This window comes from Chenopodium quinoa, unplaced genomic scaffold, assembly GCF_001683475.1.
Source record: "Chenopodium quinoa cultivar QQ74 unplaced genomic scaffold, ASM168347v1, whole genome shotgun sequence".
Taxonomy (NCBI): domain Eukaryota; kingdom Viridiplantae; phylum Streptophyta; class Magnoliopsida; order Caryophyllales; family Amaranthaceae; genus Chenopodium; species Chenopodium quinoa.
The window spans coordinates 5,284,611-5,420,032 of NW_018743252.1; the positions used below are offsets into that span (position 1 = coordinate 5,284,611).

The window sequence follows — 135,422 nt, forward strand, 5'->3', positions numbered from 1 at the left end:
ATAAGAGTAAATATGTAAATAAATCTTTAATGGGGGGCATAATTGTCTCAGCACTTTTCATAAGTGTTTTTTTTTTACTTATTTTTTTTTTTTATAATGAAGCTATTCATAAAATCATAAGTGTTTAGTCATACTTTTCAAAAGGTAGGGATAAAGAATATTGACATCACTATTGTCCACGTGATAGCTTCATTATAAGCTTTTTTTATTTTTAATGAGATGAATTTGGATTGGGCTTGGAAAAATAAACTGATTTAACTGTTTTCTTTTCCCTAAAAGATCGCTTTGACTATCAAGCTAAACTCTCTCACCTCTTTTCATCTCATCTTATCATATCCCTATTTCGTTTGTTTTTCTTCTCCACTTCCTATGAACCATTGAATTAAGGATCAGAGTATCAAACACTATTATTTTAGTAAGCTATGTATTGATTTTAAAACTATTTTAATAATATTCAACTTTACGCCATATTTTTGGTTAAATCCGTGCATCGCACGGGTATTAACCTAGTATAAGCAATAAAACTTACTTCAATGATGTTTATTTTTCTTTTCGTTTGCTCAATCGGTTAGGGATGGTGCTGATAACGTGTTGTAAATAAGGAGAAACATGAGATATTGAGAGAGAATTAATCTATATACATTTATTCCATATGATGGGGTATATATACGTACAATATAACTAGGGTTTGTTTGAATAACGATAAACCCTAGATCTAGAATATTCTGGATATGATACAAGAAGGATAATAGGCATCCACACAATATTTCATAACAGTCTTACATGTCTATAAGACCAATCTTGCCTATCTAATTAGCTGACTTATTATTATTTTTATTTTTATTATATAACAGAAATTGAAAAAAAAAATCCAAGATTATGATTCAAAAAACTATTTTACATTTTGTTAAAAAAATAAAAAACCCTATTGGTCGCCATATTTACAAAATCTAGGTTAAACTAAGGAATTCTTTATGTATCAGTTTATCCTTTATAGTCTTAGGTCATTGATGAATCTAATAACACTTGTTCGTAATAAGTTTTATTGGGATAGTATCATCTAAATACCAATAATAAATTATGTTGATATCAACAAAACTTAAATTCTAATTTTACGTTATCAGTACCAATGAAGAAGTTTATTTTGTTATTAGAATGATATCATTTAAGTACATTTTAAAATCAATAAGGGGGCGTTTGGTCGCAGAGTGGTATGAGTTTGGAATCAAGAATGAGGTTAAGGTGGTATTGGGTTGGAACTTGATACTTAATATCATGTGTTTGGTTTAATTTTGGAATGAAATCTCTCACTATTCCCTCATTTTATTTGATACTTAAGAGAATGGAATGGTCCAAACCCACCTCCCCCAATGTTTCTAAACCCTATATCTCATGGGTTTGAGGTATGAGTTTAAAATTCATACTTTTGACAACTAAACATATGGTATAGGATTTAATCATTCTTTGACTCATATCTCATAACTATATTTTGCAAACCTAAGGCCACGTTATTAGAGACGTGCTCAAGGTCCACAAGTCCCGTACACATTTTCTACCCACTCTGCGGCTCTCCTCCACACATTGTTCTTGAACCAATTTCTAAGTTTCTGGACTCTCTCTTCCCCACCTCCTGCAATATCAAATGACTGCGATACCTCCGGCGCCGGCAAGAGCAGAAATCCTGCATCTTTTCCGGTCACTTCTTCGTGTTTCTCGTCAATTTCCGGACTATAATATCAGAGAATACGCTAAACGAAGAACCATCGATGCTTTCCATCACAACAAATCACTCTCTGAACCTTCTTCCATTGCTCAAGCTTTCGCCGACGCCAAATCTCAGCTCGATGTTGCTAAGCGCCAGGCTGTTGTTTACTCACTTTATGCTCCCAAAGTCAGGAGCATTATGGAGCTCTAGACCCTAAATTTTTTAGGTAATTTTTCGCTGTTTTTTTTTTAAGTTTATTTAGGGTTTTTGTTTTGGGTGATTTGGGATGTTGAAATTATGTTAAGTGGGATAAAGAATTAATATGATTTAATCGCGTTGATTGTTGTTCAATTGATTTTATATATTTTGAATTTGCTTTAATTTTGTTATAGGTTAAGTTTGTACCTGTTTTACGTTTTAAGGGTTTTGGTTGATTTTGGCTGTTGAATTTGAAAGAAAAGTAGTTTGATTGAATTGAATTAGTTGCTGTGTCTTTGAGTTTAGGGTAACTTTGATTATGAATTATTTTGCTAAATGGGTAGTGTGAATTAGGTTGGAGGAAAACATCAAATTAAGGATTTAGGTTCAGGAGGAGAAAGATAAAATAATGATAGAGGCTGTGATTGTGAGGTTGCTTTGAGTTTTCATTTAAGTTCTTCGTTTGCTGGTTGTTTGGGAGAACAATTGATTATACTCTTTCTGTTATATACTCATATATATTGAGTGAATTGCATTATTTTCTTTATGATTGAATTATTGTATATTCAGTATTGTTTACGAATATTAAAATTCTCCGTAGTATGGTAAGATACCAAGCGGTGGCTTGCACTTAAGAGATAGAGAGAGAGATAGGAGGAATTAGGTTAGCATTACTGTTGCTTGGTGAGAAATTGAATTCATCGATTGAGGTGGAGGGGTTAGCCTAATAGCCTTATAAGTTTCTGAAATCCACAGGCTCTTAGATTTGTTTATGTAAGATGATTCGGGCAATTTTTTTTCACTACAGATTAAGCTTGAGGTGATAGACTCATCTAAAGTCTAGTAAGTCTAGATAAAAAATAGCTTGAGTAAGTTGAGATTATGAGACGTAAATAGATGATTTTGAAGTAAACTAATGAAATTTAGTAATTGGACTCTTCATTGAAATCTTGGAAAGATGTTTAGGATACTTGTCATGAGATTGATTTTCTTGAAGGAGAATGTAAGCTTTCAAGCTCTAAAGATGGAGAGACTCTCACTTTCGTTATTATATTCTTCCAAATGGCATAATCATTGTAAGTGCCTTAAATCAAGGTCCTACCTAAAAAGGGAAAGATAAGGTCAGATGTATGGAACCTAGATGTTTTAAAGTAACTCTTGATTCAAGATATTGTCTTTACTCTTAAACTCCTTTAGCCCATTGGCAATGGGCAAAATATGTAATGTCAAGATGAAATATCTTTTATATATACTTGTTAAACAATTGTAGATGAGAGATCCTGAATCCTGATACTAGTTAATCCTAGCTTCAAAGTTTATGCTAGACCATAGATTACAAGGGGTAGATTGATACTTGATACCTGGATTTCTTAGGGAAATTTTTTAGTGTGGAAGAGTTTAGAGTTTCTTTTTTTGTTGAATAGTATTCCAGTTTTGCTTTCTGTTAGCCTACCAAGCACTTGGTTGACTGCTCATTTTCTGTAATGTTCTCTCTTTGAAGATTCTTTCCTCATTGAGAAGGACAAGGGGCTTCCATATCTTTACATAGAGTCTAGATTGATTGGCAAGCCATGTGTAGCATTATATTTTCTTAGTGCAGCATGAACAATTGATAAATGAAGATATATGTATTAATGACAAGACTGACATAATTTAATGCAAGGCTTATAGTGAGAATAAGCATCGGATGGGGATTGCCTTGGATGTTTTCTGGAAATCTGGTTGGTGAAGTAACTTTATATATACAATGATGTGTCCTCCAATAAAAACTTGGGGTTACAACTAGATTAAGGAGATTCATGTTCTGCAATCACAATCTCAAACATTGAGAGATATGTAGTCAATGGCAAGGTCTTCTTAGTTTTTGTGTGATATAACTTTTACCATTTTTATGTAGCTGAGTTCATGAACTTATTCAGCACTAGTAAGTGTTCATGACACCATAGTTGAAATAAAATGTAGGGGTAGTTCTTGTATGATTTTGTCTTGCCTGAACTAAAATAGGAAAAGAGAGTTCAACGATACTGAGATGGAGAGATCACAGTGTAAGCAAGGTTCTGAATATTTGTTTAATCTAAAGAGTAAGACTGTGATTGTGAATTTGTGATGGGACAGTTAGATGTCAGATAAGAGTGCAAATCTTCCGCATGCTGTTTTTTATATCCTTCTAATGATGTTTCCTTGGTGTTCTTCGATGGGGCCAAGGTGTAGTTGGAAAAAGGAGCACAAACAAGCTTCTGTTTGAGTAACTCGAGCCTCAATATTAGGGTGTGCAAAAAATACCATAAACATTAACCGGTATAACCGACAAATTTAATAGGTTAATTAACCGAACCGTTAAAATTAAACGGTTACGGTCAAGCGAACCGTAAAATGTAGCGGTTAACGGTTACGGTTATAGTTTTGAGTAAACGGTTTAAGATTAAAAAAATATTTTTATTTACTTTTTTAAGGAAAAAATATATATAATTATGTAAGTTTCTTCCAAAAGAATCTTTATCGGTTTGTATCCAACTAATTGGAACTTATTATTTTTTATATTTAATTATGTATTAGGCTTGGAACTATTGGAGGAGCAAAAAAGTATGAGTCATTTCTCTAAATAATGTTGTGAAGTTATCTACTTCCCAAAATACAACCAATCTTTTTTTAATTCCTAATCTAACATCCACGTCAGCTAAGGGAAAAAAACCGGTTTTTTTTTATCGGTCCAGCAACAAACCGCTACTTGAAGTAGCGGTGTTCAGGGTATAAACCGCTACTTCAAGTAGCGGTTTCAATTTCATACACCGCTACTTTAAGTAGCAGTTTATAAAATAGAAACCGCTACTTGAAGTAGCGGTTTTTGATGTAATTTTTTTAAAAAAAACTATCAGTAAAATATAAGAAGGGGAAAGTGATTTTTGACCACCACCCACAATATAAAAAAAAAATGTGCAGGCATCGATTTCTAGTTCTCTACCATCAATTGTTCATGAACTCCAAAATCTGGAAACATAGATGATTTGATACAAAAAAAAAAAAAAGAAAAAAAAAATCATCACAAAATTGGTAAAAAAAAAACTTAGAATTGTATAAATTAATCCAGAAGATACGAATTGCAAGTTCAATCGCCAACAGTGGAACTAAATTGAAATCAAATCAAATTAAACCCAAGTAATCAAAGCATTCAACATGAAAAATTAGACCAAAAAGCCAAATAATAAAGCAAAGCTAAATAACCCAGAAACCCTAGCTAACCTCGAATTTCTGATTTTTGGTTCGAAATTGTTTGAATTTGCTGTCACTTGAATTATTGCATGAAAAACCATAAAATTGGCTCAAAATCAGGTGCGGTGTTTTTCGATTTTGCTCACAACTGTCTACCTTGACACAACCACCACCACAACCCAGTACCGTCTACCTTGACCACCACCACCACAACCCAGTACCCCCACCTTAACCCACCCAAACCCAGATCCACCACCCAAACACACCCAAACCAAACCCAGATCTACAACCCTAACCAAACAACCACCCAAAAATTAAAAAAATAAAAAAACATACCTTAACACCGAAATTGGATGTTAATTTCTCATCGAATTTGGTTTAATACGGCCAAATTCAATCATGAAACCTCTAGATCTAGAGGTTTCATGGTCGAATTTGACCTGAACAACCTTGCGACGCCGGCGAGAAGGAAGACAGACAACACCTCCAAGGAGCGTAGGTTGCGTAGTGGTGGTGGTGTTAGGTTGCGCAGCGGCGTGGGTTTTGTTGTTGGTGTAAGAAGGAGAAGGAAAAGGAGAAGAGAGGTGAAGTGAGAAGGAGAAGAGAAATGACGAGAATGGCGGAGGAGAGAAGGAGGGAGGAGAGAGAAGGAAAGAGGAGAGGAGTTCAGAGAGGAGAGAGAAAAAGAAGAGAGGCGGAGAGAGAGAAGAGAAGAGGAGAAGGGGAAAGTGAATTTGTAAAAAAGAAAACTTAGTAAATACAAACCGCTACTTGAAGTAGTGGTTTCTAATAAGAAAACCGCTACTTGAAGTAGCGGTTTCTAAAAAAAAACCGGTTTAAAAAATTTTCCCACTGAACCGGTGACGTGGACAGTATAGTGGGAATAAAAAAAAGTGGCTGTATTTTGGGAATTAGAGAAATTCCCAACATTATTTAGGGAAAGCATTCAAAAAGTATTGATTTAAAATATAATTAATGGTTCACGGTTAACCGTTGCTTAACGGTACGGTTACGGTTCGTATTTTTTAGTAACCGATCTAACGGTTAATCGTACCGTTAAGGCTTAACGGTACGGTTAATCTAATGTGAACAGCCCTATCCAATATGCAACGCAAGAAGCATTATTATGCCTTGCTGTTTTCCAACATCATTTTATACTCTATTAAATATATCCAAAAAAAGGTTGCATCCTATATGGGTCGCTGAATACACAGTATATACAGCTGTTCTGGATGTTTTGGTGGTCAAGATTTGCCCAACCGTAGCCTTAACTAGTTGCGAATTAGGTGATATATATGTAAAATTTAGCGTATCTAAACTAGCTTATTGAACTTGCTGAATTTTTTTAAGGGTTTTATGAACCTTTTTACTATTGTGTTAGTTTAGGTTTTACCCATTTGTAGATGTTTCTCTCTCTGATCTTAAAATAAGCTCAACCATTTTGGATACCTCCTTAGGTGATATAGAGAGAGCAAAGTGCAGAATCCTACCTCTGATTAGTAGAGATGAATTTGCAAATGATCCTTCTTTATTAATATAAAAGGAGTAGTAATGGAGGTAAAATACTAAAATGTACTCTCTCTTTAATTGAAAAACTGCAGCACTTGCCTTTCCATGGCTTGCAGGACACAACTTTGACTACTTATCTCATCAACATGTATGGATAAAGATTACAAAAATTTCCAAGTCACGTTACTGGTTTTTCCTATGTTTTGGTGAAAATTTATGGTCAAAGCTTGTGAAGGTTGACCTTGAAAACGCAAATGTTGCAATCGTCTTGGGATGGAGAGTATATTAAATAACTCTGATAAGTCTCATGTGGATGTCTGCCTTGACTCCTTGACCACTTGTCACCCTTTCTCACAGAGGGGATTGGGTCTTACCTAGGGATAGGGGATGTTGGTGGGGTCCATGGTGACTGGAACTCTGTCAATACCCCCCCGAAAGTTCTCTGCCCAGCTTGTTAGAGGCTCATAGTGGGAAAGCTGTCATGAATATACTTGTACGTGTCATTCTAAGGTGGGGAATAGGGATGCCATACGCTCATACGGTTGCTCTCCTTCTTGGTAGTGAGGGTGAGTTCTGTTAGTGGCTAAGTGGCTTGGTCATTTGGTAGTAGTATAATTGTATAAGCACAGAATCAAGGTGTATATGAAGTGACACAACATTGATAAATGATTAAATTATTAGTTCAACGCTGACAGCTTATGGGGTTATGTTTGTCTTCATGTTAATGAGAATCTTCAGGGTTAAATTGAGTCACATGATATAAAGGCCATATGATTTGCAAACTATATAGAATGGGGTATTTGTTATATATATGTTTGTTGAATATTACTGTATGCTTGTGCTTCCCTTTCACAACTTAAATGGTATGAGCTTCCTATTTCTCATTGTTTCTTGTCTACTTTGCAGTGTTGATCCTGCTGGGGGCTTTGCGGATTTTTGATTAAGATTCGAGAGAATACAAGTGTATATTTGAATTTGTTGGTTTCTGAGCTTTATCATTTATTGGAGTTTGCCAACTCTCATATATGCTAAAGCAGAAGTCTTCTTGATATATGTGAACTGGTGGTGAAAGTTGCAAGGTCTATGTTTTTGGATGTGGATTTGATCATTTGTTTGTCACGCATTTCATTAGATTGTAGAACTTATTAGCACATCAATTATAGGTTTTTGCAGTGGATGTTATCTTCCATCAATCAGAATAAACTAGTAAACTACTGTCATCTGCCTGTATTACTTATATTAGTGGTTTAACTTAACTGAGGGTTGATCAGCCTCGTCATATGGTTTTATGTTCACGTCATATACTACTCATAGTTCGAATTAAATGTCAAGGCATTTGATACGTACGGGTCTTTTGATATCATCTGCTTGTGTTGTGGACTTGTGGGTATACAACTCAACATCATAAATTTTGCATTATGACTTCATAGAGTTTTTTTTTTTACTAGTATATTTTTTTTGAATAAATGACTTCATATGTACTCCAAGGAGTTTTTTATTATTATTATTATTATTATTATTATTATTATTATTATTATTATTATTATTATTATTATTATTATTTTGGGTTTTGGTGTAGTGAAATGTTATTTACTATGTATTTGTGTTGACACTTTTTTTTAAAAGTTGAGGACAACAAAGTATTAAAGTGATTTCTACTTGGTTAAGTTTTCAAATTGCTAATTTAGTAAACAAATACTGTTATACGAAGTACACACTAGTTGCGGTCACCTTTAGGCTCCATTAGGAAATCTCAATATCCGACATCAAATAATAGCATCAGAACAATATTGCAACGACAAGATTTATCACTGAGTGGACTACTTTATTCAAGAATCAGCACTGTTACAGTAGAATGAGGCAGGATTGATTCAATGATTCTAGCCAAGTCCCTTGGTTTCTCCTATCAGTCCATCTGCTTTAGTCCAGCTAAATTTCATGCAATCTTCAACACTCTTTATAGCCGAAGTATGTCAACAGTAAGGACGATAAGCCAGATTCATAAGTCTATAGTCTTAAGTCTCTTTCAGCAAAACCGCAAGCAACTTCGATAAGGTTTATGAATTATGTGGCAAACTGCCAGAACTCTAACCTTTCTATGATCATCTTCTATCGTGTAGCAAAGTTGTTAGTGATAGAAAAATAACATATTGGACACTATGTGTAGCAAAGTTGTTAATAACAACCAGAAGTAAAGATTATATAAAAAATGAATTAGATTAGAAACCTACACATATTACAAACATACTACAGGTGAATCCTTCATAACTTCAATACAAGGCAGCATACATGGTACACAGTACTACGCTACTACAGGCGTAGAAGAATGAAACAGCACTCCAATCAAGACATGACAATTGCACCTTACAAGCCAAAATACATAAGAATTACAAATTCATAAGATAAATGGATTTGTTTATTGCAGTCACAAAGAAACAATCTGAATGAGAAAGCCAAACTCATTATGTTATCCAGATATTTTTACAACAGGTTTCCTCGACGAGAAATTTGCTCTGGTTGCAGGTTCTGGGGTAGTGGAAAATGTGAACTCCTCTTGGTTGTCACACTCTTCATTAACTTCATCACTTCTAAATTTTCTCATCTCTTCACTGCTTTGTGAAGACCCTTCACCATCACTTCGTGCCTCCTCTTCATCGTGTGTTCCATTGATAGAATCTTCAATCACGTCAACCAGCCGAGAACTACTTCTAGATTCCCCATCAGTATCGTTTAACCTAATCAGGTTCCCATCCTCCACAAAACTCACACGTTTCTTGGCATTCGAGCTTTGATCATTTTTCTTTACGTTAAATTCATTGTTCAGCCTATATTTGGTAGCAATTTGATCAAGGATATCATCATCCTCATCATCAACATGCTTAAATCCTTTGTTCTCAGCATCTCCATAGACCTCTTGCTCCTGCTCCTCAAGCGCCTTTGTCATCCTACCAATCTTTTCAACTCTCTCTTTCAAATTTGCCATCAGTTTCTTTTCCTCATTGTCTACAGTTCGAGTTTTCGAACTCACATTATGCCCCGAAAACCCCTTAGTATCACGAGTAGCTCTACTATCATTCCTCACCAACCTCATGCTCTTCATCTTCCTGGTTAAAACTTGTTGCCTCTTCACACAAACCCCATCAACTATTTCTAAAAATTCAACAATCTCTCTGGTAACTGTCTTCTTACTGTCTCTAATCATCTTATCACCACTCTATAAACAAAACCCAGGAATCAAATTTGCAAAATCTCAAAAACCCAAAAGAATAAAATGCTAATTATAGAGGAAAAAAAACAGAATCCAAAAATTCAACAAAAATCAAAAACCATGTATAAAAAATGCAAAAATATAAAAAAAAAAACCCAGAAATCAAATATGCAAAGTCTCACAACCCATAAAAATTAAAATGTTAAATATCAAAAACCATATATCAAAATGGCAAAATTATCAGAACCCAGATATCAAAAATGCAAAATATCAAAAACCCACCTCACAAAAATAAAATTAAGAACATAAAAATTGAGAAAAATACCTGAATAGAGTCAAGTTTATGGAGCAAGTCCATGGCATTTCGGGAGAGAGAATCAAAATCAACAAAAGCATGACGAGAAAGAGAAGATTTAAAAGAAGCAAGAGCAGATTTAACAGAAGCTAAATCTTTAAGATGACGAAGAGTCCTTGATCTATGAACAAGAAAAGCCCTAAAATGGGCTTGAATAATTTTAGCAGCAGCATCTCTTAAGGAAAAACCAGAAGATGAGTATTTCTGAAGGGAAGATTCAAGGGCATCGATGCGTTGAAGGAGAGATAATAGTAAAGAATTATCTTGATTTTCGTGATTATTATGATGTGGGTGTTTTTGATTTTTGTGGGTTCGAGAGGAATTAAGGTGGTAATTTAGGGGGGTTTGGGTTTGAGTTTGAAGAAGCTGAGTAACAATGGCGGCAACCTGAAAAGGATCGGAGGTAGGAGGTGATAATAGTGGTGGATGGTGGCACGGGGGTGTTGGGTGGTGGCACGGGGGTGCGGGAGGTGGGCAGCAGCAGAAGGAATTGGTGGTGGTGTGGAGGTTATGGAGGTGGTGGTGGAAAGCCATTGGATCTGAGAGGAATTGTTTTTGAGAATCTTGTGTTTTTTTTGGGTTTTGGATGGTCTTGTTGTTTGGTTCGGTCGTGCACTTTAATGGTGTAAAGGTTTGGGGGTGTTTTGTACAATAGTTTGAAATTTAAAGGTTAGGTGTTTTTGTTTGATGTGTTACCATGTCACCATGTGCATAGACAAAACAAGTTGATAATTAATCGATTGGATTCGAGTCAGAAATTTATATTTAAGGGCTTACTCGTATTTGTTACTCTTTTTGATAGAAGGAGATACGCATACATCTCAGATACATGAATTCCAGATACACAAGGCTTAAGATCATGACAACTTGACACTTTTGACATTTTCAATTCCAGTTGAGCAAGAAAAGGGGAAGGTATTAGAGGGAAAAATTTTCGACAATTTCTAGCATGTTGAGCAGTAGTAATGCAAAGACCGACCAAGCATGGTTTCCAAGGCTTTGTTGTTAGCAGGAATTAGGAAATCTTTCCTCTTATTAGCAGTACAATTATCAAAAGGCACCCGTTAAAAGTGGGACATAAAGTCCTTGTAATAAATTAACGGCGACGTGAATCGACGAATTCCGCGAAATCCCGATGATTGTAATTCCGGCAATTTTAAATCTCAAACAAAGTTTTAGAAGGAAGCAATTTGCAGTTGAATAGTGGCGAGTACAAATTGTAAGAGAATCAAATTTCGGTAATTGGCTGAATTCATTCCACATAAAATAAGCTTCCAAGATAGTAACACTTCTAACACATCATACATTCATACTTACATTACTACTCACATATATATGTAATATTAAAAAAATATTCACAAACATGTTGTGTCCCCATATATACTCCTGTCCAAATCTTAGAAAGACACCCGTATCTCCAATTTATGAAAGTGTCTTCCGAATACTCGGATTCATACCAAATTACCAATATCCGGCATTGTAATACCCCTCATGATTGGTTTAAAAGGATTTAATATACTTCCTCCGTTCTAGTACTATTGCAATAACTTGATTTTTACTCTATTCATCACGCTTATTTGACCACATATTATGATTTATACGTAAAGTAAAATATAATCATGTGGGGTCTAGTTAAATTCGTTTCGTAAAATACTTTCACAATATCAACTTTTTATAATTTTTACTCTTATATAATGATAGATATTTAGCATATAAAATGTGCTTTGGGATGCGTAATTTCATCCTTGTTGCAATATTTGTGGAGCAAAGAAAGTACTACTTATACCAACAAGATGTATCTTCCTTTTAGCGAGCTTATATGCTAAGATCCAACCCCCTGAAAAGCAATGAGGATTATATGTTGGAATTGCCGAGGGGCGGGCAACCCTCGAGCAATTCGAGCACTCCGACATTGGAGTGGTAGCGTTAGCCCGGATCTCATCTTTTTAAGTGAGACCATGATCAGTAGACAAAAATCAGAAAAATTAAAAAATAAATTTGGCTTTCATAGGGCCATTGGTGTTGAAAGTAGGGGTAAGGCAGGAGGGTTGTGTGTGTATTGGAGGAAGGGTACTCAATTCTCTTTGGTTTCTTATTCGGATCATCATATTTGTGGCGATCTTTCAGAGATAGGGGGTAGGGTGTAGAGGTTCATTGGAATCTATGGATGGGCGGATAGAGCACAAAAGGTCAATACTTGGTCTCTTATGCGAGAACTCTTCTTGAATTCCCCCCACCCAACGGTTTTTGGGGGGGATTTCAATGAGATTCTCAGCTCCGATGAGAAGTTGGGCGGGATTCGAAGTGAGCAACGCGCCATGGATGCCTTTAGAGAGGTCCTTGATGATTGTAGATTGAAGGATCTTGGTCACGATGGATCTTGGGTTACTTGGGAGCGAGGGAATGAACAAACCTGGGTAGTTAGAGAGCGATTGGACAGGTTTGTGGCTTGTGATAGATGGTGTGCCTGGTTTGATCGGGCTCATGTGGCTCACTTAACTAAATTTAAGTCTGATCATGTGGGCATACTCCTGGATACGGAAGCCAAAGGGAGCAAGAGAAAGAAACCAAAGAAGAAGAGGTTTAAATTTGAAACTTGCTGGTTGCTTGCTGAGGGAGTAGAAGATGTTGTGAGACACGCCTGGAGGGAATCATGCCACCTTGACATGCCCAACAAGATGCGCAATGTGGCGTCTGAATTGACTGTATGGAGTAAAGATGCCTTTGCAAATCTGGGAGAACAAATTGCTGAGACAGAAGAGGCCCTTAAAGAAGCACAACAGAAGGTGAGGTCCAGTTTCAACTTTGCCGAGTGTGATAAACTCGAAGGCATGCTTAATGACCTTCACGAGAAAAATGAAGCTTACTGGTTTCTTAGATCAAGAGTGTCCGAAATCAAGGATGGGGATCGAAACACTAAATATTTCCATCATAAAGCGGCTCAGAGAAGAAGCAAGAACTACATTAAAGGCCTTAATAATGATGAAGGGGTTTGGAAAACAGGGAAGCACGAAGTTGAAAAAATCATTCTGAAATTTTATAATTCCTTGTTTACTAGAGGCAATGTAGATGATGCTCTAACAGAGGAGATTCTGGAGACAGTCCCAGCCTTTGTCACAAGGTATGAATCGGTCCTTATGTCGCCCATACCCTAAAGATGAAGTTTTTTCTACCCTCACTCAAATGAGTCCATGCAAGGCCCCGGGGCCGGATGGGTTACATGCTATATTTTATCAGAAATACTGGCATATTGTAGGTGATGATGTAACTACTTTTGTTAATGATGTCATTTCTGGTAGAATTCCATTACATGATATAAATCTTACTAATGTCGCTCTTATCCCGAAAGTTAAAGACCCTACTTGCATTTCCCAATTTAGACCGATATCTCTCTGCAATGTGTTGTACAAACTAGCTTCTAAATCAGTGGCCAATAGACTCAAGCCTCTCCTCCAGACCATGGTAACGGAAAATCAGAGTGCTTTCGTTCCTAAACGTCTAATTACTGATAATGCTCTAATTGCCCTTGAACTGTTTCACACAATGAAGAAGAGATCTAAAGGCCGTTGTGGGATGACTGCAATGAAATTGGACATGAGTAAAGCCTATGATAAGGTGGAATGGGATTTTTTGAGGAGAATTTTGACAAAGTTAGGCTTTGCTGGAGCCTGGGTTGACACGATCATGACATTTGTCTCTACTGTCCGATATTCTTTCATCATCAATGGAGTCCCCTCAGACTTGTTGATACCGTCTAGAGGACTCCGTCAGGGAGACCCTATTTCCCCTTACCTATTCAATTTGGTTGGTGATGTTTTATCTAGAATGTTACAGGCGGCTTCGGAGAAGAAAATGATCCATGGTGCTAGGGCTAGCAAGAATGGGCCGAAGATTACTCATTTGTTTTTTGCAGATGACAGTCTTTTATTTACTAGAGCCACCCGACAGGAATGTTCAGTCATTGTTGATATTCTCAACAAATACGAAGCAACTTCCGGTCAGAAAATTAATTTGGATAAGTCGGAGGTTTCTTTTAGTAAAGGGGTCCAGCTACCATCTAGGATCACTCTCAATTCTATTCTTGGCATGGACATGGTTGAGAACCATGTCAAATATCTTGGTTTACCAACTGTGGTGGGGAGGTCGAAAAAAGCGGTTTTTGCTTTCGTCAAGGACCGAATTTGGAAGAAGGTTCAAGGTTGGAAGGAGAAGCTATTGTCTAGAGCCGGTAAAGAAATTCTTCTCAAATCGGTGATTCAAGCCATTCTGACTTATCTCATGGGTGTATATAAATTCCCAGAAAGCTTAATTCATGATATACATGTCATGATGGCACGTTTTTGGTGGGGATCCAACGAGAAGGGTCGGAAGATTCATTGGAAAAGCTGAAGTTCCTTATGTCAACCGAAATTTCTTGGGGGTATGGGCTTTGGAGACTTGGGAGTTTTCAATGTAGCACTTCTTGGAAAACAAATTTGGAGATTAGCAACAAACGACCAATCTCTTGTGAGCAAGGTGATCAAGGCCAAATATTACCCACGCAAGTCTATTTTTGAGGCTGCCCTTAGACCGAATTCGAGCTACTCATGGAGGAGCTTGTGGAGCTCTAAAGCTCTTGTGAAGGAAGGCATGCTATGGAGGGTAGGTGATGGATGCAACATTAACATTTGGAATGATCCTTGGGTCATAGACGACAAGAGCCGTTTTGTTACCACAATCGACAGAACGAGCACTTATTCGCTTGTGGCTGAGTTGATGGATAAAGAACATTGTTGCTGGGATTTGAGCAAGATAGAAATCACCTTCAATGATCGAGACAAGCAGGCCATACTAGCTATCCCAATTAGTGAAAGAATGCCGAAGGATACCCTTACTTGGGCATGGTCGAAGGACGGGTGTTACACTGTGAAAACAACCTACAATCTAGGCTCCTCCCTTGCACTTGATGACTTTGAGCAATACAGTGTGGAACTATGGAAGACAGAGGCTACCCCGAAAGTCTGTCACTTCCTGTGGAGATGCTGCTCAAGGTCTCTTCCCACTCGAAGTACTCTGGAAACCAGACATCTAATTGAAGATCCTTCATGCCCCTGCTGTGGCTTTGTGCGTGAAACGATTAATCATGCAATAGTGCATTGCCCCAGTGCCCACCAACTATGGGAGAGAAGTGGTTGTCACGAAGCACTCAACCTAGCTTCCCACGAATTTTTTGGAGACACTCTATTAAGCTGGGAGAAGAACCTTTCGACAGAAGTGTACCAAAAAAGCCTTTTTCTTGCATGGTTCTTATGGTTTCGCCGCAACAAATGGACCTTTGAAAGGGAATGGGAAGCAGACGAGAGCTTCTCCTCAAGCACAACAGACTAGTGGCTGACTTTGGAGAATACACTGAGCGAATTTATGGTGGGGTTCCTTCCTCAATTGAACCTGCTGGAAGATCAATATGGACGCCTCCCCCCCTGGTGTTGTTAAAATCAACGTTGATGTAGCCCTTTCGATGGAAGGTTGGGTGGGATTGGGAGCCATTGCTCGAGATTGTAGGGGCCAAATCCTGTTTTCGGCAGTTCGAAGAGTCAGGGCTCGCTGGGAGCCTATTGTAGCAAAGAGCAAAGCAGTCTGGTTCGGGGTGAAGAAAGCAACTGACCATGGCTTTAGGGATGTTATCCTAGAGACTGATTCCCTGTTGTTAGCCTCGAAGCTGAAAAGGAAGTCTTTCTCCTTGGCGGTAGTTGACAGCATCCTCGAAGATATTATATCTGCTAGTTCGATTCTTTCCTCCATCTTTTGGTCTCATGTAAAGCGAGATGGGAACTATATGGCTCATCATCTTGCTAGGATAGTGTCGTATGGTAGTGAGCAATTATGGGAATATCTGGTTCCGAACGAGATTTCCCCGTATGTTTTGATGGATAATCTTTCAATTAATTAAATGCACTATCAGTTTCCCTAAAAAAAAACAAAAAAAAAAAATAAATATGCTAAGATACTCCACAGTTAAACGTGCTTTACTAGGAGTAGTCTTGGGATGGGTGACTTCCTAGGAAGTTTTTCCAGGATGCGCATGAGTGAGGACAAAATGCGCCGAAAGGACTTGTGTTGGTCTATGAGGACAGTTGTTGGCCCTTGATGCGCATTTCGTGACAATAGGCCCCTCCCTAATTTGTTTGGGGTCGGGGTGTTGCAGGCACTCCTAAACAAGTCCGTGTAATATAGGTTGACTCATATAATCATAGAAGTGAAAATTCATAAGAATTGGCAAGTTGAATAGTTGTTTGGCTAACACAAAAAAGCAAAAATGGATGAAGTGGGAATTTATTAGAATTTCAAAGTCTCACAAACAAAATAAAAATAAAATAAAAAAATAAAATAAATTACTACCAAACTCCCTTTTTGTCAATAAATTTTTATGGGAATTTCAACAAATTTAAGAATACGACTTCCTAAGGTGTTTAATTTCCATAATTACATGTCAATCAAAAAAGCACTTATAATGTGGATGATAGTCTTGAAGGGTGGTACACAACATTTGTGATCAAGTCCCGTCTACATCATTTGTCCTTGTGACTCTCTTTACACAAATAAATAAATAATAAATAAAAGAAATTCTACATGGATCCATAAATTTTTGCTACCTAAATTTGGTTAACTTTTTTTTTTTTTTTTTTACTAATTTCAGAAAAATGAACTAATTAAAATTTTACTCTATCTTATAACCTTATTGAGTTAATTTTCATTTTCAAATAAAATCATGATTAACCTTAATGATTAAATTATATATGGCCTTGCCCACGACATTTTACAACCTCCACCACCACCACATCAAACACTACACCAACCCATCCACCATCGTAAATCACCATGGCCCCCAAAAACTACCCCAACCATTCCCAAATCCTCCTTAATTAACTGGAAACCACCCACCTCACCTCTGAAAACCCATCAACCATCACAAAACCACCCACCTAGCCTGATAACCATTCTTTCAACCGAAAACTACCTCACCCAACCAAAACAACCCCACCCACCAAAACCAACCCTCGACCTAAAATCAACCTCTTCTCCACCTAAATCCATCCACCCTAGCCCAAAAAACATCCACCCTCTTAAAAAATTTGACCCACACCGCCCACTCCATTCGAATCCACACCACCCATTCCATTCAAAATTCACACCACCCACTCCCTTAAAAAATCTTGCCCACACCGCTTACTTTCTTTGAAAGTCCAACATAAACCATCCACCCCCTTCGAAAATATGACTGCAACTACTCACCCTCTTCAAAATCGATTTGGGTCTTATATGGTCATTGTGGGCTGTTATTGTTTGTGGCTCGATGTTATGGTGGTTGGGCACTGGCAGTGGTTGAGGGTGAGGGCAGCTTTGAGAAGTGGTGAGGGGAGATGAAGTGTTGGTATCGGTGGTGCGATATGATGGACCTATTCTCACATAAGTATGAATTCTCACATATGGACCTATTCTCACCAGATCCCTCCCCCTATATAGGAATCGGGATCCGGTGAGATTAATAATATAAATTAAAATAGGTGTGCTTTGACATATATATATATATATATATATATATATATATATATATATATGTCAAAACACACCTATTTTAATTTTTGTAAAGTCCCACCACTCCATGGGTTTCGACCATTAATTGGATTTCCCGACGTTGACCTTGCACGTGCAAGTCATGTGACCTTGTAAACTCCTCCCTTTCTTTCCCTTTAACCTCTCTCGCTCCACTGTAACAACCAACCAACCTTCTCACTCTCTCTTCCACCTCCAATGGCAGCAAACTCCACAACTCACTCCGCCATTACCTCAGCCTCTACAGCTCAGTACTATTCTCCATACTCCAACCTCAACTATAACATCAATGGCAACCCAAAAGCTCCGTCATCCCAATTTCATGCTCCTTTTCTCCTCGTCGTCGGCGCCAACACTTAACTCACCAAAATCCTAACATGCAAAACGACTCTTCTCAATCCCAATCTTTTATCTTCTGATCTGGTAAACTCCAATTTGTACTTGATGTTGATCAATTAAAATCCAGAACATCACTATCTCTTCAAAGAACAATTGTTGTGTGTGAATATAAGTTTCATCAATTTGTGTCTTATGGAATTAAGGTGGAGGAGTGGGAGTACTTGCCTAAATTGCATCTGGTGTTTGCTTTTGATACGATTTTGATGCGCAAGATCTGAGCTTCAATGGTGAAGTTTAAGTCACTATGTGCTACAATTGGGGTCGATGAAGAGATGCGAAGCCGAGAGAGGAAAGAATGGAGGAAAAAGGGGGGAAAATAAGAAAGGGGAGGAGTTACTAGGTCACGTGACTTGCACGTGTAAGGTCAATGTTGGATTATTCACTCAATCGGAATTTGGAGAGTGGTGAGACTTTAAATTTTTTTTTTTTTTTAAAAACAGGTGTGATTCGACAACAAAAAAATTTATACAAGTAATATTTTTTTTTTTCAACAAAATTTGTCTTTTATAAAATGATTTTAAACAAAATTTCCTAATATTTAACCTCAATAAATAAAAATTAGTTAAACCTAGTTTTTGAGTTTGGACGAAAGTGTTAATCAAACCGTAACACATTAAAAAAGCTAAGGGAAACTTGTGTTCGTTAACTTATACAAACATCCCATCAAAATAAAAAAGGGAAATTATCACTGGTACACTCCAAGTTTTGACTTTTATCTTTGATACACTTGATTAAGTTTTCATTATCAGTGGTACACTCATAATTATCACTAAATTACTACAGTAAGCAAACCGTTAATCAAACGTTAAGTTAATTAATAAAAAACGTTTTAATCGAAAAAAAGGATTTACCGTTTTCTCTCCTACTATTTCTCTCACCTATTCACTTTGTTACAGATTTACCACTTCTTCCTCCCATTCACTTACTGTCTCTTCCTTCTGCAAATTTTTCTTATTTTTCTGCTTTGTTTTTCACTTGAAATTACTTGAAATTTGAAACAATCCTTCCGTTTCGGCAAAAAATGGACTAACTGGACTTTGGAGGACTACTTGAGGACCTCGTATTTGGGCCTCGAATGGACCTGCAAAATGAACCCCGAGCCCCAGGGGTTGACCCCGGGACAAAGCCTCCGACTCCCAAGTTAGATGGCAAACAATGCATATCTTGAGAGTATTTTGGAGAAAGAGAAAGGAGGATAGTCATCTTAATGTAAGATAGATCCCCTTTACCTTTGGCCCCTTGAGGGGTATTAATATTAGTGCATGGTGGGTATTAGTGGACCCTAGTAGTACGCATATGGGCCATTATGGGCCATGTTAGTGCATTTGACTTATTTGGGGTCTTTTTATGCCCTTTGGGCTTTATATGGGTAGAATTACCCTTTACTAAAATGGGTATATCCATTTTAGTACCCACTACCTTTAATTTTTAGTTGAATTTCAATCTAATTAATCGTTTAATTCCCTATTTGTATCTTTATTTGATAATGTGAAAAGAAGTTATGGGTTGCATATAGTCCAAAACGACACTCCTTGCTTCTCCAAACGACGCCACTCCTCTCCCTGAATCCGACAAGCAAATCTCGGGTCTTTTCTTCTTTACTCTGATTTTCCCACTTTTATTTCTCCATTAATTTTTCTGGGTATTGCTTTAATCTTTTTGGGTTTGTTCATTTCAGTTGATTTCAAATTGGTAACTATAGAGTTTTTTTTTTTTTATTTTATTATTATTTTGGCCGGCTTGTTGATTATTCAACCATTTGCATATAATCTATAAATATCCAGTTTTTTTTTTGTGATTTATTTTATGAGAATTGCTTTAATTTTGATGAATTTGTTGTTTTTTATACTGATTTCTGCTAAAATGAGGGTAATATAAATGTGTGCAGCAGTTGGAAAAGTAGGAGATGGGGACAATCAGCAGCAAAAAGTAGAGAGTACAATTTGAGTGAGCTTAGGAAAGCAACAAATGGATTTAGCACAGAATATATAGTTTATAGAGCTGTCAATTCGGGTAAACAAGTCAGGTTTGGGTTGGATAAATGTGGGTCGGGTCAACTCGGATCGAGTCATTTCAGGTTAATGTCATAACCTATACGGGTCGGGTTCGGGTTGGGTCATGCTTGAGTCGGGTTATGTTGGGTCATACATCTTATCAGGTTTAGGTCGGGTTAATAATAAGTTGGGTTACATTCGGGTCAGGTGAATAATAGGTCGGGTTTAATTTGAGTTTTCATGGGTTAAAACGGGTTTGGGTCATCCTCGGGTTCGGTTCAAGTCAATAATTTGCGGGTTATAATCAGGTCGGGTCATTCTCGGGTTTGAGTCGGGTTCGGTTCAAGTCAATAATTTGCGGGTTATAATCAGGTCGGGTCATTACAAGTCGGGTCATGTTCGGGTTCAAGTCGGGTTTGGTTCAAGTAAAAAAATTGCAGGTTATAATCAGGTCAGATCATTTCCAAGTCAGGTCATGTTCGGGTCTCAAATATTGGGTTAATCTGGGTATCGGGTTGATTTCAGGTCGAGTCATATCAGGTTCGGGTACATTTTTTGGGTCGGTTTGTTAATAGTTCATGTAATGACATTCACGTTTAATCATTATCAATTACTTCATTTATTGTAAGAGAAATAATTTCAGATAAATTTAAATTCGAGGTAATAAGTTCTAATAAGTTTAGATAAGATCTACATAATAAGTTCACATTAATTCCAATAAGATAGGTTTAGTTTAGATTTTTAGAAGATAAGTTCAAACCCTACTCTAATCTATTCACATTGATTTCACTCATTTTAGGGATAACAATTTCAGATAAGTTCATATTCGAGATGACATGTTTAGATAAAATACAATAAGTTCATATAAATTCGGATAAAATAGGTTTAGTTTAAATAAGTTAAAAATACAATAATTTTTTTTTTCTAAACTTATTTTATTTGAAATTATCTAAACTTGTTTATTTTTTATAAGTTCATATCCGAGTTCACGTTTTTTTTTAATAGCATTTTTTTTAAACATTTAAATGGCATTTTTCAAAACATTTAATTAAGATTAAATAGGCAAATGAATAATAAAATTAGAAAAATAAAAGACCAATAAAAGCCTTTTAACAGCTCTAGTTCGGGTCACCACTTTCTCGAGTCCAGACAAGTCAAGTCATGATCGGGTACAGGTAAATTATTTGGGTCAGATTATCATCGGGTCATGGTCATGTACTCATGCTCGCATTCAATCATTATCACGTTCAATTCAATCATTATCCGAAATTATTATTTTTTTTAACTTTTTTTATTTGATTTTTTTTTATTACAAAATATAAGATAAAACAAACAAGCCTAAGGTCAAATAGTATTTGTAAACCGTAATTGACCGCATTAATGCACATGCACCTACAAAGTAGAGTATTCGTAAACCATAATTGCTTAATTGAAATATAGAATGAACTTGCACCTAAAAAGTGGTAATATTAGTAAATCGTCATTACTAAATTATATAAAGAATGCACAAGCATCCAAAAAGTAGTGGTATTCATAAATTTTTATAGGTTTTTTTGAGAAATATAAATTGTTATACATTTGATAATAGAGAATTTTATTGAAAATATTTGAATAAGTTAAAATAGGAAAATAACTCATAGAATTAGGGGAAAAAATGATATGACGTAATCCTCGATTGCTAGTTAATTTCGGGTGAATAACAAGTCGGGTTGATTTCGGGTCGGGTTAGTGACAGATCGAGTTGCATTTTGGATCGGGTTAGTAATAGGTCGGGTTGAATTCAGTTCGGGTTAAATTCGGGTTTTGACGGGTTAAAACGGGTTTGGGTCAATTTCGGTTCAGGTCGGGTTCGATTCAAGTCAATATTTTACGGGTTATATTCAGGTCGGGTCATCTCCAGGTCGGCTCATGTTCGGGTTCGGGTCTCAAATACTCGGGTTAATTCGGGTCTAGGGTTGGTTTCAGGTTGGGTCATATCGGGTTCGGGTCATTATTTTTTCGGGTTTAGACGGGTCGGTTAATAATCGAGTTTAGGTCGGTATTTCGGGTCAGGTCAGCTTTTGATAGTTCTAATAGTTTCTGAAAGTGGGGAAAAAGCACCTAATGTTTTGTATAAAGGAAGAATTGAAACTAATCGCTTCATCGCTGTTAAATGCTTTTCTAAGCAATCTTGGCCTAATGCTCAGCAGTTTCTGGTTTGATTAAATGAGAGGGGTAATTCTGTATTTTTAGCCTCCAAACCTTTAAAATGCCGTCAACTAAAGAGTGCTTTGCCTACGTAATGTTGGAAAGTGCTGCAATTCCATAATTACAATTTACCGTCCACATCATCTATTTGAGTTCTCAGTAATTATACGGAGTACAAATACAAATCAAAGGGTGAATACCGTGAATTGAGAAGATCAAGGCAAGGTTGATAATACTCCAAAGTCCACATCAATTTAACAAAAATCAGATCTTAATTTAGTTACATCTGAATTACATACTTTCTCAAAAAAAAAAAAAAAAAAATGAAATCTGAATTTCATAATTGACACAAAGTTAAATTAACCCAATAGCGAAAAACTTGTGACGAAAAGGTAACGGAGATGGTGGTGATGGTGGCCGTGGCGGTGGTAGTGATGGCGATGACGACGTGATTTATAATCCCAAACAATTTGAATCAAAAAAAATCAGATTCCCAAACTTAATCCCCAAATTGAATAAGAAATCCACCCACCATAACTTTACTCTTTGAGAATGATGGGCAATGAATAATGAATTTAGAAGAATGAATGAGAGGAATTTGATTTTAAAGCTTGAGTGTGAATTAACAATGGAGAAAGGGGACTTTGGTTTGAACGACAATATCAAGGAAAAGAAGAGAGAAAGCTAAGAAAGTCAGTTTTTTTTTTCTTCTTATCTTTTATTAATATATATATATATATATATATATATATATATATATATATATATAAAAGTACTGTATGTATTAAAAATTCGCTACATCAAGTAGCGGTTTTGCCAAAAAAAAATTAACAAAAAAAAAGAAAAATGATGATATAGACGGTATATTGGGAATTTATAAAAAAGTAACTGTAATTACGGAATTGCAGCTCTTTCCAACATTATTTAGGGAAAGCACTAAATATAATTAACGTTTACTAACGTTTAAATTACTGTAGTTAATTAGGGAAAAGTTTAGGTATATGGGTGATTGGGTGATAATGAAAGTAGATGTATCATTGATAAAAGTCGAAACCTCGAGTACATCTTTTGATAACTTCAAAAAAAAAAAAAAAAAAACTTATACAGACATACACTACAAACTGCATTTACGTTCTCCCTGAGTTCCTTCGACCTCCGCCACTGCAACTGGTAAGACACCATTAATCCCTATTTATCATCCTTTGATTCCTTGACTACAATCAAATCCTAATCTATTATCCTTTGATTTCTTCTGTATTCTACAATTAAACCCTAAATTGTTAAATTCAACACCTTCACCTGCTAATACTGCAACTGAAAATGTATGTGCTTGGTTATTAATTTCTTGTTATCTCTGAGTTGATTATGAAATTCAATTGTTGCTAATCATAGCTATACTACAATTGATTTTTTATATGATACAGTAGTATAATTAAAGTTTTGTTGGTACTGTAGTAGCTTATAAATTAGGGTTTTAAGATACGTTGTTCACTCTTTTATGCTCAAATTTAATCTTCTAGCTGTGTAGATTGTACTTCTGCATTCATTATTGAGATTTTTTTACCAAGTGTTGACTAGCTTCGGCATATTCGAAGGCAAAACATGGGTTATACCAAGGAGCAGCTCCTGGATCGGTTGAAGGTTTTATTCTATCGTTTTTGCCCTTTTTACATACAAATCAAATCATTGGATATTATAATAATTATTCTTTCAATATCTTAATTAGAAATCTGGTTTTAATATTGCAAGTTAGTGATTATGTGCAATTTAAGACGCTTGCTTATTCAAGATCAAATTTTGATTCATATTTTTTAATTATGTATTGATGATAGCTTTAGAAAAAATACTAATAGACTTTTTAGTTGTTATTATAAATTACTTTCATACAATCATATTTAAGTGAATTTAATGGTGCATTTACAGGAACTTCAAATTGAATTTGAGAAATATGAGCATCCTGTGGTTCTAACGGTGGAAGCGGCAGTAAGTTTTAAATATCTGTTTTTGTAATTGTACTTCTGTGTAATTATAATGGGAACTAACATGGTGTTTCTTTGCTTCAGCTGAAATATCTTGCTAATGTAGATGGAGCATTTTGCAAAAATTTGTTTCTGAAGGTAAATTGTGTGGATTTTTTCAATTTTACTTGATAATGTTGATGTGGGTTTTCATGATTTGTTTTAATGGTACTTGCAGGACAAAAAACATAGATATTACATAATTTCTGCCCTAGCAGAAACCAAAGTAGACATGAAAGGTATGTATTTCCAATGTAGCCATCACATTGTTTTTATGTTGTTGCTATAATGCTTCTGTTTGAATTTTGTGTTATTTATGAAAGTATTCATGCTTCAAAGCTGAGCAGTTTTATCTGTGAGGCTTGGTTTGGGCAAGGGAGGCTTAAGAATGGCGCCTGAAGAAGCCTTAGGTGAAGTACTTCAGGTGGGTGTCTGCATTTAGACCTATAGTCATGTTCTATTGCATAATATTTTCATTATTTTGTATTATTGTTGAATGTTATACTTTGTCGTATATCGTAAGACAATTTTTTTAAGATTGCCCCAAAAAGAAGTATGAAATCAATTAGGGCGGAGAGGAAAATGCACATTGTTGGCCAGTTTTAACTGTTAGTTCTATATATGTAATACAGTTGTACTGTACTATAATATGGGTAAGGACCCAGGCTGATGCTTTCTTGGCTTTTCCAGGTGCCACTGGGTTGTGTAACTCCATTTGCAGTAGTGAATGAATCTGCAAGGTATAGTTTTTGTCTTTTTTCATTTAGATATTTAAATGCAATATCCTTTGTACTTGATGAGCTATTTGAAAGGGTCATTCCCTTTATTATGTTTCAATTTCCAGGATTTAAGCCTTATCTTATCAGAGTTATCACTCGATAAAATTTAATCAGTTTGCATGTCCATAATGCTGTTCATTTGTGCTCTAGGTCATTCTGGGATGTTGTTGAGTTTGCTAAACTTATCAACCCATTGTATATGTATGTGTGAGCAAAAAATCCTACAAACTAAAGTGTTTTTTTTGATAAGAAATCAAGATTAATTTCTGATCCAGAATTTAGGTTGAAATTCCTAGACCTAAATAATAAAATCAAGTAATAAGAAGGATCAATGTTAAAGCATTGGGCTTTTGCTTGCTGAAAAAAAAATCGAGTTGACCTACATGCTTGTTGAATACTTAAATTCAACTTGCTTGTTGCAGGTATACTTGATAATTGATATGTTGGGATAATATCTTTGGTGGCAGGAGTTATATTGTAGAGTAACTTTTACAGCTGGCAGCTATGGAAGACTGTTAATTTCAGCAGTTTCTGTCTGCCGCTTTTTTCCCTCGCTAAGAGGCTAAGGCAGCTTAGCTCTGATAATTTCCTTATTATTGCTTAACAGAGCAGCCTGTTTTGTTTTGAAAAAAATTAGGAGTTCATATTTTTTTTTGGGGTGCCGACTAGCCTGAGTGAACATTCAACTGTAAGTGGTTTGGTAAAATGCAGCAGAAAACTAAAATAAAATTTCAATTATGTACCAGTATATTTGTCAATAATAGTCGTTCTTTATATATTTGTGTGCAAAATAACGTGATGATATTTGCAAGACCCAAAAAAGCCCCATCATATTAGGTACTAGGTAGCCTTCTCATATCCTGTACTCATACCAGATACCACATACTGAACTACTTTTTGTATTGTAGAACACTGACCAGATATACCTAGGGGACAATTCTTTGAAATTTTGGCAACTTTCCCGTTCGGTAAAATAGATACGAGAACAACTAGTGGCATTTGTTTTTTGATCAAATGCTTAATATTTCGTTGCACAACTCATTTTCCGTTAGCACAATTCAAGGACTCACCTTTGTATTTATTTTTGTATATTTTTGTGAAGGCACGTCTCGTTGTTATTGGATCAAGGTTTGAGAACTCAGAGGCACATTATGTTCCACCCATTATCTAATGACATGTCTATAGGTAAGTAGGAAGGTTCGTTCATGTGCACAGTTCTTTGGAACTACGTAGTGTATTAGTGTTTCATTCTCATTCCTTTTTCGTTTTATTGGCAATATTAAATTACTAATATGCATGGGGTTTTTTTTGAGAGTTTACATGTTGGCCATTGTAAGAAGTGTGAGTTTCTTCATGATGTTTCTGTTACTACTTGTGATAGCTCTTTCTACTGATGACCTGGACAAGTTTCTGAAATCACTAGGAAGAGAACCTGCATATGTTGATCTCGAGGTTAGACAACAATGCATTTCATGCTTTTGGTTGGTTATGTTGGTGAATCAGAGTGATTACTTTTTGGCTAAGCTAAGCTACATTGTGTTTGAATGCAGGCCAATCCTCCTGTTGGCAAGGACCAACCTCCTGATTTGGCTGCGTTTGCACCGTCTAATGCCATTGCTGTGCCTGAAGCTGCTGCAAAATCAGCCTCCACAGAACCTGCTCCCCAGAAAAGTCAATCAGCAAATAGTGACCTTGTCACAGGTAATTCTTGTCTCGTTCAAATTTAAACTGGTGGAGTGTTTTTTGTGAAAATTGACTACCGTTTTGTTGGTAACTGGCTACCTGTTGTAGCTAATTCTGAAAAATCCAGATGATTTCCTTGCTCTAGTGTGGTTCAAGATTTGGATGTATTTTTTGTTGTTTGTTTGCTTTTTTTTTTTTTACAATTGAAACTTTTAATGGCGTGTTTTTCAATGCTGAGTTTGTCATTTGGCCACAAGTTTAATTATTCCCAGTCTATACCACAGCACATCTATCTTCTCTGTTTTGCCTACCTCTTTGTTCCTAAGTAGTATCCAATGCTTGCTTGCTTGTTATTGCGTGTAAAATTTTTATCAAGTTGGACAGCTACCTCAACTTAAACTTGTGAACCTAATGCTTTCTTAATTTTTTTTTTTTTTTATTAACTTACCTCAAAGCCATTCTTCACAATCTCCATACTTGATCCTAATAAAGCCTACATTTGGATGAATTAATCTTCACAATGTTTCTTCCCCTAGAATGGAACTTGTGCTTGTACGAAATGTCAAGTCATCGTCAAAATATAGATAATTGGGCTAACTCTGATACCAAATATTAGACTTGCATTTAACATATTCCTAACTCATAGATACTTTGATAAAGGTATGGTGGAGGAAACGGCTTACAACCCAAAGAAATACTTAGGGACTTTTGTTTTGAAATTACTTATGACAAATTGGGAATTTTATCTATTCTGTTATAGATCTGAAGCCAAAAAAAGTTACCTACATCAGGAGTGGGAGCATAAGTGTTTTATAAAGTATGGGAGCAGGCTATTCGATTGAGATGAGAAAATTTCTACAGCTAATTTACCCACAAAGGACAACTTGTAGGGATCAAGGACATTGAGACTATGTGAAAAATGAAAAATCACTCTAGGATATTGCAATATCACCAAGCAAGTAAATATCTTGACTTGGGACTTGCCAATTGATATGTGTACAAAGCTAAGAATAATGCTTGGAATGATTAAAAAAAAAAGGTCAAATTTGAGCCTTTGAGGTGTGCTATAGATTAAAATTAAAATACCAAACTTGAATTTTTTGTTTAGCTTATTTTCTAGCCTCTCGAAAAAACTGCTTTGTACGGAATATAAAGCAGGAATTTTTAGATGTAACATGTACGGAATATATAAACCACTTTGTACAAATTTATTGGCTCGGGGAATGCCCTAGGTCATTTCATGTGCATATTGAACAAATTGCAATATATTGAACTAAATGTGCAATTTTGTTTTGGCTCAATTGTGATGTAGGTATAATATTCTAATTAAAAATTACCCGTTTTTCTCAAAAAAAATTAATGCTTATTCAAATAAAAAAAATTTAGAGAGAGAGAGAGAGAGAGACGTGCTATATCGTTGCCAAGTAATGGCTCCATGTGTCATGCTAACATGTATTGCTTTTGAGTTTTTATAGTAGTAGATTTTATATATTTAATAGCCCGTGCGTTAGGAATAAAAGCCATATGATCTTTGTATTTTTATTTGTTTCTAATTAGCTTTTTTTAATGTCTTTTGATTTAGGCAAAGCTGTAAAGAAGCCTGCCGTGGAGAAAATTGTAAAGAACAAGCCGGCAAAAGGTAAAACTGCAAACGCAGCTGCATCAACACCTTTTTCTAATCCCCAGTTTTTCGTGGATGAAATATTGGATAGAACTTCTGCTCTAATACTTTCTGAGGTGGGTACTTTCTGATTTACCAATACATCATAGAAAGATTATATTGGATTCAAACTTAATGTCTTCATTATTAAGATTAACAAGGAGACAATATCAATGCACGGAGAACAGCTTGGAGCTGTAGCATCTGACAATATCCGAAAATGTCTTTCCTCAGAGCTGAGCCACCTAGCTGTAAGTTATCTTCAATGACTTATCCCTCTCTTTATCTCTAAATGTCATGTATTGTGACTTTGAAGTTGGTCATCTTTGGTTTGTTAATACTACTGTATCATGTTCCCCCCCTTAATTTATTTATATTGTAATGTGTCTAATTCAAAGTACTGAAAGATATCCAGAGCAAAAATGCATGTATACTATATTTGTTGGTAGTCTAATGTGAATTTGACTGAATACATCTGAAGGTGGGAGTCTAGATCTACCATAATGGTTCATAATAATTCCTTCAAAAGCATATATGCTATTTACTGTAAGATGCTTATTTCCACATCAGTAAATTGATATTGGGCATTCATTTGGTGAGAAAAACCAGACGCACTATGAAATGCACATACATCAGTTTCATGCTGCTTGTTTATCATATCATCTCTTCAAAATAATTTTTCGCCAATAAATGCATACCGGTTCACAGTCTGTTTATGCATCAGTTAGTCAGAAACATCTTTCTGATACATTCAAACTTATTGCAAGGGGTTTCTTTCTTTCTACAGATGCTTTATAAGAGTACGGCTTATACAGAAGGATTTCATGCTGGCTCTCATCGTCATGAATCTCAGTTATGAAGAGAGTTTGCTTATATTGCTTGAAGGAGAGGATTTTACATCAGCTGGCAGCTATTACTGTTAGATCTTTAATTAATTGCTCTGCTGGGAATCTGTCTGATTCATACTATTCTCATTTATTACAATTTTTTGGAGAATTCATGTAAAATGCATTATATCACTCTTTAAAAAGGTATTTTATGAATGACAATAATTAGTCTTATACCTTGAGGAGTTGAGGAGTCTTATACCTTGAGGAGCTGGAGTATCAACCACCATTGATGGTTGATCTTTGAAGCATTTTTCCGTCAATTAAAAAGAAGAGAAAAAAAAAAAAAATCTAGTTTAACATAGGCCTAAAAAAAATTAAAAAAATTGCTTCTTCTAAGCACTTGTGGTTGACTGAAATTGTTGCAATGGGTGGATGCTTAATTACTTTTGTTTTGGGGTCTTCTGATTTGTCCTGCGGGAGAGTTACAACTCTAATGCTAAATTCTTGGACGCCTATACCCGCAACATACGGAAGCTCTAGTTGTTCGGAGTTCAGCCTCTAACGTTAAAGTTAGTACCGGTTGGAGTGTAATATATGCGGAAAGTAAATAAAATAGATATTTTCGGATCTCGAGATTTGTGTCTCCCAAGGTAATAAATGTCCCTATTTATAGGGCATGGAAGTGCGTGCTCTTATCATAGGTTATTTAACCTAAATAATTGGGCTGCGCCGTTTTTACGATGCCTCGGGATTTGGGCCCTTGAAGGCTGTCATTTCCCCAATGATGAGGGGTGCCACGTGTCTATCCCTGATTGGTCCCATAGGGACTACTCTTGAGGTGACACATGTCACGACTTGAGTGGTCCACGTGTCTAGGGTATTTTGATCCTAATCAACTTTAACAGTGAATTCGCAATCCAATTTACTTGGTGCAATGTGAGCTTGTGGCTAATATGTTAAATTGATTGAAACTCCCTTTTTTTTTTGGATAGATAATTGATTGAAACTTGAGACAAGTATAGATTGATTTTTGACACCTAGTAATTTAAATTTTTCAGTAATTTTGAATGTGAGGTAGCCATGTCTAAATACTTTAATTAAAAGCTCGGATACTATTTCCGCAAATTAATACTCCTTATTGTTTTAGAGCGTCCACTATGAATAGGTACATTCCTGGTAGCTTAGGGTTGTCACATCATTATTCTTAAACTATATCAATTTTAAGATATAACCTCCGCAATGACATGCTATCTTTTGTAAAGTAGACAAGGAGAAAATAAATGGAAAAAAAAAATCACAAACAATTTATTCATTCAAAGTGAACAACACATGCTTTAGGTGTAGTGAAAGTGTGAAACTACGTACTATATAGCTTTGTAGAGCTATGTAGTTTCACCAAATCTACAACCCTTGTTGCTCTGGTAAAATACAATTTTGGAGATTAACCTTTCGTATTTTTCATCATTTGGGGACTCACCTTTCACTTTTCATCATTTGGGGATTGCCGGTCACCGGAATTATAAATTCGGCCACTTAATTACAAAACTTCCTAAATATGTTAATTACAACCATCAAAGAGTTATTGTAACTGGATATAATACTATTTTTTTTAAAACCAACTGGATATAATATTTGATATAAAATTAATTAAAGAGTCTTTGGCTCTCTAAAATATTACATAGCAAAAGAAATGTTCAATTATAACTTGATAACCCCGGAATATTCAAATTTTCTGCAACAAAAGAAAAAAAAGGTAATGAGAATTTTTAAACAATAATATTCTGATTAAAAAAATAGCGTATATTGTAACACATATCTTCTTTTAACCAAAAAATAAAAAAATAAAAAAAATATATAAAAAAAAAGCATACGAACAACACAAATACAATCTTAATATGAGTAGAGCCAATGAGTTTACCTTGAGTTTGATTTATTATGTAACTTCTCAAATCATTGATTGAGACTATGACTGTAAGGTCCAATATTTCTGTTAGCCACATCCTTGATTAAAAAATTGATTATCAATTAGCATATTGTTTAAACTTTATAATGAATTAACATGAGTGGAGCAAAAAAGTAAGAAAATGATACCTGTAGTGCTTGAATTGTTATGTAATTTCTGCCATTCAGAGAAATAAAGCTATGATTTGATGATGAAATGCTCCCTTGAGTTGATTTTGATTGCTGGTTGTTGTCAAGTATTACAGTAGTTGACTGTAAAGTTTGCTCTCCACCATAATTAGTATAGTAAGCAGCTTGCCTCCTTGGTTCATTAATCTAGGAAGGAAAACATAGAAACATAATTATTTATAATCATCATCATATTATACACATGCTTATAATTAAGGAAAACATAAAAACATAAATATGATCATAAAAATATTGTACATATGCTTCATAATTAAGTGGATTTTTCAAGGAAACAAGCAAATGAACTTACTGAGCATCCGGTAGCAGTTTGAAAAGGTATTTGCTTCTTTCCTTTATGTTGAAGTTGTGTGGGTGGCTGAGTTAAATGTGGTAATTCAGTTCTCGAGCTACAACTTCTTTTGTTATGCCCTTGCTCTCCGCATACACTACATTTCATAATCATGCCAATCTTCCTCACTTTACCATTGCTAGTAACTTCCCCGACCTGTTTTTTCCTTGCCTTTTGCGGTCTACCTCTAACCTTTTTAAATGGAGGGGCCAAAATTGGTTCAGCTTGTCATATTGGCCATTCATTAGGTCCATTTAAAGGCTCCATAGGATAATCATATGCCTTCAAATATTCTGGTTTGGTAAAAGAGCTTGCAACATACTGCTCGGGATGTTCCACGGACTTCCAAATGGCAGCAATTGCATGTTTACATAGGATCCCACTAAGTTGCCATGTATTGCAACTACATGTTCTATCTCTTAGATCAACAACATATTTCGTTTGAGTGATCCCATCTCTCACTCCAAACTTAAACCTTCCATCCCAAAATGCAGACCACCCCCTTGACTTCAACTTATTCTCTTCCAATTTTTGTTGAATTCTTGGACAAATGTAACACTCTTTCTTTCCAATAAAATCTCTTTTTTTGAATAATCTCTCCATTAAACTCTCTCTTATGTCCTCCAACATAGTAATGATCGGTTTATGCCTAGAGTTAAGTATATATGCATTGAAGACCTCACTCATATTATTGTCGATGCTATCACAACAAGATTGTGGTGTATAAAATGCCCTACACCATTTCTTGTAATTCCTATTCAATAAGTCATTTGCAGCAGCCTCTGAAACTTTTCTGAATGCTTCAATGTTGGCTTGGAAAACATTTTCAGTTGTACTTTTTGCAATCCTCCAGAACCATTGCCTAAGCTCTTGCCCCCCACCAAACACATCCCTAAAATTACAATACACATGTCTAGCACAACACTTGACTTCTGCTTGATTCCATATCTCACTAATAGCTTGAATCAAACCTTTTTGTTGATCTGACATTATGGTATACCCTACACCACTAGTCGTACCTAGGTCTTGTGATAATAATTCTAAGAACCAACGCCAACTATCACCACTTTCAACCTCTACAACAGCCCATGCAATAGGAAACATTTGGTTGTTTCCATCCCTCCCCACGGCCACTAAAAGTTGTCCACCAAATGGACCTTTCAAAAAACAACCATCTAGTGAAATAAATGGTCTACACCCATTAAGAAATCCATTTCTTAATGCTTCAAAACATATGTACACACGTTGAAATTCTTGGTTGTTCAATTTCAAAATAACTGTGTTGTTAGAGTTTGCTCTTAAAATCTCGAGTGCATATCTATGTAATAACCCATATTGCTCTCTGTACTCACCAAGAATCAAAGCATGTCCCTTTATTCTAGCTCTAACTGCTAACCACGATGAAATCTTTATTCCCCAATCACACCATACATGCTTTACAATCTCTCGCAATCTCATGTAAGGGTTAATCTTAAACTTACTTGCATAAGTTGAAGCAACCCATGAAGAGGAAATCAATGCACCTTGTTCTTTCTACCACAAATGTGCTCCGCCTGATGAGTCTTTATCTGAAATGTTCTTTTACCGGCAGCCCAAGACGCCCAAAGTCTCCATTTACAACCTTGAGATTTACATTCAGCCCCGATCTTATCTTTTTTATTCATAGTGAAATGCACATCTCTCCCATGAAAATGCAGTAGTCTGTAATTGCTTTTTTCAAATGTTGAGCATTATCAAACTCTTGTCCGATGTAAAACTTAGTCTCTTGAGGTGTTGTCCCTTGTTTGTATTTCTTGAAGGTAGAAGATCTTTTAATTTTAGTCGGAACAGGTACTATATACCCACAATCTTCCTCATCAGATGCATCATCAGGACTATCCAAGTCAGTAGAGTCCTCGTATTCACTATCTACTTCTTCAGCAGGTTGCTTTCGTTTGTTCTCTGCCACTCTTTTAAGTTGTCTAAGTTCTTCTTCATAGTCCTTATCAATCTTCCTAGCTTTTCCTACTTTTTCTATAGCTGCAACAACCTCATCATCATCCATATCACTGCCATTTTCATCATAATCAAGTATCATCTATTGTAGGCATGACATGATTTTTAAAAGCACTCTCATCATCATGTTGTAACAACTCTGTAAAGGTCATTTTGCTTCCCATATATAACTCTTCATCAAAAATATAATCAGCAACATAGTTTGGTTCAAGATTATTTCTTACTTCATGTTCACAATAAATATGAACCATACCATATTCAACCAACAGATTGATGAAAGGATCAAAGGTAGCATCATCATATCCAAGGTACCTAATACCATCAAGCATAGATTTTCTAGGATCCAAATAATGCAACTTGCTTAGATTAGTGTACCCCAAATTTGATATTAACGTCTTAAGATGTGATGCATTAAAACCCTCAGCCACATCATCAAATATATTTGTAAACCCACCATCATATTCCATAACACCATGAACTGGCTTCTAACATCCACCATGATGAACAACAATGCAAGGTTTTGGGTTCATATCAATAAGTACCTATTATTTATATAAGATAAAAAGAGTATAAATTATCAATATATTGACATATGGAACAATTTTAGATTCTAAGCATATAAATTCAACCTCTTTTTACTCTGTTTTTCAAACCACAAAACCCTAGCCCACAAAATAGGGGGATAAGCATATTAACTACCTTTAATCTGTCATATATCACACATAATCGCTTATATATTGAACATTTTTTCCAAAAAAAATTCAAACATCTAAACAATACCTTAAACCCTTATCAATTGCATGCATAGCCAATGATAAGAAAAGTCATCTAATTCCCAAAAGAAAAAAAATCACAAAATCACATAGATACATACCTATACCTAAGAGTAATGGATGTTCTGTGAAGAATCTCTTCGTCTCCTATGGCAGCGTTCTGTGAAGAACCTCTTCGTCTCCTATGGCAGCGTTCAGTTTGAGAAGAGAAAACAAAGTTGCTTGACTTTAGTCTAATTTGGGTTATTTAAATTAATTTTCTTTATTTTATTTGGAAGAAATATAAGCATAATTTTTATTTAACTTAAAAAAACCTATTTATGAAGGCAGCTATAATAAAAAAAATAAAAATATATCACCGGAAACCATTTAATACCCACCAGCGATCCCCAAACGATGAAAAGTGAAAGTAGAGTCCCCAAATGATGAAAAATACGAAAGGTTAATCCCCAAAATTGTATTTTACTCCTTGTTGCTCTACAATGGTAGGCTACTAGCTATAACTATTTAAAAATTAATATGTAGTATTATTTATTAGCTTATTACTAGGCAGATAAACTTAAAATATTTCTTAAAATAGTATTAACTAGATAACATTCAAGCCATGCTTGGTATTTTAAATTAATGGTACTACCTTTGTTTCACATTTTTTGCAACTTTGAAGGGTGCACGAATTCCTAGGCAAAATTTGTTTGTGAGTGTAAGATAGAGAGAGAAAAATAGGAATGCATATGATGAGGAGAGGGATAGAGAGAAATGACAACCTAAAAAGGAAAGAAAACATTAGTTGCAAATAATGTATAGCATCCATTTTTGGCAAAAGTTGCAAAAAATATGAAACGGAGGTAGTAATTAAAATTCAAATGTGGAAGTCCCTAGAAAAATGTAATAGTAACAATCAATATTTAATATAATTTGTCCCTTATTGATAGTCCCTTATGGCCAATTTTAAGTCCCAAAATGATAGTCCCATGTGCTTTTTTCAAGTACCATTAATATTTCATTTTTATCAAAATACCCTCTTATTTTTTTTCCATTTCCTCTGTCCTTCCCATATTACCCTCGTAATTTCCTCAGATTCTTATGCCACTTTCTCCTAAATTTCTACACTATTCTTCTCTCCGCTGGCATTAATATTTTGTGTCCCCTCTTTCTCTTTCTTCATTTTTTTCTCTTCTCTCACCTAAATTTTTGAAGAACCCTAGTTTTTTCTTCTTCTCTCTCCTAAATTCAAGGATTTCCAGTGACGATTTGGAATATCGAGTTGCAGATCGGTGTTTGCATAGGGCCTGCGAAGCAAAGCCCCCCCCCCCCCAAAAAATAAAAACGCAAATATGTCCATTTTCTTCCCAAGGGTATTCTTATTCTCCCCTTTCTGTTCGATTTTTTTTTTTTTTGTTGTTTTCAAGTATGATTTGTTACTTGGTAGTGTAAAATATATTGTCGATGTATTTGGGTGTGAAAATTTGAATGGTTATGGTTTCTAATTTAAACTATTTTTTTTTTATTATTATTATTTTTTAATTTTAATGGCTGTTAGATTGTTTACTTTGTACTGTTTGGTTGATTTAAATCATTGCCTTATGAGTTTGTTATGGGGTTAGGGTTTTTTTTTGTTTGATTTTTTTTTTGGCATAATTGTTGTTAAATTTGTGGATTATGGTAAATGATTGATGATGGTTATTGTTAATTTTGAATACTCTAATTGTACTTCTTGATGAGTGCTCAATTAGGTAATTCAACCTTGTAGCATGTAATTTGTGGATCCTGTCATTTGAATGTTTCATGGTTGAAACAGAAATGAAGGGTTCATGGGTGCTTTCGTGAATAAATCTATTTGAATGTCTTCCTTTCATGTCCCTTTTCCTTCTTGAACTTTTGAATACCTATCATGTCTTCCTATCATGTTGATTTGTTGTAATGTGTGAGCTACATTTTGAGGTGTTGTAATGATGCTACATTTTGTGAGCTACATGTGATACTGGATTGATTAGGTGTATTGTTTGTTCATGCACAAATTATGAGTCAATCCCCTGGTTCAGATGAATCACACTCTCATTACACCCACAACTATGAAATGTATAGAAAGCAGAAGGCTTGTAGGGATGAGGTTGATAAACGAGCCAAATCTCCAACCAAATCTTCTACCAAAGTCCCCTTGGAGAAGCAAACTAGTTCATAGTTTGACAGGCTGTTGTATACTGATTTCAAATCACACTATACCTCCGAGACATACCAATACACTGATCGTGATTGTGAATTAGGCAGTTGGTGTAACGGGGAGCACAGTTACAACAATGAGACTAAGAGAATCAGGTTGTTTGGTATTGTCCCAAAAGGCATGCCACTTGCAGATTCTGACTACTGGCCTCATAATTGGTACAGAAGGCAAGCCAGAAAACAGGGTTTTCCAAGAAGTTATGACAAAGTTGATTCTGATTTCTCAAATTCTAATGATGATGATGGTGGTTGCTCTCCTTCTAAGAAGCCTAAGTTCCTTACAAAAGATTCTGATAATGAATCATAGAGCTAAGTTGCATTTTGCCTTGTGTTATTTAAATCTAAGTATGGAAAGCCGAATTAGTTCACATGTATGGATCTGGAATTTGAAATGTTAGTTTTTGAATTGTGGAATTAGTAATGCCTTACTTTAATTATTACACATTGAGTTGGCTTGATTTTGCCTTGTTGCCTAGTTGCATTGATAATGCATTGTTGCCTTGCTGCCTTCTATTTGCCTTGTTGCCTCCATTATGACTTGTTGCCTTCAAATGTTACTTGTTGCCTTCATATTACATTGTTGCCTTACTGCCTTGATTATGCCTTGTTGCCTAGTTACATTGATAATGCATTGTTGTTTTGTGCCCTTGATATTCCATTGTTACCTTGTAGCCCTGTGCTTATGATGACCTACTGCTTGCACTGGTGGTCTGTGATGATACCTAGTGATTTGGGTAATTTTACCCAGCCACGTGGTCCAATAAGAGCACGACACGTTTCCCCTCGAAATGCTCTAACAAGGCAACCAGGACATGACACGTGGCCTGTGGAGCCTAAAGGGAATTGACGGCCTTCTCAAGCCCATTTCCTGAGGCGCCGTAAAACGGTGCAACCCATCAAACGTAGGTCATTTAGACCTACGTAAGGGCACAAATCCCAATTTCCTATAAATAGGGACATTTACCCCATTTTGGGGACACAAACATTTATTACATCATTTACTATTCTCTTACAACAGAGAAATCACCTGATCTCGGGATCCGAGAAGATTTACTTACTTTTCGCATTTTACTCTCCGAACACGTACTAACTTGATCGTCGGAGGCGGAACTCCGAACAATCGGAGCTTCCGTTTGTTAGAGATACAGACGAACGATGAACCAGTTTTGGTGACGTAACTCTCACGTAGGACATCTTGTAAAAAACCCTGAAACATTTGGCGCCGTCAGTGGGGAGAGTACCTCTAAGATGGTTTCTCAAGAGACTGCAATGCCTCTTGAGGAAAAGCATCCGTCAGTACAGGTCCATTCGGACCAGGATACAGATTCGGATCCAGAGGTTGAAATTCACACGGCCAAAGATGGATCCCTCATCTCTAAGCGCATCCGCCAAAAAGATAAAGGGGAGCAGGGCAATAACCAGGCAGGTCCGAGCAAGACAGTCAGCCAGCCTCAGACTACAGGACAGAATGCTCACATCACTCGTGAGGAGTTTGTCAAGTTTATGATGAACTTCAAAGGTGAGATGAGAGACCTCATCAAGACCCAGACGGCTGGTCCTAGCAAAGGACAGTCGGCTAAGAAACCTTCTCACTCTGGGAAGACAAAGCCCATCAAGGACAGGCGGCCCAATCCGCATCTCAAGCATAAAGAGGGGCACCGACCCCTTATTGATTGGAGTAAACTCCATCTCCCAAGGAAATCCAGAGAAAGCCATCCGACATGTGCAGCCGGATGGAAGCAAAAAGACTTACATTGATGCTCGACATTTCATCGAGCACATAGGAACAGTCAACTGTCTGACACGACTTCAATGCCGACAATGCCAGACGGCTTCAAGAATACCTCAATGAGGTATTCCCAATCTGCAGAAAAGCACCTGTTAGGCTGCCAGTCTGCCATACAGGTCCTCAAATGATAGCCTCGGTTCCGTATGTGCCCCACCAAACATACGGGTCGTTTTCCCAACCTTATCAGGAACCTGCCCTCTTCAGAGGTCAGGCGGTATATCAAGTCTGGCCCCATGGACTGGTAGCTACGTCTGCTCAAACTTAGAGAACAACCCTTTGCATTCTCCAAGGAAATAACCGAGGCGGCACAACTGGCCAAGGTTAAGAATGTCTTGGTTGGTGCCTATGATGGCACCACCAACCCACAAGACCACCTGATGGCCTACACCAACCTCATGTACTTGTAGGAGTTGGATGATGCCACCTGGTGTAGATGCTTCCCAGCTACACTGAAGGGCATTGCCCAACAGTGGTTCGGTAACTTGCCATCTGGGTGCATAAATAATTTTAGAACGCTTGCGTTCCTATTTGCCTCTAACTTCTCTATGAACATACCCGCCAAGAAGACAAGCCTCGACTTGAGCGTGGTACAACAAGGAGACATGGAGGGGCTCCGTTCTTACATTAGGCGGTTTAATCTGGTGAGAATCCAGATTCAAGGGCTATCTAGCGATGTTGCTTATACAGACTTCTTCAAGGGTCTGAAGGACGGGTCGACTTTTAAGTTTGACCTAGTTCGGAAGAGAATCTCTACTCTTCGAGAAGCGTTGATAGAGGCAGAGGCTTATATCCAGGTGACTAAGCTCTGCTCCAACAATAAGCAGTCGGACACAAAGAAGTCTGACAAACAAAAAGGGAGTCGGCAAGATCAGCCAGCTCAAAAAGATGAAGAGAGCAAAAAGAGAAAAGAAGTTTGGGCGGTTGAGGACTCTGATCAGCCGTCCAAAAAGAAAAAGAAAGAGTTTAAACTATACACCCCTAGGTACAAGTTTAATAAAGATTGCTACACCATCCTCATGGAAATCAAAGACCGGGTGGTGCTTGAGAAGCCCTCGGCGATGAAAGGTCCGGCAAAAAACCGAAATAAGGACAAGTAATGTCAATTCCATGAGGATATTAGCCATGACACCAATGACTGCTATAGCTTCAAGCGGTTGTTGGATAAATTGGCTGACAAAGGAGTGCTGAAATTCTATATTCTCAAGTCCAAGGTGACCTTGAAGACGGACCCCAGGCAGCCATCCAAAAAGTCAGCAAAGGCTGATAGTGGTTTGGACGCAGATCTGGACATTGTAGGCGGCTTTGCCTCCGGTGGTCCAACTATTAGAGGCACCAAGGACCATGTCAGACAAATGAATGTCACCTTGGTCGATGAATGCCAGACGTCTGCCGATACCTTTCCTGAGGTCGTCATCTCTAAGAAGGACCGAGGCGAAGTCCGCCGGCCGCATGATGACCCACAGTCATTGAATGCAAGGTGGCTAACCAAACAGTTGACCAATCTCGACAATTCGTCTGATATCATCAGTTGGCGATGTCTTTCCAAGCTATAGTATGTACAAACCACGCAGTTTGCACACAGGCACTCACCCCTTAGTTGGTTTTGGGGGTGGAGTTGTGCACCTAGTCGGCCGCATTGATCTACCCATCCGGCTGGGAGAGAAGGGAGAGGGCCGTCACATGGTTATCCGGTTCTTGGTTATGGAAGAGCTGATCGCCTACAATGTCATTTTGGGCCGTCCGACTCTGAACGAATCTAAGGCCGTCATTATCCCCTCCCTCATGCCTACTGAAATTCAAGAAGGATGATGGTTCAGTTGGCTCCTTGAACGGAGATCAGAAGATGGATCGAGAGTGCTATTTCTGAGAGTCAAACACACGACCATTGGTCGGGATGCAGAGCCAATAGACCTTGACGATGTCAAGGAATCAAAGTTTGTCCCACCAGCAGGCGACAAGAAGTGAAAGGCCGACCAACTAGTGATTGTCAAGAAAGAGATGCAATAGCAATCATTGAGCGCGGAACGCTCAGATGAACTCCGTCCCAACCGGCTGGTGAGCACATCGACATCGCTCTAGGCGACCCACGTCTAGAGCGAATTGTTAAGGTGGGGACGATTGCCTTTGTAAATTTGGGGGCAGACTTGCAGCTGAAAGAATTCAAGGACATTTTTGCCTTTGAAGTGGAAAAGATGCACTAGTAGAAAAACACAAATGTGCACCTACAAATGAGCACCGGTTTTCAAAAACCGGTGCGAAAAACACAAGCTAAACCCAATAAATTTAAAATGGCACTAGTTAACCGATGCCCTTAATAATTAAAAAAAAAACCCACGTATAGTAAATAGGGGCAGCGGTTAACCGATGCCCTTATTCCCTTAATAATTAATAAGCTTTAATCCTTCTTCGTCCTCCTTTCTCTCTCTTTTTTCTCGCTCCCCCTTTCCCTTTCCCTTTCTCTCTCTATCTCTTCTCTCTTTATCTGGGTTTTCCACCGCCACCCCTTCCACTGCCAGCCCACTCCATCTCTTTATTTCTTTTCTCTCCTCATTCTTCACGGTGATGATGGTGACGGTGGTCGTGATCCGCCAACCCACTTCATCTCTCTATCTCTTCTCGAGTCCTCCTGAAATTTCCGTGGTTCGATCTGATGCTTCAAATCCATGGCATCCAGCTTCTCCCTCAAAAGCAGCAGCAGGTATGAAATTGCTTTTTAGGATTTTTTTAATTTGGTTTTTTTTTTTATTTTAAATCTGGGTTGCTTTACATTAATGGATTTGTTTCTTTTAGGGTTTAATTGAGTTTTACACTCGACTGCATGTTGCTGTTCTGCCTTTGCTTTGTTTCAATGGCGTTGTCTGCTTCAGACCTTTCGATGACGTATTAATTGCTCGGTAATTTTCTCAGCGCGAACAAACTGTTCGGAAATCGCGAAAACTACGATTTCTCAGTCCGAAAGTCGACCTGGTTTCTACTCTTAGTTATTGGTATGTGTATACTTTCCTTTTTCTGATTGTTAATTTGATTTATTTTTTTATTTCTAGGGTTTTGTTGTTTGTAAATGTTTGTTTAATTTGTTAAGTGTTGGAAATTTGGTTGCATGAATGTAAGGTTTTGCGTGATTGCATTGCATGTAATGTAGGAGTTGATTACTGCGCAAGATTTTGTTGCTCAGGTTGATGTTCGTTTGATTTTGTGAATTCTTTGTGTTGATTGTTTGAATGGTTGTGAGTTTGTGTTGATTGTTTGCATGGTTGTGAGGTTGTGTTGTTGGTTTAGTTTGTTTAGTTCAATTAGTCTTTTGTATAGTTTGCTGTAGGATTCGATTAATCTGCTTTGCTTGCTCAAGTATTATTGATTTGTGTCTACTTTGAATGCGCTAAAATTTGCTGTTGTGGCTGAATTGAAAGAGTACTAGCTTGGTTGTTGTCTAGTTGATGGGTAGTTTATATGAATGTGGACTGGTGTGAAGCTTCTACTAAGTGTGCCATACCTCTTTGTGGATTCTTGTTGAAATTCTTCCTCAGTGGTGAAAGTATGGAAAATGCTATATGGGCATGCCGCAGAGGAATCAAAATAAGAAAATTCTTTACATAGAGAAGGTGAAAATGTGCATCAAGTATGATTGTCTGGCTTGGATTACTTTGTTTCATCATTTTGTGCTAAAACTGCTTGTTTATTGTAATTTATTTGTTGTACTCTATTTTTCTACTAATCTCAGTCACATTTTAGTAGTTGATATATGATAAACTACCACAAGATATTGCGGATCGACATGTATTCTTGGGGTTTTAGTGGTTAGAAATTAGGCTATTTTCCTGTATATACTTGTACTTTAGAGGTGTTCAGTTTTGAGGTTATGATTGAAATATTATTATACAAACTTGTTGATTTAGGCTCAAAGTAAATTAATGGTTTACATCGAAAGAATCAGAAGTTAAGTTTTGATAATGTATTTAGTTGTCATTTATAGTATTTATGGGAAACCTTATTGTAATTTGGAGGGCTACTTTGTTAATAATAAAGGCATGTACATTCAGCCATTCTAAATTTTGGGCATCTTTCATTATTATTATACCTTGCATTCTGAGCTTAAATTTTGGGTTTTGGATTTGATTTTCTGAGATGTGTTTTTGTCTTTATTGAATGCCTTGAACCTTCTGCCTAGCTTCCTTGCTGTTGCCTAAAGTGCACCCTTGATGCTGCTACTTTTGCTCTGCTAGAGATGCTGCTTGTACTTTTGCTATGCTAGAGTTCATCCATAATAATGCAGCCTTTTTCTTTATAGTCATTATCTCTGGTTTGAACTGTTTTCAGCTTCTTGTTCAAATCGTTAAGTTGTCACAAAAGAAGGAATGGAGGGTGATAGTGGAGGATGGAAGGAATGGAGAGTGATAATGCTGATGTTCTTCTACTATGAAATTCTTTTCTGCTGCTTCTATGCTGTAGTGATGCTGCTGCTTTTGTGCTGTTGTGCTGCTGCTTTCGTGCTGTTGTGCAGCTGCATATGTTTTTCTTTGTGTGTAGGTGGATTTGGTGAAGTTAAAGGGTAATTTAGATGAAAGTTTCCCATATACAGAATTTTATTTTATTTTATTTGTGTGTAACCATGTATTTTATTTTACATTATTTTTTTAGATGAAAATTGTAATATTACAGCCTTTTTAATGAAAATATGTAACTTTATATATATTTTAGTGTTTATATATCAATTTAAAAGAAAAAAATGCAAAATATATATATATTTTTATAAGTTTTTTTGGGACATTAAGGGCACCGGTTTTGAACCGAACTGGTGCTAATAACTGTTATTACCACCGGTTTTGAACCGGTGCGAATAATCTCACTGATTCGCATCCCTCAAATCTAAACCGGCTCAAAATCGGTGCGAAAAGCCAGTTTTGAACCGGTGCACATTTCCCTTTTTCTACTAGTGATGCCTGGTATCAGCTCGGATCTTGTTGTCCATAAACTCGTCATTGACCCAAAAAAGAAGCCTATCAGGTAAAAGAAGAGAAATCACCGCGAGGAGAGTAGTCAGGCGGCAGCCGCCGAGGTTAAGAAGCTTAGACGCTTGGTTCATTCGGCAACATTACTTCCTAAATTGGGTAGCAAATGTTGTTCTTGTGAAGAAGCCAAATGGAACATGGCGCATGTGTGTGGACTACACAGATCTGAAAAAGGCATGTCCAAAGGACAGTTACCCACTTCTAAAGATCGACAGTCTAGTCGACTCTATAGCCGGACATGCCATGATGAGCTTTATCGATGCCTACTCAGGCTTTCATCAAATACCCTTGTGGAAGAAAGATCAAGAAAACACGACATTCGTCACTAATCAGGGGTTATTCTGCTATATTGTGATGTCGTTTGGCTTGAAAATGTGTCTGCTACATTCCAATGTATGATTAATATGGTCTTCATCAACTAGATTGGTAGGAATTTAGAGGCATACATTGATGATATGATAGTCAAATCCAAGCTACAGACGGATCATCTTGTTGACCTCTGAGAAACATTCATCACACTTAGGCGGCACAAGGTCATGCTCAATTCGAAGAAGTGTGTCTTTGGTGTTGAGTTTGGGAAGTTTCTTGAATTTTTAATTGATCAAAGGGGGATAAAGGAAAAACGAGATAGATACAGGAGGTTATTGACATAAAGTCACCCCGCACTATCAGGGAAGTACAAAAATTAACTGGTTGCCTGGCGGCATTGGGGAGGTTCCTCAGCCGGTTAGGTGACAAGTGCCTCTATTTATTCCAAGCCATCCGTAAGAAAACCATGTTTGAATGGGGGGATGATGCTGAGGCGGCGTTTCAAAAATTGAAAGAACATTTGCATTCCTTTCCAAAACTTGTAAGCCCTCTGCCCAAGGAGATGCTTTATATGTACCAAGCCGTCTTAGATCATGCTCTTAGTGTTGTTCTCCTTGCCGAGAGAGACGACAATCAGCTCCCGATCTATTTCGTTAGCCATGTCTTTCGAAATGCAGAAATCTAGTACTCAATGGTAGAGAAATTTAGTCTCGCCCTATTCATGGCAGTCAAGAAGTTAAAACCATACTTCTTGGCACATCCGATGGTAGTCTATACAGACTAACCCCTCAAGCGGCCAATGACAACTTTAGAGTCATTCGGCCGAATGATCAAATGGGCTATCGAAATGTAGAGCCTTGAAATCACTTTTGAACCAAGGAAGGCAGTGAAGGGTCAGGCGTTCGCCGACTTCATTGTTGGAATGACACGGTCAGTTGAACCGGAAAATCTTGATCAGGTTTGAAAAGTGTATGTAGACGGGAGCTTTACCATGAACGACTATGGTGCAGGGATTATATGTCAGTATCTTGAAGGGGACAAATATGAATATGCACTATGGTTCAGGTTTCAAGCCTCAAACAACGAGGTCAAGTATGAAGCCCGGCTAGCCGGTATACGCATGTGTAACGCAACAGGGGCAAAGAAAATTGACGCTTGCTCTAATTCACAGTTGGTCGTTAGCCAATACCATGGTGACTATGAGGCCACCCATTCGGCTATGTTAAAATATTAACAGGCGGTCAGGACAGAGGCTGGGACCCTTGACAAATTCCACCTAAGTCAAGTGCCTAGGTCAAAAAACAATCAGGCGGATGCTCTGTTAAAGCTGGCATCATCCGCCTCCTGTGATACACCTCGGTTAGTTTTTTGGGAAGTGATGGAAAAACGAAGTATCGAAGAAAATCCCATTGGAATACTTGACCGAAGTTCAACCTAGATGGACGGCATCCGGGCCTATCAGCTAGACAACACTCTGCCGGATACATATCCATAAATGGTTGCAATGAAAAAACGTGCGGCCAACTTCGAGATTCGCAATGGAGAACTTTTCAAAAAGGGCTTTATGTTGCCTCTTTTGAAATGCATCACCCTAGAAAGGGGGTATGAGATTTTGGAGGATCTACATTCAGGCTATTGTGCCTCACATATAGGTGGAAGAGCTCTAGCAGAAAGAGCTAGGCGGAAAGGATATTTCTGGCAGACTCTAGAAGCAGACGTCATGGAAATGGTGAAGAAGTGTGACAAGTGCCAAAGAATTGGCAAGCTCATCCACTGTCCGGTAACTGATCTGACGACAATTCATAGCCCACTAACATTCGTCAAATGGGGCATGGATATCTTGGGTCCATATACACCAGCGTCAGGCGGACGACGATATATCCTAGTAACGTGGCTGTTGATTACTTCACGAAGTGGGTGGAAGCTGAGGTTGTCAAGGGCATCAAGACAAAGGATGTTATTTTTTTTTATCTGGAAGAACATCATCACCTGGTATGGGGTACCTATGTCTATGGTTTTTGACAATGGCCCTTAATTTGAGACGCCTACCCTCAAGAATTGGCTGGGAGACCAAGGGATCTCTCACTGCTTTGCATCAGTCGGCCGACCCCAAGCAAACGGCCAGGTTGAAACCTTCAACAAGCTTATCTCAGACGGCATTAAAAAGAAAATTGAAAGAGCTGGTGGCCTATGGGATGAGGAGTTAATTCATGTGCTTTGGTCCATCAGAACCACAACAAAAGGGGCAACCAGCGAAACCCCATTCCTCATGGTATATGGTGCTGAGGCTGTTTTACCTATTGAGCTTTATGAGCCGACTCTTCGGGTCATGTTGTATGATTAAGAGGCAAACTGGGAAGCCATGCGCCTAGCATTGAACTCTCTCCCAGAACGCCGGGGCAATTTTGCCTTACGCCACGCGATTTACCGTTTGAGAATGACAAGAGCCCACAATACGAGAGAGCACAAAAGACCCTTAAAAGTGGGGGACTTTGTGCTACGCAAGATGGAGGCAACCAGTAGGGCCAATGAGCAAGGCAAGTTGACACCCAATTGGGAAGGTCCCTACCGGATCTATGAAGAAGTAAGAGGCGGCACCTACTGATGGAGGGATAATTAGGTCGTTGGACTAACTACCCTCAACCAAACAATATTTATAAGCCTACACCTATACTAAACAAGTTTAGTGGGAAGTAGAGGGTCGAACCACAGAGACGACATAAACACTATCAACACTACCACCAACTAAGCTAGGTCGAAGAGATAGGATGAGTGAACTAACATAAAAAGGAAAACTAACAAACCAAGAATTAAAATCCAAGAAATAAGGACACTAGGGAATGGGGTTCACTTAACCATGGAAATTAAGAAAATTGGGAGTAACAAAGATTTTAGAAAGTAAGGACTACATGTAAAACCAACTTCAAGCAATAAGAAAACAACTCATATTACTAAGCTTAGATTCCTCATTAACTTAGCAACAAGAGATACATAGTCAAATTGCAATAGGTAATGAAACATTCAACTCATATTTCCATGTCAAACCAAACATTTCGTGCCATCAAGTTCAATAATCAAGGTTAGCTACTCCTATCATGAAGAACTAACAAGCAATCTTATATAATCAATTTAATTACAATCAATCACTAAGACATCCCCCAAAATCACTTAAATAACCATTAGGTTGAGTTTCACCCAACCCCTAACTAAAAGAACTACTCACTAAGCATGGTTAAAACTAGATAATCAAATAATCTAAAATCAAACCAACAATCAAGAACAATGAAGAGCGACAAAGAAGAGAAATTAATCTAATCAACTACACTAATCATTCAAGAAATTAAGAAAAGCAAGAATTAAAGAAAGCAATAAATGAGATAGAGTTTAGAATGCTCATTAGATTTATGAAGAGTAATCCAAAATAATGTCACTTTGCATCTTCATCTTCTTCAATCCTCCATTAAAGCTCTTCACTTTCTCTCTCTAAACTACCCTAAATTACTCTTAATCTACATTACAAAGTATAAAAACAAAGATTAAAACTAAATCTAAGCCTAATTTATGTGAAGATTGATGGAGAGATGTTAGGGTTTAACCCCTCAAAGAGGAGAGAGAAAACCCTAAAGAAACCCACAATCAAAACTTGGCCAAAAAGAGGAGAGGAAGAAGCGTTTAAAAGACCCGTAGCTGCTCGTGCGCGCCCGCGATAGAGGCCTGCGCGCCCGCGCATTGGGATTGGCCTGGCAGCGACATTCATTTTCAAACGGCCATATCTTCTGTTCTAGGAGGCTTCTGGGGGAGTGCAACCTACCGTTGGAAAGCTCTTCAAGTCTAGTTTCCAATGCAACTTGAATCACCTCAATCCAATTTGTAGATCAAAAGTTATGGCTAAAAGAGTAAAAAAGGTCAGTTTTGGAGTTCAGGCCCTTGCGCGCCCGCGCCTAAGCCGCGCCCGCGCCTAAGCCGCGCCCAAATCGCGCCTACATTCTGCCTCCTTCAATATTTTCGACCCCAATGTAAGGCACACCCGTGCTGGGTTTGGCGCGCCCGCGCCATTCTTAAAGCGCGACCCGCACTGTCCGCATGGCCTTGCTTGCTTGCTCCTTAACTTCCTTTGTAGCTCTTCAAATGAACTCCAATTCTCCAAGCTCTTCATTCTCTTAAAATCAACTCCAAAAGCCTACAAAACACGAGGAAAAGCACAAAAATATAATAAAGAGAGAAACGGAGCAAAAGGGGTACAAACAAGGGACAAACATAGAAAAATACCGCGATTAGAGGATCTAAATAGTGGCATAAATGCCACTTATCACCTACCGCCTGGAAACACTAGACGACAGGAAGCTAGCCAGAATTTGGAATGTAGACAACTTGAAAAAGTACTACTTTTAAGACTTGTAAATTTTTTGTAAATGAAAGGCTTATTAATGAAAGATGCTTTTTATTTCAATTTATTTTCATTTTTCAATCATATTATTAGATACGCCTCCCTATGGGAACACCGCCTGTGCAATGTGCAGACGGTAAAATCTAAACTAACCGTCCACTCTGATAAGGTGAGACATTCGGCGACTCCCATCTGGGTGAATTTGCTTACAAAGAGCATCTTTTATTGGGTGGTACATTTATCTATAAACTCATAACACAAACAGCCCAACCAACTGCTTCAATAAAGCTTGTAACCATTTGTTCTCGCAAATCTAATGGATGACAATCTCGGTTTAACCAACCGTCTGCCTTATGGGAATATAGACAAAAACCGGCCATAGGACACCTTAGATTAAAAATTTAATGGGGTTAAACATAACCACATGAACATTTGCAATTGCCCTAGGGCAACACAGACAACTCATAAACGCAGCCTCCCCTATGGGAAAGGAAGTGTCCACGTGAAGTGAATGGGTCAAACTTGCTTAAACAAGTATACTAACCTACTTCCCAGACGGCCTACCAGACCGTCTGCTCTTCTCAATGAGAGAGCAACTCACTCTGAGTGAGCCTGGAAAATATGAACGAATGGGATCACGCCGTCTGCTCAAAAGAAGCAGAGGCGGCCCTAATTATTAATAGAGGCTAAGTCCAAACTTAGCAATCGTAGCTACTGATTGTGTAAGTTTACCAGAAAACCGTCTGCAGAGGCGGCCCTAATTATTACTAGAGGCTAAGTCCAAACTTAGCAATCGTAGCTACTGATTGTGTAAGTTTACCAGAAAACCGTCTGCAGAGGCGGCCCTAATTATTACTAGAGGCTAAGTCCAAACTTAGCAATCGTAGCTACTGATTGTGTAAGTTTACCAGAAAACCGTCTGTTTTGACGACTGTACGACTAATGGCCGTCTGATATCTAAACTTTACCCGTCTGCTCGATGGGCAACTGATCGCTTGGTTTAAGGCAATCACCATAGTGATTAATTGACTTAGAAATTAGTCATACTCTTTCAAGTATCAAAAATTTCTAAGTCAATCAATCCACCTTTTGAAACCAAGCGTACGACCGTCCAGGGGCAAGAACATCCGATATAACGAAAAAACCGCATGCATAGAATAAAGCAGGCTATATACTTAGTCAAATTTATGAATAACAACAAAAATTCAAGAACTTGAAATTTTTTTTGCAAGAATGCAAAGGAAACAAAACCGACTTCATAGTTGGCAAATTTATAAATATTAAAAATCGACTCCACGACCAGTCAAAAGAAAGTGTTAACCGATATGCAATCGGCCGAAAGAGTAGAGGAATTGTTTATTAGACTCGACTCCACAATCGGTAAGGATACAAAGTTACTCAGCGCAGGCCGAAAAAGTAAGTACCAGGCCATCCGGCTAAAGAAAAGAACAATAAAGCTTAATTTGTCCGAGGGGAGGGCTGCTCTTCATTACCATCCAGCTTTGCACTAGCATCATCCGGATGCTCCTCATTATGTTTAAGCTCCTGATTTTCGGCCATCTCCTCATCCTCGGCCGTATCCTCCATTTCCTGCTGTAACTGCTTCTCGTTAAGCGCATCAGTGCCGTCGTCAAAACGATACTCCCAGATAGAGTAGTCGTCCTTAGGAAACAAAACTTTCCAGGCCATCTTCATCCGTTTGACACAGTCGGCCTCATTGTTAGAGATAAACTGTTTCTTTTCTTCCTCGGCCCTGGCCTCAAATTTTTTCCTCGACTGCACCTCCTGGCTAGACAACTTCTGTTTTAAGGTCTCATTCTGACGACGAAGGTTGTCGGTCTCCTTTTCAGCCTCTTCAAGCGCCTCGAGCTTGGACTTGGGCGTCTTTAGTTGAACCTAGAGGTCAGCAACCCTCTTGTTGGCCGTGTCCAGTCGGGCCTTGATCTGCAGTTTGGCCTCCGCCTTTGAATGCAGGATATCACTAGTTAGTGCCTCATTTTTACAAATGTCAAACATGGCCCGGTCAAGGGCAGAGGCAGGCCGTTCTTTGGCATTATTTACCTCATTTTGTTTGTCCGATAACGTTTTCTTGAGCCTATTTACTCGCAGCATTGCCTGCATCCGTAAAAAACGCCTTGTTAATAATAGGCAACATAAGAAAGATAGAAGAGAAATTCTAACTTGGTTGTTTAACCTCAGCCAGGAGAGCCAATATAGCGTCAAAATTGAGGGTGCCAACCCCTCTTACAAACTCTCGTTCAGCAGAGGAGACGACCTTGAACATGTTCTTGGAGAACTGCTTTATATCCGACCCCTGGGAAACATCTGCACATTTAACATTTGGTAAGAAGTTGGCATAAGCTCGGCCTATAGATCGGGTGTCTTCGGAGCTACTGGGCGACTGCTGATAAGACTTTACCCGACAAGGGTAGGGTAAGGGGTTAAAGGCACTAATACCTTGAGGAAGGTCAGCCTCCAAATCTCTATGACATCTTTCTTTATCTCCGCCTGGGGCAAGCCCGCTTGCTACTGCTGAGCTGACAGCAGTGGTGAGTAACTGGCCGCTCTTCGACGCTTTAGGGGCTTCTAGCTTTCTCAGAGCTTCTAGGTAAGTAGGAGACTTGCCGTTAGTGGAGGGGTAAGAGTCTTCCCTAGATTTGGCGGCTGAGGGGTTCTTCTGCGCCACCGTCTTCCTTAATTTGGTAGGCGTTTGGTCATGCAGATGGGCGTTTCTATGGTTTTTGGCCAAAGTGAGGGGGCATAGGCGGCTTGTTCTATCCCTCCTGCAAGATTAAAAGATAAAGCTGTCAGTATAAGACAGCACAGTCCGCATTTATGCAAACAAAATGTTGGTAAATATTTCTTACGTGGTCCAATTGATCTCTCTTGAAGGTATGAGCCTCCTACTTGATCATTTGGCGGTAGGCGGCGGCAAAATTAGCAGGTTTCTTGCTTAAAGAGACGTGCTCCATTGCTTCGTCTGGAAAAATAGGCCGAATGGAGGTTAAAAAAATAAAAATAAATAGTAATTTGCTAATAGACGCAATCGACCCTCTACCTTTAGGTTTTTCTGTACTAAGGCCGCAAGCGGCAAGATAAATGTCGTCCGTCAACCACTTAAACCTAGAGATATAATTGTGGGGAATTATCTCCCTCTTGTTCTTTCCCTCTATGATTTTGGTTGTAACTTTAAAAAGGCCAGGCGTGAGGATTTGATCCCAGCCTTCTTCAGGTACAGGCGGTAGGATAACCTTCTGTCCTAAGAGATAAGGGTTTTGGTTCCAAGAATTATACTTCTTGTTCCTCCGGGTGTCGGATGAAGAAATAATGTAATATTTGTTACGTCGGTCCTTCCACTTGGATTCCTTGCCAACAATCATCATATACCCTTTGTGGCAAGTCAAGGTATACCAACTGGGACCGCTTGATTTAGGGGCCTTGCTCAAATAATGCATTGAGGCAGAAGCTTCAAAGCCCGACTCTACCTTGAGCATTTCGCAGGCGGCGACATACCCCAGTATGTTTACCTAGGTATTAGGGGCAAGTTGCCAAACCTCCAAGCAGTATCAGTCCAAAATCTTTTCTATGGTCGGATGGAGGGAAATCTTAGGCCTGCCTGTATTGTTGCTTCATAATAACCAAAGCATGGATATAACTGGACCCAAAGACGACGTATCATCCAAGTCAGGAACGTGGATTTCATAACCGGCCCCCATGACGTAGGTGGCACGGATGTCGTTCAATTTTTTGAACATGTTTTCTGGATGCCTGCAGAAATATGGGTGAAGTAAGGGGTGAATTCTTCTTGGGGGGAGGAAGAAGTCTCTCCTCGCCCTCTCTCGGCTGAGGTTGCCTCCTCCGCCGACTCGGATTCGGGTTCAGAGCTCTTAATTTCCTCATTCATAGCAAACGGTCCAATTTTCTCCTTGGAGCCACTTGACTCATCGCCCGAATGGGACGATCCCTGAACCGAGCCAGAAGCATCACTTTTTACTCGTCCCCTGAGTCCCTCAAAATAGAGTCACCAGACATACTTGTAGAACTGGGCAGGTGGTCAGAGACTTCACTAACTGGCACCCTAAAGGAGCCGTCCTCATTTTGCTCTCTGGTCGTTCTCTTCGTTCTGGCCATAGTGTCTTATACAAACACGGAGATGGCTAGATGTGGGGATGTACGCAGGGGGGAGTCCAAGAGGGGTAAAGCGGCACACCTAGTCCTAGATTCAGCCGTCCCAGGTGACCGGCTGATAGCTATCATAGGTCGTGCCATGTGTGTTTGTGAAACCATTTTTGAAAACAGAGGAAAACAAACACAAACGGTAAATAAAAAGCAGGAAAGAGAGGGAAAGCAGGCGGTTATCTTTAGGATGAAGGTACTATTGAAGCTGCTTGGGACGGCTGCGATGTAGGCGGATTAAACACAAGCACCAGCGATCAAATTCTCTCAAAAGTCAAAGATTCTCTTAGAGATTTTTTGTGAATATGCAAAAATGAGGGGGTAAAAAGTTATTTATAGAAGGATAGAATCTCAGGGGCAATTTTGAAATTTACTACAGAAGGTAAACACTTAAAATACTATTCACCAATGCATGTGTGACACTTGTCATAGGTGCCACGTGGTACGCCACGTCACCCCTGTGAGGGGCAAATGATTTGGGTAATTTTACCCAGCCACGTGGTCCAATAAGAGCACGACACGTACGTTTCCTCTCGAAATGCTCTTAAAGAGCAACTAGGACATCACACGTGGCCTGCAGAGCCTAAATGGAATTGGCGGCCTTCTCAGGCCCATTTCCCGAGGCGCTCTAAAACAGCATAGCCCATCAAACGTAGGTCATTCAGACCTACGCAAGGGCACAAATCTCAATGCCCTATAAATAGGGACATTTACCCCATTTTGGGGACACTTTCATTTATTACTTCATTTATTATTCTCTTACAACAGAGAAATCAATTGATCTCGAGATCCGAGAAGATTTACTTACTTTCCGCATTTTACTCTCTGAACACGTACTAACTTGATCGTCGGAGGCGTAACTCCGAACAACCGAAGCTTCCATTGGTTGTAGGTACAGACGAACGAGGAGCCAGTCTTGGTGACGTAACTCTCCCGTAGGACATCTCGCTAAAACCCCGAAACACCTAGTTGCATTGAGAAGGCATGATGTTGTATTATTTGATTTAGGGACCATGGTAGTTTGTATATCCTTCTTGACCATTAGGTACCATTTTCCATTAAGGATATTGCATGCAAAAATGTTATATCTGGCTGAGCTCTTAGCCTTGAATGAATACAAGGAAGACTCTGAGACCTCATTTTACATATTAACTGTGTTGACAATATATACTTTTGCAAATGGGATTAGGTACCTATTAAGGTATAATTTTCAATTATCCCATTTGGTAAAAGTATATAATGTTTCAATGGTCAATGATGAAAACACATTTATGATTACTTTTGGCTTTGTGTTTGTGCCATATAACATGGTGGTTTGTTATCTTTCCCTTTGGTGTAATGAGTTTGCTAATAGGTTGAAATGATTTTGCCAACTTGTTACCATTGTTTTCCTTAAATCCAAATCATGCCTTTGATGATGTACACTTTGTTACCTGAGACCTTACTTTGATGTTATCCAAATCATGTGTTGTTCAACATATGGGGTGTGTCATTAGTTTTACATAGATGTTAACCTATTTATACACGCCATCTGTTGAAACAACATAAGGTTTTGGTTGTTTTCTTACAATGATGAGTCTTTTTTGCTCAGATGTCCAACTTTAAATGCCCTTTACTTCTGTTGTCCTTAGTGAATAATCCAAATTAACTTGAATTGTTTGCTTTGCTGACTCTTGAAGTTAAGTGGATGTTTGGTTGGATTGTCTATGAGAGTTTGGGGACTTCTGAGTTAAAAAAAAAGTTTTGCAATGATGTTGTGAGCACATTATTTTAAAAGAAAATGAGTATGTTTTCATTTCATGGCAAAAGATGTGATTACACTTGTGAATTCAGTTAAAGTGAACCCACAACACTTTGATATCTACATAGTCCCCTCCCACTCATACTTAATTGAACAAAAAAAAAAAACGAACATAAAAAACAGACTTGCAAATGTTGTTGCTATTCAAAAGATAACAACTTAGTCCCCTTGCACTTAAACTAAGATGTCTTCATCTGAATGACTACTCTTGGTTGTTCCTTGCATTTGCATTTGATGTTGATGCCTCATGGTCATTTTCCATTACAAATGGATGTTGTGATGCATTGTTCTGTGTGCCTTGGGTTTATTGTTATTCTTGTTCATCATTTGTATCTTCTCTGTTCCCATGAACCCTTTCCTATGCATCAACCACTGCCAATAGTGGTGCTTCAACTGGATCTTGCAGTCTACCTTCTCTGTCATTTAGCCTTGTTTTTATGTGGAATATCAATTTTGTTTGAATCCTTAGCCTTTAACACTTCATTCATCACAAAGTACAATGTGACCAAGCACTTGAACAAAGACTTTGCACTCAACTCAAAGTATGCATCTTTCATTGCCTTTAGTAGTTGCTCTAGATTCGTTGCCATTTTTTTTTGTTTTGAAGTGACTGAATGCTCCTAAAAAACCCCAAATCTAAAATGTTCAATTCTGGACTATTTGGTGGCTGTTGAATGAGAATGAATGAGAAGCCTGGTTGCTCATAGTATTGTTTCCATACTAGATCTGATTGCAGTATGTGCCTTAGCACTGTCTTGTTGGATATAGATTGTGTTGTGATGATCTGTATTTGGCCACTTTGCCATAATGGCTGGTATGATATTCTGAATCAGCATCTTCCTTGATTCATCTCTGTTGATTCTTTCCACAACCTTTGTGACCATTTCTCCCTTCTTTCTGTATTTAGATTTCCTTTGTGTTGGCTCTTCATATTTGAATGGGAATATATCAATCCTCCCATCCCAGATGCATTCCTTTTGTGCATTGTACCATGGCTTTGCAACAGCTCCATTAAACATAAATTTGTAGATAAATTTGCTTGATTGAGCAAATATGTGAGCACCTTTCTCCCCTTTTTCCAAGTATGCCATTTGAGACTTTTTAGTCAAGCTAAACCATTTCTCATCAATCATTACTGTGTTATACATGCTCTGATATACTCTTTTTGTGCCTGGTGAGTCCCCTATGAGTTTACTTAAGCACCACCTGAGTCTTTCTTTTTTGTCTGTTGGTGTAAGAGCAGGTTTAAGGGCATTTGAGTGTGGCCTTATGTCTCCCCTCTTGGCCATCCTCTGAACTGTGCTTTTAGAGATTCCTAGCATAGTTGCTAGATCTCTTTGACATGATCTGTTACTCATTGCAATACTCTCCACTTCATCAGCATGAATCTAAATCCTCTTTCTTCTAGCATTGTGAAATTTAGTTGTGACATTGTATGTCTGATCAGCTCCTTCATTCCTGTTTCTCTTGTTCCATATTCTGCTAATATACTTCCTGTTGATGTTGAAATGTTGTGCAACAGCATTGATTGCTCCCCTATCTAGTTTGCCATTTGTGGATCTGTTTAACAGCCACAAAAGGATATTCAACTTGTCCCCACTGCTGAGCCAGTGCTTATGATGACCAACAGGTTGTTGATTTTGTTGCTATTGATTCTGTGTTGCTTGCTCATGCTCTTCTTGTTGGCGATTGTTGAAGTCAGTCTCTTGGTTTGTTGTTTCCATGTCTTGAGTTGCTGGAATTTGGTTGGGATCAATTCCATCCATGTCTTCCTCATCTTCACACCAGTAAGCAGCATTAAGATCATATTCAAAGAAGTCCCCTTCATGATATTCATCTTCATTACCAACGTCTTCAACAACAACATTCAAATCAAAATACATGTCTGAAGCCATTGAATACAGGCAATGATGATAGTGGATATACTCAAATATTTTTGTTCTTATCTTTGGTTCCGTGAAAAGTTTAAATTTAGTTTAGGAGGGAATGAAAATCTTTTTATAATGAGTTTCAATTCTGATTTGATTTAGAGAGCAATCCGTGTACTTTTATTTGATTGGGTATTGTAATGAAATACTCTAATTTCATTGATCAATTTTAATTCACATGGATTCAGTTTTGATTAGTGCATTCTTAGTGGACATTAAATAAAAACAAAAAAAAACCCTTTGGTTTCTTCTCAAAAGCCGAAAACAGCAAAGCAAAAACACTTTCTCTCTCTAGAATTTATTTGCTAATCATTATCAGTTTCTTTTCCCCATAGAGTTGTACTTCTTAGTTACGTTTCATAATTCCCGTGATTTTTCCTCATAAGGGACTATCAATAAGGGACGGAGGGAGTAGTATAATAAAGTTTTTTGGCAAATCATAAAAAAAAAAAAGTAGAGTTTAGGAGCGAAAATTCCCTAATAAAAACTCTGCTTTATTATAGGTATATAAATTTAGGAATACATATCAAAATTATGCGTCGATCGGTATAATTAATGTTCATTTTAAATAATATTTCTACTTTTAGTTTTCGTTAGCTTAATAAAAAATACTTCCTCCGTTTTTTTAGTTGACACCATTTTGACTTTGATACTATTCACAAATTATACTTTGACTAGTTTTTGTGAATTGTAGCTATGATAAAACATAGTCAAGTGAGATCTTGTTTGAATCGTTTCGATGTATATTTTATTACTATCCATTTTAATAATTTTACAATAACGAGAATTAGAGATATTAATCGTTAAAATAGTGCATGCGTAATAAAAGACTGATGTCGACTATAAAAACGGAGGTGGTATATTTTACATATTACTCCGTAGTTATTACTTGTTTGCATATACGGTGAAAGTAATAAAGATATACTCCCTTTGTCCCAGAATAATTGACACAATCAACATTGCACACACATCAATGCATTAGTTTGGCTTTATTTTTATATAATTAAATATTAATGAAAATTATTTTAAAAATCATATTATAAAACTCTATATTAATATCTATGGAACAATATATTTTATGATAAAATTATGATTAAAACTAATACATAAATAGTGAAAAAAGTCTGTAAAGACGGAGTGAATACTAAAATTACTACTCCATCCGTCCCTATTTTTTTGCTCTATTGTCACAATATGGGTCAAACTTAGAAAACTTTGACTATAGATTTCCGTTGTTCTACTAAATGAAATATAGTCATATGTGATCTTGGTTCGTCTCATTGTAAATTTAATTAATATCAACTTTTTATAATTTTTACGCTTATGAAAATAAAGATATAAACATTTTAACACATGTTTTCGAGACCGCACACAGTCAAATGGGGCAAAAATAAAGCTACACATGAAATATTAGTGTAGTCGTAAAAGTAGAATCATAAACATAAACGTAATGACTCAAATAACAACATAAACAAAGAGAAATATAATTGGGGTCCGCCTCGGAAAGCTGAATCAGTTCATCACGGATTTCCATGTCCCTATCTCACTTTCTTTTTCTCTATAAAATCTACAACAACATTCACAAGTGGCTGTATTTTGAGTGACACTGAAATTGAAAGAAAATCAAAAATTAATTTGTGAGATTGTTTGTAATTTGTATGAATTATGGCGACATTGCCATTATCATCATCATCAACCAGCGGAAGAACACATAGTTCTTCATTTTGTTCATCAATTTCTCGAGTTATGGAATTCAGCTTAAAAAATGGCTGTTATAATTCCAGGATTTTGTTTTCTTCTATTAATAATAGAAATATGATTATGAGAGGTACTGGAAGATGTTTTGTTGTTAAGGATGTGTTTAGTGATTCGAAGCCCAAATCGCAGGAGCCGATCATTGAAGAAGGTTTGTTTATTGTTTTTATTTTAAATTTGATTAAGTATTTTTATATCATTTTTGGGTTTTTTTTTTGAAATTGCTCTGTTATACAGCTTTAATGTTGCGATGTTTTGGTAAGATTGAAAATGTTATAATAGTAATTGTTGAAATCCCAATCCCCTATATCTATGTAAGTCGGACTCAACTAGAAGTATCTAATACGGGTACGTGTACGAGTGTTTGACATGACCATTTTATGAAATGTTGCATAATTTTGGTACAAAATGATTGTGTAAGTGTCATGGTCATTCATGGGTGAGTGTCTAGACAAAATGAAGAGTTGGAGTAACATCATACGGAAATATTTTAAGTTAGTATGTTTTGTTGTAAATTTGTAATGTAATAAAATTTTATTTTGACTTATTGAAATGATGATGAAGTCATCGTACAAATTAGTGCCATCTAGTAAATAGATTATATGTTTCAGGGTTTTATAGCAGTATGGGGACGATATTTCATAGCAGTTGTTACTAATGTTTTATTTATTTAGTTTTTTTTTTAGAAATATATTTTTAAAATTTTAGGTTACAGATTAAAGTTGCAGGCAGTTTTTGTATCTGTGTTTTCTGAGTAAATTCAGTGTAATTGCCTTCTTATAGTCACTTAACTAAAAAGACGATGTCAGCAATCACCAACATCCTGTAGGAGGTTATATTAGTTTGCTTGGACAGTTGGACTTGGGTTGGATCGGATAGTCTGTAACCGAAATTCTTGAAGATATTGGGAAAATGGTTATGAGTGTTCAAAGCTACCATATGGACATGTGGATAATGTAAGGAGCAAAGTTAAAATCCCCCTTTTGGCCAATTTTTATATGTCCTGGCGTACACCAACTCGATTGGATTATCAAGCACGCAACGTAACATTTATGCTGTTATTAAGTGTCTGAGCATCCAATATTATTGTACTAGCGACAGTAATGATGATAGTAGCAACTTACATGAAGTATGCATAGGTAGTTCTCAAGTGCTTGATTCGTTCTTTCTCGGGTTTTACTTATTTGTTTCGTACTCATGTTTCAGGGACTTCAAGCAATTTTAACCCATTAAGAAACTTGAGCCCAGATTCTGCTTCAATAGCCTCAAGTATTAAATACCATGCGGAGTTCACTCCTTTGTTTGCTCCCAATGAGTTTTCCCTTCCCAAGGCTTTCTTTGCTGCTGCACAGAGTGTTAGAGATTCACTTATAATCAACTGGAATGCTACTTATGACCAATACGAGAAGATGAACATGAAGCAAGCTTATTATTTGTCCATGGAATTTCTCCAGGTTCTCTTACTAGTCTTTTCTGGTTGGTCGTGATATAAATTTTTTTATATTGTCTATGGCAATATGAAAATTAAATAATTGTTCTCTTGTTTGTAGGGCAGAGCATTGTTGAACGCAATTGGGAATTTGGAACTTACCGATGCCTATGGAGATGCTTTGAAAAAGCTTGGACACAATTTGGAAGCTGTAGCTAGTCAGGTTTGTTTTATGCTTTAGATTCAGAAGTACTACATTTGCTGTACTGTTGCTCTTATAGATGACTTTGCATTGTCGGAATTTTTTCTGTTGGCCATTAGGTGTTGCCTGGTTTGGAAGCTTGAGTACTTAATCAATTTAAGCCTTATTTTTTTCCCATATCCTTGCCTGTTTGAAAATTTTCACCTTCACATGACTAAATTTTATATTTCGCTAACTGGGTAGGATTGTGGGCTCTGTCTTTCGAAAACAGCCTTTATACTGAATAGGGTGACTTAAGAATAATTTTTCCTCTCATTTGGACCCTCCCACTATGCCTAAATTGCCAATGGCGAATACACACTGTTTGTAGATGTATGGGCTTGCACTGCTGGTTTCACAGCCTTCAGGCTACCCTAAGTTGAAATGCATGTTATATTGCATGTTTTATACCTTCTATTAATAAAGAAGACTAGGAAGAAAAAAAGAAACTACTCCGTAGTAAATGTTACTTCCTCCGTTTTTTATTAGTTGACACATATTCCTTTTTGGGAAATTTCTTTTTAGTTGACATGTTTCTATTTTAGGTAAGTTATATATGTTAAAATGTCAATTTTACCATCCCTAATTTCCCAACACATCTTCTCTCTCCTCCCTTTAGCAAAGGGGGTTGTTAAATATCTCCCTCGAATTTCCAACTAACGCCTGCAAAATAAAATATATTTTACAAATTTACCCTTATATTAAAAAATAAATAAATTACCCCCTAAAACCCTCACTCCCTCTTCTCTCTTAAAAACAATTCTCTCTCTAAACCACCACCACCACCACCTCCTTTTACCACCCACCACTACCACCACCACCACCACCACCTCCTCTTTTAACCACCCACCACCATCTTCTTTTATCTCCAGTTTTTCGATCTACACAGTTAGCTGCAGAAATGACGAGGAAGGACGAGAGGAAGGCGGTCATCGGAGACAACTAATAATAATAACAACTAATAACAATAATAATTCTAACAACGCACAACTAATAATAATAATAACAACTAATAATGATAATAATAATAATTCTAATAATACACAACTAATTATAATAGCAAACACAAGTAATTATTAATAACAAACACAACTAATATAATCAAAATAATAATAATAACAAATACGTGAAATTCAAATCCAAAAGGAAAATAATAATTCGAAATTCCTAGGCAAACGCCCAGAAATTTCGAAAAACCTAGGCAGAAACGCCTAGTTTTTTCGAAACTGCCTAGGGTGTTCAAAAAAACTAGGCGTTTCTGCGTAGGTTTTTCGAAATTTCTGGGCGTTTTCCTGGGTATTTCGAAAACAAAACAATTAAATAATCGTAACGATTCCGTACGGTTTGATGAGCCTTTGGCGAGCAACGTAGGTGGTGTTTCCGGTCTTTCGTCGTCTTTCATGAGATCCAACAAATTAGGTTTTGCAAAATTAAAATTATTTGTTTGATTTTGAAAATTATATACGGTGGTTTGTGGTTAAAAGTGATCGTTGGTGGCCGGTGAACACTAGAGAGAACGGTTAAAATGTTTGTCTAGGGTAAAAGTGTTAAGTTTAAGTAAAAATAATTATTTTAATAATAAGGCTACGTACGTCATTTTAGGTTATTTTGCGGGCGTTAGTTAGAGATTCGAGGGCGACGTTTAGCTTTCCCACTCCACGACTTCCATCATCAAATTCATCACCATGAGACCTTCACCATCACCATCACAGTAACCACCACCACCACCACCGCCACTTCTCTCTCTTCTCTTCCATGTAAGTTGTAACATACCCAATTTTCCAAATAAAACCCCATTAAATTAAAATCCCCAAAGCTTCTCCTTGCTTCTTGCAACTCCACCCAACCACGCCGCGTCACCAAAACCTCGCCACCGACGACGCCACCTCCCAAAACCACTGCCGCCCAAAACCCTCTATGCTATAGAGGATAAAACCTTCAATCGTATATATGAATTTGAAATTTTCAGCTAGCTAGTTTGTGCTTTTTTATTTTCATTGCTAAAAGGAGGAAAGAAAAAAAATTAGAGGTTAGATGATCTAGAATGGAGGTGCAGACTGTGAGTAGAGGAGGAGAGAGAATGATGGTGAATGGTGATGATGAGAGAGAAAGGTGCTCGTTAGTGGTACAGTAGCTGACTAGCTGGTAAGGGTGGGTGGGTAAGTATAAGGGTATTTTTGTCTTCAACATTTCTTTCTCACTTCTCCTTTATATGTGTGCCAAAATGAAACGCGTCAATTAAATAAAAACAGAGGAAGTACTTTGGAAGCTCCTAATTACCAATGGTACAATGAGCTTGATTTCATGCTATAAGCTGTTATATGAGCAAAATTGAATCATATTCACTAAACCATGGACTTTGGTGATGACTATCAGAAAGTAGAAAGGAGAAGAGACATGGGACCATTCATCAGCATTCTATCCTGCTTCCGTTACTATTCAGCATTCTTTCCTTACTATATGACATTACCTGTTTGCATCTAAGATACCTTGTGCATATTAACAATTGATACTTCAATCTTAACTTCTCATGAAGTAGTCTAGTATAAACATTGTCCTGTTGTCTTAGAAACCTTTGAGCTTATCGAGCACAATTACCACAGCCCACAGGCAATCCATAATTCTGAGCACAAATAATTTTGTTTTTTATTTTTGTTTTTGTTTTTGTTTTTTGTTTATTGTTTTTTTTGTTTTAAAATTATTTAAGTTTTAATTTTAATTTTGTAAAACTGTGGCAATTGCTTTGATATATGAAAAAAATGTGGCAAATCCATAATTTTAGTTGTAGCTTGAACAGGTTAATGCTATGGCTTATAACAAATGTAGGTCATTGTAGCTTCATTTCGAAAATCTTTTTATAGGCCTGACCATCTCGTAATCACAAGTATCTGTTGCATTATCTCCTCCCCTCCCCCCCTCTCTCTTTTTTTTTTATGGGTTTCATACTTGTTGCTGTTTATGTTGGCTGTTTTATGACAGGAACGTGATGCTGCACTTGGAAATGGGGGTCTCGGGAGGCTTGCATCCTGCTTTCTTGACTCTCTTGCTACATTGAATTACCCTGCATGGGGTTATGGGCTAAGATACAAGTATGGGTTATTTAAGCAACTAATTACTAAGGATGGCCAAGAAGAATCTGCTGAGAATTGGCTTGAGGTATAGTTGCTACATTTTCTTTTAGACCTCGTTGTGATGTTTATTAGATGATTACTTATATGGGCATCATTTACATATTCATATTTCAACATACACATCTTAATGCAGATTGCTAATCCTTGGGAACTTGTGAGAAATGATGTATCCTATATAATAAAATTTTATGGAAAGGTGGCTTCTGGGTCAGATGGCAGAAGTCACTGGATTGGGGGAGAAGATATCAAGGCTGTTGCCTATGATGTTCCAATTCCTGGGTATCTAACTAAAACCACTATTAATCTTCGACTTTGGTCTACAACAGTACCATCAGATGATTTTGACTTGTCTGCTTTTAATGCTGGGGAACACACCAAAGCAAATGAGGCTCGTGCAAATGCAGAAATGGTTGGTTTTTATAAGAGTTCATCTTGTATCTTAATATGTTTTCCCAAATTAGTTGGTCTGCATATTGTGAAAACCCCATAACTTGTCAGATATGTATGTTACTTGCTCCAAATTTGCATCACATTTTCTTTCCTTCAGCGAGGTAGCAGACCTCTGTTCAAAAACTGTCTTTCTGTTACATCTTACTTGCCATCTCAGTTGCCAAATTAGAACTCATGACAAAGGAGTTGTTATCCTGCTATATAAGCTTTGTAACTGTAAAGTATGTGTTTCAGAAGGGTCATAAAACAATATTCTCAGCCTTCAAAGGATGCAGTTTCACTGTGCTTCATCCATAAGAGCTGTGAATATTGTTTCTTTTTGGATTGAAATTCTTTGGATTTTTCTCCTTCTCTTTTTTTGATTCCTGATTTAAAATGGCATTATCAATTCTCTTTTCACAGATCTGTAGTGTACTATACCCTGGGGATGAGTCTATGCAAGGAAAGATCCTTCGTCTGAAGCAACAGTACACCCTATGTTCGGCTTCTTTGCAAGACATTATTTCGCAATTTGAAAGGAGATCAGGGGAACATGTTAAATGGGAAGATTTTCCAGAGAAGGTGGCTTTGCAGATGAATGACACCCACCCAACGTTGTGTATACCCGAACTAATGAGGATATTAATAGATGTGAAAGGACTTAGCTGGAAGGAATCTTGGAATATAACCCAAAGGTACTTCCTACGATCTAATGGTTTACATTAGTGACACAACAGAAATGCCTTTCTTTTTTTCTTGCTTTTGGGGGAGTGGGTGGGCATTGATTGTGAGAAAGGCAATCTAATTCACTGTTGTGGAATATATGCCAAGCCTCTGCAGCTATCATATGGAAAGAGATATACAATCCTGTATTTTAAATCTACTTCCTCATGCCTTGAAATTACCAGTATTCCAGAAATATAATGTGATAGTTAGACCCAGCAATCACATTCCAAGGTCAGACTTTAAGTAATAAGCAATATTACTGATGGAGTTAAGAGTTTTTAAGAAGAGCAGAATAGCTTTAAGTTGTGGTGATGAAAAGTATATAACAATTATTCTATTCATCAATTTTACTATAATATATGTAATTTTGTGGCATATGAAGTCATTGGTGGATATAATTTTAGGAAGGATCTTTCCAGTGCACAGAAGATAGGAAGACTCAACTACAACTCACTAGTACCCTTCATCATGTATCAGTTTTACAAACATTTTAGGAATTATATGCATAATTCCAATTATTGCTTTTCAAATTGCAATCTCTAAATCAATATATCAGGTTTCAGTGCCTTATTAATCCTTAAATCATTCCTAGCTTGCACTTGTTCAGTTTCCTTGTATCACATGCTCCATGTGGTCAATGGCTCAGCTCTAAATCTTTTCTGTTATCTGTTCATTTCAAAAAGTCATTGGTGATCCCAGATTCATGGCAACAGAATGGTCTGATATCATCCCTGTCCTGTAGGAGCACCAGGCTGTGCTTTGTTTTTTTTTTTTTAAATCCAAGCGTGGAAGCTAACATATGAATCTATGACTGAGAGCGAGGGGTTGGGGGGGGGGGTGTAAAGCGGCATTTATTCTATGCCAAATTTAGGTACGCCTGCCTTCTTTACTAGGAGAATTGGAGAGCCAAGAAAAGCCACTGGAGATAAAAATTATAGAATATCATGATGAGGGCTTATTGTTACTAAGATTACTTGTGTTATTTAACCAATGCAGAAGTATCTTTGACCTCACATATTTTCTTTTAGATCCCTTTAGCACTTTTAGGTGGCATAGAAGATTTAAATTAGTTTTTTGATAATAGATGTGATTTACCAATCTGGCTCGGTGGTTGTCAGCCACAGTGGCAGCAGATGATTACCAACGGATGTTCCTAGGTGTGACCTATGCCTTCAAGATACCCATTGACTTAGATCCATGTGCAATTTCTTGCTTTTCCCAGTAAACAAAGATGGTTTCCTGTTTCAAGGGAATGTGTTCTCTCTACAGGATTTTGTTTTTAAGGAAGTTTAATTTAGTAACACAACCCTCCAAAAAAAAGGGTTTCTCACTACCTAGCCCAATTGCACAATTATTTTTATTTATTTTTGTCAGTGATTTCTTTTAATGTTTCTTGAAGACAGTACAATTGAACTGATTTTATGTGCTGTTGTTTGAGGATTTGATTAAATAGTATTGTGGTCCTCCCAGCTTATGTTTCGTTGTCTATTTGACAGAACTGTTGCCTATACAAATCATACCGTTTTGCCGGAGGCATTGGAGAAGTGGAGTTATGAACTTATGCAAACCTTGCTTCCTCGACATGTTGAGATCATAGAGAAAATAGATAAGGAGGTGATCTCATATATTTACCATTTAAATGTTTTGTGTTTCCTGTTTGGACCTATCATTTCCCGTTCTAATACAATATATTGACTATTTACAGCTTGTTGAAACTATCGTATCTAAGTATGGTTCTAATGATCCTGAATTACTGATAGAAAAGTTGAACGAGTTGAGAATACTGGAGAATTTTGATCTTCCAAGTTCAGTTTCCAGTTTAATCAAGGAAAAAATGACCTGTCAAGCTGAAGAGCATGAAAAAATTGAAATTCCTAATGAACAAGATGGACTGGTTGTTGTAGAGGAAAGTGAGGAAGATGTTGTGGAGACGAAGATAGAGGAAGAGCCAGTTCCAGAACCACCAAAAATGGTCCGGATGGCTAACCTTTGCGTAGTTGGGGGCCATGCAGTAAATGGGGTTGCTGAAATTCATAGCCAAATAGTGAAGGAACAAGTTTTCCGCGACTTCTTTGAGGTAAAATTTGTAACTTGGTATAAAGCTGTGTAACTTTTCTTTGGAAATATTTTGTATCACAATTAAGGTTTGAGTTCTTTCAGTTGTGGCCAGAGAAATTTCAGAATAAAACAAATGGGGTGACTCCAAGAAGATGGATCCGGTTTTGCAATCCAGAACTAAGCAGTATCTTAACAAAATGGATTGGGTCCGAAGACTGGGTTCTTAACACTGAGAAACTTGCAGAATTGCGAAAGGTAACAATATGTTTCATATTCATTTATGTATTGTGGTTTAAGCTGTATTCATTTTTGCAAACCGAAGATGGAGAAGATAATGGAGTTAGGTTCCGTTAGTCATTAAGGGCATCAAGTGAAGATTTGCGAATCTCAAGAGTACCAGGTGAAATTTTGACAACATAGAGGTGCCTTTGTAAACCTCAGGGCGGGCCTCAGGGGTACCACTTAATAATACCGATGTATATATAGTTGATTATTTGCTTCATAGGAATACAAGAATGTGATTGGAACTTGAGCTTAAGAATCTTTAAAAGGATGACTTTATAAAGTAAGCCTCTGTGCCAGGCTGCATCTTGATGAGTGCAAGGTAGAGGAGCTTTCCACCAAGAGTTGTTTGGAAAATCTCTCTGAGAATCAAGTAAGGAAATATATAAAATGGGCTAGAATTCTTGAGAGAAAAAGTAGTGATTAGAAAAGAAGCTATGAGGATATGATTAGGCTTTTGTAATAAATGTCAAGCAGACAAAGTAAGGGTATCTGTTGAGATATCTATGATAAGGGTATCTACAGGCTATGCCTTTGAAAATATGTGCACAAAACCCTTGGCACTGCAACTAGAATGAGCCTGCTACAAGTCTGTGGTAGGGTTTTTGGAGTTTATCATTCGCCCATAACAACTAGTACCTGGCGTTTCCAATTCTTTGAAATTGCGTGTTGCTTGTTCTTCTTTTAAAGTGTTTGGAGAGGGTTTAGCTGCCTTCTTTGAAGAGGTGTGATGAGTGTACATTAGGCCAAGTCATGTGACATCAAGTATAAATGGGAATTGAAATTTTCTTATTTGGTTTGAGAATATGTTGGTGGTTGGATGAGGAAGTTAGGAATGAAGGCAAAGTGATAATATTGACTCTAAAGGTAGAGAGCAAAGGAGGGATAATATTGACATTAATCTGTTTTTTTTTTATTTATTTTATTTATTTTTATTTTATTTTTTTTTATTTTATTTTATTTTATTTGGATTATTCACATATTCTATCATAAATCAAACAAAAATAGTCATGTAATGAATTTCTCACTAATTAATTCTCGCTCCTTATCCCTCTTTTTAATCAATTTACTCTAATCTCCCTTTCCCCAACTCTTCCTAAGGGTTTCTGGATGAGTATGTCCTACAAAGTTATATAACAGTACTCTTTATAGTATCTATTTATTTCGAAAATAGGGGAACAGAATAATGAAGAAAAGGACAAAAATATAAATTATTGTTCTCCATGTTACATTCTCTCTAGTAGCTGGGTTCATTCGTTTCTCATAATCCCATTTAATATTGCCTAATGCCTCACAAGGGTCAAGAGGCTCGTTTATTCATTAGATCATGCGGGATAGTAGTGGTAGTCGGTGAATCAGATGCATGCTATTTTACAAATGCAATTGCAAAGAGATTTTCTCTGGTCTCTAACTGGACATGCTTAAAAGGGACTGCTGCTTCACTATAAATAAGCATTGACACTCTTGCATAAGACAATTTAAATCTGTTGCATTCTATAAATAAAAAACTATCTGATAGTGATTCATTCAGCTCTCTTCAACTGGCTGCAAAAGTTTAGACCATGCTAATTTGTTTTAAGTAGTGTTTCGTCCTTTTCCTTTGTTCACTTTATTCTGCTTCAAACACCTTTGTCCTATCTAACTGTAACATACTGGGCAACTGATTGCAGTTTGCAGATAACAAAGATCTTCATACTGAATGGATGGCAGCAAAACGGAACAACAAACTGAAGGTTGTTTCTTTGATTAAAGAGAGAACAGGTTACACAGTCAGCCCAGATGCAATGTTTGATATTCAGGTAGCCTTTTACTTTTGCATTAACAGATTAAATTGTTTCAAGATGCTGCTTCAATGATATGATTTTTAGTTAGAATAGGAGTGGTGGATCATGTACTTAGATGTTAGCTGGAAAATTGCATGCAGCTCTACCTGCTGTCTTCTGTTCCTGTTCATTCATGATTCATGTTTGTGTGTTTTTTTGGGGGAGGGGGGGGGTGGAGAAGAAAAGGGAGAGAATTCGCTAATATGTTCACTATTACACCAGGTGTCATATTCTTTTTTATTTATTTATTTATTTTTAAATTTTTTTTTTTTTTTTTTTTTTTTTTGTTTAGGGGGAAGGGGTTGAACCTTTTTGACATTTTCGAACTTGCAACTTTATTAGCATAGTCCATCGACTCTCTTCTAGGCTTCTATGTTCTTTGATTTCTACACTGGAAGTTTCTTAATTTTTCTTGTTCCCTCTCATATACATAGTTTGTTAACTGGATTTCCAGATCAAGCGTATTCATGAATACAAGCGACAACTTCTAAACATATTGGGAATTGTATACCGCTACAAAAAAATGAAAGAGATGAGTGCTGTGGAGAGGAAAGCAAACTTTGTTCCAAGAGTTTGTATATTTGGAGGAAAAGCTTTTGCCACATATGTGCAGGCTAAAAGAATAGTGAAATTTATCACTGATGTAGGAGCTGCAATTAATAATGATCCTGACATTGGTGATCTATTGAAGGTATGCTTTTGTACAATATAACACTGGCAAATGTTGTTTGTTTTATTTTTATTATAAAGTAATATTATATTGTGACTTCCAGTTTTCTATCTTTTTTCTGTGTCTGTATTGTGGAGAGGGAAGAAAGGGGGGGGGGGGGAGTTTGAAGAATCAGATAATGTGATCAGAGTAAGCGCTGAAAAGTGCGTTTAAAATTTCTTTAGTCAAGGATCTCTTCTGTTGCCTTAGGCCTGTGTTGAATATATTCAGCATATATATATATGTTCATTAGAGCTAACAGAGTATGCTACAATTACTTACAAGTGGTCCATGTTAGTTGTTTCTTCTAATAAAATTAAATGCAAAACCTTTCTGTACTGGAGCTATATCAGTGACTTTTCAAGCTTTCTGATCCTTTTAAGAATAATAATCTTCTCTAAGACTGTATGGTCCTGCGAACCGTGTACATGTAAAAGGAAAATCTGGTTACACCATTGACCCTTAGAACAGAGTATAAGATAGCACAGTTTGATAATAATAATAATTATAAAAAAAACAATTAAAAAATTAAAAAAATTAAAATTAAAATTAAAAAACCCAAGTGCACTAGGCTGCTAGCTGATTAGGTGATTCTTCTCTCAGGCATATAACAGTCTAGCATATTCTTGAAGAGATAATTAACACTAGGTTAGATATGTGCCTTTAGTTATGCTGTCTTTAGACCACAGAACCACGTTGATAGTTACAGTCGTGTAGTTTCTTGTGTTTGGACGACTGCCAAAATTCTTTGTTAATTCTTCAGCTTGGTACTTAAGGAGAATGTCGCAGTAGAATTATGTTACATGAACTTGGTTTTATCTGATATTGGCTCAGTTAAGTGTACAAGGAATATCATCTTTGAAATATAGACACTGTAAGAAATACAGAATGCTAGCCATCTGTCTTTTATTTGTTTATTTATTTAAACTAATATGATTTTGTGATTTATGTCAATTACTCCCTCTGCCCACTTATAACTAGTGAAACACTCGTTTAGTTTGCAATTTTTCTCTACCTCACCTCACCACTTGGGCAGAGACTCACATTTCTCTCTATCTATTTTCTCATTACAGAAGTCTAAGTAGTCCTTAATATTTATGCCATGACTTGATGTTTCACTTTTTAAATGGACAGAGGGGTATTAATTCTCATACCTACTTGGGAGCTGTATTGGTTTGTGGAATTGTGATGGTTGCTTATTGCTAACTAAATATTTATTTTATCTTTCTAATCAGAAAATTTATTTTATAGTGGTTAAATTCTGACATTCAGGTTGTGTTTGTCCCTGATTACAACGTAAGTGTGGCTGAGTTATTGATCCCTGCAAGTGAGCTTTCACAGCATATAAGGTATTCGATTTCCCGTTTCACATAGTCCTCATATCTAATGAATTCAACTCACATTCTTGAAGTGTCTGGTTATACTAAACTATCTAATATGATCCTTCCAATATGACTTGTAAGAGGACCTGCTGAAATATATTTAAAATGAAGTCAATGATTACATGTGTATTTTATAAACTATTCCATCTTTTTTGATGTAACTGCCAAGCCAATGACAATATCTTGTCTAAAATATTGAGTGAAATGGAACCATTCCTGCTATTGTACAGCCAAACTATAAAAGATCATGGAGGTATGATCTTAGTACATGATGCTTGTCCTTAGTCATTTAATTTGCCCCTTCCAACGCTCTGTTTTCTCCTTATGAGACCAATGTGGGAGTTGTGTTTTATTGTGGTAGTTTTCTCATATACCTCAATTGTGTAAGTAGTTTGACAGCAATGATTTACCAGAAGACAAATCAGTTTTTATTTTATTTTATATTTTATATTTTTAACTATGTTTGCTTGCGAATCACTTTCCTCATTCACCTTGTGTGTATTGTATGGCTAATCACCACCAAAACATGCCAATGTCCTGGCAGCAACCACGATCAGTTACTGTCATGGGAAAAGTCCAGCCCCTAAGCCAATACAAGTAACTGGCGGTATATGCCAGTTTTTTCTCTTTTGCATATCCTTCGCTCCTGCTATTTTCTCTATCCACTTCTAATCACCCTTTTTTTATTTCTTTGACAAGTGATTTTCTGTCTCTTAAGTCTTAACTCTCATTGCTATTATAAATTGCATTTCTATCTCCTAGATTAGCTGTGGCCATCATATATATCAATGAAAAGAAACCCTAGCATTACCTTGCTGCGTAATTATTATTTTAAATCAATTCTGTGTGTGAGTTATGTAAGCATGCCGAGACTGATTGTGTGCAAGAATCCATTGCTCATCAACATGCAGTGTCGAGCGTTGGGCAATACTGCTGACAATATAGCAGAATCATCTGAAAGCATTTTTAAGCTTCTTGAGCATGCCTCAGAACAAAAAAATTCTCACCTGACAGTCATGACCATCCTTGGTAGAGTTTGCCTTGTATTCATGAACGAATCTGAAAACGATTTAGAACTATCAAACTTATTTTTCTTGTCTTATCAGCACAGGTGACAGGTCTAGCTACTAGAATAACTAGAGTTTTAGATTCTGTGGAGATTTACTTTTACTACTTTGATACTGTATACATAACTATGTGAGCTACTGTATTTCAGGAGATGGCTTTCGATTTGTAATCTCATGTAGTGATTTAAGTTGGATAATGTGCCCATAAATCAAAGAATAAAATAACAAATTAATTATATTCATACTCCATGTCGAATGCTGTACCTTAAGAATTGTCGAATGCTGTACCTTAATGATTGTCGAATGCTGTACCTTAATAATAAATATTTTCCTAAGGAATACACTTTGTCTACTTTTTGCCATCAAACAACAGGTTCATGAGCAGTATTCCTAGGATAAATGGACTAATGCACAAATACGTAGTATAATTTTTCTATAGATTTATAGGGATGCATATGAGTAGTCCTGCCAAGAAAAGACGCATCAAGTTGCATCTTTTTGCATGAACATGTATATGTGTGTACTAGTGAAATAACAGAACTTGTGGGGAATGTATCTTCACATGGTGTCTTTTCTCAAAAGACGCCATTAACTTCCATCAAGTTGAATAACTTATGCATTGTTTAACTACAAATTAATGGAATTTTGCATTTGTGCATTTGACATTGGGACCTAGTGAAGCAACCTGATCGCTTTCCCTGTCAATTAAGAACACAATTTTCAACTTCGATGGCTGAAATGTGGTAAACTGACAGTTGATATGCATATCAAATTTCAAATATATGGTTGATGACTTGATATTTTGATTCTTGATTTTTCCATACCTGTAGCACTGCTGGAATGGAGGCAAGTGGAACCAGCAATATGAAGTTTTCAATGAATGGATGCATCTTAATTGGGACCCTAGATGGTGCCAATGTTGAGATTAGAGAAGAAGTCGGAGAAGAAAACTTCTTTCTATTTGGTGCTCAAGCACATGAGATTGCTGGATTAAGAAAGGAAAGAGCTGAAGGCAAGGTATTGTCCCATCAAATTCTCGTGCCTATCCCTCTGCCCCAAATTTCATGTCATTATTCCTTTTCTTGCAAGTAGTTTCTGCTTTGTTAACGTTTTTCTGCTTCAGAGGTTACACATTTCAGGGTCCTGAAGTTTGCCGATTATCTTTTTGATATACTTGCAGTCAATTTACACTACATGGTTTATTATTTGTTGCAAAATGTTTTAATGGCACGAGTTTACTGAGAGTCTCTGAATCAGCCATATATTATTGCAGTAGCATTAATTATCTCTGGTCTTTCTTGGGTTCGAATTGATCAAACCTGAAATTTTTTATGCTGGGAAATTTACAAGTTTCCATGAATTATTACTCTCTAGCTGCCACAAATTTAGTGTAGAGTGTTAATCTTGTACTATGTGCTTAATACACATTTGGTCGCCTCATATTAGAGAGCTTACTGAGGAAAGAACTACCCAATCTCTCTGTATTACTAGAATTATATATAACAATCCTTATGGTGTTAAAGCACCCATCTGTGTGTATCTAATTTTAATACTTTCAACTGTTTTTTGTAGTTTGTGCCGGATCCACGTTTTGAAGAAGTCAAGGAGTATGTTAAAAGTGGTGTTTTTGGCTCAAGCAGTTATGATGAACTGTTAGAGTCTTTGGAGGGAAATGAAGGATATGGCCGCAGTGATTATTTCCTCGTGGGAAAAGACTTCCCTACTTATATAGAATGCCAAGAAAAAGTGGATGAGGCGTATAGAGATCAACAGGTAAGGAGCTCTAATTTGTTTATTATAGTCATGCTTACTTCCTGAGTTGTTAAAGAATTATAAAAGAAAAGAACATAAAACATATGCTTTTTATTTATTGAGCTGTGAAAGGATCCTAAAGAAGTCCTTGAATACAGTGTCTATCACACACAGAAAGTGTGTGGCGCATAGCTGCCCATGAAAGACAGCTGCTGTACCCATATTCATTCAATGGCTATTATGGTCATGAATCTGATATTCTCTCTGTTCTGTTTGATGGTAATGTGCAGAGATGGACAAGAATGTCAATACTAAATACAGCCGGTTCTTTCAAGTTTAGCAGCGACCGAACAATCCATGAATATGCTAAGGATATATGGAATATTCATCCAGTTAAATTGCCATGAGCTCAACTAAGATGGCTTCTAGTTATTACCAGTTTAATTATTATGCCAGTAAATAAATGTCTTGTTAGGCTATCTATAGAATGCCACGTGCAAGGTTGACATTGTATATGTAAAAATAGGTATTCTCTTCTAAAATCTAAAGGAATTTTATGTTGGAAAAATTGTAATAATCCCACCTTTAGCCGGTTCGCAAATAATAATCCCACCTATTGATTATTATTTAATAATCTCACCTTTAGGAGTTTTTTTTTTAATGGTCCCTAACCTGTTAGTAACCGGTATAGTGGGTGAATATGCCACATGTCACTTTATGATTCGCCCAAATATTTTTTAATTTAAAAAAAAAAATTATTTTTTTAAAAAAAAAAAATTAATTATTTTCTTTCCCTTTTCCTCTTTCCTTTTCCCCTTCCCCTCCGTTGATTCCGGCCACCCAGCTACCTCCCACACTCAGCCACCTCCTCTCTAAAACAGGCACCCTCACCCACGACCAGCCACCCCCACCCCCGGACCAACCATCCCCATCCACAAAAAAACCCCACCCATGGTTGGTCACTCCGCCGCCCCACCCATGAAAAACCCCACCTAAGGTTGGCCACCCCTACCCACGCCCTACCACGGCCGACAGCCCTATGCACGAAACCCCTACCCTTGAAACCCTCATTGAAAAAACTCGTCCTTTCCCTTCCCGTGAAACACCCAGCCTTACGCATTTCCCATTTCCCCTATTGTTGCTACTGTTAATCTATTATCTTGTGGTATGAAGAGAGAGAAAGTGAGGTGGGAAAGTCATGGAAGGGAAAGGGAGGAGAGAGAATGGCTGACTTGTGACGGAGGATGAGGAAAAAAAAAACCTTACCCATTCTTCAAGTTACCGGTCATAAGGGATCAATAGGAGAAGATAAACCCCAAAGGTGGGATTATTAAATTATAATCAATAGGTAGGATTATTATCTGCGAACTGGGTAAAGGTGGGATTATTAGAATTAATTTTTCCTTTTATGTTTTGGTGTGATTTGATTTGAAATAAATATCTACTGAGTGGCGATAGAATGCCACGTGCAATATACTTCCTCTTTTTCATTTTTAGTACAATTATCTAAGCTAGTGGATTTTTAAATGCAAGACTTCTCTAGATGAGCATTTTATTATATTAGTTCTTTTATTTAAAAAGAAAGTATTGCAATTATTATCATGACAAAATGCAAAATAAAGTTTGGCTAGCCTTGAGAGTTAGGTTATTATGTAAGAATCTTTCGACAGTTTTTACCAATTGGATTTGGTGCAGTGATAATTAGAGCTGCACTTGGTAGGGACAACTGCATGTTTGATCCCCCACAACTATAATTGGAAGGGGACTAAAACCTAACTAGTAACCATCCAGAAATGAGCCTCGAATCCAAATTAATCCAAAGGGTCAATCGGATAGAACATGAAATACAAAAAAAAAAAAAAAAAAAAAAAAAAAAAAAAAAAAAAAAACAAAAATCTTTCGGCTGTCTTTTTAATTAAGAACTTTTCTTTTTGGGGATGAGGTAAGAGGGCGTGTGTTTTTGTGCACTTGGTGTACTTCATGTCTTCATTTCTTTAGTTGTTCCCAGTAGATTTACCACTGAAGCTGATATGAATTTGAATTCCAATCATATTATTGTCTGTAAATGTACTTCATTTCGTTGACTACCTTTGCAGCACTACAACCCCTAATATCCCCCCTCCGGCCCTCCTCCCGTCCCAAAAAATAAAAAAATAGAACCTTCCAAAGGGAGTACTGCAACCAACGTTTATCGTTTTGAAAGGTATATAATGTAAGATTAAAATATACGTCCTCTGCTATAATTGTTCAAAGAGAACAAGAAAAAACCTAATTAAACTATGGTACAATATATTTTAAAGTAGGGCTGACAAAAGCTCACATGACAACGGCAATCTAACATGAATTCAAATTGATATAAGCACCTTTGGATTGTATTTATTGGGTTGACATAAACTCGATATGAAATTAAACTGGTTAGGTTGTCATATTTATATAAATGGGTTGAATGCATAATCTATAAATGAATGTAGTAAAAAATAAAAATAAAAATAAAAAGTTAAAATTTTTCGAAAATATGACAACATAATTTGTTGATATCATATAACTACCCAATCGGCTTACTTGCAACATTTTTTTTTTTTTTTTTTTGAAACAGAGAAAAAGTATTGGTCATAGCTAAATGAGTAGAAGAGTTCTATCAAATGATGAAAGCATTCAAAGTCTTAAGTACCGGTTATGGTTTCATCTCTTGAACAAAAACACAAGAACCGGTGCAAGTGGTTTGTTTAACATCTGAATGTGGCTGCAGACCCATTTATCTGCTGGTAACTCAGCTGCAAACGAGCGGACAATTTCATATTCTTCCCTAAATAGAAGAGAAAAACATAATTATATGAGATTACAAATACATGTAAAAATCTTTCCAAAGTAACTTTGAAGGGACAAATGGATTCCATTGAATATATTAGCAAAAACAGATGAATTATATTTGTATAGTAAAAAAACTAGCCTTCAATACTGATAGTTAGGTAACTTTAATATATGAAAAGGAAAGGGGCACAACAACATCTATAATAGTTACAAGTATTGAACAAACAATCAAGCATGGAGCCTATGTTGCTTTGACTCTTCATTGCTCAAGTACTTGGGTCAAATAATCAACATTAATATAAATTGGCATTTGGCAGTAAATTTTGGAGCAAAAGTACAATTCATTTCACAAAATGGCTGAGGCTATACTCTATACTTGGGTCAAATGATCGTTACTTTGACATGGACATTAACACTTCACGGTTTATTTTGGAACAAAGCTCTGCGAATTGTTATGTTATCTTCAACGGAAATCTTTGAATGCAGATGCAGATCAAATGCTTTCAATTACTCTGAATCAATACAAAACTGAGAAGGTAGACTCAAATCAAATGCTTTTATTAATAATGATTGTATAGGAAAATCCAATGGTGAGTGATTTGGATATGCAGTACATGGAAGGCAAGATATCAATGCAGAGAGTAGATAATTATGGTCTATAGCTTCTCAAAAGCATAAGAGCAAGGTAGGTGTTGGACAGAGGATAACCCTAGTCCGAAAGCTGAGACAAGTAAATGGAAACCAAAATGAAACAAGCAACTTGCTGTACTAGTGACATTCCGAGATAAGATGGAGATTTCCAAGTGTAAAGTGGAAAGAGTTAAATCTAGAGGTGCCAAAAGGGCCATTTGGACTGAGTTTAGATTGGGTTGAATCTAACCAGATACTACATACATACATATAAGATAAAACAACTACAAATTATTTTAACTTAGAATGGCAATGGATAGATAAATAACAAAAAGGTTTCATAAGAGGCACTTTGAAACAACATCATAAAGCTATGAAGTGTTCGTAGTAGTTCAAAAAACACTTAGAATTGCCATAGGTCGCTCCATATTCCACCCTCTATTATCACTTAAAATTACTAATAGAAGCATTACCTTCCACCAGGGTGTCCAACATAAGCAACGACACTAATGATTCCTCCAGGAAGTAATAATTCCTTTGCTGCCTTGAGTGCTAGCAAGGTTGTGGCTGAATTTGTGATTAATCCCTTGTCACCTCCAGGAAGGTAGCCCAAATTGAATGCAACAAGCCTAAAGCAAAGTACAAACCCATTCAAGCCTTGTTTAGCAAGAGCTCCATTCTTAATTGGCTTTTTGTTAAAAAAAAAAAGAAAAAAAAAAAAGAAGACAATATTAACAATATGCCAAGCCATTTCTAACATGCACAAAGTATTACATTGATTGATGACTAGTAATACAAAAATATCAAACATAAATGGTATTTATTTATTAATACAAGTACGAGATGGAGAGCTGAATGTATATTTGAACATTGATCTTGACTGATACAACATAAATCCATACAGTCTGCAGAGAGTACCTCACAGAGATATTCTTAGGAAGCACTTCCACCATTCTACTGTGACATATTGAAAATAGCTTCACATATTTTCTCTGCATAAAGGTTTGAGTTAATATCACAAATTCACAATGCTATAGCAGTTCGTATGAAAAGGGAACTGAGCATTGAACAATGCATTTAAAGCAGAAGCGAACATGAAAACCACACACATAAACTAAACCAACACTTAATAAGCACTATATAGATTGAAGAATATTAATGGTAAGCTTCTTTCTGGCTTTCTACTGGATATATGTGGAATCAAGGTCTAGAACTTTGCTGTGTGCAAATCAGATGAGCACAATATATATCAAACCAATGACAAAGAAGATAGAAACTTTAGTTTCCTATCAAACAGCTGATATAAGTTCAAACTTCAAATAAAAATGAGTATACAGAGAAATATAATGATTTTCTCAGATGACAGCTAGCACAACCCAAAATAAGAGTTTAAATTGTAGACAATTGCACTACTGAGGAGGTGCTCATAGTTTGCAATTAACAAAAAAAGAGCAAATGAAAGCAACCAAAGCAATGTAACCACACCTGGTTTCGATCAAGTGATTGGTCAAGTAAGGATGAAGTATTTTGTATAGCATCGTCCTGAATATCCATCCCATATACGCACCCTTTAGCTACATCATCTACCACCAACTTGGCCAATGCCAGGGTATCATTGCCGTTACCGCAAGTAGCATCAACAACTGTATCACCCTTTTGAACCACAAGTTTCCATATCCTATATTAAAATGATATATTAGCACATGAAAAATGTGAATGGTCATAGTTCAGCAAAATAAATGAAAGCACACACACTCTCAATAAGAGGTCCCAAAGTTCACTAATGAAATTATAGCCTAAAATTGGTATATGAAAGCTTACATGATATATATTTCAGGAGAAGTGAAAAAAAAAAAAAAAAAAAAAAAAAAAAAAAAAAAAAAAAAACTTTTTTTGTAGAAGCATGGGTAACAGATTTTTTTTTTTTTTTTTTTAAAAAGGCATATGTTTAGAAGCAAGGGTAACAGAATTTAGGTCAAATACCTACAAATGAGCAACTTCAGTTGCCTTTTTCTGGCCAAACATATAGCCCTTCAAAACATCATCTAACTCTGCAAGGAACCATTGAATACCATTCAACATAAATAACATCTGATGCAAGATAAAGGGAAATATATACCATTCAACATAAATAACATCTGATGCAAGATAAAGGTAAGATCGAAAGAGTAAAAATAATCAAGGAAGAAATAACAGCATTAATCCAAAGTTCTCTATTAGCAAAAGCTTTAACTTGAGCCCATGACCAACAGTAGCTCATCTTGCAATAGTCTAAATAAACCTTTAGTGCTCATTTCCATTAAATTTAAAAAAAAAAAATAATAATTAATGAAATTGACATTTCTCATTATGAATATCAAATTCGGTATCTTAATAGTATATAGGGGCCGTTTGGTTCACTTAACTGGAATAGATTGATATGGAACCTCATACCAATCCCATATTGGACTAAATCATTTGGTTTAATCTTGGAATGGATTTTGTATCTCATTCTCCTGCCATATTGTATTTCAAGTGTTTAAAAGGGTAGACTTTCACATTTAAAGCTAATATTTTAGTTTTCCCAACATAAAAAAATTCTATCAGGATATAAGAAATGTTACCTAAAGAGTATCAATTCTTTATTTCTTTTTGTGGGACTAATCACGGCATCTATTGCTTGGCTTCGACATGTTCTCAAAAAAAATTTCAAGATACTAAGCCAAAAGTTATATCCTCTACATTTTTCTTATTTCCAATTGCTGATTAGCCATAGTAAGCCTCTTCTATTCAAACATATTACGAAATACAAATCAACTTATACCGAGTTTAATTTATAGTTGGCAAAGTTATGAATTTTTCTTATAGCATCAGAGCTCCACCCAAAACACATAAGCAAGGCCTCATAAGAGAGTATGTTTGGAGATAAACAAAATCTTATTAACTGCAGATACAACTGCAATTAGACGAATAGACAAATAGACAGCTAGACAGCCCTGAACCATTAGAATAGCCTTATGAAGTTTTAATGAAAATTTGACTTCTGCAACATTGAACAAAAAGTTATAAGTTTGGTGTTTACAATCCATTCACTCTTATGGATGTCATCTAGTTTTGTTAGTAATTTAGAGTGTATGAATCTGTAAGGATTGTGCGTCCCGCGTTTAGGGCGTGACCTGCGAATCAGGCGTGATAAAATCACGCTGACTTTCTGGATCCAGTGAAGGAATTTTGATTTCGAAGTGCGTCGCTCGCGCCACTGTTTAGTACGCCTGCGCCAGGTTGGCGCGACCCGCGCTGGAAGCGCGACACAACCGCGCAAGAGTTCTGGATCGAGGCAAAAATTTGGAAACTCGGGAGGCGCGCCCGCGTCACCTCCCCTCATCTGCGGTTATTTCTTTATTAAAAGATGTTTTCGTTTTTACGAAGGAATTCAGTTTTCATTTTTTACATTTCCTCTCCAAGTATTCTCTCCACATTTTCTCTCAAGAATCTTGCAAACTCTTGTTGAAAACCTCTATCAATTTAGCCAATTTTTGTGAATTTATCATCTAATTTCGTCTCTAAGTGCTAAGAACGATTTGTCGTCTTTTGTATCTCAAAGAGAATTTCCAATAAAAACCCAAGCACCGTTGTGTGGGAAATTAATCTCTTTAGGAAAGTGTTTCACACGCCTAAGACGAAGTATCATGGTTTGAGACTGACGTGGTCATTCATATTCTCATGTTCATGTTCGATTGGAAGGCTTGGAAGTAAAGCAAGTTTGTAATCATTCATATTAGTTGAATTCATTGTAATTTCTGTAATTCTTTGAATTATAAGTGCTTGGTTTGAATACATATCGTTGTATTGGTTTGGTTGTATAATTAGTTGCAATTATACACTGTTTTTAGGTTTTGTTCCCACAAATTTGTATTTGATTTATACTAGAAAACCTAACAAGTTTAGTTGGTGAGGTCTTAGGGTGGTACGTGATATCAAATCTTGTCTACACAATATATCTTTGTTTCAAAAAAAAAAAAAAAATATCAGTTTAATTATGAGTTTCAATCTCAAGCATCACTCTAACACAATACAACAATCACAATTTTACAAGAAATCAATACTCCATGGCTAAAACTTCCTTCGTCCTTTTTTAATTGCAACACTGGAATTTCACGCTTATCAATAAACATTTTTATTATTAATATCTCTAATTATATTTCAAAAAAATTAATAAAAGTCGACATTTAAAATGTATAAATTGAGACGGATTTAACAACATTACACGTGACTATAATATATTTAACGTATTAATCACAAAAGAGTAATATATTTTAATGTATTAATCACAAAAGAAGTCAAAGGAAGACATAAAAATAAATAGTCCAAAATCCCAAACATTTAACATTGCGATTGATTAAAAAAGGACAGATGAAGTATTTCACAAACACATAACAGTCTCCGACTACCCGAAAAACCCAGTTCAAAAAATCAAAAGTACAACAATGAACATATTGAACAATATAAGACAAAACAAAACAAAATAAAGGTGCATTAATCTTGAACAAATCACTGATAAATCGAAAGGGAAGAAAGAAAGTAGAAGTATACCAGTAAGATTGGGGGCAAAATCAGTGGAAACATTGGTTGAAGAAGATGTTGATAGTGTTCTACGTTCAAGTGAGAATGCGTGAGATTGTTTTGGACTTATCCAGAGGCAGGGAAATGACAAGTTCAAGGCTTTTTGGCGAGGAAAAAAGAGCGGAGTAGGAAGAGGTAAAGGATGCAGCAGACACCGGAAAATTGACATTCTTTCTCAATACTACTATTTGTGAATTTGTCTGAGATAATAAACAAACAAAAGAGCAAATACAAGATAATCAGCATTATATACATACGAGTAGTTGGTATATTAGGGGATATATTGGTAATTTCACAATGAAATTGGGAATAAATATGTTATTTGGAGTCCTTGTCTTAATGAAATTCTACTAAATTATTACTCATGTATATCTGATAAGGATCTTGCTAACGAATTATGGGCAACTTTTGGGAGTTTATGAGTAATTTTTGATAGTTTAAGGATAATTTGATGAGAATAAAATTAACTGGGTAATAAGGGTAACTTTTGTGATAATTTTGATAACTTTTGATATAAAATAATTGGATGTACATTAAATTTATTGTATACCTAATGCATGCAAAAACTTTTGCTAATTTAACTCAAAATAGTACTAATTTAGTAATGAATGACAAAATCACAACTCAATCTATGTAATTAATTTTAATTTTACATTAATATTTTATAAAAATCTAATGCCCTGGAAACCCTCGTTAGCTTTTGCTTATACTTAATTGTAAGTTGTTTCAGACATAAACTTAGCCTCCTGTGTTTTTATTGATATGTTAGTATTTGTAAAGTAGGGTTATTTTTGTCGATGAAGAGATTATGAAGATGTGCTTAAATGGAGGAGGAAGAGAGTCAAAATCACTTCTTTTTTTTTTCTTTTTTCTTTTTTTTTTTTTTTTTTTGAAAGAAATTGAAAATTACTTGTTAAAAGTGACATTGGGTATATTTGTTTTGATGGGTTTTTTATTGATTTTCGCTTGGTCTGGGGGTGATTTACTCAATCAGTATATCTTACTTAGTACCTACAGTGATTTTGTTGTTGTTGTTGATTGTAAATTTGATGGTTATTATAGATTTGTTCGAAATAGAGTATATGTAATTATTCATCGGGCAACATTAGTCAAAGTAAGTTAAGTGAATAATGCAAAAAATACGAATGAAACACTTATTAGATTACAAAAGAAATGTTATACTTTTAGATAGTATAATACCAAATACACTTTATTTGGTACTCATGAAGACATTAATATGGTAACAAATACTCTTTCGTTGAGTACCAAATGCTTCGATTACGTACATAAAGTCAAAAACAAAAATAAAGTTCAATTTGGCATTTCAATCAATAATTTTTCTTCCAAAATCAAAGACAAAAATGAAAAATATTACATCCCTAAACATCTATAGTCTGTAGTATATATTAAAAAGCGTTCTTAAACAAGTTTACACGCCACGTGACATTCTCTTCATTTAATCGAGTACTTTACTCCATATGTTTAAGAGTATCACGTGTTAGCCACTAAAGTTTAATATGAAAATAATGTAGAGGGAAATTTTACCAATGCAATTAAAAGCATGGCAATAAAATTAGACATTCACAATACATTTTTTTTACTCACAACAACTAATGCCTTATTTAGTTATTCTAATCTTGTGGAAAATAAACTTGTAAACTTTTAAACTGTCAAATGACTAAAAGTGATTTTTTGAGCCTGCTTTTGGTGAACAAAGTTCATTACATAATATGCAAGTTTTACTGATCACCAAAAAACAAACGCAAATTGCAATTAGGCTAGTGATTATAGTAGTTTAATAATTAATACAGATACAAACCAAGGTCAATACTACGTAGTAAAAGGTATTTTCTGCTGGACTCAGAACAATGTTTGCAATAAAAAAAACCCTGAACTACTGATCAGAGGTACTGTCTCGATGCTGCTCGGTGAGAGGAGGGGGGTAACTTCTGCAACTGCTAACAGAATTTTATGTAATATATCGAAATTTTTGAGAAGGACTAATCTTTGAGCAATTTGGTGTACTAGTATCAGAAAGATTTTCAACAAAACTCAAGGCAACACTGAATTTTCATTCATTTGGCCGAGGACTTCTACTGTCATACATGTTAATCATCTGAATTCGCGCAGAAATGCTCAACTAGAATATCTTGAAGTAGATTTTAGTTTTGAAGCTACAACTCCTAGTCACAAGACCAATATCATTCATATAATTGTTTCACCAAACCTAGGTAGCACCATCAGTTTGATTTCTTCCAGTGGAGCAATGGAAGCAGGGAAGAAGGAAATAAGTCTCAAAAAGGGTAATACTAAATGCACCGAGCATTCTGAAAAGTATTGAACACGGCTGAGATTGGTAATTCAGAATGGAACGAACGCTGCACCTAACTGTCAACACCAAACCAAATGTGGCTGCAATGCTAGATGGAAGTGATCACCTACACTTCTTTACAGGAATGCCTGGACCATAATTGGTAGTCGCGTCCCAAATTCCACTGTTATAACTGTTGATTGTAATCCGCACTCCTTGCAGGCGTTAGTTACTACTTACTAGAGAAGCAAAGATCTTGCAGGAAATCACATATGATTTTTTTGCCCTCTGTCAAAAAGAAAAAAAAAAGTACAAATACTGCAGATACATAAGGAATTGCAGGACCAGCAAAATGCAATGACCCAAAAAGTTCCTTGGATACTAATAAACAGAAAACTTTCATTTAAGCGTCTAGCTCATCAATCTATATCACATAGCCACCAACCAGATGTTACAGCAACATTTAACTACAAATGAGATGAATTCTTCAATATAGTTCACATTTGTTTGGATAAAATGAATTGCTAGTTAGAACAAGGCGACTATAATGAGACAAAAAGGAAACAAGTTAGAACGAAGTGTTCCACAAAAACAGTCAGAATCTAATCAGCTAGCAGTTCAAACTCGAAAATAAGGTCTCACCTCCTCCTATCTTTACAAAAACAATGTTGGTAGAAATCAGTCACAATTATGCTAAAACTAGATCATCAAGGGTATGTTGCCTTGGGGCACGATGATCATTTGTCTTTCCTTTAATGACTGCTGAATTTTGTTGGAGCAAACATCATTCTCTTGCTTTCTTAGATCTCTGACTGCTGCTAAGATTTTATCATCATAGGTATCATTCTCTTCTTTTCTCTCTTCTTCGACATCTGCTAAATTTTCTTTATCATAAGCCACATTCTCTGCCTCGTTGGCATGATCTTTGCTCTGATAATGAGCCCTCATATGTCCACCCAAAGCTTGGCCTGAGCGAAAATCTTTGTTACACATCAGACATCTGTGCTTCTTCCATCTCTTCTTCTTATCATTGTCGTGGTTCCATCTCTTCTTCGTTTTGTTATCCCCAATTTTCATCCCATCTTCGACACCATCTTTCTCACCATGAGTAATGATGTTAGTACTTATGTTCGCATTCATGTGTGCTTGGATTTCCAAACGACAAAGCCTCTGGCAGTGCAAACGATGGCCTCCCAAAGACTGATATGACAGGAAACTCTTCTTGCAGATACTGCAGACATGCTTCTGGCACTTTTCGGAGGAAGAATTTTCCATTGGTGGTTCACTAACTCCTGAATTACATTTATCAGGTGTTTGATCAGCAACTCCTACATTCTCATGCTTTTTTTCTTCAATCACAGGATCACTGCACTTTGGACTCAATTTAATAGCCATTTTATCTTCTTCCAAAACCACACTAGCATAATTGATTTTGGCATCAAACAACACAGATTCCTGCTCACTATGAACACTAGGTCCACTTCCAATGTTATCTTGATTTGTTCGACCACAAGTTCTTAAATTTGATTCATCATACATACGAGCACCAACATCGACAGACTCATACTTTGTTTCTTCGGCAGCAGGAACACAAGTAATAGCATTCGAATTACTAAACAATGTACCATCCACAAGAACCCCAATAGCCCCATTCTTAATTCCAGCATCATACAGCAGCATATCAGACTGAATCTCAACATCAGAAACAGGTCCATGTTCAATATTCTCAATCTGGTTCAAAGACAACCCACAATCAAAACCCTGAAATTCTTTTCTGTTCTCATTTACAGAATCACACGCACTTCTCAAAACATCAACATATAACCCTGAATCAACATATAACCCTGATTCAACAGCAGCAGCGCGTTCGGCCATATTATCAACACCATTAGCATCATTACTAACAGAGTTAATAGACAGTCTAGGTTCTAATTTTACCGAAGCATCATCGTTATCAGAAACATGATCAACAGAATAAAACCCACCCTTAGAAAGCATCAACAAAGAAGCAGCAATATCTAATAATTCTTCTTCATCGGTAACAGAAGAATTTGAGCCATACAAATTACACCAAGAAGTGCTATTAGAACAATTAGTTTTATCAGTATACCTCCTTCCTGATCTTTTCTTTCGAGGCGTCTCCGGCTGCTTACTTAGTTCCTGCTCCAACAAGCCTTCATTGACAGAACAATCCTCAAATTCAGCCTCAGATTTTCTCTTTGAATGACATCTCAAATGCCCAAACACAGCTCTAGCAGACTTGAACCCTTTTCCACATAATTTGCAGACGAATTTTCTGCCATTTTTGTACATTTCAGAAGATACCCACGAAGATTTAATGGAAAATTCTTGCAATTTACTACTCAAATGATGATTTTTTCCAATACCCATTTGAATTTTGTGTATATTTTCTGAATTTTTTGATGAATTTAAGGGTATTAGTTGATCTCTGACAGACCCATCTTTTGCTCTGATTTTCTGTAAAGACTTCTTTTTGATATCTTTCTTCTTCATTTTTGGAGTTCTTGGAAACAAAAATAACTCAGAAAAATTAAACAAAGTGATTAATTTTTCAGAAAGATCAGAATGAAATTCTTGACTGCTATAACGGGAAGAACAGAGGAACCCAGAAAAGGGTTTGAAAAATCAGAAAAGATTTGGGTATTATTTCAGAGGAATTAAATTCTTGGGTGGTAACAAAAATTGGAAGGAAATAAAATCTGGGTTTTGATTCTTTTGATGATTTGAAGATGAAAATCCCAAGAAAAAAGGAGAAGGGTTTCTGGTTTAGTAGTGTAAGAAAAGAGTGAACGTTGGAAGTGAGTATCAGAAGAGGGTGAAAAACATAAGCTAAGTCGAACAAGTGCAGACCCAACCGGCTTCTTTTGATGATACTATGTTGTGTTATAGGGTATTTCATATTTGGGAGGGAGACTCCTGCATGAAAGTAAATACTTCTATTGGATCAAGGGTCAATAGTTTATGACTACTTTTGACTTTTGTTTCTATTCGGACGGATGGACCCCTAATGAATAGTTTTATGGTCGGATTTTTTTTTTTTTTAGGGATGTCTACCCGGCTCACCGCAGCTTAGTTTAGACTACATTCGGATTCGATCCAGGTCGCACACTTGACTTATGGTGGGTGAGTCTCCCAACAAGAGTTTCTGCATACGGTGAGGCTTGAACCCGAGACCTTTTACCACTTAAGCCAACTCTTGCAAGTTTTATATCGGATTATGCTATTAAGGGTTGTTCACTTGTTTAAGATCAAACTGAACAGAAATAAAGACTGAAAACTCGATTGTGTTATTGAGGGTTGTCCACTGGTTTAAGATCAAACTAAATTGAACTAAAGACCGGAAACTAATAAAATTCATGAATGGAAGACCGAATTGGTTATGCTAGGATTAGACCTGGGTCAGATTGATTTTGATAGGTTTTTTTATTCTAACAGTCGGACCCTTATTGAATGGTTTTATGGTCAAATTATGCTAGGAAGGGGGCATTTTCGGGGATGGGGGCAGGAAGGAGTATTACATTAGGTGTGGGGAAGGGAAGGAGTCGTTTTCCAGTGGTTTGGGGTTAGGGTAGAGGTGGAGCGGTGGGTGAGGAGGCCACCATCGTTGGTGGCCGATGGCTTTCTTTTTTTCTTTCCTTTCTTTTTAATTTTGGATTTTTTTTTTATTTTTTATATTTATTTTTTAATTTTTATACCAATCACGTGTTAAATTACATCAGGTTGATGACCTGCTGGGATTGAAGAAAAAAAAACACATATGAAAGTTGGAATTATTGCATAATAAACGAAAACTAGGATTATTTATAGTAAATTTACAATGAATTATTGATCAAAGTTGGTATTAAATGAATTTTTCCTAATTTTTAAATAATTTGAACTTTGGGGTCATTCGCTTTCTTTTGGGTAGTTGTAGAGCTGGGCATGGATCGGGCCGGCCCGCGGGCGACACGGGAATGGCCTGACACGGCACGAGCCTTGTAGCGGCACGCCACAGCACGAGGAACGAGGGATGGGTCGTGGGTCGTGCCGTGAACAAAAAAAATAAAAATTCGGCACGAGCTCGCGGGCGACACGAACTTTTTGCCCGCCAATACGAACCATAATAATAAAAATAACTAAAAAACCATAAATAATAAAAATAAAAATAATATAAAGAATAAAATATAAAGAACTATAAATAATAAAATATTAAAATTAATTAATTAATAATAAAAATAATGGGTTGGCACGCAACCCGGCTGTGCCATTTGGTGGCCCGGCACGGCACGGCCTGCCATCACCCTGGCCCGACACGGCACTGCACGACCCACCTCCTAACACGGCGAGGCACGGCATGATGCCCTGCTCTAGGTAGTTGTGTTAACCTTAGAGGGTAGTGTTCGTTATAAGATAACATTACTTATGATGGCGTATTACAATTCAAAAGCAATGGTCTTGGTTAAGTATTTACACATAGCTACTATTTACGTGGCAAGTAAATAGCATGAATAAGACAAAAGAGTAGTTGAAAAATGTTTTTCTAGTGGAACAAATAAGTATATAAATTGTCATCAAATATTATTGTACTACTGGTACCTATAATAATTATAAATAGTACTACTAACACAACCCATACTCTAGTAGTATAAAATACATGTATAATAGTACATTAAAAATACCACTGTAACAAAAAAAAGTGAATTGCTAAATCGCGTCCAATATTTACCGGGTAACGCCCGTATTTTAACACGACATTACAAACATGCCCCCTTTTAATTTTACCCTAGTTTACTCTTACTCAAATTTACTTTTACCCCTTATAAATTTACCCTATTTTATTTTTACCCCACCAGCCACCAATCAACCACCGGCACCAGACAACCACCATCCACCTTTCCACGTCATAATTTCAAAAAAAAAAAATACTAATTCAAAAACGATTTACACAAGCGGTGAATGGACGAGTTTGCGGAATTGACGACGCCACTGGAGAGGTCGCCTGTGCGTACGGATGAATTTTTTAGAAACTCCTGAAAATTTAGAATTTACCATGGGACATTCTAATTTCAGGCGTTCCTACCATAAATCGCTTGATATTTTAGTATGTCCCATGGTAGATTCAAAAATAGCAGGCGTTCCACATAGTACTTTCAAATGTTCATGGGAACGCCTGAAAATTTAGAATCTACCATGGGACATACTAAAATATCAGGCGAACCGTGGTAGAAACGCCTGAAATTTTAGAATGTTCCATGGTAGATTCTAAATTTTCAAGCGTTTCTTCCATGGTACATTCAAACATTTCAGGCATTTCTACTTATTATTGTTATTATTATATTTATGTCGTTTATTATTATTAAATAAATTATTATTATATTATTTAATTATTATTAATATTTAACTATTATTATTATTATTATTATTATTATTATTATTATTATTATATGGGTTCTTAAGTAGTTTGTTTTGTGGTTTTTTATATAGGATTCGGAATCAGAAAACGGTGGTGATGGTGTGAATTATAGTGGCCATTTTCAAACCGACACAGTGTTTCCTAGTTATGATGCTGCTGTTGAATGGGCGAAAGAAATTGCCCGGCCAACTGGATTTCTATTCGTCTCATCATCGTTCTAAAAAACCACTGATGGTCAGCTGTATCGATATTTGTCTTGCGATCATGGTCGGAAGAAAAGGCTAAGAGATTTAATTTGGAGAATGTGATTCGTAAGGACGCTAAAACCAAGTTCGTTGGGTGTCCTTTCTACATCAAGATTTATTACGAGAGAAGCACCGATGGTTGGAGGATCCGTGCTAAAAATGATGTAACCGGCACCCACAATCATCCATCCATTGTGTATCTTGAAGGTCATCGACAAATCAGCGGTCTTAGTTCAGGAGCGAAACAGGTTGTGCGTAACTTGACGAGGTCAAAGGTTGCGCCTCTTAATATGATGGAAACCATTATAGAGCAATTTCCTGAAGATCATCCAAACATCAGGCATATATACAATTGTAGAAGTGACATCATAATGGAGGAGTCTGAAGGAAGAGGAGTGGTTCAACAATTTCTGCATTTGGCTAGAGAGAGTCACTACATTTACTGGGTTATGGCTGATGACATCGGTGTTTTACAGCATGCATTCATGGTGCATCCGATCACGTGAAACTTGTGACGCACGTATCCGTACGTGATTGGTATGGACTCTACGTACAAGACAAATAGATGCGGCATGCCATTCTTTGAGATAGTTGGGGTTACACCGACCAATCAAAATTTCCTTGTTGGCTATGTGTTCATGAGAAACGAGACACGGGCTAGTTATCGATGGGTGCTTTAGAGATTGAGGGATTTGATCGGATACCAACGGGAGCCATCAGTGTTCTTAACTGACCTTGAGCTTGGACTTTGTGCAGCATTGAAAGTCGAGTTTCCTCACACTACGCATTTACTTTGTAGGTGGCACATTAATAAGGATGTCGAAGCTTATGTGACTGGATTGTTCAAGGACAAGACTGTGGGTGCAAAGTTAAAAAAATGGTAGGTGGAAACGAGTCATGGATGCTACATCTGAGCCGGAATATGAGTTAGCCTTGCAGAGATTGAAAACAAGTTGGGGTCGATATCCGAAAGTTGTGGATTATGTTGAGACTACTTGGCTCCCCTAGAAAGAGAAATTTGTGACATGTTGGACGAATAGGGTTATGCACTATGGTAACGTTTGTACATGTAGAATTGAGAGTCAACACTCGGCAGTCAAGAGTTGGATGGAATCATCGACTGGTTCTTTAGATACGGTATGGGCTCGAGTGCATTTCCAGATTGGAAATCTGATCGTTGGAATACATAACGCTTTGGAGGCTAGTAGATCTAAAGTGGGTGAGAAGTACAGGCACATGCCGTTGCAGCGACTAAATGGAAAAGTTTCTCATCATTGTCTGTCTGTTCTTTACGATGAGACGGAAAGAATGAGAGAGTTGAGTTACGAGGTACATGTGCGTTGCGATTGTGCTCTACGGATCACCCATGGGATACCATGTGCTTGCCAGATTTATGATTCAATGCATGATAAGAAAAGATTGTATTGCAACCAAATTCATCCATTTCGGCAGATCCTTGTCATTGGTGATGGTGTTGATATACCGCAGTTCGTCGACGAGTCGGCAGAAGAAGCAACACATTTTCGTTCCCTTGTCGATGAGGTTTTGGCTAGTGACCTTGATACGGTTCGGAATGTTTCTCGCATTATTGAAGATGAGCTGCATCCGAATCATTCAGATCTTGAGGATCCGGAAGTGAATCACTCAACATGGGGTCGACCACGGGATCGTTCTACTAGGTGTGATCGTAGCCATTTCGAGAATGTTGAGCGTAACACTAGCGGTCATGGAGGGAGAAGGTCGAGCCAACATGGTTCAAGGCAAAACCGTCAAACTGAATCCGATATGTTTTATTTTTTTGTAATAATGTTTTTTATAGCATACATATCTAATAATTGATGATTTATTATCTACCAATTACGAATGTGTATTTTTTTTAGGAGGAAATGGATTCAACATCGAACAATGTAGGTACGCTCACTTGCTCCCCGGACCTATATTGCCTTACATAACGGGGTGGAATGATGTCATTGGTGATAGTAATTGCGGCTTTCATTGTGTTGCCACCTTGTTCATGGGTGATCAAGAGCAATGGATTTTAGCTCAACAATTCATGGATAATGAGATCACCGGTTATCCACACTTATATAAGAGGATTTATTACTGTAACACCCTAGAAATTCCTTTCCTTTAAATACCTGTTTTGCCCTTTTAAAATACGAAATAGGAAAATCTAAGACATTACTGCCACCGTGAAAACGGCTAAGGCAAATATCAAAGACACACAGCGGAAGACTTTCTTTAAAAACAATTCAAAACAAGTCAACTTAAAAGTCAAACAAAACGAAAGTAAAGTCAAACAAAGTCAATCTACAACTTGGAATCATCGTAGGCCCTTAAAACCAAATAATACTAAAAATATTTACGTCAATCTCATGAGCATAATAAAATAAATAATATTCAAAGCAAATAAAACACGTCATATTCCTATAGAAACTAAGCATGAATCGCTCTTCACTCAAGCCCATCATGAAAATGTTTCATCACCTGAAAAACTTCTCTCTACTTGTCCCCACTACTCGCCATTAGAAATCGGTCGTCGTAGGGCCAAGGTAAAGACAAGGCCAAACAAACATACAACACACAATCAGCAACGCTGAGTACATAAGCGTAATAAAACACACTAACATGCTTTCATCCTATCATCACACAACTTACCTTGTTGCACCTGTTTACAAGTATACAACATACCAAATGACCAACCAATAAATAAATGAATTGCTTATTTAATTTGATTACGCATCGAACGGGTTTCCCACCAAATCCCTGCCCCAAATAAATTGAGGTAAACTACACCGGGAGCTAACCGGGTAGGCAAATGTCACATGAAGTGACTGGACATCCTGCGCATAAAATAAATAAAAAGGAAAATACAGCATCCTGTACTCCCAGTAGAAGTCATAGTTAAATATAAAACCCCATAACTCCCCCCATATGTCCATACTCGAGGTATATACAATCCAAGAATTTTGGTGCGTAATCTCTTTCACTTTACGTTGTTTACATATTATTATACTTGGTGATGACTCTCAAACCATAACACAATCAAACATTATACTTCATTCAAGCAATCAAACATAACAATTTAATTCTTGAATAATTAGTGACCATATAAATTTAATGTTAAATCCTTTTTAAACTACTTCGGTGTTATATAACACCTAAAGCGCATAAAGTCCAGCAAATCCTATCCCTCGGTGTTTAGAACACCTTAAGTGCACATAGGCACCGCAATATAATTTATTCCTGTGTATTAAGACACTTAAATAGCTCCTCCCTCATGCTTATAGCATCAATTAAAATTATTGAACCATAATAAAATTTCCTTTTCATATTCCAAACTAAATTAAAAATTTAGTTTAATTAAACATGTTCTCCATCATGCCAACAATTAAAGTGTGGTTCATAATTAACATGCCAACATAATTAATTCTAATCACCAATTTATCATAAACAATTCATACATCACAAATCATTTACCAACATCAATCCAATCAACAGATTCCAACCAACACCTATCATGATACTACTTGAAATTAATTTAACAAAGCCTAGCATACTTCTACATATTCAAATAATTACCAAGTACGCGAACATACCTTGAATATGATCTCAAAGTCGCCACGACTAAATAAAATCACTCACTTGGAAGTCTCCTACAAACCAAAATTACAAAGGGGCATTAATACCTATTCCACACAAATTTTCAGCAATATATGCACTCTTTAAATCACTCATAAACCCTCTAAAACAAACTGAACTCAGGAGTTCGAAATTCTACGCTGTGCCCATGGTTTTTGAAATGTCTACACTATAACCCCAAGGTCCATTTAGTAAGTGTACAGTAACCTTGGCGTTAAGTGTCCGTTGATATGGTTCCGTTAACTTAATTGAATCAGCGTTTTTGTCAGATAAGTTAAGTTTGGTAGGAAAAATTCCCTCTAATTATACTTCTCTCCATTCCCTCCCTTTATTAATAACCCTTCCCCTTATTTTTCCCCAAATTACAATTTAATTAGGGTTTCTATAGTTTTCTCTCTCTAAAACGCATTCATGTCTTCAACAAGCTCTCGCAGCTCTTTTTCTTCAAATTCGACTTGTGCTTTAGAGTTTATCAGCCCACGATGTTGGTGCAAGCCACCCAAAATTGCGAAGATGAAGATCTCAACCACGAACCGGAACCCAAGGAAAGCTTTTTTCAAGTGCAATGATTGTGGATTCTTCAAGTGGCTGGATGAGAGTGATATTGAAGGGCTTGATGCGCTGAAGAACAACAGCAATGGGATTGAAGCAGTGATGTTGAATCTGGAAGATTTTATGTCTTATGTTAGGGAAATTGTGAGGGTTGGAGTGTTTATGTATGTTATTTTAGTGGTGATTTTTATGCTTAAAAATGGGGTAATCGATTGTAATTGCCAAATTTGGTGCAATTGTAACCCAGATTAAATGATATATGGTATAAATAAATTTGGGTTTTGATTTAATTGTGTTCTTGTGTTCATTCATGCATTATATATTTGCAATTACAAATAGCCATATAAGACATGACTAAGATGGGCTAATTATATAAGACATGACAAAATTTGCTAAACATATAAACATCATCACTGAGATGGTCTAATCATATCAACATCATAACTGTTGGTTACAATAAACAAACCCATAATTTAAGCAGTTTTCTAGTAAAAAAAAAGGCACTGAAATAAAGCAATTTGCTAGTTAAAATAAACCACTTAAGTGATACAAACTCAGAGTAATGTTCTTTGCAAAAGTGATGCCAAAAGAACTGCAACAGGGGATCAAATTACAGCATTGACAACCTGTTCATAATTTTTTGCCTCTTTGGGCTAATGCTCTGGTGCAATTCTGATGATGGTGGAGGCTGAGTGGATGCAGAACCTCTGGCATCTGATCTAGTACTTGGTCTTGGGATAGGTTGGCTGGAACTGGTTTTGGGAGGTGGCATGGACCTGTTTCTGGTAGATGGTGGCTAACTTGAAGTAGGAATGTGCACTGGCTGGGTCTTGGGAATTAACTGTGATGATGTAGCTCCATGTATCTTGAGCTCAATCAAGTTGGTGTTACTTGGTTGACTGCATTGCCTTGTAGCCATTTTGCCCTTACCTTTAGCTTGCTGTGTTGTCTTCCCCTGTTGTGCTAGCAACTCCTTCTTAGTTGCTCCCCCCTTGCAAGTTAAAGTGTTATGTCCATATTGTTGACATTTCTGGCATTTCACAGTAGCACTTCTCTTTCCTTTTCTTTGCTCTCCCTCCTCTCTTCTTCTAATTCTTGAGGGTCTACCCACACTTCTTTTGATTGGTGGAGGCACCATCTTTGGGAATTCCAAATTAGGCCACTGTTCAGGATCTGGGATGGGCAAGATGTTCCCAGCATAAGCTGCCTTATACCTAGCCAATGAATACCACTCACTGACATAATCAATTGGCTCTTTTCCAACATCTAACAGTGCCTTAATTCCATGTCTACATGGAATCCCACTGATTTGCCACCCTCCACATACACAAGTCCTTGAGTTCAATGAGACAAGGAGCATACTTTTACCATCTGAGATTTCATACTCACTCCTTCCAGCTGGGTAAGCATGACAAAACCTGGACTCTTTCATCAGAACCCTGACTCTTTGTCTGATGTTATGGGCCAAAATCCATCAACCCATTGCTCACTGCTTTGTTGTCTTGTAGCATGCCTAACCATTTCTATTCTCCTAACACCTACACCAAAAAGTACACAATGTTGTCATACAGTCAACTTAATAGCAAGTAAAAAAGAAGGTACTTTCAATACCTTCCAAAAGGGTGAGAATGGGGTAGTTCTTGTCAATTCCAATTGTGTTGTTGAAGCTCTCCACAAAGTTATTAGTGTTCTTATCTGAACATAGTTGGCTATTAAATCTCCACCTAGTCCATCTGTCAAGTGGACCAAGTTCTCTAAACCACTTGACAACTCCCAACCCAGCAACTGATTGCAGCTTGATTTATGCCTTCCTAAAGTTGAACTCTGAGTATACATTAGTGGCTGCCCAAAACAGATTATGCGGTACTGAGACTTGAAAATCTTGCACAGATGTCTTTCACAGTACCTCCTAGGAACCTTGGGCCATATTTGATCCAAGGAGGGATCAATACCCTGCCACCACATACAAATGACAGTTAGTGCTAATAATAACCCAAATTCAATTCTATAATAATTAAAAGGACCATTACATACCTTTTGTCTGTATAACATTATGGTTCAATCAGTTCTTCCTATTTCAGTCAAAATTTCCTTTAAGTGGTGAAAAAACCAACACCATGTCTGCTTGTTCTCTGAGTCAACCACTGCTACTGCAATAGGGAAGATCTCATTGTTTCCATCCAATGAGACAGCTGACAATAGGACTCCACCATAATTCCCTTTTAGGTGGCATCCATCAACTCCAATTAATCCTCTACAACCTTCTATAAGACCTCTGAACTGAGCAGCATAGCTAATAAAGATAGACCTAAACTGCAAAGGGTGCTCAGGCTGTTGTAACTCCTTCCATGTACAAAAAGCAATTGTACCAGGGTTTCTTTCTTTCAGTAAGTGGCAATATGCTATCAACTTGTTGTAAGAATCATCATGACCACCTTGAATCATCTTCATAGCAATGCGTTTCATCTTATACACAGTTGAGATAGCCATAGTAATACCAAATCTTTCCCACAACAATTCATTAATTGCTTTCCCTTTGATCTCAAGGCTTACTCTAATGTCATCCAACAACTTCTTTGCTGCCCACTCACAGTTGCACATAGGGTTGTGGACTAGATTCAAGTCACAGACATGGGGATCTTAATACTCTTTATAGCCCAAGTACATCCATCATTCAACATGCTTGCATGAATTCTCCAAGAGCATCTAATGTCAGCACACTCTGCAGTGTACCTATCATGCTCTGCCCTCCTAACAACTAATGCAAATCCTTCCTGGATGCAATAGTCTCTCAGCACATCCTTGAAATGTTTCCTGTCCACAAACAGTTGCCATGCTCTCAAGCTTATCTTTCCTATCATAGCATCATCATACACCTCACCATTTTTATATAGCTTACTCAAACAACCATCAACCTCAAATGTTCTCTCAAGTGCTTGAAATGGCTCCCAATTACCATCTATGAAGTTATGATTTAAAAGATCTTTGACATTCTCTTCCATAACATTATCATCACTCTCTTCATCCTCTTCCTCATTTAGGGGTACATACTCACCTTCGCTGTCAGATCCGGAAGAACTTCCTTCTTCTTCATAACATACATCAGGATCTCTTGATCTACACCTACCCCTTGTATTATGTACTGGCTCTGTCACTTGTGACTCTTGAGTTGATGGTATATGAATCCCCTTCAACCTAGCAGTGTTATGAGGCATTATTTTCTTGCCATGAGGGAATATGACTGTTCTACGCCTAACTCTTGCTGGTTTAGGAGAGACACTAGGGTTTGCCTGAGGGATTGGTGATGAACTTTGGCCTTGCTGCAATTGCAACCTCGGGCTCCTCCTAGTTGATGAAGGTGAAGAAAATTGGGAATGGTTTGAATGTTCTAAATTGTTGTTAGAGGCTGCTAGTGAAACATGAGGAGGGGAAAAAAGGATATTTCCTCTAACAACCTTGGCAACCTCCTACTACCAGTAGACAAAGGGATAGATGGGTGTAATGAAGCTAAGTTTTTATGGAGGTGAGTTTTGTGGAGCTGAAATTCTTGGGCTCTTTCTCTTGACTGGTAGTTTGGATCTAGGTGGCTTAGATGAAGAAGCAAATGGGCCAGGTTTATGAGAAACAGGGCTGCTAACAGGTGTGCCTTCTGGTACAGATTTTGAGTGAGATGGACCAGCTACTGGTTCATGATTAGTTTGTGGGCCAGCAACATTTGAGCTTGTAGAATTAAGGCCATGTTCATTGGGCTTAAGTTGTTGTGGTTTAACAGTTCTTGAAAGTCAGAATAAAGGAGGGCTCACTCAAACAACCAACCTAAATATCAATCTCTTTGTTTTCAATAGTCTCAAACATATTCATCAAAGTTCCATCATCAACTAAATTAATAGCTTTCTAATTATAACAGTAATGCAGCCTAGGGTATTTAGATAACTCAAACCCTCTATTTGCAAACTCCTCACACATATCATTAATCACATCAATTAACAAACACTTATCCACATCATCAATTGTTAAATCAACACAATTAGCACGATAATGAATTTTCAAAATCCTTTGCTCTACCATCTGCAAAATGTGTTACCCATACAATCATCAAACACAAAGTAAAAACACTTCACAACTACCAAACTCATACACATACAAATTGCACAGGTAAAAAAAAAAACAACCATCCCATAACCCAGAAACATCAACTAACCCAGCCACAAACAACCCGAAAAACACATAATGACCCTGATTTCTCCCACAATTAAGGTCATGCAGCTATAATAAATACATACTTAACAAAAAGATTGCAAATTTATAACCTTTATGCATTTACACTAACAATCGCAACATCAATCAACAACCTTTCATCATAATTGTAAGGGTTAGGGTAAGATAGAGCAACCATACCTTCTTCGCAAAAGATGTCTTCTTCGCACAACCTTAAGTTCTTCGCCAAAATTCGCAGAAGCAAACCCTAGATTATTCGCCACTACTCCTAATAAAGAAGTCCCTTTTTGCTTTGCAATTTAGGGTTTTTTTTTTTATCAAATTCGTAAAGAAGAGAAGAAATGAAACAGGGGTGAGTTAAGGAGGGAAATCTGAAGGAGAGAGAAAGTGACAGTGAAAAGTTAGAATTAGGTGATCTCTTTAATGCTCACCTAACGTCCGTCATAAATGCTTGATGACGTGGGTTACCATACACTTAATAAATGGACCTAGACATTTCAAAAACCATGGGCAGAGCGTAGAATTTTGAACTCTTGAGGGTTATAGCGTAGAATTTCCCTTTATAATTTTATTACTTATCCCTAATTTATTTCCCATACTTACCAAATATGGGATAAGAATTATTTATCCTTGTCTCACCTATCAATTCCCTCTCTTTATCCTGCCTCCTTATCCCTCTTATCCCTATCCCTCCAACCAATCGCCCTGTAATGGAATTTAACCCAAGTTAAATAGTGTTTACATAAATACCCCTTGATAGAAACTTTGTATTTTCTCCTACAATTAAACTTGTATGTTTTTCATTATTTTTCTTGGAATGATGGAATCAACCGGTATAGCTCAACCATTGCACTCAAAACTCATTCAAGTCTTCAACTATAAAAACAAGTGTGAACTTCTAATTATTTTTTAACTCAATACAAGTTACAACAAAGTCCATAAATTGGAGATACATATTTCTATCAAAAGGCTGCAGCATCAAAAATACAATTCAAGATAAAATATAGGGACGCAACCAAGTCTGCAAAAGCTGGTTGTGTTCCTGGTTAATGAATATTTCTTGGGGTACCGCGAAAAATATAAAAAAGAAAATTAAAAGTACAATAGCTTAGAAGAGCACTAGATATGAATGAATGAAACTAAATTGAATCCTGATATGAACTCTCAAATCTGCACCAGCAAAGACCTCTTAACCGAAACCTAAGCCACAGCAGGCATGTCCTTCAGCCAGGGATCCAAAGGCTTACCAATCGAGTACACGATGAACCCAATCTGCCTCAGCTCATCAGCATTCACGATGTTCCTTCCATCAAACACAAAAGCTGGCTTCTGCATGTTGTCAAAAATCCTCTTGTAATCAAGTTTCTTGAATTCATCCCATTCTGTCAGAATGCAGACAGCATGAGCATCTTTTGTGGCCTCATAAGCATCCCAAACCACGCTGACTTGCTTCACAGTTGTCGGACTTGTGGGCTGGAGGTGAATGGGATGGTCCCAGTCAAACTTCTTCATTGTGAGATCCCGCTGAATCTGGTCCTCTGTAACTTGCGGGTCATAGATGCTCAACCTCGCCTTGTCTCCCAACAACCCCTTGCACACATCAATGGCGGGTGTCTCCCTAGTATCACCTGTATCCTTCTTGAATGCAAATCCAAGAACAGCAATCTTTTTGTTTGAAACAGTGTTGAACATGGAGGCAACAACCCTGTTCACAAAACGGGTCTTCTGGTAATCATTGACCTTGATGACCTGTTTCCAGTACTCAGCCACCTCAGGGAGGCCATTGCACTCACAGATGTATACCAAGTTCAGAATGTCTTTCTGGAAGCAAGACCCACCAAAACCGACACTAGCGTTCAAAAACTTGGACCCAATCCTAGTGTCCTTACCAACAGCATATGCTACTTCGGTAACATCTGCTCCGGTTGCCTCACAGAGTGCTGACATTGCATTCACAGATGAAATCCTCTGTGCTAAGAACGCGTTGGCAGCAAGCTTTGAAAGCTCAGCAGACCAAAGATTAGTGGTCAAGATCTGGTCCTCAGGAACCCATTGAGCATACACTTCCTTTAATGACTGGACTGCCTTCAGGCCCTCTGGGGTTTCCCGACCACCAATGAGAACTCTGTCAGGGTTAAAAAGGTCCTGAATAGCAGTACCTTCAGCAAGGAACTCGGGATTTGAGAGGATCTGATATTTGATTCCTTTGCTGTTGTGTGTCAGAATCTTTTCGATTGCCTCAGCAGTTTTCACAGGCACAGTTGATTTCTCAACAACGATTTTGTCAGACTTTGAAACATCAGCAATCATACGGGCAGCACTCTCCCAATAGGTCAAATCAGCAGCTTTACCTGCTCCAAGACCCGTGGTTTTGGTCGGGGTATTGACAGAGACAAAAACAATGTCGGCCTCAGCAACGTGCTTTTCAACATCAGTGCTGAAGAAAAGGTTTCTCCCACGGCATTCCTTAACTACATCTTCTAGACCTGGCTCATAGATCGGAAGCTGGTCACTGTTCCATGCAGTGATCCGAGACACAGAGATATCAACCACTACAACTTCGATCTTTGGGCACTTGAGTGCTATCACGGCCATAGTAGGGCCTCCCACATAACCAGCCCCAATACAGCAAATTTTCACCATTTTTACTATCTGCAATAAAACAGAACAAATTGATCATGCATGAGAATGACAGAATGTAAAGGCAAACTAATCTTGAACAAAACAGAAAACACCCAACATGAAAAAATACAATCTTAAATTCCAGATTTACTTGGACTTTCTTTTCATCAATGATAACAATCAATGATCACTACGTGTTTCACATAAAAACGCGATGGATCTATCGATGTTAACAGGTCGAGAATAATGATCAATCAGATCCCTAAGCCATCTGACTCAAACTGTCATATACCAACATAATCAAACAAATCTCACCTAACAAATTAATTAACAGACACTAACAATTAATAACATATACTTTATTTCCATGAAACACCAACAAAATTTCATACTATTGTAAGCTACAAATACCACCAGCATTAGGCGCATCAATGTGAGTGAATCAGAATGAATCAAATCCATAAGTCAATGTCAGTCGAGCTCGATCAATGACATGCTTAATTGGGCATTGAAATGTGAAGTGTGATCCAATAAAAAAAAACCATAGTAGGAAACAAATCAATCAAATAAACACCTATTTTCTGAACTCTAAGATTTCCAACATTATCGATTTATAACATAACATTCAAGATCCAACATTTACTTCAAAATAAAAGGAACCCAATTTGCAAATCAACTGAATTACCTTATTTATGATTTTATTTATCATATTATTTATCATATTATTCAAAAACAGAATTTTATTTATCATATTATTCAAAATCATACAATATGACAGATCTAAATGAGATGTCAGCATGCTTAATATTGCAACACCATAATACATCCAATGCATGAATCAATACTAGATCCACAGCACTAAATCAAACAAACAAGAACAGCAAGCAATAAAATGAAAACAGATCAAATCCAAATTCAAATTCAAACAAAATACTCCAAAATTAAGGAAACCCATGAAGCTGAAGATTAAAAATGGAAAATAAGCAAGAAAACAAAAGTTATAGATCAAAGAAGAAGAGAAATTACCTGTAATAAGAGAGTATAGTTGACTAGAGAGAGAGATGCGGGAGAATAGGAAGAAAGGTTAGAAGGGTGGGGTGAAGAAGTGAGTATTTATATGCAAAATTGAGGAGAGGAATGAAATGCAAGAAAGAGAGAACAGATCTACCCACTGGTAGGAGAATAGTGGGGACACCTTTACTTTGGTTTCAGCATTTTTGATTGAAACTGTAGCGGCAACCATTACGCGTCATTTTTCTATTGCATGTACATAAATTATCATAATACTCCCTCCATATTTTATTATTCCCTGTATTTTATTACTTGCCGAGTTGCTTCATATAGTACTCGTAATAATTAAAATTAAAAAAAAATTTAAAAGTAAAAGTGAGTATAAGTGGGGAGGTGATAGAATATAAAAAATATTAAATTATTATATGAAGAGATCACTATTAGAGATGAAATAGTAAAAAATTATTAAATATTTTCAAAAAATAAAATAAAGCGAGTGATAAAATACGGTTGTAAAGGAAAATGGAGCAAGTGTAAAATATAAAGAGAGTACTTGTTCCATTTTTATGGGGTACGAAGTTTTATGAGGAATAATAAAAATTATCATTTTATGATGGAAGTGATAGAGGTAGCCACCATGCGGGTCGTGCGAGCTGGGTTAGGGTTAGGTGGGTGACGAGTTGGGGTTTCTTGACACACAGACGGCCTGTGTAGGGGTAGGGTGGGCTAGGTCATGGGTTGGGTCAAAGAAAGTGGACATACTAAGGTTGGGTTCGTGGGTTAAATGTTCGTGGGTGGGTCGATCTGGGTTCAAGGGTTATACGAGTCGTGGGTGAGTCAAGCTAGGTTCGTGGGCTGGGTGGGTTGAGCTGGGTTGGAGGGGGGTCGAGCTAGGTTCGTGGGTTAGAGTCAAGTGGGTTAAATGGTTAAGTGGGTTATGTGGGTCAAATATCCAAATTTGTATTTTAGAATAGCTTTAAACTTTTAATTAGCTATTTTAAGGTCAAATATATAAGAAGAAAAGTGATTTGGTAAGTTCAAAATAATGTTATGTACATATTCATTTCTAAGGTTGTTTTAATTTTACATATTTACAATTTTATGGCTTGCTCTTAATTAAGATGTCTACGTATCCTTATATTAAAAATAAGGAATCAAAGCCGACGTAATTCCTATACTGTACTTCCTTTAAAATTTAAGGAGTGGGGGGACTTGGACCTATCTTTAGAAAACTAAAATTTGATTTTGCAGTTAAATTGTAATTTTCAAAAAATAAGTTGCTTATGTATCCCAAAGGAATCAAAGCCCACGTAGCTCTGAACGTATCTGGTTTAGACTTTTCTAGCCACAAATGTTTGTTGCATCATCATCAACGGAAGCTGCATTATCATTTGACAACTCCAATATCATCACAAGATAATCTTCATCCACGTCGTCTTGGTTGTGATGTCGTTTAAAATGGAGGTGGCATAGCTAAACTCGATGATTGGTTGGAGAAAGATTTTGGTGGAGACGTTTAAATATTTTTCCCATCTCCTAAAATGTAATCTCCATATTTATTGACAAATTGGTTTAAATTTTTCGTATTAATTTCATGCGAAAAATTTGCACCACCACTCCTTTGGCCACTACTTCGACAACCACTTTTACTCCTTCCCATTCCTCCTCTTAATCCCCTTTTTTTTTTAGATATAATTTTTTTTTATAATAATATTGAGAAGAATTTTTATAGAAAAGCTTGAGTTGTGTGAAAATTTGAGTGAATTAAAGTGGGTATTTATAGAAGAAAATTAACGGGGTGATCATTTATTTTTATTTTTTTTGTTTTTTTTAACAAAAAACTAGTCGTTTACTCATTTAGTACTACATGCATGCAAAGTGAAACTAGCCGTTATTAAGTGCATGCGTGAAAATTTTATAAAACTTGCCATGCAATTGCAAAAGTAGCCATTAGATAGGGTGAGTCGAGCAGGTTGAGTGGGTCGTGCGTGCAAGGTGGGTTGTGTGTTGGGCGTAGAGGGTGGGTTGGGTCGTGTGGGCTGGGTCGTGCGAGCCGGGTCGAGTTGAGTGGGTGTACGGGTGTCAACTACTAAACACCGCCCACAAATCTCTACATAAAGCCCACAATCATTTTTACTTTGACGCTTTTGCCCTTTTTCTAATTTGTAGCCAAAACGAAATTCTCTCTCACGAAAAATTTGGAGCAGGACTAAATCGCCGAGGGACACTGGAGAGTCGTCATCGTTGTCGGAAAACGAGGTATGTTGACGTAAAAAATGACGAAACGCTGGGCGGCGTTTGGCCTGGTGGTGGCGTCTGGCCGGGATGCCAAGTGGCATCTAGCTGAGACGCCACTACCATGGTGTCGGCGTCCCGGCCAGGCCAAACGCCGGCCATTATTTCGTCATTTTTTTTTTAATTTTATTTAAAGTTTTTGTTTTTGTTTTTGTTTTTTTTCGGTTTTTTAACTTTGATAAATTTGAAATTAAATATGTAATAATTTAAAAAAAAATAAAATTATGTTTTAATTTCGTATGTGTAAATTTATGTTTTAAATATGTGTTAATAATTTCATAAAAAAAACAAAATTATGTTTTAAATATGTGTTAATAAAATTATGTTTTAATTTTGTATGTGTAAATTAAATATGTGTTAATAACTTCAAAAAAAAATTATGTTTTAATTTTGTTTGTGTATGAATACTTTTATACGTAATTATGTGTTAATTATGTGTAAATTTAGAAATTAAATGTATTATGCGTTAAATATAAAAATGAAATTTACAAATAAAAAATTTAGAAATTACTTATGTGTTAGTTTTGGGTTAAATGTATTAATTTAATCTTTATATAATTATATGTATTTAAAAATAATATGTCATTGTTGCAGGATTATGGTGGAGACGGAAATGATTACAGTGTGATTTTTGTCATGATGGTCCCTTCGAAGATGTTCAATAAGCGATTGATTGGGCAAAATAGGTTGCAATTAGATTTGGTTTTTGTTTAGTAGTAGCAACTCATAAATCTCAACGGGATGGTAGAATGGATCGTATGTTGAGATGCGACCGTTATTGTCAAAGGGAGAAACGAGATTTCAGTACAGCGATTCGGTTTGATACAAAGTGGAAAGGTTGTGGGTGTGAGTTCAGAGTAAAAGTTCGACAACACTAAAGTCGTGACGGTTAGGAAGTGAAGGGTTACTCTAAGTGGGGGTATCACAACCATGAGATGATAGTATATGAAGTGGGTCATCGACTGTTAAGCGGCCTAAGTCCTGCTGCAAAACTAGTTGTCAAAGAAATGAGTTATGCTCATGTGAAGCCTGCTAAAATATTAGCATCTGTGTTAGAGAAATTTCCTAAAGACCAGCCCAACCGAAGACACATCTACAACGTCAGACGGAAAGTTAGGTTTGAACAGTCAGAGGGAAGGAACCCTATACAACAGCTTCTACACCAGGCACAGGCACGTGGTTACTAGTTCTGGTTTAATTCTGATGAAGAGACATTGGAGGTGACTCATTTATTCTTTGTGCATCCTGATTGTGCTGATATGATCAAGTCTTGGCCATCCATGATTTTGATCGATTCAACATACAAGACAAACAAGTACAAGTTCCCACTGGTTGAGATGATTGGGATGGCTCCAACGAACCAGAACTTTCTGATTGGTTATGCAGTCATCAAGGATAAGACAGTTGCGAGTTAGTATTGGGTGTTGGAGAAGTTGAGAAACTACATCGGCCCTAATGTTCAGCCATCAGCCATCGTCAGTGATTGTAAGGGAGGTCTTTTTGCCCCTATAGTGGAGTTGTTTCCAGAATCGAAGCATTTACTGTGCACATGGCACATCAACAACTGTGTGAAAGTCAAAGCCTACAACTATTTCAACAAGAATTTAGATTCAGCAGAGAGATTGGTAAATGGTAAGTGGCGGAAGATCCTGCAAGCTACCACAGAGGCAGAGTACGATCGAGCCTTGGATAACTTCAAGGATGCGTACCAATGGTGTCTGACAGTGGTAAACTATGTGATGCAGTAGTGGATACCTCACAAGGAAAAGTTTTTCAAATATTGGACAAACCAGTTCTTCATTTTAGAAACACTACAACATGTAGAGTTGAGAGCGCTCATAGAGCTTTGAAGGACTGGATTGATTCTTCCACCTCTGCTCTGGATACACTGTTCGAGAGAATAGACAAGGCTATTGATACTCAAAAGAACATCATCAAGAACTCTCTCAAGGACTTTTGACGGCGACATGGTATGATGTACGACTATTTCATATTTAAGATTCTCCATGGTCGTGTGTCACACTACTGCTTGGGGTTGATTCTGAGCGAGCACAACAGGATGAAGGTGTTGGGTGATGAAGTGGCTATTCGGTGCGGATGTGCTATATCAGTGACTCATGGACTACCTTGTGCATGCACCATTCACCGCGTGATTACCCAAGATAGGGCGTCGTTACATGTTGATCAAGTTCATCCATTATGGCGGACGCTCGTTATTGGAGAGCATGCTGCTCCACAGACGGCCGACCGTGAACGGAAGGAGTTAGAGCAGTTTCGTTCGATGTTTGACCGAGTGTCCTCCAGTCACCCTTCAATCATTCGTGATGATACCCACGTACTTCATGACATGTTCAACACATCATGCTTGGATCACGAGGAACCTAAAGGGGTCGAGCGACCTAGATGTCGACAAGCACGGCGGAATAGGAGTGCGTTTGAGTACAATCGTGGTCGTTCATCGTCATCCAGTCGTAGCCATTCTTCTTCGTCGGTGAATATGCCCGGAACCGGTACAGTACTTTACTTTTTAGAATGTTTGTTTATTTTACTGCTGACTTGTTAATTGTGTTTATTGATATGTGCAACAGGAAGAGTGGATATTGATCAGTTTTCATATAAGGACAGGATCCCTAACATCATCATGGAATACTTGGACGGGTGGAATGATGTGGTTGCAGATGGTAACTGCGGATTTCGAGTCGTGGCTGATGTGTTTCAAATGGGTGAAGACAACTACGCTTTAGTGCGTCAGTTGATGTACAGTGAAATTGCCTCAAACTGAGATGTTTATCGTCATGTGTACGACCAAGACTTAGATAGTTCTCTGCAGCGTATCCGGTGGAGAGGAGGACCTTGCGGTCAAAATCATTGGTTAGACGCGCCGCTTGATCTCTTTGCCGTTGCAAACATCTACAAGTCTGCAGTCATGCTTTTCGGGCTTGGTTTGAATAGTCGAGCTTATATTCCATGTACCACGGTTCTCCCTTGGTGTTCTCATGCGACCATCACCAGACCAGTAAGAGAGTTAGCTACTGCATTTCTTGGGTCGTCATACAGACATTTCATTTGATTGGACCTATCATCCGATTTTTCGGTGCCACCGATCATACCTCGGTGGTACACCATTCGCACACCAAGCGTAGAGGGTTGGGATGTGATGTATCATGACCACATCCACCATTGGAACAACCTAGCTGCCTTTTAGTTTTTCATGCATATACTTTTTCTATGTAACCTTGTATTTGTATTGCTATTTTTATTCCATTTATTTATTTTCTGTATTCTAATTTTGACTACATTTATATCTTGCATGCATACTAATTAGTATTTGCGCGTTACAAACTAAAAAGATAATGTCAAATTTTAAAAACTTAAAATGATAATGTCAAATGTTACAAACTTAAACGATAATGTCAGATTTTACAAACTAGTATGATAATGTACAAAATGTTTAATTCTATTAATAAACTGCCAACAGATCAGTGATCCCTCTTTGACGCCCACTGCCACTGCGCAAGGGCCCGTTCCATATCATCAATAGTAGCTTTGCCGGATGCAGTCGTCATGTTTTCCCTCTCCTGAAAGAGTCTTTGTCCCACCTGCATCATCTTTCCCATCCACTACACACAACATAAAAACATGAAATTCAATAACGATATATAATAATAATAAAAAAAGCACATAACAATAAATGTTTTATGAGACATACCGCGTCCACGACAGTGGGCGGTGGAACATCATCATCATCGGCGTCGTCACCATGGTGGAGGTCTCTAATCAACCTCGGGTGCGAATACCAACTGTACCATTCCATGTAGTGGTGGTCACACATGGGAGGCACCCCAGTTGGCGGCCACTGCAGCTCCGTAGTCCATAGGCAGGCAACCATCGAAAACTGCTCCCACGTGGCAATCATGCTTTCCGGCCATTGGACGACATACTCCTTCAACGACGCAGGTCGGACCGCCTTACTAGGACATACTGGTGGAGGAGGGACAACTTGGACAAATCCAAGCTGGTGAAGACAACGCCGGGGCATGTACGCCTCTACAATCTCACGATACTGAATCAGTCCCGTGTAGAGGGTTCTAGGTACCCTATTACTAGGGTTCTGGCTGAAAGACATCCAGTTCTCCTGCACATTTTTTCAAATAAGATTCATATAATAAATGCATCACAATATAAAATTAGAAATAATTTATACACTTTACCTCTAAGGGGGACATCCTGTCAAGCAATAACCGTATCGATCGGAGGTGGTCCACGGACTTCCTCTCGAACCGCGGACTCCACGCATGGGCACGTGGCATCCCATCCCCAATAGGAACCGGGTCGCGGTGTGGTCGAAATGCAGGAAAATACTCGTATATCCAGGTCTGTAATAAAGTCAGACATCCAGTGAAACCTGCCGCATCAGCCCGACTCGAGAATCCTAATTGGCGATACAAATACACCAACATAGCCGACCCCCAAGAAAACTGGCCTACTCTGTCGGGCTCACACGCGTCAACTATGTCGCGTGGCCTGAGCTTGTTTCCGCTCTTATCCGGAAACAAGGTACACCCGAGGAGAAGAAAAACATATGCAGCCAGTTGTGTATCATGCGTCCTACGTGTAGTGGGGTGCAAACAACGCTGCAAAACGGATGCAATCTTCACACCGCATTGATCCCAAACACCAAGTGCCTCGGTGCACAGCGCAGCCCTGTCCGCCGCCAACAGCTCCGCTAGTAAATCATACAGAAAGTCGTTTTCCTTTTGCGCGAATCCCAAGGATGGCCTCGACGTCATGCAACATGATCGTCATCTCACCGAACAGAAGGTGGAAAGAGTTCGTATCCGGCTGCCATCGCTCAACGAAAGCTGTGATCAGCGTTGAGTCAATCTTATCATGCATGGTGGCAGGAAGGTGACTCACTTTAGTGCCCTGCAATTGGCTGAACATCTCGCTCTCCTCCGGCCAAGCCTCAGCCCATCTACACAAAAAGTTACAAGTCTTTTCATGGGTTTAGCATTTCAAAATGCCCGTATCCAAAGCCCTCTCCTGGTCCTCCTAGATACAGGTAGCTATGTGTCCTAGAAAGGTAGGAATCACACTCCCGTCTACAGGTCCCTCAGCACCCAAGAATCATTAACGCCCCTCGACCGTTTTCTGCTTGCCGCAGACATAGTGGACGCAGATGATGTGCAAGATCTACTAACAAATCTACCATCTCTACCCTTACGCACATATACCCTATGCGTCTCATACATATCATCAAGCCTCTGACTGAATGGACTGTAATCATCATATGGTCCACTCTGATCGTCCATCCCAAGCACCACATCCTCATATGCGTCCTCCTCTTCCTCCTCCTCCTCATCACCATCATCATCTTCATCCTCCTCAGAATAGTGAGCCCGTTCTCTGCGAGACGAGGCCAAAATACCACGAGATCTAACGTGTCTGGGCCCCGAGCTCTCCATTGAGTAGTTTCTACTTCTAATAACGTCCATACTCTTCCCCGCACCAAGTCGAAATTGCGATACCTAACTCCATTTAAATAACGAAAAATAATTTCAATTATTATTATTTATATTAATAATCTATTTTTTGAAGTACCAACAACAAAAATTAGAAATAACTAATATCAAATAAACAAAAAAAAATACTAACAAATATACATAAAAAAAATTACAAAACACTGAAAAAAAATATAAACAAAAAAAATACACACAAAAAGAAAAAAAAAAATACCAAAACAAACAAAATAAATGTAAACATAAAAAAAATTAAAATAAATAAAATAAAATACAACAGAATTGGAAAAAAAAATATACAAATAATTGAAAAATAAATATAAACTTAAAAAAATACAACAAATTTGAAAAAACAAAAAAATATAAAAATAAACAAAAAATTGAAAAAAAAAAATATAAACATAAAGAAAAAAAATTCTAAAACAAAAAAATTACAGAAAACTGAAAAAAAATAAACGTAAAATAAAAAAAAAAAAGGTAGGCGGCGTCCCAGACATACGCCAGCCCCGCGGCGGCTGCGGCTAGGCAGGACGCCAAGGCCACGACGACGACGACCACGCAAGACGCCACCACCGTGGCGCTGGCATCTGGCTTGGGCGCCGCCACCGTGGCCACGTCGTCGTGCCCAGCCGCCCCACCTCTTCGACGTTTTTTTTTTTTAAAAAAAAAAAATACCTTGCACCGTGTGACCACCTTCCCTCCGCCTCCGCTGCCGCCAATTCCTTTTCTTTCCGCCTCGACATTGTAGTTTGAATTTTTTTTTTTTTTAGAGAGAGGTGATGAGAGTAGAGAGTAGAGAGAAGATGAGAGTGTGTGAGAGTTTTTTTTTTTTCAACATATAAGGGCAAAAGTGTCACTTCACCTAAAATCTGTGGGCTTTATGTAGACATTTGCGGGTAATATTTAACAAATCCTACGGGTTAGGTGGATCGAATTCAATGGGTCAAAACGGGTTATGAGGGTTAGGTTGAATTAAACGGGTCAAAATGGGCTGGGTCAAAATGGGTTGTGTCGAAAATTTTGGATCCATGATATAACCCGGGCCGTGCGGTGTTGGTACCGGTTTAAAAATGGGTTGGACTTGGTTGACCCACCAACCATGCGGGTCAAGGTGGGCTGGGTCCAACCCATCCCAGTGGCCACCTCTAGAAGTGGGGTTAGTTAAAGAATTATGGAAAAAGCTAAAACAAGTACAAGTGAGGAGGGGAGAGTATGAAAAATATTAAAATATCACATGAGGGGACCACTAGTGGAGAGGAAATAAAATATTATTTAAAGTTTCTAAAAAAGGAAATAAAGCAAGTAATAAAACACAGTCACAAAAGGAAAGTGGAGCAAGTAATAATTTTTTTTTTTAATTTTTATTTTTTATTGCAACACTTCCTCATCAGTGAAATCGATTATTCTTTTACTAGTACTTCCCCGATTCAACATAATTATAATGTTTGACTTATTTTCACTATTTATATACTAACTAATTAACCTTCATTTTTTAGCAATGTACTAAAAACAAATTTTATTGTGAAATATTGTTCATAATATCTACTTTTTAATATATTTTACTAATATTTAGTCAGTGTATTGGCATGTGTGTCAAGTTTGAATGTGTCAATTATTCGGGAACGAAGAGATTATTATTTCTCTCACATATGAACCATATTTACATACATAATTTTTTTATTACTCTCTCTCCTACTAACAATTAAATATATCCACTCTAACTATACTTTATACTCTGTAAAATAATATTCTCACTGCCATATAATTTTCTTGAAACTTTATTCAATGCCTAGTGTTGCGATTATTACGTAATAAAGGGAGTAAATGTAAAACTCTACACTTCGGATATACTGGTCATTTACACTTAATTTTTATTTTTTTCGCTCTAATTTAGCTTATATATTTTGATTTTTGACAATATTAGTTGACATGTTTTCACTTTTAACATAAAGGCCCCACTAGAACGCGCCTCACACACTAACCCCAACCCATCCAGTCAAGCCCTATCAAGTCTAGGAGGGCTTTAAAAATTTTAATCATTGTACTCATTTTTCACTATCGTGTTCTGCTAGTGGTTGTGCTCTAATCACGCTCCAAGCTGCCACCCGGCCTTTTTCAGCGACTCTAGTGGTTGCTGTCAAAGCTTTTCCAGGTCCTTGGGCTCCTACTTATTACTTCATATCGTAGTAAGCAAAAGTCCTGTCGTATAATTAATCTTGAGTTAGGGTTTCGTTTTCTTATGATTTGATATGCTCTTTTGTGGTTAAATGGATTGCCATAAATTACTTAATGCTATTATGATTACTCACTTGAATGGTGATTATGATGAAGGCATCGTTAATTTTACTACTAATAATTACCCTCGAAACATCTATAATCAAGTCAAGGTCTTGAAAGAAGAGGGTAATACTTCTGTTAAAGAAGGTGAGTTTGTTAGTGCTAAGGCTAAGTATGATAAAGGGCTAAAATTTCTATGTTTTAGGTTACCAAGGGATGAAGATGATAATTTTATGCTATGGAAGAAGGTGTGTGGCTAAATGGTAGCCCGCAATTGTAGTAGGAAGATAGAGAAAGTAAGGTGGTTGGGTGGCAGCCATTAATTTTGAGATCATGAGGGAAAATATAAGATTACAAAAATAAATAAATAACCTTACCCAATATCAAGGTAACCGATCATAAGGGATCATTAGAAGAGAATGCCCCCTAAAGGTGGGATTATTAGATAATAATCAAAATGTGGGATTATTAACAGTGAACCGCAAAAAGTGGGATATTATAATACATTTTTACTGTCTTTTTTATATATCTGTTGTAGATTTTATAGAGTATAAATATTTGTACTGCAATTTATCCCATACTTATTGCGTGTATAATACTTATGCAATAAAATAATTGTATGGTAAAGATAATCTTATATATATATATCTTCATTTTGTATAATTATATTCTTTTCCCCAACTTTGTTTTACTGTTAAAAAATATATAAAATAATTATATTTACATACATATACCGGTTAACAAAAAATTTAAGCAAACGTGTCTAAATATACACTTTATTATATGTTTTTACAAACTAAGTTGTTTACCTCATACACACGCACTAGTACAACTAGTTTTATTTGAATTGTTTCCATAAAAAACAAATTGAGAAATTTAATAAAGAAATTTTGACTTTTACTACCAATAAAAAGTACCACGTTGATTTTTACTACTTATCTAAAATTTTAATATATTTTACTACGAGCAAAAACCCATAATTTGCTACTATAATACCCAGTATTTGTATACGATTTATAAATTAATTTATTATTCTATGAATGTAATTTTATTGATTAGAAAAGAGTTATTCATTTCTAGTTTAATTAATTTAAAGGTTAATGTAAACTAAAACTCATCAATTAATCTATTTAAATGGTTTTGGAAACATTTCATTTTTATACTTAAACTTTAGGGCAAGTATTTAATTTATAAAGGAATTTTAAATTCAAAAGGATTTAAATAAAGTCAACAACTAGTTTGAGTGGGAGTATAATTCATTAAGGGTAAATACGGAATTAAATAGAAATGAGGGTTTTTGAGAGAGTATTAAATACCCAGCTCAAGGCAAAAATCAGATTTTTTCCACAAGGTGAAATACCCAAAAGGTAAACTCTCTCTCTCCTCTTATTTTCTCTCTTCTATTTCCCCTCCCCTCACTCACCCTCACACACTCTCACAAGGTGGTTAACCACCACCATGACCCACACCGGCCACCCACCGCCACCAACTCATAGCCGGTCACACCAGCCGCCGCGGGGAAGGGTGGCAGCCACCACCTTTCCCCTCCCCTTTGAGCGTGTTTGTGTCCTTTTAAAAGAAATTCTTTGCGTTGATTTAATTAAGCTTTGATTAATTATGATTTTGATGTTGTGTGATGAATCTTTGATGAATTTAACAATGATTTGTGGAAGGAATTTTCATATTATTTTTTATATTAAAAGCCTCATATCTGTGAAACACTAGGTTTTGAAATCGATGATTATTGATGGGAAATTGTTATCGTTGAATTAGAGTATTGGAATTGACGTTTTAAAACTAATTTTTAGTAAGTTTTAATGGTTTTATAATGCTAGAATTTTATTGTAAAGGTTAGATTATGAGTTTCTTGAAGGATTTTTATTTACTCATTAATTTGGAGTAAAACTAAGTAATTCTAATTAATTTACAGTATGTTTTAAGAGGTTTAAAAGTGTTTTTACACATGTTTATATTGCTAGAAATTCGCTAAGAAAGGTTATTAATGTCTATTGGTAATTATTGTTGGTTGTAGGAGATTTCCAAGTGAGCGGTTTTTTTTTTAGTTGTGGCGATCTTGCGTTCATATTCGTGGTATATATGCGTACTCGGAATTTATTAAGCGTGTAGAAGCATGCTAAGTTTTATTTTGATTGATTCCAAGTAAGTATCATGCTAGGAATTGGTTGGAATTGTTGGATTGAATTGGCTTCCTGGAATTGAATTAGATTTGATGGTTGATTTATGACGCATGATTATTTGGAATGATTTATTGTTGGAATTAGTGACGTATCCAAGAATATTGAAGTGTGGGTTCGGAATCATAAAAAAAATAATGAAAATATTTTAATTATAGATTAAATACATAAGCTTAAATTTCAGATTGCACTTAAAAAATTGAAAAAAAATACAAAGTATTTTTCATACTTTAGAATCATGTCAATACATCAACACTAACTCTAGCACAATTTATATGATTACTAATTTATTATTATAACATTCTAGTTTTTTATATAATAAATGTAAAATTGTAAATCAATAATACACAAAAATCAATCAAGTATTTAACTAAAATCTCTAGATAACCTGACATTTTAATTTCTAAATTTTAACTCCAAAATGACAAAACTTAATACTTCGTATTACACACAAAGCAAAAATCCCAATAAGCCAAAATGCACAAATGAATTAAAAACCATTAATCATATATCAATTAAAAATTAGGCAATTAGCAATTATCAAATATCAATAATCAGTTAACTTAGTTAAGTAGTAAATTCCTGGTGTACCGTGCTGAAACACTCAGTGTTGTCGGGCTCGGAGTCTCTTTGTCTCGTACGAGTAAGAAAAAGGAGAATCTCCATGGACTAGCTTCTGCCAATCGAAGTTTTTCACATTTCAAATGGAAAGTGGAATGGATTGCTTTTTCGGCCACAGTGGGTAGTGGTTTTGTGGTCGGTGGGATAGTGGGTGTAGGGTGCGGCGAAGTTGAGTGAACAAAGAGATAGGAAATGTCTTCGATAATCGATATGTCATATGACTACAGACTAATGTCCCACAAAAAAAAAAAAAAAAAAAAAAAAGTTGAGGGTATGGGTCGAACCATTAATCTCCAAAACTAATACAAGGTAAAATATACCACTGATATACGCTTCAACATCTAGTACTAATGCAGAAAAATATAAGTCATTTATAACCTTTTTTTACAAAAATAGTGGGTTCAATGAACCCGTTTGACCCCACCGTGTATCCGCCCATGGTTGGAATTGGTGATGATTAAATGTTGTATGTAGACCACACTTTTATTATTGGCATGCTTAAGAGCATGTTTAGTTAAACTAATTGTTTAATTGAGTTGGAAAATTGAAGGAGAACTTTATTATGGTTCATATAATTTTTTTATTGATGCTTTAAGAATGGGAATTGAGCTATTTAAGTATCTTAGTACATTGGGATAAATTATATTGCGGTGCCAACGTGCACTTAATTAATGTGTTTATACACAGGGGGATAGGATTTGCGGTGCTTTATGCGCTTAAGGTGTTTATACACCGAGGTAATTTTAAAAAGAGTTTAACATTAAATTAATTGTGATCAGTAAATATTCAAGAATTAAATTGGAATGTTTGATTGCTTGAATGATTGATATTGGTTACATGCTTTATTGATTGAGAGTCATCACCAAGTCTAAATTATAAACAACATAAAGTGAAAGAGGTTATGCGCCAAAACTCTCGGAACCTATATATCTTGAGTCTGAACATATATGGGAAGTTATTATGGGGTTTTATATTTAACCATAACTTCTAATGGGAGTACAAGACGCTATACTTTTCTGTTATTATTATTATTGTTGTTGTTGTTGTTGTTGTTATTGTTGTTGTTATTGTTATTGTTATTGTTATTGTTATATTGTTATTGTTATTATATTGTTATTATTATTATATTGTTATTATTATTATTATTATTATTATTATTATTATTATTTTAAAAATATCAAAAACTTACAAAGTCAACCAAATTACAAGAAATTAGTAGGGAGCCGAGATACAATCTGGGCCCCCACCCCTCTAGTTATAGTGAACCCGATCCTGCTAAAGATGTGAGCAACGGTAAGAGCACCAATATTCTAAGTTCTAGTGAACACCTAAACGCGCTTCAGCAATGCCACCGCTCCCAGGCCTTCTCTAATTCACCCAATGAAGAAAAGGAGAAAGGACAAAAACCATAGCCACTAGCCCTGCTACGTGCCCTATACTTGTTTTGCTTTTGCTGAGCCGCAACTAACACAACACGACCAGGTACGAAGTCAGACAACCCAGATTGTGTTAAAGGAGAAGACCCCGTCAAGTCAACACATACATCAAGGCCTATGTCCCAAGAATAAAGTAACATATCCACAGGTCGAAGAGCCCCGTTGTTCCATCCTGTCAACCCAACGTCAACCTCCTTTCTTGTAGAAATCCCAGACCGAAAACAAATATCATCAAGGGTATCACGAATAACATTATGGCGATGTTTAATACCCACCATCGTAGCACAAGACACTACATGATCCCCAAAAATATCCTCATCAAAAACCCTTGAGCAAGTAGAACACCGTGTCGAAACGGAGAACAAAGGAACACCCAACGATAGCAAAGAACACAACAGTAAGCCCTAAAATTCATAGTCTGACTCAAACCCGAGATTGGGAATGCCCGCGCCCGCAACCAGGTAGAGGTGCGATCCCCCTGCTGGGACTTCCATAAGGCAACCTGACGCGGAGATAAGGAGAAAGTGGATTTTGTAGATGCAGTAACCTTTGTGAAATATACATTTGCTAATTTCTTCATGAGTATGAGGGCAGCGATCTCACTAAGGGTACTCAGAAGGTTAGAGTCTACAGTCCTATTAAAAAGACTAAGAGCATCATCGAAGGCTGATCTAGGATTAACAATACCGGAATTGCGAAGAAGCATAGCTTGAAGACAAGTAGATTGCAAACGCGACGCAAGGATAGCATATTGCCGAACATCACCCGCTGAATAAACACCCAGTCCTCTATAAGCAAATGGTAAGGTGGCAAGTCGCCATTGCCAATCACCAAAACCAGGCCCCAAAGCAGTTACAATGCGCTCCAAAGAAACCCGAAGGGCCAGATCAAAAGATAGCTCGGCTGCTTCAAAAAGGCAGGGGGGACAAGTGCGCATAGCAAAGTAGAGTTTTGAAACCCCAGTACATGCACAAAGCAGTAACGACTCACATTGGGGATCATCAAGCTTAGCAACAGCATCCATTAGCACAATGGTCTTCGACACTCTCTACGAAACAAGTTCACTACAAAAAGATGAATCTGCACTGATAGGGTCACCAAGTAACTTAACACCACACATAGGACGAGCAATATCAGGAGGAAAGACACCCACGAGACGGCTACATGGATCCTCCAGAGGCAAAAAAAACTTCCGTTTTCTCAATGTTTACATGTAGGCCGAGACGAGGTCCATCCGCCAAAATCAATTCCATAACCGTTCCTACCACCAAGGTGTCACCAATAATAGTGTCGTCATCCAATAATAATAATAATAATAATAATAATAATAATAATAATATTATTATTATTATTATTATTATTGCTATTGTTATTATTATTGTTATTATTATTATTATTATTATTATTATTATTATTATTATTATTATTATTATTATTACTACTACTACTACTACTACTACTACTACTACTACTACTACTACTACTACTACTACTACTACTACTATTATTATTATTGCTATTATTATTATTATTATTGTTATTGTTATTGTTATTGTTATTGTTATTGTTATTGTTATTGTTATTGTTATTGTTATTGTTATTGTTATTGTTATTGTTATTGTTATTGTTATTGTTATTGTTATTGTTATTGTTATTGTTATTGTTATTGTTATTGTTATTGTTATTGTTATTGTTATTGTTATTGTTATTGTTATTGTTATTGTTATTGTTATTGTTATTGTTATTGTTATTGTTATTGTTATTGTTATTGTTATTGTTATTGTTATTGTTATTGTTATTTTTATTGTTTTTGTTATTGTTATTGTTATTGTTATTGTTATTGTTATTGTTATTGTTATTGTTATTGTTATTGTTATTGTTATTGTTATTGTTATTGTTATTGTTATTGTTATTGTTATTGTTATTGTTATTGTTATTGTTATTGTTATTGTTATTATTATTATTATTATTATTATTATTATTGTCATTATAATAATAATAATAATAATAATAATAATAATAATTATTATTATTATTATCATCATCATCATCATCATCATCATCATCATCATCATTATTATTATTATTATTAGGAAATTTTGAATTTTCACACCATAAAAAAACACGAATTTGACTTTTAACATTACAAAAAATAAAAAATAAAAAATAAATAAAAATTAACACCACAAAAAGTGTACTAAATTTGATTTTACCACCACTTAACTGATTCATGGATGAAATCTGTTAGGTGGGTTCAAAGTGCCATGTGTCATCGTGCTATTGGTTAAAAAAAAGTAAAAAAAAAAATTTAAACAACTAAAACTAACCCCACCCACCCCTCCATCACCACTAGCACCAATTCCCCACCCTACCCACGCAGCTGCAACCACTGCTCTACAGCCGCCGCACGCTTTCCCCAGTCCGCGACCATCGGAACCCACCACTCCTCCTTTTCCGCAACCGTAAACCGGTCCACAACATGTTTCCCCACCGAAAACAGCGGCCATACTCCAAAAACGACCACCAACATTAGCCACTAACGATTGCTACCGACCGGTTTAGGAGCTGAGTGATCAATTTCGACCCTTATCTGGCCGATTTCAACCATTAGTGGTTGATTTCGTCGCCGTTTTTGGGTGGCTGATTTCGTCACCGTTTTTGGGTGGCTGATTTCGTCACCGTTTTGGGTGGGGGAATCCACTAACGAGCACGACGACACGCTGAAGGAAAGGATGCGTCTGGTCATCCGGTGGCTGGAGCTGGAAAGGAAGTGCGCCGTTGGGGGCGAGGATGGCGACTGCACGTATTGGGTGGGGAAGGGGTGCCGCTGATGGTGGTGGTGGTGTTGGGGTGGTTGGGTAAGTTTTAGGGTTTTTTTTTAATTTTTTTTTAAGCTAATAATATGTCAACATGTGGCAACATGGACCCCACTTAACGGATTCTTAGACGAAATCAGTTAAGTGGTGGTAAAATCCGATTTTATAAACTTTTTGTGGTGTTAAAATAAAAGATTTTTTTTTTGTAGTGTTAAAAGTCAAATTCGTGTTTTTTGTGGTGTTAAAATTCAAAATTTCCTTAAATCCATATGCTGATATGAAAAGAAGAGTTGAAGAGTATCAAGTAGGAGATAAAGTGTTTTTAAAGATTTCACCCATGAAAGAGATTTGGAAAGAAAGGGAAGCTAAGCCCAAAGTACAAAGGGCCATATGAGATCATTCATATAATGGGAAAAGTGGCATATAAGTTGGATTTGCCTAATATGGGCTCATAATGTGTTCCATGTGAGTCAAATTTGAAAGTATGTTCCTGATGTGACACATGTGCTACAACCTAAAACCATTGAGATATGAGAATTTGACCTACGAGGAAAGGCCAGTCAAGATTTTGGATACCAAAGTAAGAAGCACGAGAAACAAAGATGTTAAAATTGTGAAAGTATTATGATTGAACCATAAAACTGAATTTCCTCTACGCCCTGGCCCCTTTAGAAGCCTAGGACTTTACACCTTTTAGGATGTGTTAGGATTTGAATTTCTGACTGTTTGGGAGACTTTGAATTAGAAATGAGTCTTTCATTACTTTTTTTTATAAGAAACCAATACAGAGTCGCCAATGAGTTTTAGGAAAACTCATAAACCTCGTTCATAACTTTCTCCCAATCAGTGTTCAAGGGATATTTAGCATGAATCATAAGTTTACCCATGCCCAAATTGGTCTACTAAACCAGAATTGAGTTCGGGAGCGAGGATACTAGAAAAACGTTCTCTTTGAGAATTGTAATCCTAGCCCTAGTGCGGCCTCTACTAGCTCTTCCTTTTTCACAATTTCATTACCAAATAATATATGCAACGCGATTCCTAAAAACTAAGTTAGTTGATTTTATTTACAAGCATAAATCACAAAAAGTCTACATTGCAACAAATTTCGTTATTCTTTTTTAATTAATTCGTGAAAAGAACAAAATAAACAATATTTGCTTTGACTTACGTGATAAAACAACAATTTAATTATTCAAATTCTAGTCTTTATTTAACGAAAGAATACTATGTAAATTAATTAATTATATTAAAAAACCATTTTAAAGTGATCAAATAACACTAATTAATTGATTAAAATTATTTAAAACAAGAAGAAAAAGGTAATTAATCTAAGTGCTCAAGAAACTAACTATTCTCCTTTGTTTGCTTAAACCTTTGTCTTGGTGTTTATGGACTTGCCTCCTTCTTTGTACCTCCAAGGACCTCAATGGATTAAATTAGGGTTGAAGAGTATTTGGGAAGAGAGGGGAAAAGTAATATGATAATAAGATAACTTGAGAGATTAGGGTTTTTAGAATTCTAGGGTTTCAATTCTGATTTTTCTCGTTGTGATTAGGCCTAAGCGAAAACCCCTATTTATAGACGTTGGAATCTAGGTTTAGGGTTTTACAGCCGCTGCATCAGGGGCGTGCGCAACTCTCAAATATGCGCAAGTGCCGAGCGCAACTTTGAGACTTGCGTGCGGCAGCTGCGCAGAACATTGGAATCTGCACGTAGCGTGGTTTGCCTTATACGAAAATGCATTTTTAAAACTTCCATAACTTTTGATTAAAAAGTTTGATTACAGAAAATAAGATATCATTGAAAAGCTCTGAATGTCTAATTTCCAATTCTGTTAGAATTAGGTTAAAATCTGTTATGGATCAAAAGATATGGCCGTTTGAGTGCAAGGGTGTCGGTTTTAGGGTCCGGTTTAGTATTTTGATGATAACTTCTTCGTTTTAACTCGGAATTGAGCTTATAATATATCGTTGGAAATCTCTTTGAAAGAGCTATCCATCTGTATAGGACATGAATTAAAATTTGGTGGTTAATTTTTCTAATTGGCTCGGTTTTCAAAAATGCAAGATCCATTTCATTCAATCATTGCATTTGACGCATTTATATCCGTTATTAATCAAGATGAAACATGTATGAGCATGTTTTAGGCATAATTAGTAATCATACAAGTATCTAAGATAACTTGGTCTCAAATATGGGTTTTAACTTACTTCATAATGCATTTCGGAGTCCATAAACACTTCAACTTTGATTTAGCATGAAGAACAGGTTTTTGTAACATCATCACACTTTCCATCGGGACAGGAGGCCAAAATTAGATGTTTACACCAAGGCTGATATGCGAAAACATTACCCTGAACTGTTTGCCTAAGGTTAGTGGTCAAGTTACGGGGACGTAACTGTTTTTAAGGGGGGTAGAGGCGAAAGAGTTTCGCGCGTTTGCGTTTTGAGTTATTTTTTAGTGATTTTAAGTCTTTCTTGAGTTAGTTGTGGTCTTGAGTCGGGTTAGGATGTGCATGAACCAATAACTCAAAATGATTTAAAATGATTTCTTCATATTTATGTGGCTAAGTTTCGGGTCAAAACTTCTTTTAAGGGGGGTAGACATACCCCGTATTTTTAAAACGTATTTTCTAATTAATTAATAATATATATATAATTGTATTTCCTAATTACTTTAATAAGGGACGAATTTTCTTAATTATTTAGCTAGGATTTTTGGATTTTCTAAGTGTAGAAAATCAGATTATCTTAGTTAAATTAACTAGTGATTAATTGGTATTTTTCTACTTAATTATTTTCTACAAAATATATTAATTACACTATCATTTTTATTCCTTAAAATCTAGCAAAATAATGCCTAAAAACTAATAAGGAGGTCCGAAAATATGAGCATGTAAACAGTGGCGGATCTTGAAACCTTTTCTTTCGGGGGCCAATAATTTCTAGCCTATGTGCACGTCTAAAATAAGAATATAATAACATATGCATACGCAAATTATTTACAAGTTCAATGTGAGATTATATTATAAATACCAAGTAAGGCTCGTCTTTCTTTTAATAATTTGAAATCATCAATTATTGACTTAGTATAAATGACTTAGAAATCTTCCTTTCAATAGAAATAACTAAACTATCAGCCAAAAACTCATCTTCCATCTTATTACGCAGTCTTGTTTTCATTATTTTCATTGCTGAAAATGCTCTTTCACTAGTAGCAGACATGATGGGTCAAAACTAGACGTATTAGTCTATCAAACAAAAAGGTATACATATGATTTTCCTATTTGTGCCAAGTGTTCGCAAACTTCCTCCAAGGTAGAATGATGATTCAAACTAGGCTCATTTTTTACTTCACAAAAAAGTGTTGCAATTGATACCTCAAAGTGTACATTTCTTGCTCCGTAAAATCCATGGGGTAAGATTTTTTTGCAAGCAAGCAAACCTTATCAAGATCAAAAATTTTAAATCCATCCTTGGGCTCTAACAAAGATGATAAAGCTAAGAGCTCTAAAGCATCATCCTTAAATCTGCGATTTAGCTCTTGTAATTGTTTGCCAATTGCACCCAAAAATATTTCAACTCGATAAAAATAATTCATTGTAACTTGATCTTGTAATTATAGGGTTTCATTAATTTAAAAAGAATTATTTTAATTAAAAGTTTATTTTTAATTTAACAATCTTGAAAATATTTTATTTCATGATCTGGAAATATTAGGGCATATTATTTTATAAAAGGAAATTTTAAGTCAATGAGTTTTTAAAAGAAAGTCAAATAACTAGTTTGACTAGGAAAGGGATCATTAAGGGTAAAAGGGGAATTTAAGTCTAGGAGGGTTTTAGAAAACAGAGTATAAATACCGATCACATGGGCAAATTAAACTTTGCCCAAGGTGGAGAATACCCAAAGATAACTCTCTTTCTCACTCCTCTTATTTTTTCTTTTTCTCTTACTTTTTCCCCTTCCCCTCTATTTTATTTTTTTTGTTTCAATCACCACCCACACACACCCTACCACCGCCGGCTACCACCACGGCTGCCCACCGGCCGGTGGCCACCACCACCAGCACTTGCCGGCAGCAACAGCCACTAGGCAGGCGCGGCAGCAGCCTGCCGTGGTGGTGCTGTGCACTGGTGTTCGAAAAAAAAATTATTCTTTTTTATTTTTAATTAAATCTACCCATATTGATATAAATTATTGTTTTTGGGTTTTGTGGTGATATAATGATGATGTTTGATGATAAGTATTTTGTATACAAATTTTCATATTTGGTTTTGAATTAAAAAGTCCCAAATTATAAACCCTAGGTTTCTATGTTTATGTATATTGATGGAAATTGTTTATGGGTGATTTAAATTATTGAAATAAGTGTTTTAAAGCATAATTACAACAATTTTAGATGATTTAATAAAGCTGAAATTTTTATAGATAAGCTATAATTATGTTTCTTGAAAGGTTTTTTAATTACCCATTAATTGGGAATAAAAGTAATAGTTTTAAATTAAATTTTAGCTTGTTTTAGAGGGTTTATGGGTGATTTAAAGAGTGTATATATTGCTGAAAATTTGTGTGGAATAGGTATTAATGCCTCTTGCAATTTTGGTTTGTTAGAGACTTCCAAGTGAGTGATTTTATTTAGTCGTGGCGATTTTGAGATCATATTCAAGGTACTTTCGCGTACTTGGTAATTATTGAATATGTAGAATCATGCTAGGCTTTGTTTAATTAATTCCAAATAGTATCATGATAGGTGTTGGTTGGAATTTGTTGGTCGGATTAATGTAGGTGAATGATTTGTAATGTATGAATTGTTTATGATGAATTGGTGATTGAAATTAATTATATTGGCATGTTGATTATGAACCGCACTTTTATTGTTGGCATGATAGAGATCATGTTTAATTAAACTAAATTTTTAATTTGGTTTGGAATATGAAAAGGAAATTTATTATGGTTCATATAATTTTTATTGATGCTATAAGCATGAGGAAGGAGCTATTTAAGTGTCTTAGTACACATGAATAAATTATATTGCGGTGCTTATGTGCACCTAAGGTATTTTTAACACCAAGAAATAGGATTTGCGGTGCCGTTTAAGGTGTCTTTGACACGGAGGTAGATTAAAAAGGGTTTAACAGTTAATTTATGTGGTCGCTAATTATTCGAGAATTAAATTGGTATGTTTGATTGTTTGAATAAATTGTAATGTTTGATTGTGTTATGGTTTGAGAGTCATCACCAAGTATAGTAATATGTAAACAACGTAAAGTGAAAGAGATTACGCACCAAAACTCATGGAACGTATATACCTTGAATATGAACATATGGGGAGAGTTATGAGGTTTTATATTTAACCATGACTTCTACTGGGAGTACCAGGCTGTATTTTCCTTTTTATTTATTTTATGCGCAGGACGTCCAGTCACTTCATGTGACATTTGCCTACCCAGTTAGCTCCTAGTGTAGTTTACCTTAATTTATTTGGGGCAGGGATTTGGTTGGAAACCCGTTCGATGCGTAATCAAAATTAATGGACATTAGTATTTGTCTAGTTAAGTGTTGAATGTTTTGTATGCTTGTTTATAGGTGCAACAAGGTAAGTCGTGTGATGATAAGATGAAAGCATGATAGTATTTTTTATTACGCTTATGTACTCAGCGTTGCTGATTGTGTGTTGTATGTTTGTTTGGCCTTATTTTTACCTTGGCCCTACGACGACCCATTTTTTATGGCGAGTAGTAGGGACAAGTAGAGTGAAGTTTTTCAGGTTATGAAGCATTTTCATGGTGGGCTTGAGTGAAGAGCGAATCATGCTTAGTTTCCATAGGAATATGATGTGTTTTATTTGCTTTGAATATTATTTATTTTATTATGCTCATGAGACTAACGTAAATGTTTTCAATATTGTTTGGTTTTAAGGGCCTACAATGGTTCTAAGTTGTAGGTTGATTTTGTTTGACTTTACTTCCTTTTGGTTTGACTTTTTAAGTTGACTTGTTTTGAATGGTTTTAAAGATAGTCTTCAGTTGTATGTGTCTTTGATATTTTCCTTAGCCGTTTTCACGGTGACGATAATGTTTTAGATTTTCCTATTTTGTATTTTAAAAGGGCAAAATAGGTATTTTAAAGGAAAAGAATTTTAGGGTGTTACAATTGTGTAGTTAACAAGCGGAGGACATCGATAGAGGCCTTTCAATGCAATCGATTTTGCTTGATTTGCATTTCACTTTGCTTGTAAAAAACATTACAAATCTTAGCTTTTCTTTTTGCTTAGGAAGAGTCTTGTATAGTTGAACCGCATTTCGATGAGTTGTACATGGACCTTCTCCAATATGAGCAAGGAACCCATAATGTTTCCCGTCATTGAATTTTTTCCAATTTTGACTCTAGTCAAAGTAAATGTTTTTACCCAAGAATTTGGCGTTTCAATAAACAGATAACAAGGTAGACAAAATGCAGCATCTTTGGAAGGTGAATATTCCAACCAATCTAGGAACTTAGCAAACCAAGTAGATTGAAATCGGGGACGATGTTTTATAGGCCCTGAAAACGGATATTCTGCCAATTGAGGTTGATAAGGCCCCAATTTAATATAAGCACGTCTTATTTTATTTTGTTTTCCAACTAGATAAGCCCATATTGGAGGACATAACCCTGGATCACGTTCAGAATCGTCTTATACAAATTAGGGGCCATGTGTTATTTTTATTACAATGTTTTAGAGTTTAACATATCGGTATCAATGTAAAGAAAATGATATAAATATTTAAGTTTTTATTATACAGAATTTATGCTATACGATCATATATTATGTAACTTTGTAAGTGATATACATGTAAGACGTAGATAATGTTGTATGTTTATATTGTAATGAAAAAAAATCATCTAGTTAATAAATTTATTTTGGGTAAATTGTACAAAAATGGAAAAAGATACATGATAATATTTTTATACTTTATTAAATAAAAAGAGTTAAACTATAACGGTAGGAATGTTTTCACAAAACCTTAGTTAAAAAGGGGGGGGGGGAAGAGATAAAAACCATTAGCAAAAAAAGAGACAAAAAAAATTCGTGTTACTTAAGGTTCGAACTTCAAACCAACTGTAAATGATTGCCTATGTGTGTCTATTCTACCACCAAACCATCAACGAGGTACATTCTACAATTATTAAAGGTTGTTAATTATACTTCTATTTCAATTTGAGGCCCTTAATAAATTGGGCCATTGAGGCCCTGTGCTGAGGACCAGCTTGCACAGGGCCTTAACCGGCCTTGATCACCTTCTAAAGAATTGATATCCACATTGCCATTATCAATGATCGATGGACCTTCTCCATGATTATGTGTCCGGGTAGGAGTATCTTCATTAACTGGATTATTTTCGTCGGGTGTTGTGCCATTTTTTGGCTCTTTCCTTTTGAAAAAGGAGGTAATAGATTTTTGATACATTAAATTTATTTTATAATTGCACATTTGCAGGTCCTATATATTTCGCGAAAAAAGTTTCATGTTTTAATTAATTCTTTAATTCTAACAAGTAGCAACCAATTCAAAAATATAATATGAACGAAAACAAGAAACTAACTTTAAGCATACATTCATTAGTGACTAATTTATTTATTATCAAAGCATTAAAATTCACAAATTACAAGTATAAATCAAAGGTTAAAAATAACTTATCAATTGATAGATATTAGTAGAGAATGAGAGAAATAAAGAACGACATACCAAAGGCAAAACGTGCTCTATACTTTTAACTGAGTAATTTATTAACTTTGATAATGTCTTGTCTCCTAAAATTATCAATTTATTTTTTAGTGCTCATACTAATCAATATAACATAGAAATTTAATTGCAAAAAAATAAAATAAAAAATTGAAAACCAAAACCTTAAAACAAATAATTTAAAAAGTAGAGTACAAACATCATACAGATTAATGAATACGGAGTACCTGATATTGTATCTTGTTCATAGAAGTTGTGATTGAATTGGTAGTTTGTATTGATGAGGAATTGAGGATTGAAAACATAGTAGAGGGGAAAGGGTTTGGGTAATTGGGTTGTCAGTACTTTTTAGAGATTTGGGAAGTAAGGAAGTTATTGTTAGATTAGGAGTATATTTTTTATTATCTTTCCTTTTTCTTTAGTTTCCTAGGCTAGGCGGCTACTGCTATGATAAAAAGCAATCAGAATTTTTTTTGTAATTAATTATTGGGCCTTTACAATTTTTTTTTCTAAAAGTTATCAGGGCCAAGCCTCGTGAAGCCCCAACATGTAAGGCTCAATATTTTTGGCCACCATATGGTATTTTTGAGCAATTTATTTTGGTAGTTTTGTATTTTAATTATCTTCCTTATTATTTCATCATTTCCTATTTTTCATCTCATTAAGATTTGATCATACCATTTACTTGCTTTAAATATTTCTTGATTATTCCCCAAGCAAAGCCTACTTACCATTTAATATTTCATAATCAACTAATTACCTTATTCCTTCATTACTTAATCGCCATAAACTACGAGTTAGAAAATACCTGTTTTGCTCTTTTCAAAATACGAGTTAGAAAATTATAACATATTACCGCCACCGTGGAAACGGCTAATGCAACTATCAAAGACACATAGTGGAAGACTTGTTTTAAAAAAAAACCATTCAAAGTAAAACCAACTTCAAAAGTCAATCAAACGAAAGTAAAGTCAAACCAAAGTCAAACAAAGTCAACCTACAACTTGGAACCATTGTAGGCCTTTTTAAAAACCAAACAAATACATAAAACCATTATGTTAGTCTCACAAGAAAATATATATAATAATCAAAGCAAATAAGCACATCATAACCTTATAGAAATTAAACGAGATTCGCTATTCACTCATGCCCATCATGCATATGCTTTATCACCTGAAAAGCTTCTCTTTCCTTTGTCCCCACTACTCGCCATTAGAAATGGGTCGTCGTAGGGCCAAGATAAGACAAGGCCAAATAAACATACAAACACACAATCAGCAACGCTGAGTACATAAGCGTATTCAAATCACAGCACTAACATGCTTCCACTCTAGCATCACATAACTTACTTGTTGCCCCTGTTTTTCAGGCATTCAACGTACAACACAATCAATGAATAATTAAATTGCTTATTTAATTTGATTACGCATCAAACGAGTTTCCCACCAAATCCCTGCCCGAAATAGATTGTGGTAAATTACACCGGGAGCTAACCGGATAGGCATAAATGCCACATGAAGTGACTGGACATCCTGCATAAAATAAAAAGGAAAATACAGTGTCCTGTACTCTAAATAGAAGTTATGATCAAATATAAAGTCACATAACTCCCCCATATGCTCTTACTCGAGGTATATACGTTTCAAGAGTTTTGGTGCTTAATCTTTTTCACTTTACGTTATTTACATATTTTAGACTTGGTGATGACTCTCAATCCACAACACAATCAATTAACATAAATCATCAAGTAATCAAACATTCCAATTTAAATTCTTGAATCATTAGTGATCATAAATGATTTAATGTTGAATCCTTTTAAACTACCTCGGCTTTAAATATCACCTTAAGTGCATAATGCACCGCAAATCCATCCCTCGGTGTTTAAAACACCTTAAGCGCACATAGGCACTACCGCATTTCATTTTATTCCCGTGTATTAAGACACTTACTAGCTCAATTCCCATGCTTATAGCATCAATAAAAATTATATGAACCATAATAAAATTTCCTTTTATATTTAAAACCAAATTAAACATTTAGTTTAATCAAATGAGCCTTTAAACATACCAACAATAAAAGTATGGTTCAACAACAATATTCCAATATCACCAATTCCGATAAATAATTATTTCAACTAATCATGCTTCACCAATATTTCACCAAAAATCATTCCAATTCAATCCAAGTCACCAATTCCGACAAGGTCCTAGCATGATACTAATTTAGAATCATTAAAAATAAATCCTAGCATGATTCTACACACTTAAATAATATCGAGTAAGCGTACGTACCTCGAATATGATCTCAAAATCACCAAGACTACACGAAATCAGTCACTTGGAAGTCTCCTACAACCCACGATTTCAAAGAGACATTAATATCTATTCATATTAAATTTCCAGCAACATATACACTCTTTAAAACACTTTTAAACCTTTTAAAACATGCTGAAAATTAATTAAAACCATCTAATTTTATTCCCAATCAATGGGTAATTAAAATCCCTTGAAGAAAACTTTATTCTAGCCTCTTCATAAAAATTCCAGCATTATAAAAACTCTTAAACTTGTTGTAACTTAGTTTAGAAACACTAATTTCAATATTTTTGATCAACCTCCATTAAATTTCATCAATAAACATCAATTTAGAAACTTAGGGTTTACCAATTTGGGGCTTTTTCATTCAAAACCAAATCTTAAAATTATATGCATATTAATCTTTATCAAAATATCATAAAATCATCACACACACCCAAATTCAATAATTAATCAAAGGTAGATTTATTTAAAACAAAAGAGAGGATTTTTTTTTGCTTGTGCATGCACACCCACACAAGGGTTGCTGTTCACGCCGCCCGCTGGTGCTGGTGTTGATGCTGCTAGCGCTCACTGGCGGCGGTGGTCGGCCAGTGGGTGGTTGTGGTGGTTGTCGACCACGTCTGTGTGGTGTGTGTGTGTGTGTGTGTGGCGTGGAGGTGAGAAAACAAAAGGGAGAAGGGAAAATTAAGGAGAGAGAAAATAAGAGGAGAGAGAAAGAGAGTTTACCTTTAAGTATTCTCCACCTTAAGCAAAGTCTCAATTTACTAATTGATGGGTATTTATACCCCCTCTCAAAACACTCCTAACTTAACTTTCTCTTTTTACCCTTAATGATTCCCACTCCTATTCCAAATGGTATTTGATTTTCTTTAAATTTCATTGACTTTAAAATTCCTTTATAAATTAAATATGCCCCAAAGTTTCTAAATAATGAAATAAAATATTTCCAAAACCAAATAAATAAGTAGAAGTGGGTTTTTAATTAAAATAAACCCCTTTTAAATAATTAAAAAACCATAAATAATTCATCTCAAATTATTTAAATACATCATAAAATAATACTTTAAATTATTACACGCATAAAAATACGGTGTATTACATTCTTAAACTCTTTTTTCCAAGTAATTCCTTAAACTAAATTTTCCATATTTTTTCCTACATTTTCTTACCTTAATTCTTGCATGCACTGTCCTATAATTACCCCATGCATCAAAGCCAAAAACTCACACCAAAACTCTCTAATTCTTTCTTCTTTCTTTTTAATCTCTCACGGTTTCTCTCCTCCTTCTCCCACGGTTTTATGCAAACCCGACACCCCAACCACCGATGGCCACCTCCTCCGGCCAGCACCAACGCCAGCCACCACCTCTGGCCACCAGCAGCCACTAGTCAAAGTGTTGCTGCCTAACCGTGCCTCTTCTTCCTTCTTCTTCTTCGGTTTTCTACTTCTTCTTCTCTTCTATTATTATTATTATTATTATTATTATTATTATTATTATTATTATGATTGTTATTGATTTTACAAACTTATTATGGGTGTTTTAAATTAAATAAAATCAGTTTATTATTTAAGTTTATGAAAACAATTTTTATAAGGTTCATGTACATATAATTAGGGGTTTTATTTTAATTTTTGTTATTATCTGATGACCTTATGTTAATTAAGGTTGTATTAATTTGTAGGGTGTGTGTAACGAGAGTTCTTGAGGTTCTTTTTGTGTTTTCTAAGCTAGGATCAATGTACGTTTAGGTGGCTAGATACCTTTTTTATGACCTTATATTTGAATAGCATGTTTCGTGTGATTTTTTTTTATTGATGATTGAATTAAATTGAGTGTTACGATTTATGAAATAATCTTAAGAATTATGAGAACGGATTTTTACATCATGTTTTGAATGGTTTGAATTATTTTTTATGTTTAAGGGAATTTGATTTTTAAAAGTATGATTGGAATGATTTAAAGAGTTTTGAGTTGGAATTTAATATTTAAAAATATTGATTTAAAAGTATGTTGAATTAAATAAAAAGGAGTTTTGAATTATTTTATTATAACGGTTGATTTTATTCAACGGAGGAATTTTATAAGGATTTATTGAATTATTATTAAAGTTTTACAAGCATGATTATATTAATTCCACTGTGCGGATTTGGTTAGTAAGACTATGGACATTGTATGACCTAGTCTTTCCTCAAGGATAGCCTTTCTACATAAAGATACTAACTTGGGGGGTGTGCACACTTAGGAGAGGAATTGGTTTTTTTTTTTTTTTTTTTAAAAAAAAGAAAAAAGAGGAATTGATTTATTAATCATTATTATTGAATTATTGAAATGGTTTTGAGAATATTGAGAACTGGTTTTGAGTTATGAGATTTGGAATTATTCAAATAAATATTGGAGTTTTCTATGATTGGTTTTAAAAGCATGTTTGCTAATAAATTGAGTTTACTTATCTTGCACTTATCGTACTTAGCATATTTTGCTAAATCGTATTTCTATTTGTTTTGGTTAGCCCTGTTTACCTTAACAGTAAGCAGCGTTGACTTTTTCAGGTGGAGTCATGATTGAGCATTTGGGGGTCCCAAGATTTGCTTCACCTAGATTAGGAAATGTTGGTTTTTGTTTTATTTTGAGTACTCATCACAATGGTTACTATTTATCTTATTAATAAAGCGAGAGTTTGAGTTTCCGCTGCAAAATTTTTGGTTTGAGCTAATAGTTTGAGTAGTCTTGCGTAATCACGTGGCGGTAATACGCCTAAATCTTATTATACTAGTATTTTTGTAGAGGCATATTAAGGGGTCACCAACGTTCAGCGATCACATATCAATCAATATAGAATATGGAAAGAAATTATATAATCTCTGTATTACCTCGTATTTTTATACGAATTTTTAATTTAAATAAGTATTTCTTAAAGTATTTAAATAATTCGAAATGAATTATTTATGAATTTTCATTAATTTAAAAAGAATTATTTTAATTTAAAGTTTATTTTTAATTATTTAACAATCTTGAAAATATTTTATTTCATGATTTTGAAATATTGGGGCACATTATTTTATAAAAGGAAATTTTAAAGTCAATGAGTTTTTAAAGAAAGTAAAAATACTAGTTTGACAAGGAAAGGGGTCATTAAGGGTAAAAAGGGAATTAAGTCTAGGAAGGTTTTAGAAAAGAGAGTGTAAATACCATCACATGGGCAAATTAAACTTTTTCCAGGGTGGAGAATACCGAAAGATAACTCTCTCTCCTCTTATTTTCTCTCTCCCCCTTAATTTTTCCCTTTCCCCTTTATTCCAAATCAACCTCTTATTTTCTCTCCCCCTTAATTTCCCTTTCCCTTTTATTTTATTTTTGCTTCAATCACCACCCACGCACACACCACCACCGCCGGCCATCACCACGGCTGCCCACTAACCGGCGGCCACCACCACCAGCACTCGCCGGCAGTAGCAACCACGGGCGGGCGCGACAGCAGCCGACCTTGATGGTTGTGCCCCGGTTGTCGAACAAAAAAAAATTATTCTTTTTTATTTTTAAATTAAATCTACTTAATATAATTATTGTTTTTGGATTTTGTGATGATTTTATGATGTTTGATGATAAGTATTTTGTATATAAATTTTCAGATTTGGTTTTGAATTAAAAAGCCCCAAATTATAAACCCTAGGTTTCTAAGTTTATGTAAATTGATGAAAATTGTTTATGGGTAATTTAAATTATTGAAATAAGTGTTTTAAAACACAATTACAGCAATTAAAGATGATTTAATAAAGCTGGAATTTTTATATATAAGCTATAATTATGTTTCTTGAAATGATTTTTAATTACCCATTAATTGGGAATAAAAGTAAGGGTTTTAAATTAAATTTCAGCTTGTTTTAGAGGGTTTATGAGTGATTTAAATAGGGTATATATTGCTAGAAATTTGTGTGGAATAGGTATTAATGCCTCTTTGTAATTTTGGTTTGTAGGAGACTTCCAAGTGAGTGATTTATTTAGTCGTGGCGATAGATTTTGAGATCATATTCAAGGTACGTTCGCGTACTTGGTAACTATTTGAATATGTAGAAGCATGCTAGACTTTGTTTAATTAATTCCAAGTAGTATCATGATAGGTGTTGGTTGGAATTTGTTGATTGGATTGATGTTGGTACGTAGATGATTTGTGATGTATGAATTATTTGTGATGAATTGGTGATTAGAACTAATTATGTTGGCATGTCGATTATGAACCACACTTTTATTGTTGGCATGATAGAGAGCATGTTTAATTACACTAAATGTTTAATTTAGTTTGGAATATTAAAAGGAAATTTTATTATGGTTCATATAATTTTTATTGATGCTATAAGCATGAGGAAGGAGCTATTTAAGTGTCTTACTACACAGGAATAAATTATATTGCGGTGCTTATTTGCATAGTAATCTCTAACACCGAGGGATATGATTTGCGGCGCATTATGCGTTTAAGGTGTCTTTAACACCGAGGTAGATTAAAAAGGGTTCAACATTTAAATTTATGTGGTCACTAATTATTTAAGAATTAAATTGGTGTGTTTGATTGCTTGAATGAAGTATAATGTTTGACTGTGTTACGGTTTGAGAGTCATCACCAAGTCTAAAAATATGTAAACAACGTAAAGTGAAAGAGATTACGCACCAAAACTCTTGGAACGTATATATACACCTTGAGTATGAACATATTGGGGGAGTTATGGGGTTTTATATTTAACCATGACTTCTACTGGGAGTACATGACGCCTTTTTATTTATTTTATGCGCAGGACGTCCAGTCACTTCACGTGACATTTGCCTACCCGGTTAGCTTCCGGTGTAGTTTAACTCAAATTATTTGGGGCAGGGATTTGTTGGGAAACCCATTCGATGCGTAATCCAATTAAATAAGTAATTCATTTATTTATTGGTTGGTCGTTTGGTATGTTGTATGCTTGTAAATAGGTGCAACAAGGTAAGTTGGGTGATGATAGGATGAAAGCATGTTAGTGTGTTTTCATTACGCTTATGCACTCAGCATTGCTGATTGTGTGTTGTATGTTTGTTTAGCCTTGTCTTTACCTTGGGCCTACGACGACCCATTTCTAATGGCGAGTAGAATGGCGAGTAGTGGGGACAAGTAAAGAGAAGCTTTTCAGGTGACGAAGCATATTCATGATGGGCATGAGTGAAGAGCGAATCATGCTTAGTTTTTATAGGAATATGACGTGTTATATTTTTTTTGAATATTATTTATTTTGTGATGCTCATGAGACTAACGTAAAGGTTTTTAGTATTGTTTGGTTTTAAGGGCCTACGATGGTTCCAGATTGTAGGTTTGACTTTGGTTTGACTTTACTTTCGTTTGATTTGACTTTTGAGTTGACTTATTTTGAATGGTTTTAAAGAAAGTCTTCCGCTGTGTGTCTTTGATATTTGCCTTAGTCGTTTTCACGGTGACGGTAATATCTTAGATATTCCTATTTCATAATTTAAAAGGGTAAAACAGGTATTTTAAAGGAATGAAATTTATAGGGTGTTACAATTGGTATTTGGATGCTTTGGTTGAGATCTTTATTCCCACTAAAGCCAAAAATGTGTTTTAAAGTATTTTGTTTTAAACTTGGCCAAGTTCTTATTTAATTAAGTTATTTTAAAAAGGGTTATTTTCACTTATTTTAATTTTTTGAAATTGGAAAATTAATTTATTATTTTTTTTAAAAAGGTCCAAATTTTTTTTTAAAATCCGAAAAAAAAAATAAATTATTTTGGGTGTCCGGATTTTTTTTTTTAATTTGGCCGAAAATTTGGGCATTTTTGGGGCTTATTTTCGAAAATTAATATTAAAAGAGGAGTCAAAAATATTTTTTAGTTTCTTCATTTTGCAGGAAAGTAAGGATTGAAGTAAGTATTATGTGTTAATAGTTTTTAAAAGCATGTTGGTGATCTTGGGTAGGAAAGAATTTGGGCATATAAGTTAGAAATAATCATGTTCTTGTATACATTAATATTTTAGGTTGTGATGTTTGATTATGTGGATTGATTAATTGAAAGCATGTGATTATATGATTAGAAATAGTGAAATTGTTTGATTGAATATTGAACCTAATTCATGCAAGAACTGTATTGTTTTTATTTTCTTTCGGAAGGGAATTATTTTCTAAGCCTTTTCCTTTACAGGATGCCGATTCTTCTTAGCAAAGTTTCCCAAATTGGTACTCTATTTAAGAAAAACAATGAACATCCATTTGACTATGTTAAGAAAATCCAATTTTATTGTTCCCAAATGAGCGATGTCTTAGGAGACATGCACTATGATCTTCCTGATCGTGTTTCTGCTATGATTATTCATTGTCTTCCACATGAACTCCCATATCTTGCTATTAAATCAAAGTTCTCTGATTTTTATTTACCAAGGGACATCCCAAACTACTCTAAATATAAAAATTTCTATGGATAGTGGTACCCTGATTACAGATACCTGATTTCTAACCTCGTTAGAGTTGAGAAAGATCATTGTCAGCACTTCCACATTCCATATCCCAACTACTACTATAATAATCCGGTAAGGAATAATTCCCCTTCCACTAGTCACCAGTCAGGAAGTTCTTCTCCTACTCAGGGTATTAAGCAGGGTCAGATGGAGGGCAGAAAGAAGGAGAGATGATGGATGAGAGTAACCATATTGTTGATAGATCCATTATGGAGATTCCAAATCCACCTCTAACTCCAATTATAATTGATATTTCATCTGACGATGAGGAAGATGAAGAGTTTGTCCAAGTAGAGCAAGAACCAGAGTCACCTGAACCAATGGAGAAAGAAGATGACCCTATTCGATCTTGGAAGCTACAAACAATCTACCTACAAGAAGGATAATGTTCGAAAGGACTAGATTTTTGTAGTTTCATTTCTTTTAGGATTCTTAGATTCGTTTCCGCATTTTAATTATTTCAGTTCCAGTAAAGCAATAAGTGGCATGTCCACAGTGAGTCAGTAAACTTATGTAGTAGCATAAGTTATTTAAAATCATTTTATTTCAGTATTCCATTCCTTTTCTTACTCAGCAATAAATTTTCATTTATTTCCTTGTCAATTAATTCATTTTATTGACAAATCATTCATTTCGTTCCCAAATCATTCATTCGTATCAGTATTCCAAGAAGCCATTTCTTACTC

General features: G+C 36.3%; 10 protein-coding genes and 1 long non-coding RNA gene across 14 annotated transcripts; 5 read left to right on the forward strand and 6 right to left on the reverse strand.

Annotated features, from left to right (window-relative positions):
• Positions 1–8,814: 8,814 nt before the first annotated feature.
• LOC110735081 (BAG family molecular chaperone regulator 8, chloroplastic-like) lies at positions 8,815–11,137 on the reverse strand. The gene is made up of 2 exons (XM_021915218.1): positions 10,156–11,137; positions 8,815–9,836 (listed from the first exon to the last, which is right to left on the reverse strand). The coding sequence occupies exons 1-2, from the start codon at positions 10,717–10,719 to the stop codon at positions 9,090–9,092; spliced, it is 1,311 nt and encodes a 436-aa protein (XP_021770910.1). The 5' UTR covers positions 10,720–11,137; the 3' UTR covers positions 8,815–9,089.
• A 4,491-nt stretch (positions 11,138–15,628) lies between these two features.
• Positions 15,629–16,114, forward strand: LOC110734889. The gene has a single exon (XM_021915017.1). The coding sequence runs from the start codon at positions 15,629–15,631 to the stop codon at positions 16,112–16,114; it is 486 nt and encodes a 161-aa protein (XP_021770709.1).
• Positions 16,115–23,299: 7,185 nt separating this feature from the next.
• LOC110735082 lies at positions 23,300–29,561 on the forward strand. 4 transcript variants are annotated; one of them, XM_021915222.1, is made up of 13 exons: positions 23,300–23,528; positions 23,954–23,999; positions 24,282–24,341; positions 24,422–24,475; positions 24,555–24,615; positions 24,724–24,800; positions 25,067–25,116; positions 26,258–26,340; positions 26,537–26,607; positions 26,706–26,856; positions 28,421–28,575; positions 28,651–28,749; positions 29,286–29,561. In XM_021915222.1, the coding sequence occupies exons 2-13, from the start codon at positions 23,961–23,963 to the stop codon at positions 29,355–29,357; spliced, it is 972 nt and encodes a 323-aa protein (XP_021770914.1). In that variant the 5' UTR covers positions 23,300–23,528; positions 23,954–23,960; the 3' UTR covers positions 29,358–29,561. The 4 variants fall into 4 exon arrangements, with proteins under 4 accessions (XP_021770914.1, XP_021770912.1, XP_021770913.1 ...); XM_021915220.1 differs by having other exon boundaries at positions 23,301–23,528; positions 23,879–23,999; XM_021915221.1 differs by having other exon boundaries at positions 23,301–23,528; positions 23,927–23,999.
• A 2,474-nt stretch (positions 29,562–32,035) lies between these two features.
• LOC110734890 lies at positions 32,036–33,265 on the reverse strand. The gene has a single exon (XM_021915018.1). The coding sequence runs from the start codon at positions 33,263–33,265 to the stop codon at positions 32,036–32,038; it is 1,230 nt and encodes a 409-aa protein (XP_021770710.1).
• A 7,199-nt stretch (positions 33,266–40,464) lies between these two features.
• LOC110735083 lies at positions 40,465–43,239 on the forward strand. The gene is made up of 3 exons (XR_002513987.1): positions 40,465–41,282; positions 41,375–41,571; positions 42,902–43,239. It is a non-coding gene; the product is annotated as an uncharacterized LOC110735083 (long non-coding RNA).
• An 11,728-nt stretch (positions 43,240–54,967) lies between these two features.
• LOC110734892 lies at positions 54,968–55,624 on the reverse strand. The gene has a single exon (XM_021915020.1). It carries the CDS (start codon positions 55,622–55,624, stop codon positions 54,968–54,970), a length of 657 nt encoding a protein of 218 aa, XP_021770712.1.
• Positions 55,625–57,666: 2,042 nt separating this feature from the next.
• Positions 57,667–74,450, forward strand: LOC110735084 (alpha-1,4 glucan phosphorylase L isozyme, chloroplastic/amyloplastic-like). Its single transcript, XM_021915223.1, has 15 exons — positions 57,667–58,100; positions 59,156–59,403; positions 59,500–59,601; positions 62,599–62,775; positions 62,884–63,159; positions 63,603–63,874; positions 65,402–65,519; positions 65,611–65,982; positions 66,066–66,218; positions 67,916–68,044; positions 68,523–68,759; positions 70,050–70,126; positions 72,057–72,243; positions 72,799–72,999; positions 73,269–74,450. Exons 1-15 carry the CDS (start codon positions 57,860–57,862, stop codon positions 73,383–73,385), a joined length of 2,907 nt encoding a protein of 968 aa, XP_021770915.1. The 5' UTR covers positions 57,667–57,859; the 3' UTR covers positions 73,386–74,450.
• A 1,044-nt stretch (positions 74,451–75,494) lies between these two features.
• LOC110735085 (putative rRNA methylase YtqB) lies at positions 75,495–81,246 on the reverse strand. Its single transcript, XM_021915224.1, has 6 exons — positions 80,992–81,246; positions 78,407–78,470; positions 77,905–78,097; positions 77,338–77,411; positions 76,893–77,048; positions 75,495–75,784 (listed from the first exon to the last, which is right to left on the reverse strand). Exons 1-6 carry the CDS (start codon positions 81,188–81,190, stop codon positions 75,661–75,663), a joined length of 810 nt encoding a protein of 269 aa, XP_021770916.1. The 5' UTR covers positions 81,191–81,246; the 3' UTR covers positions 75,495–75,660.
• A 2,785-nt stretch (positions 81,247–84,031) lies between these two features.
• LOC110734893 lies at positions 84,032–85,846 on the reverse strand. Its single transcript, XM_021915021.1, has one exon. It carries the CDS (start codon positions 85,844–85,846, stop codon positions 84,032–84,034), a length of 1,815 nt encoding a protein of 604 aa, XP_021770713.1.
• A 3,437-nt stretch (positions 85,847–89,283) lies between these two features.
• LOC110734894 lies at positions 89,284–93,436 on the forward strand. Its single transcript, XM_021915022.1, has 5 exons — positions 89,284–89,455; positions 89,747–89,858; positions 90,064–90,701; positions 90,871–91,062; positions 93,099–93,436. Exons 1-5 carry the CDS (start codon positions 89,284–89,286, stop codon positions 93,434–93,436), a joined length of 1,452 nt encoding a protein of 483 aa, XP_021770714.1.
• Positions 93,437–98,273: 4,837 nt separating this feature from the next.
• LOC110735086 (UDP-glucose 6-dehydrogenase 1) lies at positions 98,274–101,195 on the reverse strand. Its single transcript, XM_021915226.1, has 2 exons — positions 101,051–101,195; positions 98,274–100,054 (listed from the first exon to the last, which is right to left on the reverse strand). Exon 2 carries the CDS (start codon positions 100,043–100,045, stop codon positions 98,603–98,605), a length of 1,443 nt encoding a protein of 480 aa, XP_021770918.1. The 5' UTR covers positions 100,046–100,054; positions 101,051–101,195; the 3' UTR covers positions 98,274–98,602.
• Between the last annotated feature and the right edge of the window lie 34,227 nt (positions 101,196–135,422).

Bases quoted from the DNA above. Each gene is read 5' to 3' on its own strand.
- LOC110734890 (XM_021915018.1), bottom strand. From the start codon at position 33,265: ATGAGATTGCGAGAGATTGTAAAGCATGTATGGTGTGATTGGGGAATA.
- LOC110734892 (XM_021915020.1), bottom strand. From the start codon at position 55,624: ATGAGTAACAGATCATGTCAAAGAGATCTAGCAACTATGCTAGGAATC.
- LOC110735081 (XM_021915218.1), bottom strand. From the start codon at position 10,719: ATGGCTTTCCACCACCACCTCCATAACCTCCACACCACCACCAATTCC. The intron at 9,837-10,155 runs GTATTTTTCTCA...TTTTGTTTATAG, and splicing joins ATAAACTTGACTCTATTCAG to AGTGGTGATAAGATGATTAG.
- LOC110735085 (XM_021915224.1), bottom strand. From the start codon at position 81,190: ATGTCAATTTTCCGGTGTCTGCTGCATCCTTTACCTCTTCCTACTCCG. The intron at 77,049-77,337 runs GTACTCTCTGCA...ACTTTGCTTTAG, and splicing joins CCTAAGAATATCTCTGTGAG to GCTTGTTGCATTCAATTTGG. The intron at 75,785-76,892 runs GTAATGCTTCTA...TCTTCTATTTAG, and splicing joins GTTGGACACCCTGGTGGAAG to GGAAGAATATGAAATTGTCC.
- LOC110734889 (XM_021915017.1), top strand. From the start codon at position 15,629: ATGGACGCCTCCCCCCCTGGTGTTGTTAAAATCAACGTTGATGTAGCC.
- LOC110735084 (XM_021915223.1), top strand. From the start codon at position 57,860: ATGGCGACATTGCCATTATCATCATCATCAACCAGCGGAAGAACACAT. The intron at 66,219-67,915 runs GTAACAATATGT...AACTGATTGCAG, and splicing joins AACTTGCAGAATTGCGAAAG to TTTGCAGATAACAAAGATCT. The intron at 73,000-73,268 runs GTAAGGAGCTCT...GGTAATGTGCAG, and splicing joins AGGCGTATAGAGATCAACAG to AGATGGACAAGAATGTCAAT.
- LOC110734893 (XM_021915021.1), bottom strand. From the start codon at position 85,846: ATGAAGAAGAAAGATATCAAAAAGAAGTCTTTACAGAAAATCAGAGCA.
- LOC110735086 (XM_021915226.1), bottom strand. From the start codon at position 100,045: ATGGTGAAAATTTGCTGTATTGGGGCTGGTTATGTGGGAGGCCCTACT.
- LOC110734894 (XM_021915022.1), top strand. From the start codon at position 89,284: ATGGAAACCATTATAGAGCAATTTCCTGAAGATCATCCAAACATCAGG. The intron at 89,456-89,746 runs GTGTTTTACAGC...GACTTTGTGCAG, and splicing joins GGTTATGGCTGATGACATCG to CATTGAAAGTCGAGTTTCCT. The intron at 90,702-90,870 runs GTAACACTAGCG...TATTTTTTTTAG, and splicing joins CCATTTCGAGAATGTTGAGC to GAGGAAATGGATTCAACATC.
- LOC110735082 (XM_021915222.1), top strand. From the start codon at position 23,961: ATGGGTTATACCAAGGAGCAGCTCCTGGATCGGTTGAAG. The intron at 24,801-25,066 runs GTGGGTGTCTGC...TGGCTTTTCCAG, and splicing joins CCTTAGGTGAAGTACTTCAG to GTGCCACTGGGTTGTGTAAC. The intron at 28,750-29,285 runs GTAAGTTATCTT...TTCTTTCTACAG, and splicing joins CAGAGCTGAGCCACCTAGCT to ATGCTTTATAAGAGTACGGC.